The sequence below is a fragment of the Phacochoerus africanus genome, chromosome 6, assembly GCF_016906955.1.
Source record: "Phacochoerus africanus isolate WHEZ1 chromosome 6, ROS_Pafr_v1, whole genome shotgun sequence".
In the NCBI taxonomy this organism is placed as follows: Eukaryota; Metazoa; Chordata; class Mammalia; order Artiodactyla; family Suidae; genus Phacochoerus; species Phacochoerus africanus.
This window is the reverse complement of record NC_062549.1, coordinates 81,388,083-81,532,261: the sequence shown is the minus strand read 5'-3', so window position 1 is coordinate 81,532,261 and position 144,179 is coordinate 81,388,083. Positions and strand designations below refer to the sequence as shown.

Genomic DNA, 144,179 nt, shown 5'->3' with positions numbered 1-144,179 from the left:
CCAGACAGTGTGTCTCTGTAGCCAACTTCCTAACTGCCATCCCAAACCATGCTTTCCCTTGTTATTTTGCCCCACGAAGAGCCTCCCTGTTCTTCCCAAATCTCCAGTCCTCCTCTTGTTCTCTTCTTCCCGAGAGCAACATGCTCATCCCAGCTCTCCACCGAGAGGGCTTTGTCCTGGATTTTGAGATACAAAAGAAAGAAAGAAACCAGGGGGCAGTAATCAGTGGACAGAGGATGTCATGAAAATGGACCTGAGGTTCCCAGATTATGGGGTGGGGGTGGGGGAAGTGGACAAAGAAACAAGCAAGCCAGGCTGAGCTACACCTGGGAAAACTTTGAACCCTATGTCACACTTACCAGGAGATCTTCACTCAGAAGCAAATCCCCCCTATGACTAAAGGGCAAAATGATTCTTTTAAATTTATACTGAGAAAACTTCAGGGACAGAACCCAACACCAGAAGGAGAGAGAAGAGAAATGAGGAGTGGAAGAGATTTGTGAGTAAAGCTAATTTATTATTGTTGTTGTTGTTGTTGTTATTCCTACCAGAATATATTCCGAACCCACTCACCCTTACAGTTATCCTGCATTGTCCCAGAATATTTTCCACCTCCCTGCCCCCTGAGATTGGGACTGGAAATCAGGTCCCTGGCTACTAGGAGCTGAGGGGTTTTCTTCAGGCTCCAGAGTTGGTGAAGAGGCCATAGACAGACCCAGTTTGTCCCTCATAGAGAGACACTGGGACTGTGAGAGGCAGGAATAGGTTGACAGTTGGACTGTAGCTTCTTCACCTGCTTTTTCTGGTCAGGATTTGATGAGGGTCAGCCCTCTTTTGGGGGATGGAAGAATGAGTTGAAGAGGAAGTTGGATGAGAGTTGAGGAGCTGAAGGCATTGAATATTATCTCCCTTTCCACAAATAAACCTAATTTCCCCAAGTAGAAGGATGATTAGAGGTGCCACAAGGCCCCACTGGGTCTTCCAAGCTCTGAAAATGTGGTCAGATGTCCTTGAACTGCTCCATTTTCAACCCTGGCCTCATATGGACCCCTTTTACATGCTCCACCTTGGGGGAGGCAAAGATAAAAGGAAAGAAGATGATGGAAACACATACACACCCTAGTCTCTACCATCAGGGCTATTTTGTCTCTGAGGCTCCACCCTTCCTGGCTTCATTGTCTCTTTTCCTGGAAGTGCCCTGGCCCCCTCTTCCTGCCTTATAATGGGGCACCAAGGACTTCAAGCACTTTCATTTCTGTGCCCAGGCCAGCCCACAGGTGAGGGGACATCCCTGAGGAAGTGACGGAGAGCCAGAACAAAGACAAGTGTCCCAAGACAAATGTTACAAGTCCATCTTCCATAGCTAGGGACAAGTACAAGCTATGGACAGATTATTGGATTTAACGGGAAATGGCCCTAGTCATAACCCCATGTGGCAAGACCATCTGTTAAAGTGTGAATTAAGCTTTGGTTCCTCCCTGCTAGAGGGACTATGAAGCATGGGCAGTGGCCTTCCTGAGGCTCTTAGTTCCCTCACCTCTGGGCAGTGTCGCTGGGTGCTTATTTTTGAAAGCCTCAATAACTTCCCCCCAGAGGCGACTCAGCTAATATCTAAAGTACTTGTGTAGAGTCTAAGGTAAAGGGAGGAAATCCCAAGAAAGATGCAACCCCAATTTGCAGAATACAAATGTGATATTTCTTGTACACCCAAAATGGTGAAATAAATTAAATAACAGTGTACCATCGTGGTATAGAATGGCATTTCTTACTTGATTGAAACAAATGCATATTTGATAGAAATTTGGTCTGGTTCCCTCTGAATTCATTTTTCAAGAAGGCATGTTCACCTCTTTGGGATTGTAGCCATGTCAGAACACCTGGTTCAGGTAGGTGCCCCAGGCTCTCTCTCAGTCTACACTCCCACACCCAGGGAGAAGTAGGGTTCTCAGACTCCTCTCATACAAAGAAGCTCCCCTGAGCAGGTCATTCAAAATCCATGTCTTCAGATAGATCTGATGCTCAAAGATTGACTCAGTAGGTCTGGGGTAGGAACCAGGAAGCTGTACTTTAAATGAATATTTCAGGTGATTCTGATACAGATACCCAAATCCTACCACACTTTGAGATATATTCACTGAGAGCCATCTAATTTGGGAGAAAATATCAAGATGATCCCTGGCTGGTGCTCAGCTACAAGAAGAAATTTATTTTTTAATTCATTGAAGTATAATTAATTTACAACATTGAGTGAAGTATTTTCCACTATGGCATATCATAGGATATCGGATATAGTTTCCTGTGCTATATGGTGGAACCTTGTTGTTTATACTAGTTTGCATCTGCTAATCCCAAAATTTGGAGAATTTTGACCAAAATGCCACTGCAGAATTAACTCTACTGGAAGGCTAAAGGCCCCATTTGTAACAGTGCTGGGCAAATACAAAAAGTATTTAGGATGAGTGGATGTTGTGAATTCTCATACATCAAAGTAAATGGGTTTTTTTTTTGTTTGTTTGTTTGTTTTGTTTTTGTTTTTGTTTTGCTTTTTAGGGCTGCACCCTCGGCATATAGAGATTCCCAGGCTAGGGGTCAAATCCGAGCATAGCTGCCATCCTAAACCACAGCCACATCAACAGCAACTCAGGATCCGAGCTGCATCTGAGACCTACACCACAGTTCACAGCAAGACCAGATCCTGAACACACTGAGCAAGGCCAGGGATCGAATCTGAGTCCTCATGGATGCTTGTCAGATTCGTTAACCGCTTGGCCAGGACTGGAACTCCGAAAGTAAATGGTTTTTAACCAAAAAAAGAGAATAGCTCTAAAGAAGTAACATAAATATGTTTAGACTGTTACTCTCTTTTCTCCTCTGATTCTAGAAGACTCCATAATTCCACTAATTTCCCTTTTTAAACTTCCTATATGATTCAGAGATTTCAATTCTAATGTCTTCCCTTGCTTCCTGTTTGGCAGAGCCTTATCTTGAAACTTCCGTTTTCTGTTTTAGAATCTAAGAACTAGTGGGAATATCTTCAAAATGAACTAACTCTGGTAAATTCCCAAAGCAGAAGAAATAGGTGCAAATGGGCTAGTGAATTAAGAGCCCTTCCTGAAGGTAGCCAGACTATTTGCCTATGGTTTTTAACAGAGCAGAGGAAAGTACCCTTGGATTTTAGGAAAGCTTCCTTGCTTGTTTTCTTTGGCCATTGTGAGGCTTGTTTTGTAAACCAAAATTTCCTAAACCACTATGATTAGCTTTGCTCTCAGTGCCTTACATCAGGAATAAAATCCAGGCAGTTTAACTTTTTGAATTAAACAATCTGCTATTTCCCATGTATATTGTTTTAATTTTTGAACATATTAATATACTATCCAAAAGGTCTTAACGCTAATTAACTCTGTGACTTGGAGCAAGATTTTTGCCTCTAAGTCTCAGGTTTCAGATCTAAAAACTAAAGGTGTTGACTACAGTCCCTGCCAGTTGTAACATATTACGACATAACATATAAATCCAGGAAGGGTCTCTAATGTAAATCCAAATAGTCACTTTATTCCTTTGTTGCTGGAGGCCAGCTCCGGCAGCCAGGGAGTGTACACTTTCCCGAAGAAAATGGACAGACGTTGGCTTTTGCAACGGAGACAGCCTCTTTGTCCCTTCTTTCAGGGTGCTGGACTGCTCAAACTTTATTGGCAACAGTGGTTGATTATATAGACAGTTTTTCATACAGATTACATCACAGTGTTAAAAGTACATTGGTTAACTATTACATGGTATAGCAGCTATACATCATGTTTTAAGATGTCTATCTTAACTAAACTTAGTGAGTACTTTGAAGAGGCCATATAGACACAAGAATTTGGCATTCACAAACCTTGTTTGTAGACTGGTGCTTATCTTCAAAGTGTTATGGCAGGGAGATAGTGTAAGTAAATATAAACCAACTTAATTAAACTAGCTATCACTTAAAAGCTTTTAAAATCAAGGACAAAACTCACAGCTAGGTTTTTTGGATAATATATGGCTAACTTTTATGGACCTCATTAAGATCCTAACTCTAAAGCTTACTATATAACTAGTTAATAGATAAACACTATGTTTTAACTAAGTTGGATTTAAATAGGGGAAAGTCCTTCAGGATGAAATTCTTATTATATTATTGTTGTAACTTTGTTAAATCACAAAGCACCACAGGAAAATAAGAATAATAAGTAAATAATCAGGAAAGACTAAGGAAAACTGAATAACAAATAAAACAGCAGGAAAGACTAGGTCACCCGAGAAACAATCCAGGTTCTCCAGTGTAAACATGGAAATTGTTTTCCCAGGAAAGCCCCAATTCTTCCCCATCAACATCAAAATGAAAGCTGTGTAACCTGAGGCCTGCCCTCGGCTTGTACCATGCAGGCAGGCTTTCATCCTGATCTGAAGCCCACCTTCAGCTTGTACCATTCAGATGAGCTCCCTTCCTTGGTTAGGAACCTGTCTTCAGGTTTTTCTGTCATTAGGCAAGGTCCTTTTTTTGAGTCCCTGCATCTTCTCGGCTCCCCACATTCCTTGCTGTGACCTTTTTAGCTGATAATTAATAATAATTACCACATATGTCTTTGGTATATATGCATGCCTACTGTGTGCCAAACACTTTACATGTTTTACTTTATATAAATCTCACAGAATGAAAGGTAGATATTATCAGTTCCATTTCACAGAGGATGAAACACAGACCTAAAAAGGTTGAATAACTTGCCTGTGTTTTTTGTCAAAGAGGGATTCAAATCCACGCTTGTGTTGTTCTAAAGCCCATGTCCTTTGTGCTGATTCCATGCCTGCTCAGACTGAAGCCTCAGCAGGGAAACAAACCTTAGTTCTTACATTAAAAAATGTTATAACGAGCTCTTGACTTCCTGTATCCCCAACTGGTCCTATCAGGTTCAGTGTCTTAGGTTGGGTTCCTTCCAAAGCTGAGCCCTGAGTCAAGGATGTAGGTGAAAGTAGTTTATTAGGAAGGTGATCTCAGGAAGCACTACTAGGAGAATGAGGAAGTGAGATGGGGAAAGGAAGGAATCTAGTAAAGTGTATGCTAATCTGCAAGTTACTACTGTGGGAACCAGGACTCAGCCCCACTAGAGAACTCTGGGAGACACCTCAGAGTACCCCCCAGAAGAGGCGAGGTAGCTGCGGGAATGTATCTACAATTGCAGCCTATAATTGACTAGGGGCTGATCCTGGGAGGGCATGGTTAATTCTCCTGCTCTTCCAAGTGGATTCCTGAGGCCAGAGAAAGCCCTCCCCAAAGAGAAGCAGGTACTTATGGTCAGAAAGGACCTAGGTCTTTTAAAGATGATCCTATGCTATATTGGAACAAAATAGGCATGTTAGTTTTCTATCACTGCCATAACAGATTGCTACAAATCTGATGGCTGAAAACAACCCAAATTTATTATTTCATAGTTTCTGTAGATCAGGCATATAAATTGGCACAACTGGTTTCTCTGCTCTGGGTTTCACGTTGCCAAAGACAAGGTGTCAGCCAGTTGGGCTCTTCTCGGAGAGTCTGGGAAAAATCTACTTCCAAGGTCACCCAAATTGCTGGTGGAATCCAGTTCCCTGTGGTTGTCAGATTGAGGTCCCTGTGTCTTTGCAGGCTATCAGTCAGGCCTCATTTTCAGCTTCTAAATTCCATCTGCTTTCCCTGGCTTATGGCTCCCTTTTCCCTCTGAACCAGCAATGGCAATTTGAGCCCCTCTCTTCACATCTCTCCAGCTTCCCCTTCTGCCTCATCACTTATCATATGACTTTTGCCACATCCCTCTGCCCTACTCTGCTGCCCCCATTTCTACTATTAAAGACTCATGTAATGATAGCTCACTCAGATTATCCAGGATAATCTTCCTAGTTTAAGGTCATTTCATTAGTAGCTCAATTCCATTTACAAAATCCTTTGTCAGCAGTATTTAGATTAGTGTTTGATTGGATAATCAAAGAGAAGATGGGAACTTGTGGGGGTGGAGGAGGACACCTTTAGCCTTCTGCCTACCACAGTAGTGATTTAGAGATGCAATCCAGGAACTAGGTGAATAGCTAGCCTAAATTAGTGCTGGTGTGTTAAGGCTAGCTCTGCAGTGATGTTTTCTGACTTGGTGCTTTGTATATATCCCCTACTTAGAAGTGAGACTGATTCCTTGAATCCAAGGATGTTCTGGACCTTTAAGTAGGGATTAAGTATAAGTGGGAATTAAATGTGTACGTAATATGCATTTTCCCCTATAATCTGTGAAGTCATCTTTCCTGAACCCAACCTCTTTAGTTTTTATGCTACCCTTACTCCCTCATTCTGTGAACTGATATTCCTTACAGAGACACTTCATTTTATCAACCCTACCACTTGAAGAAAAATTATGATTATTAATCTGGCAATACTAAGAACTTTAAATGTACCATATCATTTGATCAGCAGAACATCATTAGGACTTAATATTACTACCCCCATTTTACAGATAAGGACCCTGAGGTTTAGAGAGTTTAAATAAACTGCCTGGGATCTCCTAGCCTGGAAGTGGTAGAACTAGGACCTAGAATCAGACCCATCTGACTTTGAAGTCTGTGTTCTTGGCTACCACACTGACTCTGCTATAAATACCTGAACAATGGATCAATCACTGTCTTTTTAAACCATTGCATGGAATCACCAGCATGCCCCCTTGTGTCAGACACAGCCATAGTCACCAGCTCCAAGATCACCACCAAGATGAAGAAGGAGAAGAAGGAAATTGCGGAGGAGGCATAGAATGAAGGAGCCACACCTGCTAGTGGGAATGCTAATGAGAAAAATGGGAAGAAGTATGTAGATATAGAAGAGAAAGAAAGTGGTAGTGAGGAAGAAAGTGGAGAGGAAGATGAAGAGGCTGAGGCAGCTACAGGCAAATGGGCAGGTGAAAATGATGAGGATGATGCTGCTGACACTAAGAGCAGAAGACTGATGAGAACTACACAGCGAGAAAGGAAACAAACTGAAAATAAAAGAAGTAAAAGGAAACGAATAAATACAATACAATACAAGCCGCTGTGGCCTAGTCATCATCCTGTATCAGAATCTAAAGGTGATCACCTCTGAACAAAGTCCTGCCAGCCAGCCCACCTTGGGCAGCACTGCCCACTGATGACACTTGTTGCCCAGCACCCAACTAAAACCACAACATGAATTTGAAACAGTGGAGAAAGAAAGAAGCACAATTTCTAAGGCCCTTCTTTTTCTTCTTTTTCTTTTTTAATTGAAGTATGGTTGACTGTAAAATATTATGTTAGTTTCAGGTGTACTGCCTGGTGATCCAATAGTCAAATACATTATGAAATGATCTCCACAGGTCCAGTAAGGGTCTGTCACCACACAAAATCATTACAGTATTTTTGACTATATTTCTTATACTGTATATTACATCCCTGTGGCTTCTTCCTTGTATAACTGGAAATTTGTATCTCTTCACCTATTTCACCCAACCACCTACCTCCCTCCCTTCTGGAAACCACTAATTTGACCTCTGTATCTGTTAAGTCTATTTCTTACTACTCTCATTTTGTTTTCTTTGTTCATTCATTTTGTTTTTATATTCCACATATAAGTGAATTATATAGTATCTTTCTCTGACTTATTTTACTTAGTATAATTCCCTCTAGATCCAACCATGCTGTCACAAATGGCAAGATTTCAATCTTTTTTATGGGCAATGTTCCATTGTATGTACATAGTCTTTATCCACTCATCCATCGTTGGACATTTAGATTGTTTATATATCTTAGCCATTATAAATAATGCTGAAGTGAACATAGGGGTGCATATATCTTTTTGAATTATCGTCTTTGTTTTCTTTGAGTAAATACCCAGAAGTAGAATTGCCGTATCATATGTATTTCTACCTTTATTTTTTTTGAAAAACCTGAATACTGCTTTCCACAGTGGTCACACCAATTTATATTCTTAACAGTAGTCCATGAGTATTTCCTTTTCTCCACATCCTCACCAACATTTACCATTTGTTTGCTGCCTTTTTGATGATAGCCATTCTGACTGGTGTGAAGTGATATCTCATTGCGGGATTGGTTGTTTTTTTGTTGGTTTTGTTTTTTTTTTTTTTGCCTTTCTCTTATGATTTGTAATGTTGAAAATCTTTTCATGTGTCTATTGGCCAACTGTATGTCTTCTTTGTAAAAATGTCTATTCAGGTCCTCTGCCCATTTTTAATTGGGTTTTTATATTGAGTCATGTGATTTCTTTATATAACTTGGATAGTAGCCTCTTATTGAATATATCATATGCAAATATTTTCTTCATTCAGTGGGTTGCCTTTTCATTTTGTTGATGGCTTCTTTCATTGTGCAAAAGCTTTTTAGTTTACTGTAGTTACATTTGTTTGTTTTTGTTTTTGTTGCCTTTGCCTGGGACAGATCAAAAAAATATATATTGCTAAGACCAATGTCAAAGAGCTTACTGTCTATGTTTTCTTCTATGTGTCTTATGGTTTCTGGTCTTACATTTAAGTCTTTAATCCATTATGGGGAGGAGGTTAATGATATGGGAAAAATGGTCTAGTTTGATTCTTTTGCTTGTAGATGTCCAGTTTTCCTAACACCACATATTAAAAAGGAAGTCTTTTCCCCATTGTATATTCTTGCCTCCCTTGTCAAAGATTAATTGACCATGTTAGTATGGGTTTGTTTCTGAACTTCCAATACTATTCTATTGACCTATGTGTCTGTTTTTGTGCCTGCTCTGTTTTTCTTGAAAGTGCTTCAAAAAGGAAAATGTGTTTGTAAGTTTTATTTACACTTTATATTTTTGTACATATTGTTAGGGGTCAGCCATTTCTAATAATCTGGGTGATGAAACAAATCTTCAGAGTGTTTTCTGCCCTACTTCTGACTTTGCTTATGATGTGACCATGTTCATTATTAACTCAAAGGAGAAAAAGAAACTCATAAAAAGGAAACAACAATACAAATCTTATTCTGAACATTCATGTTTTGTGTTTATATTTAGTGGTACAAAAGTACTTGTTTTACATGAGATGATTTAAAAGGCCAAAGTAAAAGCTTTCTCCCCCCCCCACTTTTTTTTGGTCTATGAGGTTGCCATTTATTTTTTGGTCCATGTGATGTATGTGTGAAACACTGCTGTCCAACAATAAATTGGCATTTTATTTTGCTGAGTGTTCTAAATAAAGATAAAGAAATGGAATGGCCAATATACTACACAAAGTCATTTTCTAGTACAAGATGTTTGCTATAATCTAGTTTTACTTATTGTCCGTTAGTTACTGGTGTCCAAATATTTACTGCAAATTGAGGGTAAACTTGGAAATCATAATGATGGTTTCTCATATAGTATTTTATTAGTTACTGCATCCCCAGCCCCCAACTCGGCCTGTCTTTTAGTAAACAGTTATAGATATTTGTTGAATGGATAAATGAAGTCACTTGAAACATGTACAACATTTGTTAATATGTCCTAATCATGGGCTTTAGAAAGGTTGGTATTGTAAAAAGAAAGTGTGCACCCTGTTTCTTTTTCTACTTTAATTTTTCACAATGTGAAGACAGAAAAGCATCTGCGAAAAGCCGGCAGCCTCAATATCTCCTAATAACAAACTGATCATCAATGTTGAGAAGTTAAGGGAGAGGGTTGATGAATCTTACTCACATCCCTTGCCCTGCTGAGAGCCCTGATTGTAGTCAGATCACAGGAGAGCAGAGGGCACCCTTCCAAGGGCATATTTCCACACTGAAAATAATGTGGCTCCCCTATTAGATGGACAGCCAAAATGTTTTTATGTTTAAAGGCATAAAGATTTCTTAGTAAGGAAATCAGGATTTCTCTGATTTATAGCATCTGCAAATCCTCTTTAAAATATCTTAAAGTTTTGCTAGGATGCATCTAACCTTCCCAACTAATTCTAGAAAGTTCTAACCTTCCTCGAAAAACTGGTAAATGCTAGCACAAAAATAGGAAACCAATCTTTTGACATCTACAGAGAAGAGTCCTGATCTGGAAATCCCATCTGAGTCAGCCACCCTAGATTGCCTCAGGGTCTCGTGCCCACAGACAACAGCCATCTATATGTGGCACAGGATTAGGGTGGTCTGCGGGGAGCAGAGGAGATACAGGAGGCCAAGGAAGGGAACTAGCCTGACGGCACAGTTCCGAAGGCAGGGTTCCTAGCCAAGGAAAAAAAGCCTACCCGCCGGCACAGTTCCGAGGGCAGGTTTAGAAATAGGGAAAAGGGCTTACCCGGCGGCACAGTTCCGAAGGCCAGTTCTAAAAATAATGAGGCTCACCTGCTATCCCGACAACAACGACAACAATAATAAAATGAAGGCTTTGCACAATAGTGCAAGAATAAAAAAAATTGCTTCTTGGAAAATTCAGTCTTTCCTGTTATTTACTTATTACTCAGCCTTTTCTGTTATTTGTTTGTTATTCCTTGTTATTTTTCTATATTGTTTTGTGATTCAATAAAATTGGAACAACAAATATTGGAACAGTAATAAAATAATAAGAGTTTCACCTTGGTGAAATTCCCCCTATTCAGATCCAATGCAAGCAAAAACAAAGTGTTCATTGGCTTGTTACAAGTTAAAATAGGTTTTAGAGTTAGGTAATTGTGGAGTGTACAATAGGTTAGAATAGGTTAGACATACATCATTCTTGATGGAAAAATATAATCTTGCTTTTAATAAATTTTGTAGGGAGCTTTTAAGTTTTATGAAATTAAGTTGCTTTGATATAAAAAATATTTTCTCATACTGTCCCCTGACCATAATGCTTTGAAATTAGTACCTCAAGCTTTAATCTAAAAAAGAGTTTTTGTAAATGTTAATTCTTGTGCTTGTGACTTTTCTAGTTGTTAAAGTTTAGCTTAAAACAATAACAGGCGGTGCTTGCTAAAAGTAACCACAAGACGTTTTTATACCGAATTGCCTTATTTTCATATGATGATTTTTCCACATAATGTTTTGTACCCATTATAATTTTGCATGATGCATTGTATCCGTTAGTTTTGATTAAAATTCTTAGAACACATTGTATATCTACTGTACCATGTAGTCTAAAATTTAACCTTTGAGAATATGATCTAAGCACTGTGATGTAAGTTACAATTAAGCTGTCTATATAAACTGTTACCTGTGCTAATAAAATTTGAGCAGTCCAGCCCCCTGAAAGAAGGGACAAAGAGGCTGTCTCTGTGTGCTTTTCCGACACTGTCCATCCCCGGAGGGGGTACCCTGGCTGCTGGAGCTGGACTCTGGCAGTGGTCAGCTGCATCCCTTGCATCTTGTTTGCCAATGGTACAGGTTGAAAAGTTAATGTTTATATGGGGCAGAGTTTCCATGGTTATGAAATGATAAATCTGACAATGAGGAACTTGCATGCATTGTCCAGAAAAGAGATGGTGGAAAAGATTTGAGACTGACCATCCTTCCTTTCTTTCTTCCTTCCTTCCTTCCTTCCTTTCTTTCTTTCTTTTTCTTTCTTCAGTCTTTTTAGGGCCACACCTGCAGCATATGGAAGTTCCCAGGCTAGAGTTCAAACCAGAGCTGTAGCTGCCAGCCTGCTCTATAGCCATGGCAAGGCAGGATCTGAGCTACATCTGCGACCTACACCACATCTCATGGTAATGCCGGATCCTTAACCCACTGAGTGAGGCCAGGGATGGAACCTGCATCCTCATGGCTGCTAGTCAGGTTTGTTACCTCTGAGCCACAATGGAAACTCCCAATTTGAGGATGACTTTCAAAATGGAATTTCCTTTCTCTCTGGCTGTTGGCTTCCTTGACCTTTGGTGGTTAGAGGTTCCTTTCGTTGTTCAACACATGTTGATTGTGGAGAGAAAATAGAGTTCAAAAAACCCAGAGGTCATTCTCTAGGGACTGTTACAAGAATACAGAGGGCAGTTTCACGAAGCCAGCAAGGCCTCATCTCTGCTTCTAATGGATAAGAAGAGAGGAAGAGATAAACAATACACTTTTAAGAAGTTCAATTTTATCTCATAAAAAGATGCCTCCAGTCAGTATGACTAAAGATAATTGGCATGCAGGCGCCTTTATGATTCTAACAAGTGGAATGTTTCCCTAATTAAGAGAGTTTTGTCTGACTCAGGGGAAAATGAAATGCTTCCTCAGATCGTAATACCCCCTAGTAAAACACAAATGAGGCGGTTGTCCTGAGTCTCAGAAATGAGTCACTTTCCCCTGTTGAAACATTCAGAAAAATTAAAGCAAAAGTACATTCTTTTGCATTTTTGTTCTCAAACAGATAATTTTGGGGGGTCTATAAAACATAATTTTATGTTTTATGCTATGCTGTTACATAGGGCATGAGATTTTCACAAGGCATTTTTTGGGACTACAGTCAATGATTAGCAACACACAATAGTGCTCCAGCTCTCTAAACAATCATCACTAGACAGACTAGACACTTTCTCACAAATGCACAAATCATGGAAAAGTACTAAAGTTTTCTAATTGAATATTTGTGCTTTAGCTTATTTCCACTTTCTAGTGTATTAAGAAATGACATGCACTTTAATTTGCCAAAAGCCATGCTTGTGTTCTGGAAGCAACATGCTACTTCTATTACATGGTAAAGTGAATAACAGGACTACAAAAGGCAGGAGGTGTAAGCGAATTTTTATTGGAAAGGAAGTTGTCAACTTAAACAGCAACAAATGAAGAATGAAGTTTCTTAACTTCTTGGCAAGAGTTAATAAGCATCCTGATGTTGAAGATACACAAGAACTCCATCATATATGAGGCAGGTGGCATTTCAGTTTGTGACCTCCCATACCAGAAATGTCTATTGCTTTTCCATTCAATCTAATACTTCTGTATTCCTAGCAAAAAGGAATATATTAAGAGCATGGAAAAAGATGCTTACTTCCTTTCAAGGAAACCCCCAAAGAAGAATATGGATGGGAAGGTAGAAATTAAGAAGTTATGTAGAATATTCTTTAAATTGTAATTAACCACATTTTCATATCTTCACAGTAATACAAAACACAGTCACTTGTAGAAATGTTTCAGATTGCTTAAAATACCAGATACGTTTTTAGTCCTCTACATGTGTTTGAAAGCTACTTATGCTAATATGAAATTAAGCTGTTAACACTTTCCTCCAGCAGTAAATGAACACAGGAAGGCTAAGAAAAACATAAACCAAGGAGTTTTCTCGAAAACTGCAGTTGATTCCATACACATGAATGGGTTTCTTTGCTATCGAATATCCAAATGGAGAAAGGGACAGAGATGAGCAAAAAGGTTTCTTGAGGGGAAGAAGGATGATGCTCTGCATGCACTGGTTTTCTGCCCCTTCTGTCACATCACATTCTTCTCCTGCACTGTCTGATGTCTAAAATGTTCAGTTGTCTCTAAGCAACTACATAATGAGGGGACTATCTCTGCATGTAATTTCATTCAATGTATCAAGTTCAGCAATGGCCTCTTCAAAAGCCATTTTAGCCAGTGTGCAGACAAGTTCTGGGTTAGTAAAGATCTCACAGAAAAACACAGAAATTTAAGAGCCCCAGACAGACTGGATGTGTAGGCTGCATCAAAAGCCTCCCAGTAAGCTCCTTGGAAATTATCTATCATTTGTTTCTGGTCATTTTCACATGCAATTTCAGCAAACCACCAGAAATAATCTCCCTTCATTTTCAGATAGAAGATCTTACTCTCTAGACTAGTTGCAATGGCTATTAAATACTTATCCAACAATTCTGGGACTGTGGTCCAGATGGATCTCTGTTTGGACCCTACTGTCTCCTGAAAGTCTTTAATCAGCTACACTTTCTGGTCAGAGGTGTAGGTTTTCTGCTCAATGTTCAAGGTGGCCTTCCAGGTGGACCTGCATCCCCCAACCATGTTCATGTGAGTTTGTGCTCCTGCTTGGGCAGCTTGGCAACCTGCTCCATCACCACCTTCAACACAGGTGACCATGTTGTTGTAGCACTTGGATCACCTTCTGGATCAGCTCTGCCTTCTTCATGAGGTGAGGGAGAGGAGAGCAAAGGCGATCACTCACCTGATTGAGTGGAGGCTGGTGGAGGGCCTTCATATCTCAGAAGTGCAAGTCCCACCACTTTGGTCCACTTTGGGTTTAGCCAAAAATCCTCCAGTCTTACCCCACCCTGACCGTGGTACCTGCCAAGGGGAGGGCACAGCACCAATAGATAATTGACTAAGGGTCCACTTTACTAAATTCCTGGGAAGCAGCATGAACCAAAAGAAACACCCAGGCATTGTAGCTATACAAATCAGCAGAACATACAACAATTCTGGGTATGTCCACAAACAGGCTGTGTGACCTTGAGCAAGGTTTTATTAAATCTCTCTGAACTTCAGATTCATCACCTGTAAAACAGCATGGAATCTGTGAAATAGGAATTCTTTCTATGTCGTAATGCTGTGAGTTTTCTTTAAGTTAAAATAGATGACATAATATGAATAAAGCACTGGCATATGTAGCCACTCAGTACATAGTACCATGTAAAATACTATTAGAAATGCTTATTTCAGATTTAGCTATTCATGGTTGAATGGCTCCGCAGGTTAAGGATCCAGTGGCATTGTCACTGCTGTGGCTGGAATCACTGCTGTGGCCTGGGTTTGATACCTGGCCCTTGGAACTTCCACAGGCCTGGAGTGAGGCCAAAATCAAAACAAACAAGGAGCACAGCTATTTGGAGATGATCAGCCAAAACTGGCTATGCCAGATGGCAACAGAGAATTTGTCTAGACTTTAGAATGGGAATAAATAGTTGTTAGCAATGCCTCAATCCAAAAAAAAGGAACCTAACAGTCTGGGCAGGTGGGAAATTTCCAGGCTTATAAAGCCTGTTCCTTGAGAAACGGATCCTGGATTAAATGAAGGAAAATAAATAAGAAATGCTACCCATGGCAAAACTACAAGAACGTCTAGCAGCTCTGGAGAGGATGGATTATATTCTGGAAAATTAAGAACAGACACTTGATCTCCCTATGAAATCAGTACCAAGATTTGCCAAAGTTCCCAATTGTATAAATACCACCATAACAGTGATTTACAAAATATGTTCTATAGAATTCTACTTTCCAGAGATGTGAAAAAAAGTATCATAAATAAATTTGGAAACACTGCATAGCAAGATCCCTTCTTGAGGAGTCTTAATGCATGTTAGCATGTTAAAGCTTCTGAGAAGTTCTTCAGAGTAGAAATATGTTTCATATCTGTCTAATTTGATATTTTCCCAGTCTACTTGATTATGATTATATTTTCCCTTGCAATACCATTCTCTGTCATATCTCTAAGAGTATGAAGATAATATATGCACAAGGTTATTTATCATGAAATAATTTTTAACAGCAAAATATTGAGAACAATCTGAACTTAAGTGCATAGCACTTACCTTCTCCCTACAAATTATGTATATAGGGAGAAGGTTAATATGATTAAGACTCAGGGCCCTCGAGAAAATGACTCACTCACCAGTTGGGGGACATTCTAACCCATATATATTTGCCTTTCTGTGTGCTATTGTATACAATTCAAATTTCAGTCTCAGAAAAATTACAAATTACCAAATGTGTCCATTCAATACTCCAAGCTGCAAATATTGTCTTTGTAAGCCAATGCTTACTGTATAAGAATGTTTCTATAAGCATTGCTTCTCCTCTAATGAAAATAGTCCTGTTGATAAAAATAAGGAAAACATTTTATGCAAGAAGTTTCTCCCAGGCTTTTACCTACAGAAGCAGAAATGTGAGATGTTTTCCTATCATCTTTTCCATCTTACAAACTTTGGTGCTGGCTTGGACATTCATTTTCCCTTTTGCCTATAATCATGTAAAAGTTCAAGGTAGGAATAACTTGTATTGAGATTTGTTTTGCTGAGTTATCTGTCCCCCAAAAAATTTGGCTTTGCTTTTGTGAAGTTCAGCATGATACACTTTGAATTTTTCATAGCTCTCCATATTTTGAACTGTTTGTATTTGTTTAGACGGTCTAAGAATATAGAACCTTCCTGTCCTAGAACAGACTGGTTACAAATAACCAGCTTCTCTGAAAAAAGGTAGTAAATGTAAAAATTCCAAGGCAGACAAGATATACTCCTAGTCTGCACTGTTTCTGGAGACATAACAGAACCAAAGAAGGTCCTGACAACGCAAAATAAATTATAAAGTTTATGGGATCTGGGAGAAAGAAGGAGAATAGAGACCACACGAGGACAAACTATTTAGAAGGGGGTCTCTCTAAAACCTTGATAACTTACTCCTTTGATGAGGCCAAGGGGAAACCTTTACTTCCATACATCGCTGGTGTGGAGATGAAACAGTGCCCCTCTTATAGACAGGAATTTATCTATATCTAACAAGATTATACATGCATTTATTCTTTAACCAAGCAATCCAATTTCTAGGAATTTAGGATGAAGATACACTCCAACAAAATAAAAATATATATTCATAAGATAATTCATTATGGTCTAATTATAGTAGCAAAATATTGGGAACAATATAAATGGACAAAGTAGGAAAGATTAAATAAATTATGCAAAGTCTATACAATGGAGCTCCATTCAATTACATTGTTAATTTAAAAAAACTGAATTGCTTATTTTAAAATATTTTAAAATAAGTAGATGCATACATAATTACCTTATTTCCCTTTTTTATGCTAAAGGAAGCATACATACTATATGCTTCTTGAGTATGCTATCTTTAGTATTAAAAAGGGGAAATAAAGTAAATATCCAAAATAAAATTTTGCATTAAACAAACAAGAAGGAAAAATCAGAAATTAATGAAACTGACTATCTCCTGGTGTTATTGAGAATAGAGTGGAAGAGAAGAAGGTGTCTTTGGCTGTAAAACTATATATGGTTTTGGTATCTGAGCCATATTCATGTTTACATATTCAAAACTAAAAATAAACTAACACAATTATTTTTTAAAAGCCCAAAAGAGAATGCAAACAGGAACTGTTTGACCCTAGTAGTATTGGTAACATAAACACAAAGAAGAGTAAAGAGCCAATCCAAATACCAGTGGAGCACTGAACTCTAAACACACATGCTCAGTAGACCTATTCTAAGGACAAAAAGGACTGCAAAAATATCCCGAACTTTAGCCTGTAGGATTTTATGGATAGTGAAATTGATGCATTAATTCTGAAACTATTTTTCATGTAGTATAGAACTGAGGAAATTAATAAATATATTGATGTTATTGAGAATTAAGTTTATCAGTGTGGGAGAAGAGAAATTAAAATATGAATTTGAGAAACAAGAGAAAGACCTTGTGGTGAGTTATCCCTTGTGGTGAGTTATCTGCATAAACTCATTATTAAAAAAAAAATCTCCTATCTCTGTCCAAAGACAGGAATTAGATTCAGAGACAATTCTAGTGGAAAGAAGCATACCTATTGCCAGAACTTCATTTCTCATTACTGTCTCCACTGAAAGGAACAGAGTCTCCTTGGAGGAAGTGACTGACTCCAGGTCTGGAGCAGGAAAAGTACAAAGAAAGTCTGGAATTTCTTGCTGTGCCAGAAATAAGCAAGTGCTCAAAAACTTACTGGAATATATCAAAATAAAATACAAGGCAGCTCAAAATAATCCTCACTAGCCAAATTTGGGACCATTTAAACATCAGAAAGAATATTGAGAATAATAGATTATAACACTTGATTATAAAAGAATCCACGAGTCTCTACAGAAAGAAGGAAGGGGAAGCTCTTGTGTACAGAAGAATATCATACAATAAATAAAGAGGAGATGGTAAAACTAGAGAAAAATCATCTTGCAAATGATTGTAACAATTCAGGCAAGTGTTTTTAAGCATTTTTGAATAAACAAGTATATAAACATTTTTGCTTTATAAAAAGTAGATAATAAGGCATATCAGGCTTTTTTTTTGGGATGAGGAACCTTATTATTATATCTAGCCATATATCAGGGTGACCACATTTTGACCTACTCATCAACAATCAGATATTATATACCACTTGATGTGATATAATGGGAAGTATACAGCACATGTATGAAGTATCCTTGCCTAAATAAATGAACCTGAATCTAGAACAAGCCTCCAAATCTGTCAGTTTATAGGAAACACCATCCCATACTCATCAAAATGATGAAACTTGGTAAGTCTAACCTTAGCAAGTTTGGTAAAGATGTGGAACATTGGAAACTCACACCTGGCCAAAAGGAATGCAAACTGACTCAAGTGGTTTGAATTGGACAATATTTAAATGATGGGGAAAATCACCTTCTCTCAGGTAAGTATTATTAATGGATATATTACCATTGTGTAAAGATGGTTGAGGAACAAAGTATTCATACAGCTTCAAGGTAGTACCCTAGAGATAACTTATTCATTACAGATGGGGAAATGTGCCTTTACAATGGAGAAATCTGACATATCACCTTAATCTAGTGATCAAATTTAATGTCACTAGTAATTTATCAAATTGAATCATGTATCTCTTAATATGATACAAATACTATATTCAGGAAGGATATAAATCATCAGTGTGTTATTCTTCTATGTTGAGCAGCACCCACGGCAATGGACAGCTTTGTTACTTAATTTCAAGGGTTGATAGTTTTAATTCGTTTTGAAGATCTTATATTCTGTATTTTCATGTCAGATCAAGTAATTCATTTAAGACGGTTTTTTGTTTTTGTTTTGTTTTTTGTTTTTTGTTTTTTTTAGGGCTGCACTCGCAGCATATGGAAGTTCCCAGGCTAAGGGTCCAAATTGGAGCCACACCTGCCAGCCTACACCACAGCCACAGCAAGGCAGGATCCGAGCCACGTCTGCAACCTATACCACATCTCACAGCAATGCTGATCCTTAACCCACTGAGCAAGGCCAGGGTGCGAATCCATGTCCTCATGGATAACTAATCGGGTTTCCCACAATGGGAACTCCAAGAAGATGGGTTTTATATTTTATTCAGAATCTTGATTGTTTTAACGTCAAGGGTCTTTCAAGGCTTCTAACTCATTGAACTACTAGGAATGGAAAACAGCATAGTGTCTTTTGAAAATAATCTAATATCTGTGTGTGTCACTTAGATTCATTTGCCTAGTAATGTGGTACCATGTGGGAAGGGTTATAAAAAATGTTTATACCCTTTTATTCAATAAAATGGCAAGGTAGCACCATGTGGGAGGGGCTATTAAAATGTTTACGCCTCATTATTCAATGATATAGCTCTTGAGAATTTATTCTAAGGAAATAGTTTAATAGTAACAGAACACTTAGCACAAAACATATGTCCGATTTGATTTGGACAACCAAATACTGGAAATAACATAAATGTCTCTGCATAATTTACTCTGCAACCTCTAAAATACTCATTGTGAAGATTGTAGTAATATGGAAGATGGTTCTGACAAGGAATTTTAAAAGCTGAACATAAAATTTGCATGTAAGTCAAATGCAACTTCTAGAAAATGTATGCACATGTAAGGATAAGATGAAACAGAAAAGATATTTATGCTGAATTGGTGGAATTATGGTCGACTTTGCTACTTTAGTTTTTTTCTTAATATTTTGACACATTATTTTAACATGATGTGAATTTTTTATTTCAAATTTTAAAATTCAAAAGAATTTACCATTCACCTTGCCTCTTGAAGAAGAAATGTGTTCAATGATTTTGTTCTTACTGGAGTCTTGGCAGTTTCCTGACAAAATAGGCATATTAATTCTGGTTTTGATGAGATAATACTAAAGAATCTAGCCCAGTAATTGGCACATGGAAGCTAATTAATAAACAGTTATCAAGTTTTGTTTTGTTTTGTTTTTCCCATACTTAATTAATGGTCCGGTTAGAGATGGGGGAATCAGTGCCCCCTAGAGGTCCAGTGTGGAGATGGCAGCGTCAATCCTTGTGAGAGAAGATTTGGGGAAGGACTGTGGCTCCCAAGCAGAGAGGTGAGAATTCAGAAGCAGACAACTACTTAAGAAACAGCTGTTTACTAACTCCTTCCCATGCAGGGTTTCCCTTTCCACTGTACTCTGCTTATCCTTACGTGAATGTAGGCAAGAAAGGGAGCCAAGTGTGCTCTTAGTTATTCAGCATGCTATTCATCTGCCTTCAGTCTTTCTTGTCCACTCAAGCTGGAATGTAGGTCTAAGTCCCTGTTTGGCCACTTGCAATGTGACCTTGGGCAAGACACTTGTGTTCTCTGAGTCTCAGTTTCTTCATCTGTAAAATAAGAATATTAATCCACACCCTACTTGTCTTTCAAGTGTTTTGTAAGCTCTCTAACCTAAACACACCTATTATCATTATGTTGGTAAATCTGTCCTGAGACATGATAGCAGAAGTGTTTGGTTTAACTCTACTGGTATGTTCCAGGCTCAGAGAATACGGAATTAAAAGGCTTTATCCTCAAAAATGGCTTCCATCCTACTCTTTCATCCCCATTCACCACCACCAAGCCCTCAGGAAATGAGAAATTTTGCACTGTTAAAAATAGATCTTGTTGAGTTTTTGACATCTACATGTTCAACCTTATATTGAAAAACTGGTTATATTTGTGTTGTCTTTATAAAAATTGAGATCTTTTCTTCCTTCCTTCTTTCTTTCCTTTTTTTTTGTTTTTTGTTTGTTTGTTTTGTTTTTTAGGGCCGCACCCACAGCATATGGAAGTTCACAGACTTGGGGTAGAATCAGAGCTGCAGCTGCTGGCCTAAAGCACAGCCACAACAATGCAGGATCTGAGTTGCATCTGCAACCTACGCCACTGCTCAGGGCAACATTGGATCCTTAACCTAGTGAGCTGGGCCAGGGATCAAACCCATGTCCTCATGGACACTAATCAGGTTGTTATCTCTGAGCCATGACAGGAACTCCCAATCGAGGAGATACTATTGAGAAGAGAGGGACTATACGCTTTTCAGCAAATATTGCAACTTTTACAGAATATCCTAGACAGTAGACAATCCCCAGGGATTTGTGGTGACAAATAGTACTAAGATGTGGATGAATGAGGAAGTCAAAATGGAGCTCCTACAAGTTTGTGTGAAGATAGATGGATGGTCCAAATGAAAAGATAAGAGGTTGTGAAATATTAATGGTTGAAAAAGTTGTTACAATGTGTTCTAAAAAATTTGTCAGTAGTTATCAGACTTTTACCTATTGGCCCAGGAATTCCATTTCCATTTCATTTAATTTTATTGAAGTATAGTTTATTTACAGTGATGTGTTAATTTCTTCTGTACTGTAAAATGATGCAGATATATAGATATATATGCATGTATATTCTTATTCTTTTCCATTTTGGTATACAGTAGAAACTTTGTGTTTATCCATCCTATATATAATAGTTTGCCTCTGCTAATCCCTAACTCCCAACCCTCCCCCACCCACTCCCTCTTGTCCTTGACAACCACAAATCTATTCTCTATATCTATGGTCTGTTTTTGTTTCATAGGTATGTTAATTTTTTATCATATTTTAGATTCCAGTTATAAGTGGTGTCATATGATATTTGTCTTTCTAACTTACTTTTCTTAGTACAATAATCTCTGGGTCTATTCATGTTGCTACAACCAGCAATTCATTTCTTTCTTCAGAAATATCCATGTAGTTATACATATAAAAAGTCGCCCATGGCAGTGCTGTTCATAACAGCAAAAAGAAAAAAATCAGAGACAACCTAACTATGGTACATATAGGTCATCAAAATACTATCCCACCACTAAAAATATGAATATAGACATACATTTTTGGTGAAATTGGTTTGGGTCTTCAACAACTGATTTCTTAACATTGCACCCCAGAATTGCACTTACCTACTCAGTCACTGATATCACATGGCCAACACAAGTTTTGTCCTGTAAGGGCAGCCACCTTATTTCACATTCCACAGAGCAGGACTCAGGTTCTCTGTGGGCAGGCAGATCCCAAAGAGAAGGGAGGGAAGGGCTGAGATTCAATTCTTTCTCCTGATATCTTCAACATAAGGAAGTGGACAATGACTGAAAAGATTACTCCAGTGGATCTCTCACTGCTAACATCTCTAATGTAGCACTAATTTCATACTCTTTCAATATGAATGTCTATTTTGTTTATTTTCTACAGTCATTTATGAGAAAAATGCTCAGTAAAAGCTGGGTGAATAAAACCACTGGAACAAGAGCAGCAAACTGCATAGAAAGAAAACTATAAGCCAAATACTGACATCATCCTGAAAGTGGAAGATTTAATGTGGGCAGAAAGCACACACTTAAAAATTTAGAAAATGTGGGTTATGGTCTCTGAGAAAACATCTTTGTCTTAGTTTACCTACCCACATTATTAGTTTCACATGTCTCTGAGGCTTTTTCTTTTTCTTTCTTTTTTCTGTTGTGTCCAATCTTTCTGTTCTTCAGATTGGATAGTTCTTACTTAGTTAACTTCAAGCTCATTAATTCTATTTCATCTCCAATCTGCTGTTAAGTTTATCCAGTGAATTTTTAGGTTTTAGACAGTATTATTTTTAGTGCTGGAATTTCCACATTTTTGTAGATTTCATGTCTCTGCTGAGATCTCCTATTTGTTCATTAATTATGACCATATTTTCTTCTACATTATTGAGCAAACTTAGGATAGCCAGTCTAAAATCATTGACTCAGATTCTAGCACCAGAGTTATCTCAAGGTCAGTCTCCATTACATTGCCTTTTTTAAAAATGTGGGTCATATTTTCTTGTTTATTCATATGTATAATTTTTGGTTGCCATCTGGACATTTTGAACTGTTCAATCCGAAGGCTCTGGATTCCCTAAAGATTATGGAATATTTTTTTTACCAGGCAGGTAACTCAACTGAACTTAAACTCTAAATTCTAGCTCCTTCATAATGGGATGCAGCTGGATTCTTTGTTCAATTATCTGAGCCCTAGCCACATACTTGACATCTACTTTTCAAACATGTAGTTCAGGGGTCAGCTAGAGATTTGGGCACATTATATACAGAATTTGGATCTCCCTTTGGATTTCTCCTTTGCTAGATTATTTCCTTCCAGCTGCTATGGTTGCTTTGAACTCTGTATTCTAATTCTTTATTTAGGTCAGTAAGGTTTGGGATTTTCTATCTAAGATTTAGCCTGGTCTGAGGCAAAATTTGATAAAAGTGGGAAAAGTTTTCATCTTGGTGCTATTCTCTTCTTCCAAGTGTAGATACTGCCTCCCCCCCACCCCACCAATACCTGTCTGCTTTGAGTTGCTCTCTAGATTCCAGAGTTTATGACTGTTTTCTCTTGGACAGTTGGTTTGATCGAGACTGCTTCTATGTAACTGAAAACTGGAAGCCTCTAGATGTAAGTAGACTTTGAATAACATTCTTCTTTGGAAAGGACTTTTAGCTACTTCCTATGTACTTCCTTATTTCCTGTTTTTACTGGCCATAATCTTTATATTTCTTTACTTCTTAGTCAGGTTCCAGTGATTGTTGTAAAGTGCCCTCCATATTGTTAAATACAAGCCCCCCATTGTATTTATAAATATATATATATTTTTTTATTAGTGAAAAATGTTATAGTTTTTAAAAGTACTGGTCCTTGCAGCCAGAGAATCAAGGTTATCATCTCAGATTCTCACTTATAAGCTGAATGGCCTTGACAAACTCATTTATTCTGGACAAATAACAAGGTGCCTCATTTGTAGAATAAAGTTAATAACACCTATTCTATGGATTGCTGTGAGGACAAGAAATAGCTAACACAGCCTGGCCTGGTGTCTGGTACAAAAATAGATACTTTAAAAATGAACAATTTTTAGAGTAGTTTTAGGTTCATAAGAAAATTTAACAGCATGTACAGACCTCCCATAAAACTCCTTACTCCCTCCCATACACAGCCTCTCCCGTTATCCACAGGCCCCAGCAGAGTGACACATTTGTTACAATTGACAGACACATCATCACCCAAACTCTGTAATTTACCTTAGGGCTCACTCTTGGTGTCATACACTCTATGGGCTTGGGTGATTTATACTGTTGTATATCCACTATTGTAGTACCATAGAAAATAGCTCTCTGCCCTAAGAAGCTCCTGTGCTCCACCTATTCATTGCTCCCTCCTCCCAGCCTGTATCAACCACTGAACTTTTTTTTTTTTTTTTTGCTTTTTTGGACCATCCCTGCAGTATATGGAAGTTCCCAAGCTAAGGGTCAATTTGGAGCTGCAGCTCCCTGCCTATACCACAACCACAACCTTTTTTTTGGTTGTAAAACAACAAGCATAACCACAGGATCCAAGCCATGTCTGTGACCTACACCACAGCTCACGACAACGCAAGATCCTTAACCCACTGAGCGAGACCAGGTATCAAACCTGCATACTCATGGATATTAGCCAGGTTTGTAACCCACTGAGCCACCACAGGAACTCCTGCAACCACTGAACTTTTTACTGTCTCCATAGTTTTGATTTTTCCAGAATGTCACATGGTTGGAATCTTACACTCTGTAGGCTTGAAAAATGACATTTTTCAGTTAATAATATATATTTAAATTTCCTTCATATCTTTTCACTGCTTGATAGCTCATTCCTTTTTTGCACTGAATAATATTCCATTGTCTGAATGTTGATTCATTCACCTGCCGAAGGACATCTTAGTTGTTTCCAGGTCTTGACAAATGTGGATTAAGCTTATATAAACATCTGTGTGCAGGTTTTTATAAGGATCTAAGTTTTCAGTTCATCTGGATAAATACCAAGGAGCAGATGGATCATACCAAAAGGGTATAGTTAGTTCTGTAAGAAACTGCCAAACCTCCTTTCAAAGTGGCTGTACCATTTTGCATTCTCATTAGCAGTAAATGAGAGTTTCTATTGCTCCATCTCCTCCCCAGCCTGTGGTGTTGTCAGTGTTTCAAATATTATATTTTGATGTAATTTTCCTAGATTTTCTTTTTCAAGGAAGTAGAATAACAGATAACAGAGAAAGCATATATAAGGGCAATACTTCTTTCATTTATAGTCCATCAATTGCTGAGATGCTCTGGCCACAATTGGTATGTTACCTCTGATCCTCCCTTTTCACCACCACCACCATCCTTGATGGTGATATGCACAAGAAAAGAAAGTTCTGTATCTCAAGCTAGCACTGGTTGTGCCCTTTTTAGTCTCCCTACAGGCAAAGCATGACTCCTGCTTTAATTGCTCTGCATTGTTATCAAACTGTTTGAAGTGCCATATCTCCTGAATTTAACCATAAGCTCTTTTAGAGTAAAACCTGTATTTATGTATGCTGCTATGACACCACAGCATACATCATAAGCTCTTGCGTTTATTATATGATTTGATTGCTCCTGAATCAAAGATGACTCCCACAGTAGTACATCCACATCATTCATTTCTCATTTCACACCCAGTCTCTGATCTGCAAAAAGTGAACTGAATCAGCATGGAAGACCATGCCCCACAACTATGGTTGTCTGAGAATCTCCTGTGTCATAAATTCCCCCCCACCCCCAGATCTCTCCTCCTTGTGGACAATACGTGAGACAAGAGAAAATTCTGCAGACAAATTTTCTCAATGCACAAATTCTTCATCACCTCTCATTGTTCACAAGTGAAATAGGACCAAGAATCCAGTGCCTCCTAAATTTTGTGATATATAGTAGGAGCTAAATAAGTGTAGAATACATGAACAAATCACTGGATGAATTCTTGCCTATAGATAGTTTCGGAGGCCCAGTCACGGACCTCCCCAAATGCCCAAACTCCAGTTCCCAAAAACTTGTGAGTGTTGCCTGACATGGCAAGAGGGACTTTCCTGATGTAATTAAGGGAGATTGTGAGACTATTCTGATTACCCATGCGGGTCCAGTGTAATCACATGAGGTCTTAAGAGCAGAAGACTTCCTGCTTATGTTATAAAAAGATGAAACAGAGGGAAAAAGAGAAGAGATGCAAAGTGAGAGGATAAATTTACCCACAATTATGGGCTTTGAAGATAGAGGAAGGGTCCATAAGCCCAGGAATGTGGGTACCTTGAGAAACTGGGGAAAGCCCTCAGCCGACGGCAAGCAAGAAACTGGAGACATTAATCCTAAAATGTGAGGAACTTAATTCTCCCAGCAACTCAAATGAGGAAGTGGATCTTCCCTAGAGGCTTCAGAAAAGAATGCAGCCCTGCAATAACTTGATTTAGCCAGGTGAGATCTGTGTCAGATTTCTGACCTATAAGATAATACATTTGTGTTCTAAGCTGCCACATTTGTGAAAATATATTACTGCCTAGGGCCATACCACCCTGAATGCACCCAGTCATATCTGAGAATTCATTACTGCATCAGTGGGAAGGGAATACGTAAAGAATTGAGTGAGAGAGAGTGAGCTCTTCCCTGAAAATTTGGCATGTATCTGGGTCTATGCTGAACAAAAAGATTGGCTGGTTCTACAGTAAGCTATTAGGTCTAGTCCTCCAGCCTCCTTTTTTTTTTTTTTCTTTTTTTCTTTTTAGGGCCACACCTGAAGCATGTGGAATTTCCAACGCTAGGCATCAAATTGGAGAATCGGAGCTGCAGCTGCCAGGATACTCCACAGCTACAGCAACGTGGGGTCTGAGCTACATCTGCAACCTACACTACAGCTCGAGGCAGCACCGGATCCTTAACCCACTGAGTGAGGCCAGGGATCAAATTCACATCCTCATGGATACTAGTCAGGTTTATAACCCTCTAAGCCACAATGGGAACTCCCATCCTCATTTTCTCAGAATCACTGTATGTCCAATATATTCACAGGAAAATCATAGCTGAAACCTGAGTAGCTGGGAAGAAAAAATGGGATTGGAAATGAATGGTGCTTCAACCAAAAAGACAAGTAGAAAGAGACTGGCATCTCTTTCTTGTATGTCTAAGGCTGCTGTCTTGTGAGTTTCTTCTTTTTGAAGTTGTTGTTGACCATCACAGAAACCTGATAGAACTTGGATCATATAAAGATATAATAGTAGAAATGGCTCTGCTTTTTAAGGACACCAATGTCCCGTAGTTGAACAAAGTTGAACAAAGCTGGTTGGAAATGAGCTTAAATGGGGAATTTCCTGAGCATATTCCCTATTGTTATAAAACTGAGTTTGGCTTCCTCAGTTACAATTACGCCAAGCAGTCACACTGCACAATCTCCAGGGACAAACATTAGTCAATCTAATCAGCTTTTTAATAGGCATTTATACTAAAAACAAAAGAGTCAATGGCTTTTCCACCAGAAGCAGAATTGGCTACCCAACTGGAATAGAAGATGGAAAGAGGGTGATCTCCAGAAAGACACCAAATGGATTGGCCCCTGACTCCATGTCATATGTTTCCTTATTTTACTTCTCAGCACTGACAGGGCCTTTTATTTCAGAATCTCGACTTGAGAATTAAGTCATGTTTCTGAGAATTGGGGGGGGGGGGCAACACCCGTGGCATATGGAAGTTCCTGGGCCAGAGATCAAATCTGAGCCTCAGCTGCAAACTACACCATAGCCGCAGCCACGCTGGATATTTAACCTGCTGCACTGGGCTGGGCATTGAACCTACATGGCTGCAAAGACAATGCCATATTCTTAACCCACTGTGTCACAGCGGGAATTCCAAGTCATGTTTCTGAGAATTTGATCCAAGGATAATTTGTTCCTTGGACAAAGAAAATCTAGTTTGGGGTCTGGGGCCATGCGGTTGACTAACTAGGTAAGTATAGTTAGTAATGGCAGTGAGTTAATGACTCTCAAATTCTGTTGAATGCCCTGAGTGCTGACCAGAAACCAGTGTGCTCTGGCCTATCCCACAAACAACTGGCAAGTTTCCTTCAGAAATCTTAAATGGAGGCACTTCATGTCTCAGTCAACAAGACACAATTATTATTAACTAGACTCCTCAGTAAATTTTACAGGTTATTTTACACACTGTTATAACTGACAGTGGATCCAAGCCAGCAGACTATATGATTGAATGACAGTGTCCACACTGCTGTAATACTGGTTTCATAAATTTAGCAGAATTCATTTGTAGATTTTTCAAAATCTCTCATTTTTTTAAAAGTATGGTTGATTTAATGATCTGTCAATTTATGCTGTACAGCAAAGTGACCCAGTCATACATATATATACACTCTTTGTCTCAGATTATCCTCCACCATGTTCTATTCCAAGAGATTGGATATAGTTCCCCGTACTGTACATATTTGTAGTTTTTGACCCAGACCTAAAGCTAGAGCTCTTCCCAGAATAAGTCTGTGTTTTCCAGTCTGCTACTGCATAGAGGGATTTGAGTTCACTTGGCAATTTATACCTGCTTATATGTGACCAGCTAGTCTATTTTCACTTCTCCATGACTTAAGCGTTAATATACCTACCAACTCTAAAATATCTGCTTTTAGGGGCAGTGAAAGAGCTGTTAAGTGATATGATTTTGGATATAGTATGAAAAAGAACATGTGGAGTTCCTGTCGTGGCGCAGTGGTTAACGAATCTGACTAGAAACCATGAGGTTGCGGGTTAGGTCCCTGCCCTTGCTCAGTGGGTTAACAATCCGGCGTTGCCGTGAGCTGTGGTGTAGGTTGCAGACGCGGCTCGGATCCCGCGTTGCTGTGGCTCTGGCGTGGGCCGGTGGCTATGGCTCCGATTCAAACCCTAGCCTGGGAAACCTCCACATGCCTCAGGGGCGGCCCAAGAAATAGCAAAAAGACAAAAAAAAAAAAAAAGAAAGAAAGAAAAAGAAAAAGAACATGTGTACTTATAAATGTTAGTTTTGTCATTTAGGTTTTGCTAAGTTCTGGACCTTAAGAAAGAAGTATAACCTAAAGTTGGTGGGACTGTACAATAGTATAGACACTCTAGAAAATAGTTTGGCAGTTTCTTAAACTAAACATGTACTTACCATACAATCCAGGAATTGAAGTCTTGAGCATTTATCCCAGAGAAATGAAAAAATATCGGTTTACACAAAAACCTGTAAGTGAATGTTTACGGAAGTTTTATTCATTAAAAAAAATGGGAGCAATCCAAATGTCCCTTAGTGGGTGAGTGGTTATGCATATGTGGTATATCCACTTAATATATACCATGGAATATTTACACAGGTGTAAAAAAAAGAATGAAATTTTGTCATTTGGAACAACATGGTTGGACTTGGAGGGTATTACACATAGTGAAATAAATCAGACAGAGACAGATAAATGTTGTATGTTATTATTTACATGTAGAACCTAAAAAATAAATGAATGACTGGATATAACAAAGAAGAAACAGATTATTGCTTTTCAGTAGATTACAATCATGTTTAAGATTGTATTTGCTAACTGACAAGTAGAAAAATAATTATAATGTAGTACGTTTTATGATAGGATAGGTATCAGTACACAGACTAGGGGAAACAGTCCAGCCTGGAAGCTGAAGAAATATACTTGTAAGATAGAGTGAACTTGTACATATGATGTTTGCTTGTTTTATCCTCCTCCATTTTCTGCCCTAAAGAAATGTCCTTTACAAATGATAAACTCCCATTCTCTAGTTCAAGGATATTGTCCAGTTTAAATTAATCATGTCTGACTTTGAGAAATATGCTTAAGAAACATGGTAATTAAAGACCAATTCCCAAAAATGATCACTCCTTAGGAAACATGAAGTGACAGCTAAGGAGCCCAACTGCGGAGGGGTAAGGAATGAAAAAAATATCAGTTTGTATAGGAAACACCTTGCTTGACCTAACCTTCAAAACTTTTATTACTACATTAGTCACTCTATTTTTTGATTGCTATGGTGATAGACTATTTAAAACAAGGCTTCATTAAGAATTGTCTCACACAATTGTTTCAGTCAAAACCACCAAATTTTTCTTGTTATTGACATTTATGGAAACATCCAACATTCCAAGAAGACAAGGAGACCTCTGAACTTTCTAGATAAGGACTCCAAAATTTCTAGTCTGAACAGTAAGCAGTTTGGCAAGATTATCGACCACCACCATAGGGGAAATGAAATCCAAGCTATTAGGAATTCTTGTCATGGTTCAGCAGAAAGTAATCTCACTAGCATATGTGAGGACACAAGTTTGATCCCTGGCCTCATTCAGTGGGTTCAGGATCTGGTGTTGCCATGAGCTGTGGTGTAGGTCACAGACACGGCTCAGATCTGACATTGCTGTGTCTGTAATGTAGACTGGTGGCTACAACTCTGGTTCAACCCCTAGCCTGGGAACATCCACATGCCATGGGTGAGGTCCTAAAAAGACAAAAAAAAAAAAAGACTGAGTAAAGGGAGTTCCCATTGCAGCACAGCAGAAATGAATCCAACACGTGTCCATGAGGATGCAGGTACGATTCCTGGCCTCACTTAGTGGGTTAAGGATCCAGTGCTGCTGTGAACCTGTAGTGTATGTCCCTGACACCGCTCAGATTCTGTGTTGCTGTGGCTGTGGCATAGGCCAGAAGCTGTATCTCCGATTAGATCCCAAGCCTGAGAACTTCCATATGATGCAAGCACGGCCCTAAAAACAAAAAAAAAATAAAAAATAAAATAAAAATTTTTTTAAATGAGCCAGGCAAAGATGGATAGAGTGGGGGAAGACCATCCAAGGAAAGAAAACATATGTGAGAATCCAGAAATGGTAAATAGTACAGGGTCAAAGCCAAGAGGAGTTCAGGGAATCTGGGTAGTGAAAGGTAAGGCTAGGTAAGGACCAGGGACCAGCTGGGTAAGCCCTGTGAAGTAGCCTGGATCTTATCCTAAATGCAATACAGAGCAGCTGAAAAGTCTTTCACTCAGTCGTTCAACAAATATTGATTGAGCACCTTTTATGTACAGAGTGCTTTTTTCAGCACTAAGGATTTAGCGGTGAATAAGACAGATTAAGTCCGAGATCTTACAGAACTAACAGCCCAGAGAGGGAGAGGAAGGCAGTAAATAAGTAAACATAATTGAACAAGGTGGATTTCAGACAATGGTATCTATTGTGAAGAAAAACAACAAGGTTATGTACAGTGATAAGTGAGGGAAGGAAAGCTACTTAACTTGGGATGGTTAGAATAGGTCCCTCTGAGAAGGTGACCTGAAGGATACCAAGAAGCTAAGTGTGCAAAGATGTGGGACAGAAGTCTAGAGGGAATAGTAAGTGCAAATGCCCTGAGGTGGGAGCAAACTTGGCCTATTCAAGGAATGAAAAGAAAGCCAGTGAACCCACAGTGTGGTGAGTTAGGAGGGAAAACTGGTGTATGCTGAGGTTGGAATTATAGACGGTCCCTCATATGTCATGATGAGGAAATTAGATTTTATTCCAAAGACGTCTGAGAATCATTAGAAGTTTTAAGCTAGGGTGGGAGGTTTGATTTCTATTTTTAAAAGATTATTATGTAGGAGTTTCCATCGTGGCACAGTGGAAACGAATCCAACCAGGAAACACGAGGTTGCAGGTTCGATCCCTGGCCTTGCTCAGTAGGTTAAGGATCTGACATTGTCATGAGCTGTGGTGTAGGTCGCAGATGTGGCTCAGATCCTGTGTTGCTGTGGCTTTGGCATAGGCCAGCAGCTGTAGCTCCAATTTGACCCCTAGCCTGGGAACTTCCATATGCCACGGACACAGTCCTAAAAAGCAAAATATACATACATACATGCATACATACATACATACATACATAATTATGTAGAATTAATTATAAAGAGGGAGGGGTAAAATAAAATTAGGGGCTATTTCAGTTGCCCAGACTATGACTGGATTAGGATTATAGCTGTGGAAATAATAAAAGTGGCACGTGTTTAAGATATGTCTTAGAGGTAGAAATATGATTTGTTTATGTCATTAAAAGGATTAGGGAAAAGGGGAAAAATTAGTAATGATTCCTAAGTTTGTTATGAGCAACAGAATGAATGGGTGCCATGGAGTGAGATAAAGAAGCTGAAAAGGAGAATAAGAATCACAAACCAATCTAGTTTTGAGAGGCCTATTATATATGCAAGTGAAGATTTCTAGCAGGTGGTTGCCTGTGAGTGGAGCTCTGTAGAAAGGTAAAGAATAAAGAAAATAACTTGACATAACTGGCATATGCATGGCATTTAAAGTCATGAGAGTAGATGAGATATTTACTCTGAGTAGATGAAGATGAAGTGATGAAAGCCTAGGACCCTGGGATGCATTTAGATGTTATCAGAGGAACTGGCAAAAGAGACTGAGACTGAGCAGGCAATGGAGTGGGGATAAAAACCAGGAAGATGTAGCATCATAGAAGGCAAGAGAGGGAGGGTTTTAACAAGGCAGTCATCAACTTCCGGGCAGTTAAGTAATGTAAGGACATAAAAGTGACCACCAGATTTGGAAATATGGAATGATGAGAACTTTGTGGAGAGTGGTGAGATAGAAGCTCAATTAGAATAGGTTGAAGAGTTAGAGGAAAAATGAGGCAATGTAACATGCAAGCAGAAACTATTATGTTTAAAGACATTTTTCTGTGAAAGGGAACAGAGACATGGAGTCTTAGCATGGCTTGACTATGCAAAAAGAATATGTTGGAGGGACAGCATTTTATTCTTCTAGTATTCATCCCTACTACTTAGCATATGGCTATATACTTCTAAGTGTATTCTCAATTCTTACTGACTGGAAGACTGGATAAATGGATGGATGGATAGATGGATGACTTATGATTTAAAACAAAAATAGCACACTGGCAACAGAAATAAAGCAACACTGTTGATAGGAGGCTTTAGATTTTTGTTCTGACTTTGATGCCAGTAAAACATCAATGTACATTAAAGGGCCCCTAGAAAAGTGGAAGGAATTTTTGCTTAGAATTTCGAAAACTGATTGTTGATATTAACATGTTTTGTGGAAAATGTTTGGTGTGTCATTGATTGTGGTTTGTATCTTGCAAACTCGTTTCTAATTCAGATTAAAAATTTGAAGTCCCATTTGGAAAGTCCCAAGGTTCACTAGGGTCCTCAGTATTAACTGTTTCCAAAACTCTGTCAGTAACAAGACAATTGCTAGTTTATTAGATTAATCTAGACAATGGAAAGACTATTCTCAAACAAGATTTGTTTTATGATGACACTTTCCATAGCAATCAGACAGTAGTCCTCAGTGACTAACATGGTAAGACAAAGGGTGTTAGCTGTTTCCCACAACCTCTTGGCTTGCTATATCTTATCTTTTCACGCTTTGTTCCTCGAATTGTCAAATCCATAAACTTACCAAGGGTGAACTATCCACTGGAGAATTTCTCTAGACTTGGCAAATTTAAAATGGACAGATTTTTAAGCCATGGTGATAACTAATAAATAATTTGACCTGTGAGTTTTTCATCTGAAAATGTGTTCCTTTTCTCAGAGAAACTGCTAGGGGAAATGCCACACAAATAAAATTCTTTGAAGTTCCTCTTTCCTTTTCTTTGTATTTCTCTTTACGTAGGCTCCAGTCTTATCATGGTCCCTGGGTCTCACTTCTACAGAAAAAAAAAAGTTATTTATTTGGGGAGTTCCCACTGCAGCTCAGGAGTAACAAACCTGATTAGTAACCATGAGGACGCAGGTTAAATCCCTGGCCTTGCTCAGTAGGTTAAGGATCCTAGCATTGCTATGAGCTGTGGTGTAGATCCCAAATATGACTTGGATCTGGTGTTGCTATAGCTGTGGTGTATGGCCAGCAGCTGTAGCTCTGATTCAACCCCAGCCCAGGAACTTCCATATGCCGCAAGTACGGCTGTAAAAAGCAAAAAAAAAAAAAAAAAAAGTTATTTACATGAAAGTATTATTGTTCTAATGTAACTGTATTTTCAAGAGGATCCCAAGGGGAGAGACAACCTAAGTGTCCATCCACAGATGAATGGATAAAGAAAATGTGGTGTGTACACACACACACACACAGAAATACTGTGCTGGCATAAAATAGAATGGAGCTCCTACCATTTGAGAAATCATAGGCAAACTATGAGGCATTATGCTAAGTAAAATAAATCAGGCAGAGAGAGACACTGGATATTCTCACTTACATGCGGAATCTTAAAAAAAAAAAAAAAAAACTCATAGAAAAAGAGATCAGATTTGTAGTTACCAGAAGTAGGGGGGAGAAGATGGGAGAATTGGATGAAAGTGGTCAAAAGGTACAACTTCCAGCTTATAACTAGAAGATAAGATAAATAAGTACTGGAGATACAATGTACAATATGATGGCTACAGTTAACACTGATGTATGGGCTATTCAAAAACTGCTAAGAGAACAAATCCTAAAAGTTCTCACCGAAAGGGGAAAAAAACACTTTTTCCTCTTTTTTTGTATTTATATGAGCTGATAGATGCTAAGTAAACTTGTAGCAATCGTTTCACAATCTATGTAAGTCAAGTTATGATGCTGTACACTGTAAACTTACACTGTGCCAGTTATTAATTATATCTCAACAAAACAGAAAGAAAAAGATAAAATTTAAAAACACAGAAAGAGAGAGGGAATCCCAAGTAGTCATAATGGGATAGGTAACCTTTGATAATGAAAGAAGGCTTTAGGAGGAATAGATATAGATGTGTTCTAGAGACAGGATGGAAATGGTAGACTCAGCTAAATTAAGGAGAGTCTTGAATGCAGAGGAAGATATTTGAAATTTACCCTTGAGATATAAAGAGTTACTGAAAATTTGGGGGTAAAGGAGTAATGTAATAACACATTGATCTTTTTTCTTGGACACTTAGGCCTTTTTCCAGAAATCTGTTGGGGGAAGCTGCCCTTGGAATAATCAGTGCTACCAGTGCAAGTTCTTCTCAAAACTTCCCCTGGAAAATCTTCCACAGTGACCCCAATTTTACCAATTCTTTATGAAGACTTTGTGAGTCCTCTTTCCCCTAGACAGGGTTCTTACGGTCCTGAGGAAATGTCACTTAAAACAAGACAGTTATGTTGGCTGAGTATTAGGATGTCATGCTGAACACCTGATGTGTATTATCCCACAGGAGATAAATTAATTTCTTATGCTTTAGATAAAAAAACTGATACGAATATATGGTCTGATAGTTTCTTCCTTTCTTCACTATAATGAGTTGTCTTATATACCTGCTATGAAGACCACAGTCTCTGGAAATTGGAAGTTATTAAAGATTTAAATGAAGAGATGAGAAGAAATGAAATGGGTGTGCTCTGAAAACTACTATCTGGTGGTGTGGGTTGAATGGATTAGCATTGGTCAAATCAGCATTTGAGTGAATGGTGGAAATTCTTGATTAAAGAGAGATAAATGGGAGTTCCCACTGTGGCTCAGTGATTAATGAATCTGACTAGGAACGATGAGGTTTCGGGTTCAATCCCTGGCCTTGCTCAGTGGGTTGGGGATCCGGTGTTGCCGTGAGCTGTGGTGTAGGTCGCAGACACGGCTCGGATCCCATGTTGCTATGGCTCTGGTGCAGACCGTTGGCTATAGCTCTGATTCGACCCCTAACCTGGGAACCTCCATGTGCCGCGGGAGCGGCCCTAAAAAAGGCAAAAAGACAAAAAAATTTTTTTAATTAAAAAATAAACAGATAAATGAAGCAATTAACTAATAATAGCAGTGGCAACACTAGAAAAGTTTGTTTTAATTAAATTTGGGGACAAAAAGGAAACTTGAATCAAGAACAGGAGTTTGAAATAAGCCTAATGTCACAAATGTATATGAAACTTTAATGTACAATATTACATTTGAAACATAACTCAGTGGGGATAAACAGATGTCCAACATTTTAGTGAAGAGAAAACAATTAGAGAGATCTTGGTCATTTGATAAAGGCTATGCTCATATTTACTAAGGGCAAAAATCAGGTCTAAGACTCAGGTCCCTCTGACTACAATTCTTATGACCTTCCCACCACTCCAAGCTACCTGCCACCACTTGGATGCATGTCTTTGCTCTGTGCTGCTGGTTCTGGAATATGCTTTGTGTCTAAGAAACAAGAGGATGTCACAACACTCTGGTGTGACGAGCCCTACAAGAAATATTCAGGCCTGTATGGTTCCTGTTACTTTCCCTGAGAACCATAAAGATTTACCAATCCCTCAGTCAGCCAAGCTAAAATAAGATTACAACCCAAACCTGATTCACTTCAAATATACCAGCAATCACTACCTTAAGAAAAATAAATGCATGTCACAGACCAATCATTATGTGTGGGACCTGAAATCCAAGGGTTTCTTCCAAAGGTTTCTTCTTGAAGGCCTATTACAGGCTTAACAAATAGGAAGGGGGCATCATCCTTGAACCTTGGCTGTACGTTTTTAAAAGATGAACTCACTCTTTAAAATACAGTTTCTCAGAGTTCCCTTCGTGGCTCAGTGGTTAACGAATCCAACTAGGAACCATGAGGTTGCGGGTTGGATCCCTGGCCTTGCTCAGTGGGTTAAGGATCTGGTGTTGCCATGAGCTGTGGTGTAGGTTGCAGATGCGGCTTGGATCCCGCGTTGTTTTGGCTCTGGCGTAGGTCAGCAGCTACAGCTTCGATTAGACCCCTAGCCTGGGAATCTCCATATGCCACAGGAGTGGCCCTAGTAAAGGCAAAAAAAAAAAAAGACAAAAGATAAAATAAAATAATATAGTTTCTCAATAACATAATTCAAAACTAAAATGCTAAACTGTATTAGCTTATTTGAAAAGAATGCCAATTTTTATTTATTTTTATTTTTCGTCTTTTTAGGACTGCACCCACGGCACCTGGAGATTCACAGGCTAGGGGTCAAATCAGAGATGTAGCTGCAGCCTACACCACAGCCACACAACACGGGATCCAAGCCACGTCTGTGACCTACACCACAGTTCACAGCAACACTGGATCCTTAACCCAATGAGCGAGGTCAGGGATCAAACCTGCATCCTCATGGATGCTATTCAGATTTGTTTCCACTGCACCACGACGGGACCTCCAAGAACACCAATTTTTAAAAGTGCCCCCAGAACCTGTAATTTAGATTGGTAAAATGAAGTTTTGAAGAAACTTAATGGGTAGCCAATTGTAACAGAAAGAAAAACCATTGAATTTGGAAGCTTTTACCAGCTTCACATCTGACTAAGGTCTTGTAAACACGTGATGTGAAGATTTGCTTCTTAGGGTGTCACCCACAGTCCAGCAGCAGCTGCAAGACCTCAAGCTTGTTAGTGATGCGGAATCTCCAGGTATCGCAATGTTAGGTTTGCCAAGGGAGGAATGTGCCAATGCCAATTGGTAGATCAAGAGAGATTTATTAAGACATCGGAGGGGTCAGGCTAAGCTCAGGATGGTGCCAGCTTTACTTTGAAGAAGTGCTAGGCTTATAAAGGATCTGTGATGGGAGTTCATGGCAGGAACTTGTGGCAGGAACAATGAAGAAGGGGGAGGGGAAGGTCAAGGGAGGGATGGGGGTTGAGTCCCATGACAGAGGGCAGTTAATTCTTGAAGGTGGTTAATCTGCGTAGGCAGTTGTTTTCTGCAGGCCATCATTTCTTGCTGCACAACTTGAGGATCCACATTCCAGGAAAGGGTGTCCATAGCAGTTTTCCAAGGTAAACAGCCACATTTTTGGGGCAGTGTGAGGGTCTACCTCTGTCCTCCTGAGAACCTATCATTCCAGCCATTTGTCATATGGAATAGGGAGGACGGACCACTCTTCCGTAGCTACTTCCTGCTGGCTAGGGGTGATCAGTACTGGATGGCTGGTCATGGTATGTTCCTACCATAGAGGATGGAAAGAAGAGAAAAATAAGGTTAATCGGGGAGTTGGGATATAGGCTGATACTGGTACTGTTTAAGGAGGAATGTAGTTTTATCTAAGTAGGTTTTATTTTTTTTTATTACTCAAATGAATTTATCACATCTGTAGTTGTATAATGATCATCACAATCTGATTTCACAGGATTTCCATCCCACAGCCCAAGCACATCCCCCCACCCCCCAAACTGTCTCCTCCAGAAACCATAAGTTTTTCAATGTCTGTGAGTCAGCATCTGTTCTGCAAAGAAGTTCAGTCTGTTCTTTTTTCAGATTCCACATGTCAGTGAAAGCATTTGATATTGGTGTCTCATTGTATGGCTGACTTCACTTAGCATGATAGTTTCTAGGCCCATCCATGTTGCTAAAAATGCTGGTATTCCATTCTTTTTGATGGCTAAGTAATATTCCATTGTATATATGTACCACCTCTTCTGGATACACTCCTCTGTCGATGGACATTTAGGTTGTTTCCATGTCTTGGCTATTGAAAATAGTGCTGCAGCGAACATTGGAGTACATGTGTCTTTGCGAGTCATGGTTTTCTCTGGATAGATGCCCAGGAGTGGGATTGCTGGATCCAATGGTACTTCTATGTTTAGTTTTCTGAGGAATCTCCATACTGCTTTCCACAGTGGTTGCACCAATTTACAATCCCACCAACAGTGTACTAGGGTTCCTTTTTCTCCACACCCTCTCCAGCACTTATTGTTTATAGACTTTGGATGATGGCCATTCTGGCTGGTGTAAGGTGGTACCTCATCATGGTTTTGATTTGCATTTCTCTAATAATGAGTGATGTTGAACATCTTTTCATGTGTTTCTCAGCCATCTGTATGTCTTCTTTGGAGAATTGTTTGTTTAGATCTTCTGCCCATTTTTGGATGGAGTTGTTTGTTTTTTTGGTATGGAGCTGCAGAAGTTGTTTATAAATTTTGGAGATTAATCCCTTGTCAATCGATTCATTTGCAAAGATTTTCTCCCATTCTGTGGGTTGTCTTTTTGTGTTGTTTAGGGTTTCCTTTGCTGTGCAGAAACTTTGAAGTTTGAGTAGGTCCCATTTGTTTATTTTTCTTTTTATTGTCAATACTCTGATAGGTGGATCTGAGAAGATGCTGCTGTCGTTTATGTCAGAGAGTGTTTGGCCTATGTTTTCCTCTAAGAGTTTGATAGTGTCTGGTCTTGTATCTAGGTATTTAATCCACTTTGAGTTTATTTTTGTGTATGGTGTTAGGGAGTGTTCTAATTTCATTCTTTTCCATGAGGCTGTCCAGTTTTCCCAGCACCACTTATTGAACAAGCTGTCCTTTCTCCACTGTATAGTCTTGCTTCCTTTGTCACAGATTAGTTGGCTGTAAGTGCATGGGTTGGATTCTGGGCTTTCTATCCTGTTCTACTGATCTATATGTCTGTCTTTGTGCCAGTACCATGCAGTTTTGATGACAGTTGCTTTGTAGTATAGTCTGAAGTCCGGGAGCCTGATCCCTCCAGCTCCATTTTTCTTTTTCAGGGTGTCTTTGGCTAGTCTGGGTCTTTTGTACTTCCAAACAAACTTTAAAATATTTTGTTCAAGTTCTGTGAAAAATGTCCTTGGTAATTTGATAGGGATTGCATTGAATCTGTAGATTGCCTTGGGTAGTATAGTCATTTTGATAATATTAACTCTTCCAATCCACGAGCATGGTATATCTTTCCATCTATTTGTGTCATCTTTGATTTCTTTCATCAGTGGCTTGTAGTTTTCAGAGTACAGGTCTTTTGTTTCTTTAGGTAGGTTTACTCCTAGGTATTTTATTCTTTTGGATGCGGTGGTGAACGGGATTGCTTCTCTAATTTCCTTTTCTGCTTTTTCATTGTTAGTATATAGAAACACTATCGATTTCTGTGTATTGATTTTGTATCCTGCAACTTTGCCAAATTTGTGGATAAGCTCTAACAGTTTTCTGGTAGAGTCTTTAGGATTCTCTAGGTATAGTATCATGTCGTCTGCAAATAGTGATAGTTTTACTTCTTCCTTTCCAATTTGGATTCCTTTAATTTCTTTTATTTCTCTGATTGCTGTGGCTAGAACTTCCAGAACTATGTTGAAGAGTAGTAGCGAGAGCAGACATCCTTGTCTTGTTCCTGATCTCAGCAGGAATTCTTTCAGCTTTTCACCATTGAGAATGATGTTTGCTGTGGGTTTGTCGTATATGGCCTTTATCGTGTTGAGGTAGGTTCCCGTTATGCCCACTTTCGGAAGGGTTTTTATCAGAAATGGGTGTTGGATTTTGTCAAAGGCTTTTTCCGTGTCTATTGAGAGGATCACGTGGTTTTTATTCTCTAAGTAGGTTTTAATGTTTGATGTGGTGTTAACAGATAAATAACAGGAGCGACTGGTCATTATACATGTTGCCTCCTTTCTGTTGTTATAAGAGACCTTGAAAATGTAAGGTTGCAGCTGCCAGTTGATGCTGCTTTGAGAATAGCTAGCAGCATCAAGTCTGACAGGGCTCATAAACCTTAAGTTCTCAGCAATACAAAAATTGCCTAAAATTAATCCCATAGTATTTTCTAGTATTACCTTGAATATCTGACCCACAGCTACTCCATTCTGCCTTTTCTCTCTGATGGCCAATGCCAATGCCACTGTTAATGATTTCTGTTTTTCTAGATATGGGAAGGGCAAGCACTTGGGTCCATAAAAATCCTTACCTGAAATCTAACTATGCGAAGGCCTGTTCTGTCAGTTTTCCCAGAGCACAGAGTGCCTCACTCCTGATCCCCAAGCTGAGCTCTGCTCAGGGGGTGCTGTGGGTCGGCAGCTGCAGTGGCTTATGTTTTACTCCATGTGGAGGCTGATGGCAAGAGTTAAACTTCAGTTCACAGTACTCCCCCGTGGTCATAAATTTGACCATAGTTTTGGGAGGCATTTCATGACCATTTTGTCCCACCGTGCTAGGAATGGACATTCCTGGGTCTGGCAAAGATTTTGCTGACAGGCCACTCAATGTGCTATTACTAGTTAGGCCTTCTTAACAGCAGCCAAAAGTCTCTGGACCACCTGTCTTCCTAGTCTCTTATGGTCCAGGAAAATATTCCCTCTTGTTGTATCTTCCCATATCTAGAGATCACTGACCTCATACAGAACTGCGTATTATTTTATAAGAGACTCAGTTACATATTTGGCAATGCAAGAAATAGCAATTCTGTGAAAACAGTTAATAAAAATAATATAGATAGCAGTATTACTAAAGTTATAAATAAGAATTTAAGTTAAAAGTTTTCACCAAGTACAGCCCAGTATATCCCTGTTCAGCTGGTTGAGTCTATTCCTTATCCTAAAAGGAAATTATATGCTGGCTTTGTCCATTCAGCCTAATTTCCTAGTGTTATTAGGCTGGTTATCCCTAGATGGTTTAATTGCTCCCAACATAGGAGAACCTTTAAATTTAAATTAATATAGCCCAGGAAAGTTATATCCCTTGGCTGAAGTCTTACTAGTTGCCGATTGAGCCTGAGTAATATTAGAAGAAAACATATTTATGGTCTGGGTCAAAGCAAGTAGTAATTGACCAGGTGATGGGATCCCACCTAGTAACGTCAATAATAAGAGCCTTGGAGGGGAGAAACCCACCAAGGTAAGTCAGAAGTAAAACAAATAACCGTACGAGTCAGGTGTGGCAATGTTAGGATAGTGGTCTACTCTTTTTTTTTTAATTTTTAAATTTTTTGATAAAAATATTTAATTACTTCTCATAGAAATTCTCCGGATTTACATTTCACTGAATGACTACTAGTGACATAAACTCTTGAGACTGAATATCACAGAATTTAATGGTTGCTATAATATATCAATAAATGATTCTTCATTGTTTCAACTAACATTAGTATTTTGGACTGGATATTTTATAAAATGTACGTTAGATGTTTGTGTATTTCCCTTGTTGTGAAATTCTTTTTCTTTATCTGATTGATCTCAGTGTTTTCATTATCAGTGGTGAGACTGGCTTTATATTTTTGATGAAATCTCTTGTATTTACATTCATTTCCTTGTGTGGATTGATGCATGACCCCTATCTTCTTGGGGATTTTCACCTATTCTATGTGAAAATAAAAATATATATGGGATCCTTGTATACAGTTATTTGGACTCCATTTCAATGCCACCACCTGGGACATCACAGATAGGTGTGGTAGGCTCTCAACTGTCATGGAACATTTGAGATACCATGGACTATCTCAGCTAATTTTTTCAAAGGTTTTCCTAAGTAATTACATCCCTAGTTTTTTCGTTTCCACTTTCAGAATCTTTTCATTTTAATGGATATTTCATGTTTATATTATATCCTATTATATAATTTAATTTGTTGTTTTGCATTTGTTTTTAAATGTGCACTTATTTTGGCATTGTAAACTCATAAATTTCTTTGTAGGACAGTGAGGGGTTAGCTTAAGTGATGTCTTATATACTCCCTTTAAGATGTTCTGTGATTTGAATTTTTTTGCAATTATTATTTTTTTTAATAGTTATTTCCCCAATACAATTTTTTTCTACTGTACAGCATGGTCTACTTCTGACATTGTCTTCTTTTCGTCCATGAATTGGTGTTTGTTTTTTCTTATTAGAGCCTTGCTTTAGGGTGAGTTTGAAGTCAGTAGTTCTCTCTATAGATCAGACCAATGTAAAGACCCTTCTTAAGTGAGAAACATAAATTTAAGAATTAATTTTCTTCACTTTCTTTGTGCATATGGCACTTAAGAATTCCTGATAAGAAACCTTTTATCTAGGCTGGAGACAGACATTTAAATGATACTTTTTCCAAAATACATAGTCCCCTAGTTATCATGGGACATCTGATATCAACCCAGAGACAGATTATAGTAATCAGCTTCAGAAATAAGCTTAGATTATTTTTCTTAATAAGTCAGTTAAACTTTATAATAATGTAACATAGTGGCAAAGAACTATTTGAGAGGTGAGTTTTAGACAGTAAACACTAATCTCAATACACAAAGCTAGAATATGAATCAAAACAGTTTTCTTTAAAATTACCCTTGTTTTTACCAAGTATAGTCAAATTAGGATTGTAGAACATATACCCCCAAATGGAAAACACGTTTTCTAACCATTTCTTTTTCATCGTTGGGTTTGCCAGGGAGCTGGGAAGAACCAAGCAGCCATCTTGGATTTCCCGTAGGCCTGACTATTTAGTTCACAGCTATTGTTTACTGATCCTAACTTCTCTGATTTAGAGCAGACTTTTACCATGGTACAAGGGCATCAGGATGGTAAAAGTCTGACAATGAGGGGTTAATTCTTTGTGCCATAATCTTTATATATTTCATTTTTACTTTTCATTTGACAGTGTTTCCCCTGTAATTTATACCTGGTAATATAGAATCATAGATTATTGTTTAATATTACTTATTCATTCAACCAAAGTAACAAAGGATTACAAAAGCAGATACAAATTAAAGGCAAAGAAATTCCTATAACTTGTTATCAAAAGCAGCATTTTAATAAATGCTTTAACAGAGAGATGGAATCCAAATTCATGTTTTGTACTAGCTTACTTTTAAAATTAGTTTATAGTAAAATCCAACTATAAACTTGGTCCTGACCATGCACAAAATACTTTTCTCATTGTCCATGTCCCACAAACATTCCAGCAGTTTCTGTATCCATATTATTCTATATCCTATCTTTCCATTCAAAATAACAAGCTATAAATAGATTTACTTCCTTTTCCCTTAATAAAATGTAATTCCCTCCTTTCTTCTTTACTGAAAGCACATATCCTACTTTTCTAAAGCAACCACGGACTATGTTTTCTAATTTCTAAAAACTTGTAGAGAGCATTTCAGGGTGGGATTGAACATACTGGATGATAGTCTTAAATGACTTTGGTTTTTCTGTTTAATAACTAAAGTTTAGGCATCTCATTTGACTTTTATCGAACTTAGGTACAATAAGGTATTATCTACATTAATTAGATCAACAAACTTTAATATCAGATGTTAATTTAATACTGAATATTTTTAGTTCACGTGGACCTAAAATTAATTTACCTTATATATTTTTAGAATTTATATAAGCATTTAATTTCCCTTAAGCCAATTAAGTAGAGCTCTTTTATGAATTAATTTTGGCAAAGCCATACATGAACAACACACACAAAGATACATACAAACAAGCAAAACAGAGACCTCGTATTTCTCATTCTGAAGTTTCAGCCATGAATAAAGTACAACTGTGTAAAACCTGTCAGTTACAAGAGAGACTGGATTCAAATTGGGTTTCTGGCAGATGGAGCAAATCAAGGTCACCTGTCTAGATGGCTAAACCCCTTTTTACTAACGTTTATGAAAAACACATAGGACTTCTATTTTTCCATGAGAATTCAAATTCCAACTGGTACCCCTTTTCCTGAAATGTGTATTTCAAAAAGATGGTGAGAAAAGTGTTCCAGATGGCCAGGTAGAGCATTTGTATCTCAAAGGCACAAGAAAATTCCTCCTGGGATGACTGTTTTTTTAAGGCCAGAAAACATTTTCCTGCACTACTTACAAGACTCTTCCCTGAGACTTAACAGTTCCTAGGCTAGGGGTCTGATTGAAGCTACAGCTGCTGGCCTATACAACAGCCACAGCAATGCCAGATCCGAGCCCCATCTGCCACCTACACCACAGCTCACGGTAATGCCAGGACCTTAACCCACTGAGCGAGGCCAGGGATCGAATCCCCAACCTCATGCGGCCTAGTCAGATTCACTTCCGCTGCGCCATGACGGGAACTCCTCTTTTTCTCTTTATACCCCACTGTCAAACTCAGGGTCTCACATATGATAAGAAGAGTGGCATTTTCCTTGAGTCTGGGGTGTAGGTTTTTTAAAAGACTGACATTGGAAGTTAGTACCGATACTGATTTAGTGAGTGATTTTTTTCAGTGGTGACTTATTCCACAAAATTATAAGTTAAGGACAGTGCCACAGGACTGGCCTAAATGGCTGACCATCACATTACCATCCAGATCAGCAGAGTTTTGAGAATGCTAGAATGTTAAACCAGATGGGACCCTGGGACAACAGGCACAACCTGGGACTGTCTCAGGTAAACCGGGAGGTATGGTCACTATAGGTTTAAAGCTCTGCAGTACTGCCCCGAGAACCAAATCTCCAACTGTTGGGAAATGCTCAGGGTACAGCCGGGTCTCTTGGCCACTCCTACAATGCTTGTCCTTGGCCTTTTACCTGAGTCATATGCCCCTCTTCCTTCACTGTCTTCTCTGCTGGGAGTCACCAGCAATTCCACCTCCAGTCATTTGTTCAAAGGTTCAACTATTGTGCAAATTCCAGGCAATCTCCTGATGCCCTGATTGGTCTTTTTCCTTGGGCTCCAACATCTTGCCTTTCCCAAAACTCTTTCTTGCGCTCTAAATCTCAACTGTGATAATTCTGTATACCTCTCGCTATCATTCTTCATTTGGCTCCTTTCCCTCCTACCTTCCTGGATTTGTTTCTTTGTTTGCTGTTTGCTTCTGCTTTCATGCATCTCTTCTTCCTCTGAGGCTTGGGTCCTCTTTGTCACATACTGTTCTCTTTCCCATTAATTCACTGCTGACCCCTCATACATTAAACCTGACCAAGTCTCTTCGTTAACAAAGGAAATGCACCAGTCACTGGAAAAGGGGCATACGGAAGTCACATCTACTTGGGGACTTGTCTGTTCATCACATCCCTTCTGTAAAGAGCCAGGAGAAATGAGATGTCACCAGAAGGGTGTTCAGTTACCAAAGAACACAAGAGAAAACTGTACTTACAGGTACTACATGACTTTAGCAGAAACTGCTAAAGATGGAAATTGACTTTTCTACATGCAGGAAGTACTTGATGAATTCTGGTTGGCATGGGAATGCATTTGGATGTTAGACTAGAGCAGAAATCTGCCTGACGTGCAAGTACTGGAGAAAGTTATACATGGAGGGACTGGCACCTAGAAAGTGGCTCCTGGAGGGGCTCAGTTCTTCCTATTACCACAATGTTCCTCAAGGTAGAAACTCTACATGCATGTTTACGAATGACCAAACGGTGAGGCCATCCATCCAAGGTGTCCTTTTTTAAAAACTGCAGAAGAACTGACATACAGTATATATTGGTTTCTGATGTACAACATAAAGACTCAATGTTTGTATATGCTGTGATCACCCCCATAAGTCTAGTTACCATCTATCTCCATACAAAGTTACAAAAGTTTTCTTCTTGTGATGAGAACGTACAAGATTTCCTTTCTTGGCAGCTTTCAAAGTTACGATGCAATATTATCGACTACAGTCACCACACTGTACACTACCTCCCCAGGACTGACTGATTTTATAACCGGAAGTTTGTACCTCATGATCCCCTTCACCCATTTCACCCAACCCCCAGCCCCCTTCCCCTCTGGCAACCACCAATCTGTTCTCTAGATCTTCCCATTTTGTTTTGTGTGTTTGTTTGCTTGCCTTGTGTTTTAGATTAACAAGGAACTATCAGAAAGAGAAATTAAGCAGACAATCCCACTCACAAATGCATCAGAAAGAATAAAATACCTGGGACTAAATTTAACTAAAATGCCTCTTGAGACCAATTATGGGTAGAGTCCTTTACTTTTAAGGAATTGGGTATAATGTCCATATGATAATAAGAGAAGGTAGTAAACTAAAATTACCAGAGACATAAAAATAGCTAACGATTTTAACTCTAAGTTTATTTCTCTTTCCGCCAAACTACACAATTATAGGAGATAGGACAGAAGAGTTTCTGAACTATCTCCTATAGTTGGGGGAAGCCTAAGGATAAGATCTTCTTCCCACTCTGGGTAAGACGAAAAGTATTTTAAATGAATTAAACATCAAAATATTTAACGCTTAAAATAACAGCTTGGGGAATTCCGTAGTGGGACAGCAGAAACGAATCTGACTAGTATCCATGAGGATTTGGGTTTGATCCCTGGCCTCACTCAGTGGGCTGGGGATCTAGCCTTGTAGTGAGCTGTGGCAGAGTTTGCTGATGCAGCTGGGATCCCGCATTGCTGTGGCCGTGGCATAGTCTGGCAGCTGTACCTCCGATTCGACCCCTAGCCTGGGAACGTCCCCATGCAGTAGGTGTGGCCCTAAAAAGCAGGGGAAAAAAATTAAATAATTAAGTAAAAAGTAAAATAAGGGCTTGAACATATTTCCTGCTAAAGGTAGTAAAGTTTCAGAGCATCAGAACTATGTGTGCCACTCTTCCTAGAAAATGTTCCTCTCTGGGATTTTCCTTAGAAGAGAGCATTTTTTTTTTTTTTTTCAATTATCGTAAAAATATTGGAGAAGCTTGAAAACACCAAAGTATACAGGAAACAGAGTTCAAACTGTGGAAAGCTCAGGGAAGAAAAGCAAATGACTGAAAATATAGCTCATTCTGAAGGTTCTTTAAACGCGGGGAGTAGAAAAGCAGTGATAATTTAAAAAGCTGGCACAGAGATTGGTTAGTGAGGATATGATGTGCCAGTGATCAACGGGTGTGCTTTCAGTTTCTACAATTTATTTCACCTTTTCCACAAAGTTGCCTCTAAAAAATGCCCCACCTCCACCCCAAACACCCTTGTTTCATGTGATTCAAAACAAGTTCAGAATCAAGTTTATAGAAATTCACCAGAAATGATTTAGCCTAGAGGAGCAGAGATCTAGAAGGCTTTTGAGCTACAGGATATTTTTGAGACCCATAAAGGGAATTGGGGGTTAAGGACTTGAGGTTTTCTCTGTGAGGTTGTGGGTTCCGTCCCTGGCCTTGCTCAGTGGGTTAAGGATCTGGCGTCGCTTAGGTCACAGATGAGGCTCTGATCCAGTGTTGCTGTGGCTGGGGCACAGGCTGGCAGGCAGCTGCAGCTCCAATTTGACCCCTGGCCTGGGAATTTCCATATGTGGCAGGTGTGGCCCTGTGGCAATAAAAGGAAAAAAATAGACACACATAAAAAATGTGGTCCGGCCTGGACCTTTCCTCATTAACAGAAGGAGGATAGTATTTTTTTCCCCATTTTAGTTGATTAAATCAATTTCTCAGAGAGGGTGGCTTTTTTTGTTCTGGGGTTTTTTTTTTTGCTTTTTTTGTTTTTTGTTTTTTGGGGGGGTTTTTTTGTTTGTTTGTTTGCTTTGTTTTGTTTTGCGGTTTAGGGCGACGGCCATGGCATATAGAAATTCCCAGGCTAGGTTTGAATCAGATACACAGCTTCTGGCCTATGGTACAGCCACTGCCATGCAGGATCTAAGCCCCGTCTGCGACCTACACCTCAGGTCACAGCACCACCGGATCCTTAACCCAGTGACCAAGGACAGGGATCAAACCCAAGCCTCTTGGTTACTAGTTGGATTCGTTTCCACTGCACCATAAGGGGAACTCCCGAGGGTGGGTTTTTGCCACATGTTCTGAGGCATGCTGACTTCTCTGTAGCCTCAAATCTGAAAGATGACCCCTCTGGTTGAATGACTGTGGTTCATCATGTAGGGTCCAGGAGTGGAACCTCACTGGTGGTTGGAAATTTCAGAGGAGGCTGAGGAAATTGCTGGAGCAACACTCATGCTATATGGCTAACTGGCTATGCTAGGAGGCTTTTGGGATTGTGCCGATGCTGCTGTGCCACTCGGACAGCTAAAGACCCTCTGAGACTCCTGGACGGGGTGACAGGAACAAGTTTCAGTAGCCATCCACCTTCACTGCTCACGCTGACAGCCTTCAGTGCAGTGGCCAGAGAGCGGGCAGAGGAGGTCACATGGGAATACTTGGCTCTGTAGCTCATCCCCCAGGTCAAACCTTTCCTTTGAGCTCACCTGCTGCCCCCTAAGATTACTAAGACCTCATTCCATCTAGGTGTGCTGGTTGCCCCAGTCAGAGAGGCTGTGAATCACCTTGAGAGAAAAAGAAGAAAGGCATCATCTCTCACAGCCCCCACTTCCTGCACTTGGTGGATGTCCCGTGATTCTCTTGATGCGCATCAGTTGATCGCCCACTTTCCAATATCTCACCTGTCAGAAAGCTGTGGAGGCTGGTAGGACTAAGCACAGGGCCACTAGGAAGTGCTGAGGGGGCAGAAGGAGCTGCAAACTGCCCTGTCCCACTTGCCCCAGCGTGTTCTCTATCCCGAGGCTGAATCTGCCTGGAGGCAGGGTGTTTTTTTCTTTGCACGAAGGCACCAAGCAGTCCAGCAGCTCCATGGCTGGGGCACTTGGGGTTCCATGAGACTGAGTACCTCGGATTTGACTGCAAAGGCAAGCCTTCACGCTGATTTTTTCCATCCCATCGGCATACACCACGGAAAAACATAGCTACAGCATGCCCTTCCTTGCATGTTTTGACTTGTTTTTCAGGTGCTTCACTTTGCTGTACTTCACAAATACATTGTTTTCAACAAATTGAAGGTGTGTTCCATTTCTGATAGTGAGACAGCACATGCAAACCTTCATTGGAAGTTTAAGAAGAGTTGAGGCTGGGTATGATCCCACACATATTTTTCTCATTAATTTGACTTTCTCTCTCTCCCCAACAGATATAGATTTGGATATCTAGATATTGATACAGACATTGAGTGAGAGAGAAACAGTTTCAAACTAATGGCTAATAGTAGAGAGTGTCCTTTCGCCGGAAGAAAGTGAAATATATTACTGCTACTATATTAGGTATTAAAGGCAAATTATATAATTTAAACTTTAAAACACACTTCAGGATGGGCTTTTTATCCTCAACTAATACAAGGAGCTTGCTACTACTTCTGAAGTTCACTTAATTGAATCAAAGTCCTTTATTGCTTTGTTAAATATCGTAACTTTCTTGACCACTAATCCTGTTTTCTAAGGGGTAATAGTTGTCCTTTTTTGCATGCTTTGGCATTGCAGAGCATTAAGATTGAAGAGGAATGCATCTTGTAAATTCTTTTGTAAAAACTAAGTCACATACAGGCTGTGTTCTGCCTTTAATCTTCCCATTTTTCACAGCAACTATGTGCCTGTACTCTTAGTTCGTTTTCCACTGCCCCAGAGCCTCTCTGACTTTAGCTCAGAAAATGAGGGTGAGGGTGACAAATGCCTTCATGCTGACCAGGAGCTAATGCTCTTCCTTTGTAATATTTTTTTTTTTACTGCCTCTTAATCCTTTAATTAGACGAAGTCCTTCAGAAGGAAGAACAGTTCATTTTTACCAAAGGAAGTAAAGAACAAATCCAGACTGTGGTGGACCTTCACACACGTGCGCGCGCGCACACACACACACACACACACACACGAATATGAAGAAACACAGTTCTTGAAGGTCTCAGAGTCTAAAAGAAATGTACTGTTTATGAGAGCCATGACTTGAAACATTAAGCAGCTCTGGGAATGGGATGTGGGACAATGTGGTGAGGGCGAGACACGGCAGGGGCCGGGCATGTCGGGGATTGTGTGCCTGGGAGCCCTGCTGACTGAGCCCGAGGAGCTGGCGTGGCAGCCCCGGTGGCAGAGGGGTCCGGAGGCCCTGGCTCAGAGATTTACTCAGAATCTTTCTTTTTCTTCTTCTTTTTCACTGGCGTTTCATCTAGCATACCGGCCACTGCTGCCTCAACTGACTTTGGTAGCTTTTTCTTTTCTTTCCTTCTTCTGGGCTTCAGGGGAAAGTCCTGGTCACTGAGTACCTCCCTGCTATCCTCTCCGTCCTCAGCGGAGACACCAGAATTCTCGTCCCTGCCAGGGTCTCCAAGCTGCCACTCAGCTCGGGCTCTCTTCTTCTTGGCCTTGGGCTGGATGCCGTTTTCCACACTTTCGTCTTTCGCCTCTTTCTTTCTCTTCTTTCCCCTTTTGCTCCGCAGGGGAGTCTCTGAAACACCTGGCCCCTCAGCGGTGTCCTGCAGCTTGTTCTTTTGCTCTGCCATGCGCTTGGCAAAGTACTCGTGGATGGTGAAGGCACTGGTGGTCGTGGTGGAGGTGTCAGTCCCCTCTGGAGTGGCGGGGCTGGACGTCTCCTCAGGAGTCTTCTTCTGCCTTTTTCCAAAAATGCAGTCAAGATCTGTTTTGCTCCGAGATGAGAGATCCTTCCCTTTTGTGAATTTCATATAATGAACAAGGTTTTTGGAGATTTTGGACTTCTCTTCAAGGCTGAAAGATTTCTTTCCTTGTTGTCTGAGGAGTCTGCTGTTTCCTGCCCATGGCAAGTGTTCAGTGCAGCCAGAAAGAAGCTGGTTAAAATCATCTTGATGAGCAATCCAGTTGTCTTCATTATTGATCGTAGCTCCAAGTCCCAGGTGGTTGTTTTTAACTTGAACTTTGATATGATCTGTGGCTCCTTGCTTCTGAGCCCCTAAACCCTTTCCTTTAGACCATCCCATCTTCTCTAGCATTCTCTGGCCAAACTTGGAGTCATTACTCCATGCAGTGTTTCTCGGATCCACAGCCCACTTCTGCTTCCGCCGACGCTCAGCCAGCATCGACATGTCGCGGAGCCTGTGACACCAAGGGCTTCGGAACCTGAGCGACTTCGGCTCCGGTGCGTCCGACTTACTGAGAACCTACTGTAATATTTTCTTTGATGTTTAGATTACGCAGCTGTTTATTATTGTAATTTTTACTGTTTATTTCAAATAGATTATTAATCCTTCCCCTGTAAAAGCACTTCACTTTGACAACTTCCTATGTAGATGATGAAGCTATGAAGCTACTTTTAAGGGTTATCTGAGTTCACTTTTAATTCCTTGAGAAACCAGCAATCAGAATTGCGAGACTATCTAATGGTGATAAATGTACTGTGACTTTTCCCCAACCATCCTGGTTGTCTAGAAGTTGCTTCCTGGGACTCCAAGAAAGGATTGTTTTATGGCACAGAGAACTTTCTCTGCTGGCTGCACCCAAGTTAGGATGGTCATTTTGAATGGGCACTTTTTACCCAGAGAAAAGCCTTACTGTCAGCAAGCTCAATGCCACCATAACACAGTGCAAATTCAGGAAATTCTGGCTGAGGTGGAGGCAAATTTATGTTGTCACATAATTTCTTTGCTATTTCTTTTTTTAAAATATTTTTTAAGCTATAATAAAACCTGAATAAAACACTATGGAGGGTGCTGAAATGTGAAAGCATATTTTGTCCTCTAGCTGAGCAGCTGAACCCAATTCCTCTGAGGGCAGTACAGTACATGTGTTATTGACGATTGCATTTGACAAAGGAAGTATGTCAGCCCCGTTCTGCATGGAGGCATCTCCCACCCATATGCAACTGAATCTTTAGAAACAAATTTACAAGATGCACTCTCCTTCAAACTTAATGCTCTGTAATGCCGAAGCATCCAAAAAGGACAACTTAGAAATTACAAGGTGAAGTGAGGGAGAGGGTTGTGGAAAGACAGAATGGGGTTTGGCCTTGGGGAGTGAAATTTCTGGAATCTAGATTTCTTCAAGTTCTGAACTAGGATTTGTAAACTATAAAGTCACAGACCTGATTTTTAGCAAAAGGGAACAAGGCTTCCTATTTGATTGAGAAAACAGGATGACTAAATACCAATGAGAATTCATGAACATAATAATTTCCATTTATACACAGGAATCATGTAGAAGGAACCATGATAAGGGCTCAATATTAACTATTATCCTTAAAAAAATTGTTAGGGCAATACTACCATAAACCATTTCACAGTTGGAAAAGTGAATTTTAACTCAAGCATTGACTCCAATGCTCATTGTCTTAACATTTGTCTCTTTAAAAGATTATTTACATGAGAAAGTGTACTATGCACACTTTTCCTGAATTTAAGTTCATAATTTTATCTCAAGTCTCTTTTGCTGCCAGCTATCCAGGGTGTGTCCCTGTTAGGCCATTCGCCACCTCCAAAATTATCCTCAATGCCCAGGATTATCTATTTCCCAGGATTGGGCTTCTGCGGGCTGAAACTATGCCCTAAGCCCCTGTTCAGGGCCTGTGTCGCTTCTACTCCTAGACAGGCCTCCAGATGACACCTGTTTGCTTGTCTAATTCATCTTGGAACTGAGAGTTATCTTTTGTCTCAAAATCATTGATACTATTGGCATGGGATTCTAGCCAATGCTCTGTACCTGAATTAGCAAAATATGCTATCAGGGCCTATTCTACCTTATCTAGTTGGTAGGTCTGGAGTAGCTGTGACATTGCAGTAATGGCATCCTAGGTACCTGCACTGGGACTACATGTCCTCTCAATAGCTGCACCTGAGCATTTACCTGATGGAATACAAATTATCTGATTATAAATGGCTTTCTTCATATTGTGTGTGTGTGTGTGTATACATGACATATATATATGACATATATGCATTAGGGATTTATGTATAATACAAATAATTGTTAATGATAGGTATAAGTAAAAAAGTTTCTTTCTTTAGACATATGTACCTAAATGTGTATGCCTTTAGAATTAACAGCACAGTGATCGGCCAGGCACTTCATGTGAACAGAAATTAACAAACACACTCAAACTTGAGGTAAGAAATGGCAGATTTTCCAGGGAACAAATTTATATGCCAAAGGCAATAGAAAGGTCAAATAAAATGAAAGTATAGAACAGAAAACTGTCCCACAAAATGATTTCCTAGATCTCTTCTGATGTTTAGGAACACTATTTTCTCAGTCTCACCTAGCAAGTACAACGTGGCTGATATAGTTGGTCTCAAGTTGGATAAACAAACGTAAACAAACATCATAACTTCAGGAAAAAAATAATAGCAAAACAGAAATCAAATATTCATAACGAAGTCTTCATTATTCTGTTTATTTTATTTAGGAAACTCAATGGACATTAACTGGGGTATTTAAAAGTCATTTCAATTAGGAATCTCTTTAGTCCTTCATCAATTATTTCGAGTGTTCTAGTCTCAAATACATTCCTTTCCTCTATAAACTTCTGAAAGAGATGAATACCTCCACCCACCCCAAAATAATGTGCTTTGCTGGCCATAAGCACCCGACCATTTTTACCTAACAATCTAACGAATGTTTGGTGCAAAGGACCATAATAATCAGGATTGTAAATGGTTTCTGAGGTAAGAATGAGATCATATTTTTCAAAGAGTTCTTCCCTGCTTAGTACAAGCTTACAAAACTCAGACCATTCCCCAGAAAAGAACCGGCATTTACATAATTCTTGTGCTACTTTTGATTTTCTGCATCTTTTCACATCTGGCTCGTTTAGGTCATTTTCTTCATCTTCCAAAGTGGAGTTAGCCACTACATTAGGTAAAGTTACTTCATCAATCACCACACTGTTATAATCTTGAAAATGAATTTCTTTGGCCCCTCCCTTGAATGCCATTATACCCAGCAACCCTGAACCACAACCAAGGTCCAACACTTTTTTCCCAGCAAATTTCACTTTGGCCTTTGTAAAATAGGCCAGGAGGTCAAAGGTACACTCCCAAATTTTTAAACCTCCTTCATAAACACCTGTAATCAGATCAGAGTGAGAAGAAAAGCTTTTCGAAATGATGTTTTCTCCAGAAAAGTTATCTTTCAAAAGGATGGTTTTCACTACTGATATGTTAACATGCTGGAGGCCTGGTAATGTTTCTATGACTTTACTTTCTAACACTTTCTTTAAATCTTTAGGCAGAGCATGCTCTTTGGCAACTCTCAAGCAGGGCTTTTTTTCATATGGCTCCAGGTTACTTAAACTGTTCGTTCCATTGAGTGAGTGGTCTGTGTCTTGAGAGGGAGCTGCATTTCCCCCTGACTGATGTTCCCACAAAAGATCCTGAAGCAAGTCAAACTGTTCTGTAGAAGATTTTTTATCACTGTGTTTACCTTTTTGTCTTTCTGAGACTGAAGACTCTTTAGAGAAATCCAGGGCCAAAGCTCCATCTTCAAGGGGTATTAATTCATCTTCCAGATGGTCTTCTATTGTGAAATTAAACTGAAAAGTCATTCTCTCATTAAGTGCACACAATCCTTAAACTCAAAGGAAGATTCTTCAACTTCTGGATAGAATTGATGACACGCACAAAACCCTGCCTCAATTATTTAGTTAATTTTGTTGGAGGCCTACTTCTCTTTAGCTGCTTATACAGAGTTACAAATATTTAGAGATATTTCCAGGTGATTTTTTAGAGGTCTTTACTCTTCTTTCAATTTAGCTCTGGAGGGGGAAAAAAAAAAAAGGAAATTGTTATTAAAAAGCAAAATGACACATTTGGTTTACACCTAATATTCAATAGCCCCCAGTCCCCAGCCCCACCCCCAACCAGCTGCCTTTTCTATGAATGCTGTGGAGGGAGATGAAGACATTTGGAAAAGCACACACTCTTCAGGGTTCAAAAGCTGGAAAAAAGAATAAACTATAAAAACAAACAAAATGACAACAGTGGCAACAACTAGAAATAACAGAAGTACAAAATTCTCAGGCATCATCCGTCATAACCTTGCCCAAACATATTTATTTCCCAAACAGCCAGAATCTCTTCACTTCAGTCTGTTACAGTTTCGAGTAACGACTTCAAGCCTATACTTGGTAAATGAGCGTCCTTTTAAAAAAAACATGCACAGGTATGCTCTGGTGTGTGTGAATTCATACAAATGACCTCACTACAAACATTCAGCGGCCATCTGCAGCTCTAAGGGTATGGGAGTCGGGTACCTGTGGAGAAATTAGTAAAGATCACTTTGACACAAAATAAGGGCACTGAGCTAGGTGAAGAGGCCCGTAGAAAATGGGAGGAACTTTATCGAGACTCTTCTCTGCATCTACCTATTGTGCAGACACTTAATACATACCAACTGCTTCAATCTGCACAACAATTCTGGCAGGTGGGGTCTTTATCCTCATTACTTATGATATACAGGGAAGGATCACACATTAAGTGAGTAGTTTCTGCTTCCCTACACCGCAGAGCTTGGGGTCATTTCCGGCTGCAGGTCCCGGGTCAAACCCAACTCCAGACGTGCAATCTCAAAGCCCCAAGGGACGGAGGATAGCAAATCTAGGGACTCACATCCCCCTCCCCCATCGCCAGCGTTTCAAAGCAACACTAACGTGATCCAGACCTGGGGAAGCTCGCCCGCCCGCAGGTTCGCAGCTCACCGGGTGGGAGAACTCCAGCCAGACCCTCCAGACTGAAAGTGCATACCAGTGAGTTGAGTCCTCCGCAGGCCAGACAAACCCGACTCTCTTCCCAGACGTGTGCTTCCCGGACTCACCAAGGAAAGGCGCGCGCTTCCTCTCTATGGTTTTGGCTCGCAAGGCCTGCCGGGACGGTGGGGGTTTCCGGTCTTGGCTTTGGCGGGAGCGCTTGGAAGCTTTGGTCGTAGAGCGAAACGATGTCTCAGGAACGGGCGGTCCCAGCGAGCGCGGTTGCCCTGGAAGAATTAAGTAGCTGGCCGGAGGAGGTCTGCCGCCGGGAACTGCCGTCTGTCCTGCCTCGGCTCCTTATATCCTTCATTGTCACTTCTACTTAGGGTTGTGGGGCGGGTCTTCACTTTCCCTCCTGTGCCTCATCCCGGCTCCCGGGGGCCGTGTTGTGTTCCTGCGGCTTCAACCCTCTTGCTTTCTTTGTTGCTAAGCGAGATAAATGAGCGAGGGAATGAAAAGCAGGAAAGAGTCGTAGGTACCGAGGCGGATGTCATGCCTGGCTTTGGCCCTGGAAGGACTCGCAGAGGTGTTGTGCCAGTGATTTTGGCGGTGGATGTGGCGTTTTCTTCCATTCCGCTGGGCCTTTGCGCTGTGCTGTACCTGCAATTAAGTGTGACTTCTGCATGGGGGCGGTGCGGGGGAGGCAAGGACTCATACTTGAGAGGTAAGCTGAGCTGACTCTGAATGTAGTAGAGAGAGGAGATACTCTGAGGTCTTACCTCTAAAATGGGTGATGAAAATGAATACTCTCCTCACTATTGTGAGAATCAAATTGAAGGACGTAGTTCTCCCATGATGCCAAGTCTGTAAAAGATGTTAAGTAAATAAAAGTGTTCTTCCCCTCCCATTTTCGAACCTTTTTTCCTTTATTGCTGGGGAGAAGGAGTTGCTTTCTTGGTCATTAGCTTTGATCAGCTGGGTTTGAGGTATTTAAGGCCTGCGTTGTCCAGGTGCGGATTATTTTTAATCAGGCTAATCCTGTTTTGGTTGTAATGTGCTTGAAGTCCTAGCCCTTCATGTTAAAGGATAATTTTTATTTCTTAAACAGCTTTGAGGACATAAAACTTCATAAGAATACACTCAAAAAAAAAAAAACCCTTCACTTTAGAGAGTCTGAATACTGCACAAATACTTTACAGTAGAGGCCAAATGTAAATATTGCTGTCACATCGAAATCATTCTCCTGGGCATTGCCATAGGTACCAAAGCCTTTTCTTAGTCCTTATGTAGGTATGGAATTGCTGTCCTAAAGGAATTTGGCTTGGAAAACAAATAGTCATCCTCCTCATCTGTTACTAGGTACATAATATGTACCAGGGAGGGTATTAATCTTTGGGGGAACAGAGAAAAGGAACATGGTTCCTCTTTCACCCCTTGAGGTTATAGGGAGATTTCAGTAATTGAAAATCAACATCCCACTTGGTTTTGCATCTTAAACTTAACCCAAACATGTTCTTTCCCCAACTTTCTTCGTCTATATAAATGATTTCTCAAGCCAAAACCTTCAATCTTCTCTTTATCACATCCAGTCAGCATTTCTTTTGTTTCTGACTTTTTTTTTCCCCCCCTTTTCTTTTTAGGGCCCTAGGTGCAGCACATAGAAAGAAAAATAATAATAATAATAATAATAATTCTCTTACTCATGTCCTCTTATTATCCATTCTCCAAAAGAAGTTCAGAGTGGAAAACACTGTGTAATTCCCCAGGCTTCTTAACAAATTAGTAATAAAATCTAAACTTTTACCTTCAAGGCTCCTCATGTTTTAAGCTTTGTCCTTCTCTCCCAACTGCCTCACTATATTTGATCCACAAGTACAGGAAGCCTTTTTATTTTAAAAAAAAATTTTTATTTATTTATTTATTTATTTATTTTTGCTTTTTTGGGCCACACCCATGGCATATGGAGGTTCCCAGGCTAGAGGTCGAATCAAAGCTACAGCTGCTGGCCTACGCCAGATCCTTAACCCACTAAAGGAGGCCAAGGGTTGAACCCACAAACTCATGGTTCCGGTTGGATGCGTTTCTGCTGCACCATGACAGGAACTCCAGAAAGCCTTTTTAAACCACCCTCCAGTGGCTTCTTAACAAATTAGTAATCTAAACTTTTATCTTCAAGGCTTCTCATGTTTTAAACTTTGTCCTTCTCTCCTAACTACCTCACTACATTAGATCCACAAGTACAGGAAGCTCAGCTAGCTCAGGATCTTCATGTTTGCTGATTTCTTGAGCCTCGTTCTTCCAGCCTTTTGTTCATCTCATTCAGGCCTCGGCTCAAATGTAACCTCAGTGGTCCTTTTGCAGAGCTCTCAATCTTAGGTGGTTCCCCCAAACCCAGTCTGCAATGCTTATCACATTGCTCTATTCAGTTTTCTGAAGAAAAATTGTTATCATTAATAGAAATTGTCTTGCTTACTTTCTTTTTTGCTTTTCCTCACTATATGAAGTTCACAAATGCAGGGATTTTGTTTTCACTGTATTGTTTCCAGCTCCTAGAATAGTGCCTGGCACATAGGAAGCATTCGGTGAAGGGCTAAGAAGAGAAATTGTCTTGTTTTAAAACTGCCTGGAAGTCTCATTAGTTAATTTTTTTTCCAGTTTGTGGTTTTATTTTATCTTCAACACTTTTCAACAAATGAAAGAAGTTTTCAGTAAATCCACAATCGTAACACCTTAACTAATTATTTTCTTGTTTTGCATTTTACACATTATTTTCCAGTTGTTACCCGAATGCCTACATAATCATGACTTATGCTTAATTTTGGACAAGGCTAGAATTTTTTTTGACCTTTACTGAAATTTTTCCATGAAGCACGTTCTACTTTACCAAACTAAAATGAGTTAATGACTGTACTTTATTTTGATTGCAGCTATAAAATACATATATGCAAATTAAGATTTCAGAAGAAAAATCAATTCTTGTATTACTGTGACAGGGAATGATTTATTCATTTTTTTTATTGACACATAAAGCTTATTCTTATAGAAAACATTTCTAAAAATTATTCTTGATGTTATGAAAGTGTATAGTTTATAGTATGATTATTGTTAACTTTTGTAATGAACACAAGATAACTTATTATCACATGTTTGTAAGCTCCTATTTGCAAAAGAGCTCCAGTCTGGTAAGGTGGTAAGATAGATATGCTAGTAACATGAAAAGGAGGTAGGTAGTGATCAGTACTTAAGCCAGGTGCAAATAAAGTCCTGTAGAAATACTGAGGAGGAAGAAATGTCTGTTTCAGGAACCAGAAATCCATGGATTATTATAGACTGTTTCTCATCTGTAAGAAATATGTCATAACTATACATGGTTTGTAAATACAAGTTTATCCCTGTGCAATTTTAAAAATGTTTCCTTAAAATATTTTCATTATATTGTTTGTTTACTCAATAAACATTTAAGTTTTTTAAAGCAAAATTAAGCGAGTAATTTGAGTCTAATATCAGTCTCTTAGTGATCATTGCTTAAATGTCAAGAATGGTCCTTTGAAACTCTGTTCTCAGTAGTGAACATCTTATTACCGTCATACTAATATTTTCCTTAATTTTTTTACTCTATGTATCAGCATTCTGACAATTGGATTGAGCATATTCGTAAGTAAAATTAATTTATGATTACTTTGGTGTCATTAAGACCTGAGTCCCACATATCTCAATACAGTTTTGTATGCCCTATTTAAAGGGAGTTTAATTATTTCACTTTAAATTCCCTACTTAAAGGGATTTTAATTATTCATCATGGAAAGTTTGTATCATACAGAAAAACAGAAAAGATAATATAACAGTCATTAATCTAGTATGTTTAAGATTTTGGCATAGAACATTCTCATTTTGATTTTATATGTCAGCCTATTTATTATTCTTTGTATACATATTATATATATATTAATGTTGAAATTATACTATTTGGAACCTTTTTCTTTTTACCTTAGAGTATTGTGAACAATTTATCATGGTTTTAAACCATCTCTAGCAATCACTTTATAGCAGATCCTATTCAGCAGTTGTACCCATATCCATTAAACTGTCCTTAATCGCTGGACATATAGATTGATTTTTTTGTTTGTTTTTTTTTTTAACTTGACTATTATTTCATGTTATTCAATTTTTAGTGGTTTCTCTGCATAGAGTATGGCATTTTGAAACTGTACAAAGCTTTAGATTGTTAGTACTTACATATTCTTGCATTTGGAAAGGGTGGTGATCTTTGTTGGCTGATATGACTTAATATTGCTGCAAAATATGTCACTCTTTTACTTTATAGAAATTCTGAAAATTATTGTAGAAATGTTTTTACCTCATATGAACCACCTGACATTGGAACAGACTTGCTTTTCACAAGTGCTGCCAAAGGTATAGTACAATTATTATCGTAATCAGTTCACATTATAAAGGCTGTTAAAATCTGGTCTCAATTTTAGACCATTTAATCTTAACTGTGGCTCTTCTTAATGTATCACATATTTGAAATACAAATATAGTAGTTAAAAATAGATCTCATGTGAGAATATGATTGTATTAGTGATCATTAGGCGATTTTATATTTTCAGGGAGTGTGGATCCTTTACTGATTGTATTTACATTATTTGTAGCTAATTTTAAATACTCTTGTATTTTAAAGCTATTTGTTGAAAATTTGAGATAAATGATGTTGTTACTTAAATTTCTTTTTGTTATCTTCTCTGTAGAGTTTATTAGTAATTGCTAAATTTCATTGTTTGGAAAATGAAGCCAAAATTTGTTAAAGAGGTCTTAGAATAAAAAAGGCTGGGGAGGGAGTTCCTGTCGTGGCGCAGTGGTTAACGAATCCGACTAGGAACCATGAGGTTGCGGGTTCGGTCCCTGCCCTTGCTCAGTGGGTTAACGATCCAGCATTGCCGTGAGCTGTGGTGTAGGTCGCAGATGCGGCTCGGATCCCACGTTGCTGTGGCTCTGGCGTAGGCTGGCAGCTGCAGCTCCGATTCGACCCCTAGCCTGGGAACCTCCATATGCCGCAGGAGCAGCCCAAGAAATAGCAAAAAGACAAAAAAAAAAAAAAAGGCTGGGGAAGGTGTTCCCGTTGTGCCTCAGTGGGTTAACAATACAACGTAGTGTCCATGAGGATATGGGTTCCGTCCTTGGCCTCACTCAGTGGGTTAAGGATCTGGCATTGCACAAGCTGTGGTGTAGGTCCTAGCTGCAGCTCGGATTGGCTGTGGCATAGGCCAGCAGCTGCAACTCCGATTTGACCCCTAGCCTGGGAATTTCCATATGCTGCAGGTGTGGCCATAAAGGAAAAATAAAACAAGACAGAAAGGCTGGAATATTGGTAAAGTGAAATAACTAGAGGGAAAACATCAAATTCACCAACCACATTTTTACCTTTTAGATGTTATGTGGTATACCTTTTCTTTGAAAAGCACAGTCATACCTTTTTTTTTTTGATTTTTTTTTTTGTCTTTTTGCTATTTCTTGGGCCGCTCCTGTGGCATATGGAGGTTCCCAGGCTAGTGGTCAAATAGGAGCTGTATCCTCCGGCCTACACCAGAGCCACAGCAACGTGGGATCCCAGCCGGGTCTGCAACCTACACCACAGCTCATGGCAACGCCGGATCATCAACCCACTGAGCAAGGGCAGGGACTGAACCCGAAACCTCATGGTTCCTAGTCGGATTTGTCAACCACTGCGATACGACGGGAACTCCCCCTTTTTTTTTTTTAATTGTCGGGGTTAAAGGTATTTTGGTGCCAAAATTAAACATTTTGTATGATAACTTATTTCTTATTGGAATGGATTTCTTAGTTTAGATTTGAAGCAAATAATCATCAGAACTCCTTTTACTCATATTCACTGGATTATTGTCTATCTAAAAAGTTTCTTAATATTTGTTTTTAACTGCCAAAATAAGGTCCAGCTAGTATATGGATGAAGCAGACGTTTAACTTGTTTAGAGTATTAAGGTCTTAGGGTAGCTAACTTCATAAACAAAAACACTTCATTCTGCGGTCACATACTGTACTGCACCCCAGGAGTGGTATTTTGAGTTGGTCAAAAGGGGAACTAATTAGATACAAGTGAATAGGTAATTCACAAGTTCATTACCGTTACCAGGAAATAACCTTCTGAATGTCCACGTGAATGTTGATTGGTTAAGACTGTCATCTTTTACTTATTTAAGTGTAGGAGTATGGCTTTTGTTCTATCATCAAAAAATGAACTTCAAGTGATTTTTTTAATGGATGTCATTAAATAGATTCAAATCATAGAAATGGAAAACAAATCAATTTTTGTTGGAGGCTTTTCTTTAAGAGATTCTCTTGTAAAATTCTATGCTACATATATATTTTTTATTAACTTTATTAGGTACTATGTTTATATTTTTTATTAACTTTATTAGGTGTCACACTAGAGTATCTTGTGGTTGTTAATGCAAAATCAAATCATCTAATTTTTTTTCTTTAAAAATACGTTTTCCCTGTTCTGGTGACTCCTGTTACTATATATGACCTGCTTATTTTCACAGACTGTAAAGTTATTTGATGACATGATGTTTGAGTTAACCAGTCAAGCCAGAGGACTATCGAGCCAAAATTTAGAAATCCAGACCACTCTAAGAAATATTTTACAGGTATGTCAAATATATTGAGGGGGGTGTGGAAGAGAGCTTAATATGAGAATTTTATACTGATATTAATTAGCTATATATATTTATATAGTGGCCCAATGCTGGAATTAAATTTACAGAATTAAAGACATTGCAAAACCATAAATTCTGAGGTTTTTTTTGTTTGTTTCGTTTTGTTTTTTTAGGACTTCACCTGTGGCATATGGAGGTTCCCAGGCTAGGGGTCGAATTGGAGCTGTAACTGCTGACCTACACTACAGCCACAGAAATGCCAGATCCTTAACCCACTGAATGAGGCCAGGGATTGAACCTGCGTCCACATGGTTACTAGTCAGATTAATTTCCCATGAGCCATGACAGGAACTCCTAAATTCTGAATTTTTATAGAATTTCGTGCAAGTAAACATCTAAACTTGCATTAGGAGAAAGAGGACAAATCATCAAGACCGCATGCCCTGCATGTAATTTCAAAGTGTATGTGTAGAACACCTGCTATATGTTTTGATGTGTGGGTTAGGATTCCAACTTCCTTTTTTTAAAAAAAAAAAAAAAAAAAAAAACAAATGGCTAGCTACAGACTAATATTTGTAGTTTTGTTAGGCTAAAGTTATGTGTAAGGAGGAACAGAGGGTCTGTTTTATTCACTGCTCTATCTCTAGCACCCAGCATGTTTCTGAATAAAACTTCTTTTCCTTATTTCTAGACGATGGTACAGCTATTAGGAACTCTTACAGGATGTGTTCAACATGTCTGTACCACGCAGGAATCCATCATTCTAGAAAATATTCATAGTCTCCCCTCCTCAATCCTACATGTAATCAAAAGTACATTTGTACATTGTAAGGTGAGTAGTGGATCTAAGTACATTTTAAATGGCCTAGAATCCATGGGCAAGGGGCTAAGTTTGTAGTGTTTATAGTGTTTGTAAATTTACATTTTAGCCTGTATTATTGCAGTAGACTTTTCCATAGAACAGAGAACATGTGTGTAAATACTTGTTTCACAATAAGTAGTAAGGAAGTCATAGAAATGGGACTCTTGCACTTTTTCTTATTGTCTTGTTTCCTTTTGATAAGAAGTGATAGGGATTTGTGTTGAGTCACAAGTATCCTGAAATAGTCCTCTCATGGCATTGGTGGCTCAGATGAATTCCTTAATGATTATGCACCTATAAGGCTCAATTTGGGGAGACAGAAAGGGACCCTTATTTAGTTTTGAGGCAGCTTTAAAGTACAAAAACTGGCCTAGGATATGTGGGTCATGGGCAGTTTTGATAGCGCTATTTGTTGGGTAAATGAAAATTGCTAGCTAGTTAATTAATGCTTCTCTTTGGTGATAGGGTACTAAAATGTCATGCACCAGACCTAATGTTATTTATCTGCCTTTAAGTTTTATATTTGTAAGGTTTTGGAAGTCAGAAATTGTGTCTGATACATGCTTGTATCTCTTGAAGTGCCGGAGGCCAGCTCCGGTGGCCAGGGAGTGTCGGAGAGGGACACGGCGTCGGCAAATGTACATACGGAGACAGCCTCTTTGTCCCTTCTTTCAGGGCGCTGGACTGCTCCAATTTTAGTGGCATAAGTGGTTGATTATATAGACAGTTTTTCACTATAGATTACATCATAGTGTTAAAAGTACATTGGTTAACTATTAGGCTTTGTTTTTTGATCACATGGTACAGTAGCAATACATCACATTTTAAAATCTTCAACTTAACTAAATTTAATGAGTACAATTCAAGGACAAACAGGTGTAGCATATCATGTGGGAAAGAGGAGACCCAGCACAAACCATCTCATGGCCAGCCAATTCCCACAAGCTGAAGAAGTTACAAACACAAAAAATCCTGTCTTCAGACTAGTGTCTATCTTAAAGCATCCTTGTCAGGGAAACAGTATGAGAAAATACAAATCAACTTAGCTAGCTACCGATAAAAGTTTTTAAACTCAAGGACAAAACTCACAGCTGGGTTTCTTTTGATCAAGAATAATATATGTCTAACTTCTATTATCCTCATTAAAATCCTAACTCTAAAGTTTACTGTAACTAGTTAGTAGATAAACACTATGTATTAATTAAGTTGGATATGAATAGGGAAAAGTCCTTCAGGATGAAATTCTTATTATATTATTGTTGTAACTTTGTTAAATCACAAAGCACCACAGGAAAATAAGAATGGAAAATAATACATAAATAATCAGAAAAGACTGAGGAAAACCTGAATAACAAATAAAACAGCAGGAAAGACTAGGTCACCCGAGAAACAATCCATGTTCTCCGGCCCAAACATGGAAATTGTTTTCCCAGGAAAGCCCCAATTCTTAACCATAAACATCAAAATGAGAGCCGTATAACCTGAGGCCTGCCCTCGGCTTGTACCGTAGAGGCAGGCTTTCATCCTGACCAGAATCCCACCTTCGGCATGCACCATTCAGGCAGGCTTTTATCCTGTCCAGAGGCCCATCTTCGGCATGTACCATTCAGGTGAGCGCCCTTCCTTGGTTAGGAACCTGCCTTCAAGTTTTTCTGCCATCAAGCAAGGTCCTTTTTTTGAGTCCTTGCATCCCCTTGGCTCCCCACATTGAAATATACTGTATATAATTAAATTTATGAGTTCTGATAGAATGAGTTAAAATAAATTTGGCTCTTGAGCTTTTTATGATTTGCTTTTTCTCTTATTTTTATTTATTTGTGATCAGAATAGTGAATCTGTCTATTCTGGACGTTTACACCTAGTCTCAGACCTTCTGCAGGCGCTTTTCAAAGAGGCTTATTCCCTTCAGAAGCAGCTAATGGAACTGCTGGATATGGTTTGCATGGACCCTTTGATAGATGAGAATGATGATATTTTGGATATGGTAGTAGGTGAGTGAAGAAAGCTTATTAATTAGTATATGGTATATATTGACTATAAACTGAACATCAGTTAAATTATTGAACCCAAGATTGTTTCTAATGATTCATGATCTTATGTGTTAAAAAATGCAAATCCTACCCAGTAAACTTTTAATCTCTTAAATTTTGTATTTTGTAAAGTTGATATTTGATGCAATAATGTAGATTTTTATATATTTAGTCAATGTTTGCAGTAGGTTGATTTCTCTACAATTATTATTTCAAAGAAAGTTATGCGGCTTTATATCCTCTAATGTCCAAATTCTGAGGCAGTAGCTTTCAGAGTTTCTAACCATAACTCATAGTAAGAAATGAAGTTTGTATTCCTTCCCAGAACACACAAAATCACATATATGTGTATGTTTGTGAATGTGTATGTATATACCACATTCAATTATTGTGCATGAAATAATGCCCATTTTACATGTATTGTGCTCTATTATAGTCTATTCCTTTTTCTTTTTTCTTTTATTTTTTTCTTTTTAGGGCCGCAGGTTCAGCATATGAAAGTTCCCAGGCTAGGGGTTGAATCGGAGCTACAGCTGCCAGCCTACACTATAGCCACAGCCATAGCAGCATGGGATCTGAGCCACGTCTGTGACAACTCATGGCAATGCTGGATCCCTGGCCCACTGAATGAGGCCAGAGATCAGACCCACATCCTCATGGATACTAGTTGGGTTCATTTCTCTTGCACCACAATGGAAAGTCCTTAGTTTATTTCATTTTTAAAGAGTTGCTGATTGCTGTTTCATTAATTTCATCACTTATTGATGGATCATGAACCAGAGTTTGGGCAAAGATTGCATTCATAGCTTTAGCATAAAGATGGTAAGTTGGTTTTGTGAGGTATTATCAGGTATCCATTGCTCTCTAACAAACCACCCCAAAATCTATGACATTAAAGTGGCCGCTATTTCATTTATTCACAATTCTGAGTTAGCATTGTAGTCAGGACTCAGCTGGGACAGCTTACTCTGTTCCACACAGAGTAATTGGCTCTCTGGTGTGTTCGTGGCTTTGGAAGAGGGAGAAGTAAGGTACTGAGCCATCCAAGGGTAGGTAGCACATCATCCAGCAGGTTAGCCCAGGAGCAGCCATCTGCTAATGGCCTCAGGGTTCTAAGAGCAGCAAGAGAGGGTAGGCCCCATGATGAAAGCACTTATAAAGTCTCAGCTTACCTTATGTTTATTTTTGTCCTGTTGACCAAAGCTAAAGTTATGTGGCCAAACCCAGGGTCAGTGTGGAAGGGAACTGCCCTAGAGTGTGGACTCAGGGGATTTATTGTCCTTATTTTTAACAGATAATCTACCAGAGTAGATGCCTTAGTGAGTACTGGGCAAATTTGTTTTGATTCTTCCTTAAGTTTTCTTTCCTACATTTTGTCATTTTGGATTAGAATATCTAGAATATTTCAGTTATAGTAGGACACAACTTTTATTCCACTGAATATTAGTTTTATTTAGGTTATAGAGTAGTTATAAACTTCAAACTTAATTTTCTATAATTTATAAAAACCCTGAATCAAAAGTATGACACCTACTTTCACTAATTATTTTAACACAGTATTTTTCAAGCTGTATTACCATTTTAACAAATGTTGAAATTGTTCAGTAAATATGTTTAAATATAGAAGAAACTCACCCTCATATGACATTTGAATGTCCTAAGAGTTCTGTTATCTTTCTTTGTAGTTATTCATTCATTGTTGGATATCTGCTCTGTTATTTCCAGTATGGACCATGCATTCCATGCCAATACTTGGAAATTTATAATTAAGTAAGTTTTTTGTTTTTACTTTTTGTAATATATTTTCCAAATCCAAAACCTTAATTATTTATAAATTTTCTTTGATTGCATATAAAACATTTGGTATAGAGGTATGTTGTGTTTACTGACACTGCTGTCTTATAATCCAGATATTGTACATGTAGCTTCCAAACCAAATTGAACTTCCTTACCTTACTGCTTCTAAGATTTAAGAAAAGTTCTAGGAGTTCCCATTGTGGCTCAGTGGTCAATGAAACTGACTAGTATCCATGAGGAGGCAGGTTCAATTCCTGGCCTCAATCAGTGGGTTAAGGATCTGGCGTTGCCATAAGCTGTGGGGTAGGTCGCAGTTGTGGCTCAGAACCCATGTGGCTGTGGCTGTGGTGTAGGCTGGCAGCTACAGCTCCGATTCAACCCCTAGTCTAGAAACCTCCATATGCTGTGTGTGCAGCCCTAAAAAGACCAAAAAAAAAAAAAAAGTCTACCTAGTTAGCTAGTACTTCTGAAATAATGGGCCATGGGTCTAACCACTTGCCTTACTGCTACTGTTATTTAACTATCAAACGTCTTATTTCAAGGCTTAGATAATTAACAGTTATAACTAGATCTGAATATAATCTGTTACTGCTTTTGAGTTCAAGTTTAATTCCACTTATAAAGTAATTTTACCTGGACCATTATGAAGGATAACTAGGGAGAGTGCCCATAGCATTCATCAGATCCATAGGAGTGGGAGGAGATATGATTGAGATGTAAAACGGTTAAGAACCTCTATTTTATACACATGCATAAAACATTAAAGGTCAGTATAATACTTTCAGGTCTTAGGTGCTTTTCTTGCATCACTGGGTCATTAAGTTGCCAGCAAGTAATAGTGTTCTGATTAAAAGTTTCAGCTCTGAGCCACCTTGCATATCTTGAATTCATTCTGAAATCACTCCTCCAAACCCTTGGGCAATTTGGTTAACTTCTCTGAACCTTAGTTTGCTCATCTGAAAATGGAAGTTATAACAACAGCACCTTTGTGCAGTTATAGTGAGAATTAATTGAGTTATTTGTGTGAATTGCAAGTCATATAGTGAGTGGCCAGTGAACTAGCCACATCACCATCATTGTTATCAAATATCTTCTACTCTTGCCCCCCCTCTTCCAGTTCATTTTTTTAACCAGCATTCAGATTGATCTTTCACAATGTGAATTAGATCACTGATTAAAATCCATCATCCCAGTTTACTAAGAGTGAAAACCTAATCTTCTCTGGCTCCTGCCTTCTTCAACAGCCTTGTGTCCAATGCTTCCCCCCTGCTTTTAGTCCTCAAATGTATAAAACCCTCCTGTCCTTGAGCCTTTTCACAGCTTTTCCCTCTGCCTAGATCCTTCTCCCCTATACTCCACACTTTGCTAACCCCTGCTTATCTTTCAGTTCTTAAAGTGTTATGTCTTCATGGAAGCCTTCATTGTATCCTCACTCTGCGAATAAGTTAGATTAGATCTCTCTACTATAGCACCTGGACTTGTTAACTTAGCATTGATCACAGTTGTACTTAATTATTCAATGTTCTCTCTTGTGCTAGACCAGAAATTCCTTGCAGACAGGGTGGAAATTGTCTTTTCATTCACCTCTGTCTCCAGGTCCTAGCAGGGTGTCAGGCATATAGTAAGAGTTTAATTTTTTTAATTTTATAAAGAGAAATTAAAAATTAGCAACTTAATTCAAACAAACGTGACCGCTTCATAGGTAAAGTTAGTACATCTTAATTATACCACGTCTAAATATATATGATGCGTTTTAATTTTTTACATGTACTTTCAAGTTGTATTTTTGTGACTAAGTTACTTGATGGTGATTGTTTCCTTTTCTTTTTATTCATTTAGGCAGAGCCTTAAGCACCAGTCTGTTATAAAGAGTCAGCTGAAACACAAAGATATAATTACTAGCTTGTGTGAAGACATTCTTTACTCCTTCCATTCTTGTTTACAGTTAGCTGAGCAGATGACCCAGTCAGATTCGCAGGTAAAATATGGTCTAACAACACTGTGAAACAGTAACTCTTTGCCTGTTACTAAATCTCTCGTCTGTGGATTAGTCTGCCTAAAATGGTTTTAGTTTGTTTTTATTTTCAATCTGTGAGTTTGTTTACAGCCCATAACTTTGCACCCACCCAAAAAATTGCATTAGACTGGTATCTGTTCTCATTCCCTCTATGGTCTACCTGTCCCTCCCTTTTTATGTACTGTTTGGTTCATCAAGGCATTCTCCTGAGAATCCTTTCATTTTTTTCTACCCTAGGACAGAAATCTAATTCCTTAGTCCTGTATTTATTATAGGATACAGCCACGGTCAACCTTTTCTTCATCAATCTGTTGCGTCCTGTAGAGATAGAATACACAACTGTGTGTGTATGTGTGTATCTGTCAGTCTTCTAAACTTGATGTATAGTCTTACATTCATATTGATTTCAAAAAGTTATAATGGCATCCCTTTTATAAAACAGGTTGTATCCTAAAAATTTGTAATATGCTTATTGAGAATTATAATTTATTTTCCTGTAACAGTGTTGCACATAATGCCTTCTTAGCCTATCTCTTTAAAGTTTATTTAACTCACAATAGTCCTAAATTATAGGATTACTAGTACTCAGGACATCATAGTTACAGGTAATAATTTCAGTGGGAAAATGAGTTAAATATTTCTCCATAAGATAACAATAACATCCCTTCCAATTGTAGACCTGCAGACTAATACAGGGAATTCCTTTATACCTCTGCTTTTCCTCTTCCCTGCCCAGCCACTGTGGAGGTTGACGTGTAAAGATTCACCCAATTCCTAAACACTGGTCACAACTTGTCGGTCAGACATGATCTGGAAGGACAGACCCTAGAGGAGGGTGGAAATTTTAAAAAAAGGTTTCTGAAGCTGGTAAGAGGACATGAGGAGTATTTAGATGGTAAAGATTTTTTACTTTTCCTTCTTTCTTCTCTTTTTCCTCTTTATCCTCCCCTCCCATCCTTTCTTTCATTTTTCTTTTCCTTTGCTGTCCCCACTTCTTTCATGTACCCTTCCCGATTCCCTTCACCTTGCTGAAAGGAAAAGGAATACTCAACACGGCATAGTTGAGTATCCTGTGTCAATGGCAGGAAAGTTGTTCCCTTCTCCACCTTTATCCTATGTCTATATCCTCAACCCCAACCTGTTTTCCCAACTTCCATGATGCTTATCGTGACACCACAGACACCCGTCTCCACTCCCACCCTGCTAGTACTTGGAGAGAAAGATGCGATGGGGAGATTCCTGGACAGGAGTGAGAGGGAAAGCCCAAGCAGCAGTATGGCCTATAGTGGAAGAGAAAAGAGAAGTCTTTTTTTTTTTTTTTTTTTGCCCTTTAGGGCCACACCCACGGCACATGGAAGTTCGCAGGCTATGGGTTGAAATTGAAGCTGTAGCCGCCAGCCTACACCACAACCACAGCAACACAAGACCTACACCACAGGTCATGGCAATGCCAGATCCTTAACCTACTGAGTGAGGGCAAGGATCGAACCCGCATCCTCATGGATACTAGTTGGATTTGTTAACCACTGACCCATGATGGGAACTCCCGAAAGAGAAGTCTTGAGGATGCCTGACCAGGAAAGTTATATGTGCATGAAGTATAAAATGTTTAGCGTATATAAATTGCTTGTGTATGAAAATCAGAGAATTTAAATTGTAAACTTTATTAACTGTCTGTGCAAATTTTCGTGTTTTTCCTTGTGATAATCTGGGACTGATAAATGACTAGCACTACTTACTGTCTGTCACCTGAAATGGTCTGTATAGTTTCTCCATCCTTAACTGTAGATTTTGATCAGCAGCACCCTCTGCTGTTCACTATTGATATTTATTGAGGAAGCAAACTATTACAATGACATCTTCCAAGCAGTTTTTCACCTCATTGTCAGAAATAACAAAATAAAACCACTAGGTTTCAGAAATAATCAAAATAAAACCACGCTATTTATGGAAGCATATAAAATGTATCAGTTCCTCTGTTAGGTTCCTGAGGCTGCCATAACAAATTACCACAAATTAAAACAATAGAAACTTATTCTCTCACAGTTCTAGTGGATAGTCTGAATTGTGTCAGCAGGACCATGTTCTCTTAAAGGCTGTAGGGAGAGTCTGCCCCATGTATTTCTCTTACTTTCTCTATCACTGGGATTCCTTTTACAGTCATATACCTTCAGTCACTGCACCCATCATTCTGTGGTGGTCTTTCTCTGTCTCTTCACATCATCTTTATAATGAGGACACCAGGCGTATTAGAATAGGTACATCCTGCTCTGTATAACCTCATCTTAACTAATCACATCTGCAATGACCCTGTTTCTAGATAAAGCCACATTGTGAGGTTTATAAATGCAACATATCTTTTTAGGGGACACAGTTTAATCCTTAACAGTCCCCAAAATTGATATTTATTCTCTTAAGTCTTAAGTATGGTTTCGGAAGGAGACTGTTAAACTTTTTGGCAAGTTTTTAGCTACTAGTAACTTAGTTTTTCCATAGAAACAGGGAAATTTATTTGTAAGGCTCTTAGATATAAACTTAATTTGTACTGTAATTCCTTCTCTTATTCATTTAATGCTCATGGAAAGCTATTTTCAGAAAATTAACTTTTTTTTTTTTTTTTTGCTTTTTAGGGCTGCACCTGTGGCATATGGAAATTCCCAGGATAGGAATCAAATTGGAGCTACAGCCGCTGGCATATACCACAGCCACAGCAACATAGGATCTGAGCCACATCTGTGACCTACATCACAGCTCACGGTAATGCTGGATCCCCGACCCACTGAATGAAGCCAAGGATCAAACCCCCATCCTCATGGATAGTAGTCGGGTTTGTTTCCACTGTGCAACAACAGGAACTCCTTAAACTTATTATTTTTTTTAAAAGACTTTTATTCGTTCCATTATAGTTGATTTACAGTGTTCTGTCAATTTCTACTGTATAGCAAAGTGACCCAGGCATACATACATACATAGTCTTTTTCTCACAGTATCCTCCATCATGTTCCATTACAAGTGACTGGATATAGTTCCTTGTGCTCTACAGCAGGATCGCATTGCTTATCCACTCCAATTGCAATAGTTTGCATCTGTTAACCCCAAACTCCCAGTCCATCCCACTCCCTCCCCCTCCTTGGCAACCATAAGTCTCTTCTCCAAGTCCATGAGCTTCTTTTCTGTGGAAAGGTTCATTTGTGCTGTATATTGGATTACAGATACAAATGATATCATATGGTGTTTGTCTTTCTCTTTCTGACTTAACTTCACTTAGTATGAGAGTCTCTAGTTCCATCCATGTTGCTGCAAATGGCATTTTTTTTCTTTTTTATAGGTGAGTAGTATTCTATTGTGTATATATACCATATCTTCTTAATCCATTCATCTCTTGATGGACATTTAGGTTGTTTCCATGTGTTGATATTGTGAATAGTGCTATAATGAATATATGAGTGCATATCTTTTTCAGTGAAAGTTTTGTCCGGATATATGCCCAGGAATGGGATTGCTGGGTCATGTGGTAGTTCTATACTTAGTTTTCTGAAGTACCTCCATACTGTTTTCCATAGTGGTTGTACCAAGTTACAGTCCCATCAACAGTGTAGGAGGGTTTCCTTTTCTCCACATCCTCTCCAGCCTTTGTTATTTGTTGACTTGTTAATGATGGCCACTCTGACAGGTGTGAGGTAGTACCTCATTTTAGTTTTGACTTGCATTTCTCTAATAATTGGTGTTCTTGAGCATTTTTTCATGTGCCTGTTGGCCATCTGTATATCTTTGGAGAAATGTCTATTCAGGTCTTCTGCCCATTTTTCACTGGGTTGTTAGTTTTTTTGCTGTTGAGTTGTATAAGTTGTTTGTATATTTTAGAGATTAAAATCAGTTGCATCGTTTGAAACTATTTTCTCCCATTCCATAGGTTGTCTTTTTTTATGGTTTCCTTTGCTGTGCAAAAGCTTATGAGTTTGCTTAGGTCCCATTGGTTTATTTTTGCTTTTATTTCTGTTGCCTTGGGAGACCTAAACTTATTTTTATATCTATTACCTACACTTAGATTTATTGCCCACTACATTTATCAGTATTTTATCATTATTTTTCTTGTTTTATTTTTAAAAGAGAAGAATGAATTGTTTTTGGAACATTAAAAATGGTCTTCCTTGTTCATATCCTCACCTGTTTTGTTGGCATTGAGATGGAAAATTTCTGGTTTAAACACCTGAGAAAATCAAGATAGGACAGTATTTATGTGTTCTATACTTGCTTTGTGAAAAGCAGAGCTCTAGATTTTAATTAGTATACTATTTAGTAATGAAGTAAAACTAGAGTCTTCAGCCAAATCTTGTACAATTTTCTCTTAAATGAGAAAGAAAAAACTTTGGGTGAGCGTTAAGTTGTATGTCACCATTTATTCATTTAACAGGTATTTCCAGAGTGCTCATTCTGTGCCAGAAAATGTACTGGTAGTCAAGTTAGTTGCATTTTCCTGCCCTCAACAATATAATCTAGGTCAAGAAACAAGCAAGTAAAAGAATAGTGTGATCTTTGGAGAATTGGGAATTGCCTCATGGGAGTAAACATAGGAATTCAGTCATGAAGTCAGGAAAGATTTCTTGTGATATGACATGTAAGCTGAATAAAATTTCTTATTGAGCATATTATAAGGTCACTGTAGATTCATTTTTAATCTCTGTACTTTGAAACTGCCATAGCAGTATGTAAGAAAGTTCATGTTCATAATTATCAAAGAAGTGAATTTTCGTCTAATCTGTTTCTGCTGAGGAAAATTAACTATTTTGAAATATTTTTATTAAAGGTCAAATTAGAGTTTATTTTTTTGAAGTATCTTTATCATTTGGTGTGTGTTTGTGTTGCTTCTAACAATTCAGAGAAGAATTACTTTTTCTTGGAAAATGTTTCGAGATCTTTGTAGAAAATATTGTCTCACAAGTTCTCTAACTTCATATTCTTTTCCTCTTATGCTATATTATTTCCTTTTTTTTGGAACAGGATAATGCTGACTGCCGATTATTTCAGAAAACACTCAAATTGTGTCGTTTCTTTGCCAACTCACTTTTGCACTATACTAAGGTAAGGCTTTTTCTTTTTTTGTTTTTAATAGTTGCAGCCGAAGCATATGGAAGTTCCCAGGCCAAAGACTGAATCCAAGCCACATCTGTAACCTCTGCTGCTGGATCATTATAACCCAGTGCACTAGGCTGGGGATCAAACATGTACCTCTACCACAGCCCAAGCAGCTGCAGTTGGATTCTTAACCCATTGTGTCCCAGTGGGAACTCCTAAGCCTTGTTTTTTTTTAATGATACACGAATGTGAAATCTACAGTACATAAGTTATCCTGTTTTTATTCTTGCTAAAAACAGCCTTTTGAAGTTATTTTGTCAAGAGTATATTTTGTATGGGTTTTGGTTTAATTTCTTTTTTTATAATTTTTATTTTTTCCATTACATGGTTTTATATTGTTAATTGTTAAATATTGAGCATCTGTTATATCATTTAAATTGCTACCATCATACTATTATTAGTTTTATTCAATTATTTGAAAAAATTATTTCTATAAGCACAAATCAGTTTTATGAAGATAATTCAATTTGCCTTTAAATACTGTTTTTATTTTATTTTATTTATTTATTTATTTATTTATTTATTTTTCTTTATAGGGCTGCACCCGCAGCATATGGAGGTTCCCAGGCTAGGGGTCCAATTGGAACTATAGCCACTGGCCTACACCAGAGTCACAGCAACGCGGGATCCGAGCCACGTCTGCAACCTACACCACAGGTCACAGCAACGCCGGATCCTTAACCCACTGAGCAAGGTCAGGGATCGAACCCACAACCTCATGGTTCCTAGTTGGATTTGTTAACCACTGAGCCACAACAGGAACTCCTAAATACTGTCTTTAAATTATTTCTACCACATTTCTAAATTAGGTTGTTAAAGTTTAAATGTTCAAACTGCTTAATAATTTTAAGATGACTGGCATATTTGGGAATCATCAAGATAGCAGAGTAATATATGAAGATCTATGACAAGGCAGGTTATTTGGAGAGAAGAGCAGAGAGTACTTACAGCAGCTAGTGAAAGAAATATCATTATTAATACGTGTAATTTTTTAAAATCTATCGTCCGTGTTGAATTTGCTTTTGACCTTGTCTTCCTCTTTTTGAAGACAAGACAAGGATTTCTGATGACTGTCTAAGTCAGAATTACATGGCAGGCATACTGTCTATTGACAAGTTGCCATTCTGGTTAGTGTGTTGCCTGAGTTGGTTCTTCTGGGCACTTCCACTTACTGTAGTTGGGTTCCTTGCAGCTCATGGTGTATTTCAGTGGCAGAAGTATATGGTGGGAGGGTCCTGGCACCAGTGGCACTTGATGGATAGTTAACTATCTGATATTTACGTGCCTAATTAACAATTTTAAAATCATTTCTTTTCTCTCAGGGGAATTTAAATTTTAAGAAATTAATCATCAACTTTTTTTTCCCTATATCCTATAATTTAAACTATTTCTTTTACCTTCTAAGAGATAGCCTAATCATAATGGATAGAACAATCACAACTGTACTTGAATCCCAGCCCTACTGGTTTTTAGCTCTGTGGCTCAGTCAAGTTACTTGATACCTTAGCTTCAGCTTTCTAGTCTGTGAAATAGAGACAGTAATAGGTCATAAAATTTTTGAGAGGATTAAAATTAAATAAAGTAATGTAAAGTATGTACTTGCCACCTCTCTACCGAGCACTTAGTAGGTCCTCAGTCAATGATAGCTTCGAATTGTGGTCATGTTGATAGCATTAATAGTAAAGGATTTTAGGTACTTAGCCTTAATCCCCTTTTTATTCTTATGCAAGAACTTTTTTTTTCCCCTGTGTGGCACATCTAGGATTTTATTTTATATTGCATGATTTTAATGAATGGATATATATTAGGAAAGCACATTGTATACAAAGAATAAATGGAGTTGCTTTATTTTAGGAATTTCTTCCTTTCCTCTCTGATTCTTGCTGTACATTGCACCAGCTTTATCTTCAGATACATAGGTAAGAAGAATGCTGTATGACCATTAAAATGTAACAGTACCTTTTGAACCTGCAAATGTTAAGTGTGTATCATTTTTAAATTATCAGGGTAATTTTTCTTAATGTTTCAGTAAATTTTTATCTGCTTGCATAAAATTAATGGGATGGATGCTTTTAAAGAATAGATTTCATGTAAGTTTTACTTACCTTTATTCTTAACTATACCTTATAACTAGTACTAGTACCTTAGTAACTGATGAATAATTGGTATGATAAATACTAAAGGCAAAAAAAGAGGTTTTATATATATGTGTATGTATATATATCTTGTGTATATCTTGTAAAGGCATGTAGTTTTTTCATTTTTCTTAATTTTTACTTCTATGAGACTTAAGTCAGGTAGTAGTTTATCTCAGGAAAAAGTGAATTACAGAAAGGGGTTTAGAATTTAGATAGGGGCTAAGTGACATCTTAAATTGACAGTTATCTCAAAGAGCCCTCAAATTGACACCAAAGCAATCTGTCAGTTCATTCATCCAGCAGCCCTCTAATATTTCTTTAATCCATTTAGTCTCTTAGTCAAGTTTCATCCCTCTTTACAGCAAAACTCCTGGAAAGGGTTGTCTACACCTCTGTCTCTATCTTCTTTTTTGAAGCTACTTGAATCAGGCTTTCCATACTACCACTTGACCAAACAGCTCTTGTCAAGGTCATCAGTGACCTCCATGTTGCTGCATCCAGTGGTCAGTTTTAGACCTCATCATATGTAACCTGTCATCAGTGCTTAACCCTTTCATTTGTACTCTTTCTTCTTTTGGCTTCCAGGACAATTCTCCCTCCTCAGCAGGTTCCTCCTCGTCTTTCCAGCTTCTTAAAGTTGGGTGTGCCCCAGCACTCAGTCTTCTCCTCTCTTCTCTGTGGTCATTTAGTCTTAAGACTTTAGGGTGTCTCTCCCCTTTAATGTCTTCCTGCCAGTCAGGACTTCTGCACTTAAATTGACCCAAACCATACTCTTGATTCCCACCCATTTCATCTGCTCCTCTTACAGCTTCCTCATTTCAGTTTAAGTGGCAACTTGGTTCTTCAAATTGATCATGCCAAAAACACCTCGCTGTCATCTTTGCTGTTTCTCTTGCTCTCATACCCCTCATTCTCAGTGTCACCTTCAGTATAAATATTACATGCAGTATATATATATACAGAACCCAACCACTTCTAACCACCTGAACTGCTACCATTAAATTGACTTAAATTGAGTAGCCAAAGTGAGAGATAAAACATAAATTAGATCATGTGACTTCTCTGTGCAAACTCTTTTTTTTTTTTTTTTCCTGTCTTTTGCCATTTCTTGGGCTGCTCCTGAGGCATGTGGAAGTTCCCAGGCTAGGGGTCAAGTTGGAGCTGTAGCCACCGGCCCACACCAGAGCCACAGCAACTCGGGATCCGAGCCACATCTGCAACCTACACCACAGCTCACGGCAACGCCGGATCGTTAACCCACTGAGCAAGGGCAGGGACCGAACCCGCAACCTCATGGTTCCTAGTCGGATTCGTTAACCACTGCGCCACGACGGGAACTCCCTCTCTGTGCAAACATTTAAATGACTCATTCAGACAGAATTCAGTAGAATTTCTTGTCCACCTTATTTTATTTTTTCTCCGTAGCACTTATTAACATCTACTGTACTGTATGTTTACTTACTTGTTAACTTCTCCCCTTCGTTAGAGTGTACGATCTGTAAAGGCAATAATTTTGTATATTCTGTTTACTGCTATATCACATACTCCTGAAAAGGTACTTGGCATATATATAGGCACTTAATAAATGTCAAATAAATTAATTTTTTTCAATTCGATTTCATATTTATTTTATATTGGAGTATAGTTGATTTACATTGTGTTGGTTTCATGTGTATAGCAAAGTGATCGAGTTAAACACATGCACATGTCTATTCTTTTTCAGATTGTTTTCTCATACAGGTTATTACAGAATATTGAATTCCTTGTGCTGTAACAAATTAATTTTAAAATTTGTCATTTGATTAAAAAACACCTACTTTTGCTCAGTAGCTATAATTCAAATCCATGGAATTTCATTACCTATGTTGTATTTATATATGTCTTTCACCTTATAATTTCACTTAGTTGTTTAATCCTCACAACTCTGAATCAGTATTATAAGCGAAGAAACTGAGGCTCAAAGAGGTCAAATGAAAAAATCAAAGTCACATAACTAGTAATTGACAGACTATGCTTCTTCCGGCACACTGCAAAAATGTTTATCTTAAGTGCATCCTTTTAAGTGCTGTCATTCCCTAATAGATTGGATTTTCTCACATAATGTCAAATTTGCTATAGGTAAAATAACATAACAAAAAATACTGAATACATACCTTATTTCACATAGGTTTTTTTCGTTTGTTTTGTCTTTTGTCCTTTTAGGGCCACACCCGTGGCATATGGAGGTTCGCAGGCTAGGGGTCTAATTGGAGCTGTTCCTTCCGGCCTATGCCAGAGCCACAGCAACACCAGATCCAAGCCGCATCTGCGACCTACACCACAGCTCACGCAATGCCAGATCCCAAACCCACTGAGCAAGGCCAAGGATCGAACCCGCACCCTCATGGTTCCTAGTCGGATTCGTTTCCCCTGCACCACGATGGGAACTCCTCACATAGGTTTTGATTGAAGTTTGGTTTAAGCCCCAGTTGCTGAGACATTTTTTATGAAAATTGCATTTACCTTCAGAGTTAGTATAGTTCTTGTAAAGGTGTTGCTTCTGAGAAATGAGTATTAATTTGTAGTAAATTCAGCATTCTATTTTAAAACAACTTTCAGTATAAATAATTACCTCCAGAATTTATCAGAAATGTCATTTTACGTATGATTTTACTGTTTAAGATTTGTGTTTTTACAGTATTTTTAAGGATACCATTGTGAACAGTGCATTAAAATGCATCAAAACAATGCTAATGTCTTTTCTAAGATTATAAACTTGATTTTATAGAATTATAGCCATGATATTTCATTCAGAATTTCTTCATACAATTACCATGTCAATTCAGTGCTTTGAATTTTGTTTTATAAAATGCATACAACTTTGGAGTTCCTGTTGTGGCGCAGTGGAAACGAATCTGACTAGGAACCATGAGGTTGCAGGTTCGATCCTTGGCCTCCCTCAGCGGGTCAAGGATCTGGCGTTGCCGTGAGCTGTGGTGTAGGTCGCAGACGCGCCTCAGATCTGGCGTGGCTTTGGCTGTGGTGTAGGCCAGTAGCTGTAGCTCCAGTGAGTCCCCTAGGCTGGGAACCTCCATATGCAGCAGGTACGGCTCTAAAAAGACAAAAGACAAAAAAAAAACATACAATCTAATTTTAAAACACATTTTCACTGAACTGATGAACATCAGTTTGTAGTATTTACTTCTACCTGAAATTAGAAGATAGCTATTAATGATTGAGTTTTCTCCCCTCCCTTTCAGTAAGTTTCCTCCAAGCCTGTATGCTGCTGGGATTTCTAAAGCAGAACAGGAGGAAATAATAGGTGCTTTCCTGGTTATACTGGATTCACTCGTCAGTCAGCTCCTCACATTCCAACCTTTTGTGGAAGTGGTTTTGGATAGTAAATTAGGTAAGCTTCAAAACAGATTTAATGTTAAATCACCTCATTAATTAGTTATAAGATGTTAGAGATGGGAATTTTCCCTTATATTCCCATTTTTTTTAAGTTTTAAAAATTTTATTTAAAATTCCTTCTGCTTTTCTTTCCATGGAACATATTTCTGATTTTTTAAAAATTATTCCTCTAATTTCTTTTACATGTTACAATCAGATTTCTCCTGAAAATATGTATTTTTTAAAATTTTTTTTTACCAATTTGATGTAACTTAATATGTTTTTACTCCCTTAAGAGCTGCCATGTGAACTACAGTTTCCACAGTGTCTACTGTTGGTTGCCATCATGGATATGCTGCCCTCTCAGCCTGAGGATGTACAAACACTGTGGTGCACAGAGAGTCACGGCTCAGAACCTACAGCCAGGTAGCAAACATGGCGTTGTTTATATCCAATCATTTTATGATGTGTTAATGCCCTATTGTTTGCAGTGACTTTGACATTAAGTTCTTTGTTATGGGAGTTCCTGTAGTTGTGCAGTGGAAACTAATCCAACTAGGAACCCTCAGGTTTCAGTTCGATCCCTGGCCTCCCTCAGTGGGTTAAGGATCCAGCTTTGCCGTGAACCTGTTGTAGGTTGCAGACGCGCCTCGGATCCTGGTTGCTGTGGCTGTGGTGTAGGCCGGCAGCTGTAGCTCCAGTTCGACCCCTAGCCTGTGAATATCCATATGCTGCAGTTGCGGCCCTAAAAAGCAAAAACAAAAAAAAAAGTTACTTGTTATGTTGCATATTCTTTTTTTTTTTCCAATTATGGTTGGTTTACAGTGTTTCAGTTTCTGTTGTACAGTAAAGTGACCCAATCACTCATAGTTCCCTGTGCTGCACAGTAGGACTTCATTGCCTGTACATTCCAAGTGTAACAGTTTGCCTCCACCAACCCCAAATTCCCTGTCCATTCCACTCCCACCCTCCTCCCCCTATGTCACATATTCTAATTGTTACTTTGTAGACCTCATGCCTATTGCTACTTAATGCAAATATAAAGTACATAGATCTATTATAGGTGCTAATCATATTTTAATTTTGTTCATCTTTTAGAGGATATTGCCTAATAGGGTTATAAACATTGAGTGTAAAAATGAGCTCAGATAAATAGAATGCTTAGATACTATATGTAATCTCCTGGGAAATCTCACTTGTATTCATTCTCTTACCAACACCAGGCAAGAGTTTCTTACTCCCTGGGTTATTGCTGTGCTCCAATTTTTCGATCCTTTCCTCTGTGACATCCTGTGTAGTGGTACCTCATTTAGTCTCCCTAAACCCAAGTCCTCGGCTTTGCATTTAAGTCCCATCCCATTCTGTTGTCATCATCTACTTTTGCACCTTATCATTTCACTCTTTCTACACATATATCTTGCTTCTGTCAGACTGGTTATTCCTGCCCACCTTTCATTCAGGCTTTGTCTTCTTTACCTATTTATATTTTGCCTATTTTTAATTTGTTATTTAAATCTTCTCTAGGGAGTTTTTAAACCGTTTCAGTCTTAAAATGATCTCTCCCTATCTGAACGATTGTACTTATTTTCCATTATGTATGTACTACCTAATTTAGCAGTTTAAATTTCAAGTTTTTTCATGAATTTTGTCATAGGCTTTAATAATTCTGTGTTGTGATAAACACTTGGTAAATGATAAAAAATGTATAGGAAAATTTTTAAGGGTTTTTCGTAACAGCGACTATATTTTTATGGGTACATATTCACACATATTGGAAACTATAGTTGGTATATATCTCATGACACAATTGGATTTGCTAAAAAAAAAAAAGTCATATTATCATACCTGCTAATTGTTAAATGTTAATAATGTTGGATTCCATGTTCTCAATTTCCCTGCAGGATGTCTCTCCTCAAAGCCATTTTCTCCAGTTTTGAGCAGTGTTCTGGTGAACTCTCTCTACCTGTTCATTTACAGGGAGTGAAGAGTAAAGGGCAAGCCCAGGTTGCTGTCACCTTGTATCAGCATGTTTGCGTTCATCTGTGTGCATTTATTGCTTCCTTTCATCCCTCACTGTTCCCTGAACTGGTAAGTCTGTTGCTTGCTGGGCTAAGCTGAGATTACACTTATGCTTTCCTTTCATCTCAGTTGTGATTCATATATAGAAGAAAGTATGGGGATAGTAGATGTGTATTGATTTTTGAATGTCACTCTCAGCTTGCACATTTTACCCCTTAATTCAGTGGTCCTAGGAAATGGCAATTCTAGAGTCCTGCAATATTCAGATGGAATGTTTAGCTAGAAACATTTAAGAAAATATTTTGGGTGGGAAGGTATGGAAAGATAGTGTAAGAAGAGTAAAAATGGGTAGGATTTCACCTAATTTAGTTTCATAAAGAAAAGAAGTAAGTAGTGGTATGCAGAATCCAGTCTCCTATAATTAGATCCTAGGCTTAACATGGATTTTTTTTTTAGTAGAATAGGATTAGAAAAGACGTTGAGAAAATTCTAGGGAAAAAGTTCTTAGAAGTTACATAAGAGTCGGTATCATTTAAGATATTATACAGCACATATTAAATGTTGTATTTGAAATTTAAGGCAGGAATAAAAGTATAGGCATATGTATCATATTTATTGTTTTAAAGATTTCAGCCTACTTAGAATCTTTGCGAAACCTGTGATTGAGTTACCTCTTTGAAAGCCACTTTTCCATATCCCAGCACAATGTTTAACATGTTGTGGGTGCTCAATGAATGTTGAGGAAATGGCAGTATAGGTTCTTCAGATACTAGAGCTTTCCCGTTAAGGATCTGTTGGGGGTTTTTTGGATTATGATAGTGTTGTTTTATTTTGAGAAATGTAATATTAATGGTAATTTATAACTTTGTTTTTCACTAGGATACTGCTCTGTTGAATGCTGTGCTTGGTGCTAATATGATCACCTCTTTGTTAGCTATGGATGCGTGGTGCTTCCTTGCTCGGTACAACATGCTTGCTTCTTCTGGTTTGAATTGATTTATAGTAGTGATGGACAGTAAATGACTTTGTACTTGTAAGTTTATAGAAAAATTCTGTTTCGACAGTCCTTTAACACCCCCCTGAAAATGGTTTGATTTCCTCTCACGGCATTAAGTTAGAAACTAGGTTCCCTCTCCTTTCTTTGGCTCAAGTCAGTAGAGCCTATTGCTTAGGTAGCTTTGTACATTGTGATGATCCTTGGCCTTGGAAATAACTGTAGTTAGTTTAAAATATTTAGTGCTTTATAGAAGCTCTGCTTGCTTTTCTGAATAATTGTATAGATAATTGTATGAAGATTGCCTTCTCTTCATATTGCAGATATGGGACTGCTGAACTATGTGCCCACCATGTGACCATAGTGGCTCATCTGGTAAGTAGAATTATAAGGCCTAAAACACCCAGTGTCCATGCAGTTCCTTTGGGGATATGATATTTTAAAGAATGTGAATATCAAAAGGAGAAATAGCATGTGACCTAAATTATTTTGACAGTTTTCTTTGCTCCGCATTAATGCTGATGCTATTGAGAAGGATGTACTAAAAACAGTATAATACTGGGGAAATTGTCTCGTATTTTCAAAATTTTATGGAGTTTTATTATTTGTCCTGGGAAAGAAAAGCTAGATTGATTGAGGATACATTTAAAATTGAATGCAAAGTAGAAAACAGGAGTTAACTTTAATGTTGATGACCAAGAGTTTTGCTTACTCTCCCCTCCCTCCCTCTTCTCTCTGTCTCTCCCTCTGACTTAGACAAGCTAACTCTTGATTTTGCCGTATCTTTCAATCAGAATGATTTGAGAGGGACTAAATATGTTAGTGATTGATGCCTTTTGGGAAAAGAAGTAATGCTTTGTGAATAGATACAAAGAGAAAATGACTTAATGACGACTTATATTAATCTTTTCAATGTTGATCTTTTTTTACTTTTAAATTCCAAGATATTTATGTCCCATATAAGATGGTCATGACCTGTTTGTTCTGGTTTTTGTCTCTGGCCTTTGATAAAGATCTTATGTGGATACATATGTCTTTTATTTTTTTAGTAGATTTATTGTGTCATATATTTCTTGGTTTACCTTCTAAGGATTTTGCCAACTAAATCCAGTGAGGTACATGATAACCAGAGAGCTGAAATCTCTGTCTCCATGGCTGATGTCTGGAGCACTTATCCACTCTACTAAATCAACAACATGTCTTGTATAAAACAGATAAAGAGTGATTTTTATGTTATGTGTATTATGTCTCCTTTAAATAAAAGCTCTCCTAGTACACTATGATAGAAATTTATAAAATCTTTTAATGAAACTTAGATCCTACAGTTATATTCATCTCTACTTTTCTGTTTATATCTAAACTCCATGAATTAATTGGAGTAGGGGGGTTAACATATCAAGTTATAATCAAAGTGATCATTAGAAATAACTGTTCCAAAGTATTATTGTTAAATATAATGTCAATTTTTTTTTTGTCTTTTTAGGGCCACACTTGTGGCATATGGAAGTTGCCAGGCTAGTGGTTGAATTATAGCTGTAGCTGTCGGCCTCTGCCACAGCCACAGCAGCAAGGATCCAAGCTACATCTGCAACATACACCACAGCTTATGCAACGCCGGATCCTTAACCCACTGAGCGAGGCCAGGGATTGAACCTGCATCCTCACGGATGCTATTTGGATAAGTTAACGCTGAGCCACAATGGGAACTCCTCAAAATTGTTATAAAAGTAATATAAGCTCATGAAAGAGAAAAAAAATAAAGCTCCAAATTAAAAATTAAAATTGCCTATAATCTTACTTCCAAAAACAGCAGATATTAATAATTTGGCATCTGAAAGCCTGTAAAAGCTGGGACTTCAAGTCAATCAATCTCTCCTCCTATCTTTTCCCAGATAAAATCTTGCCCTGGAGAATGTTATCAGCTCACCAACCTATCAGTACTTTTGAGGCGTCTCTTCTTCTTCATGGCACCACCCCAACAGGTAAGGATATCATCTTTGTCAGTGTCTTTGAGCAGCTGCTGAGAATTAGACTCATTCTTTTGAAGGCATTTTCCCTCCATTTATTCCACATTTAAAATGTTGACATAATCTGCACTGAAATTTTTAATGTGTTGATTGCTTTGCTTATTGCTCTGTAGATAGGTTTAGAATTTGATGTTAAAGGAAAGACAGAGCTATATAGTAAAGTTGTAAAAACAGATTTGATTCAGGAACTGTTCCAATAGGGGGAAAGAGTCTTCAATGTAGAATTGGGCTCAGTTCTGAATACAGCAGAGAATAGTGCAGATTGGATGAACGTCAGTGTATAAAAATTACTAAGAAGAAACGTCACGGGTAAGAGGATAATTCTGGCTTGACAAGAGTCATGCTGAGCACAGACTAGGGGGATCAGATACCAAGGGTGAGGAATTCTTTATAAATTAACTTAACAAAATTCTTGCTAAAAGAAGACAATGCAGTACCTAACCTTTTTATGTTGTCCAGGGCATTATTATTTATGGTTCTGTTTTGGGAAGGGAACTTATTTGCTCACTGGACTTTATTGTAAAGAAAAGTCTTGTTTGAACTGATGTTTATTAGTTGGTACAATTTTCTGGCTTTCCTGATATAGTTTGGTTTCATGAATAAGGCTGCTTATTATAATAGACACAGGTCATCAAGGGGTCCATTTTTCCAGCTTTATCTTCTATCCCAAAAGATAGTGCAATGATTTCTGCCTTGTTTTGACAACTTAATATTTTTTGCAAACAAAATTCAAATATATAATGTAGAAGAGTTCCTCTGTCAAATTTATTTAGAGTGGGTTTTAGTTTTGTTTTGGGGGGTTGGGGTGCGCACCCATGGCATATGGAGATTCCCAGGCTAGGGGTCAAATTAGAGCTACAGCTGCCAGCTTACACCACAGCCACAGCAACTTGGGATCGGGGGATGGGAACCGTGTCTGTGACCCTACACCACAGCTCATGACAGTGCCTGATCCTTAACCCACTGAGTGAGGCCAGGGATTGAACCCGCATCCTCATGGATCCTAGTTGGGTTTGTTAACCGCTGAGGCACGAAGGAAACTCATGGGGTTTTTTTTTGTTGTTTTTTTTTTTTTCATTTTTGATGTAGGAAAAATTTTCATTCCACAAATAGACTTTGGGTATTATAAATTGAATTATTCTGCTTCTTAAAAAATTACATTAATGTTCCTAGTTGGAGTATACCTAAATTAGTAACTAAGTGCACCATTGTTTTTGCTCTTCTTCCACAAGAAACTAATTTAACATTTTAACTTTTTTTTAGAACCTTTGTTTTCCATTTTCATCTAGTCACTTGACTCTTCAATTATAACTACTGTTTTTCTGTTAACTTGGCAAGCACTTTGAATTATTTCAGTGGTAGAATGGATTTGCCAACCATACTGTTGTGGACATTTGTGAACGAGTTTTATATGTTTAAAGTGGAGCAGAGCTGGCTAGCCCATTGGAAAACTGAACCTACGACCTTTGCTTCTTTGAGTTCTCTGATAGTCAGCTGAGTCTTAAACTACAGAGGTTGACTAAAGCATTCTTTTAGGCATATTTTGGAATATTACTTTTGACTTAGCTGTGCAAGGTGATGACTACACAAATTCTTGGGAGAATAATAGACTTACTGAATAGGAGTGTATAAGATAGCTGACATGACTGATAATGAAAGACATTTTTTAATATTTTTAAATGCATTTATATCATGCTCTCCTTAACTGGTGTTTTTTCATTTTGGAAACATGAACAATAGCAAAAATAATGATGCATATGTTTATTTAAGCTACCTTGACTGGTACCTTGTGATACTGCTATTCAGTTAAAAACTTTAAAAATATTAAATGTGGAAGCTAATCCTTTGCTTTGGTGTATCTATTAGACAGTCTTATGTTACTGTTGTTTCTTTAACAATTCATTTCAGGTGGAGTTTATCCAGAAATTTTCCCCAAAAGACACAGAAAATCTGCTTCTGTGGCAATATATCTCCTTTCAGGCTTTACCTGCTGAGCTCAGGAAACAAACTGCACATGAGGTCAGCAGAGTCGGCATTGCACAGTGCAAGAAATGGCTAGGCAGCAGTCGCACAGTGGGAGAACTTGAGTCTCTGGTAGGATGATTTTGTTGGGCTTCCTTCTTCCTTCAACAGCTGTTTATTAAGCACTGTTTTAGTTACTGAGGATGTGTTACACAGTTTGTGCCCTCAGGTTAGAACCTAGGAAGAGTTTCACATTTCTACATTGTAAAAGAGTCTATGAGAAACAGTATTATCTTGATTGATGTAAATTATGGTGTTAGGCAGGAGGGCGTTTTTAGCTCAAGACACACTGGAACAACATGAAACATGAAATACTTTATTTGTAGTATTTTTGCTGAACTATCTGGATTAGGCAGACATTCTTCTATTTGATGTACGACCCTCATTTGATGCAAACCTATTCTGAGCATATGTGTACCTACTTAGAATGCTCCCTCTTAAAATAATGGAATAAAAAAGAATAAGTAAAAAAAAGGAATATACTACATGTAGTTGAGTGTTTTTTTGTACACTCTTATTTATTTTTTCATTCATTCAGCATATTTTAAGTGCTTATATGTACCAAGCTGTGTTTTAGGCATCAGTGACGTACCAGGGAACAAAACAAAAGTTCCTGCTCTCATGGACCTACATTCTAGCTTAGCTGTGGACAGTTAAAGAAGTAGTAAATATATATACACATATATATATATCATATATCAGTTTGTGATAAGTAGAAAAAAATCAAGCAAAGATGGGGACAGGGCATTCAAGGTGTTGGGGTCCTATTTGCAACTTTAAATTATGACTTCTTAAGGGTTTTCTTAGGGCTTATATTTCTATACTGAGTATAAATGTTTTGATACTTTGTTATATAATGGCACTTGACCATAGTCATCAAGGTAATTTAAAACATTTACAATGTATCAAAAGGAAATATAAATTTTTATATGCCTTTATTTGGGGAAACCTATTAAATAGCTAAATAGGACTAGGTGAAATTGTTTAGGTTTGCATTTATTGTGCACAGATTTCTATAGTAAAACAAAAAGTCTTGTATAAGATAAATTGAAAGCACCTATTTTCTAAAATTCAATAAATCTTTGCTCTATGACTGAAACTTTAGTTCAGCAGGGCATTTAACGTGTTTATTTATAAAAGGGATTAAGTAAATCATAAAAGCTGTTTGGTAATTACATAAAGTAATTACATAAAATTAAATGTGGTTGTTGAAGTATGATGGATTAAAAGCAGAATTACTGATTGTTACATTCTCATATGGCCTCACTTTACTTTATCCACACCCCAACCAACCCCATTCCTGGCCAGAGAGAGAGCTGATATCTAGATAAGAGTGAATCCAGGAAAAATTAAGTTTCAAAGTCTAGATAGTGTACTTCCTAAAGTACTATGGTTGATTATTGGATACAGTGTTGCTGAGAAATTTTGAAGCTTAATCATAAAACAAGAGCAATAATAGTCTAGTAAATTTAAAAGAATGCTAAGTGTGTAATGTGAAAAAAAATTTTTAGTTGATGAATATTATAAATTAGCTTGACATATGTATCAAACCTATTTATAAAAATATGATGCTGTTCCCATTTTGTTAAATTTTCAACCTGAAAGGAAAAAAAGTGTTTATTTAGAAAGATTAATCAGATGTTTCTGTGTGTAAGAAAAATGAGTTTTAGAAGAATATACATGTGTTAAAGAAATAGCTGAAAAGACGGCTTCGGGTCTTAAAAATATAATTCTCCCTGGGCTTTTATGAAGACTTACTATAAGTAACTCATAACCTCCAGATAGTTGGGCTCCCACTCCTTTAGCCTGGTGTCTAAACTCTGGTCCTTCCCCTGTCTCTCCCCTTTAGAACACTGTGCTCTCTGCTTTGCTTGCTGTATGTAATTCTGCTAGTGAAGCTCTGGATATTGGACAGCAAACTGTGGTTAAGGACATTGGGAATCAGCTTTGGGCTCTTTTAAACATTAAACTGGTAAGGAAAACAACTGATCATTTCCCTCAAGAACAAGTGAAATACTGAGAAAAAGGGAGGGGCAGAAATTTCTCTGTAGAGTAAATGTGCACTTCTTTAGGTGCTTGCTAAAACTTGTGATTAGAACTTTTTTATACTCTTTCAGCCAATTCTTTAAGAGTGTGATAGAATTTTATTTGTAAAACTAGAACCTAGTAAAGTGACAGTGACGGTCTATTTTTAAGACCATTTGGACCCTAAAAAAATATATATCTTCTCCTGTTGTTTTCTCTTTGGCTAGTGTAGCTTTTTTTGTGGTTCTAGGAACTTTTATGAAATCTTTTGGGCAATGGAGATAGAGAGATGGGTTAAAAGTAGAAAGGGCAAGTGAATGGATGTGGCTAATTTGTATTCCTCTTTCCTAGAAAAGCCAAAAAGCCAAGTGATCATCAGGCTTGAATTAGAATGATATGTCCCCCAGGTTATAGTAATTAAAAAATCACATTTAGTTAAATATCTAAATATGACATTTGCTTTGATTAAATAGAAATAAATGTGTGACCTCTGATTGTGCCAGCCAGTGGAAGCTGAAGGCAACATTCCCATTTGGGAAATAACAGAAATGTTTTGCAGATGATGTTTTATCATTAAAGTTTATGGTCAGATTTTCCTACTGCAGCATTTTGACTTCAAAGTGCTTTCCCCTGATCCTCACAAATCATTCAGTAAATATTGAGAATCTCTCTGCTGGTGATATAGCTTACAATATCATGATTGCAACAACTGTGGATAAAAGAATAGGAATTCTTTTTAGTCTTCTTAAAGAAGATTAAGTAATAAGAAGCTTTCCAGTTACAGATACAAGTAATTAGATCCCCATCTGTGTTAAATCTGTGTTTGAAACATGGCTCTGCTTTCTCCTAGCTGTGTGATCTAGAGCAAATTATTTAACTTCCTTGCCCCTTTTTCTTATTAGTAAAGCGAGGGTAATAATATCTACCTCATAGAGATAAGGTAGTAAAGTGCTCAGCATATTGCCTGGTATATTGCTCTTCTCGTGTAATTGAAAATTTTTACCAGAATTATTTTATGCTTCTTATTTAAGGTAACAAGTCAACCTTATGTTCAACAGACACTCAGCCTTTTACTTCCACTGCTGGGATTTTTCACTCAAACTCTAGATCCTCAGCTGATAAGTCAGGTAAGAATAGTAGTGAGCAAGTTGATACTTTGCTTGAGAAAGTTGTTAAACTGCTGTGACTTAAAATAACTTCCTCAAAAAGCTTTTTTAATGATTTCTTGCTCAGTCTTCTTGTTGAACTGAACATAAAGGTAACATTCTTTTCTTCCAGGGATATCTTATTTCTTCTTTATTTCTTCTACTAGAATATTGTTAGTATACTGGGCTGTTAATTCAGCCTTTATCTGTTCTTCTCCCTTTCCCTGATACTGAAAGAGTCAAAACTTTTTTGTTGTTGCTGTTGACGGCTCAAGAAAAATCCTTGAGGTTAGGAGTCATCGTTCACGTGTGAATCCTGCATTCGTAACGTTTTCAAAGGCGTACCAGCAGTTGTGGGAGTGTGGAATATAACCAACATGGGCATAGGAATAATCCTCATTGTTTCTTTGAAGAAATAAAGTGACTGAAGGAAGAATGCTCCTGAATTTTCTCTCTGGCCTCCAGCTCACGTGGCTGGGCCAGGGAGAAGCACTAGGGGATCCTTGCGGTGTTGCCTCAGGTATGCCTCCCCTTTGGAAGTTCTAAGCGATGGAGAGGGGAAAGGGGGAAAAGGCCTTCATCTCACCTGAAGTGATCTGGGGCTTTGGAATGAGTCCATCCAGGACAGACTTGATCTCCTAATTCAAAAGTTGGCTTAAGCTTACAGTCACTTAAGAAACAACTGTTTAGGCAGTAAAGCTCACCCTTCTTATTTAGGAGTTTGATGGAAGAAGTAATAACCCTGTCATGGCGTATTACAGAAAGTGGAACTAGCAACACTGTTTTTGGTAGCTCTGGTTAGTGGTTGTGTGCATAAGAAACTTAGCATTAACAAATATTTACTACTTAAGGTACAGTTTTAATTACATTTGCACCATGGATTACTAAATTATAGAGAATGAGAATATAGCAAAATAGTTCATTCAAGTTATGTTGATTATCAAGATTCTAATATTCTTTTTTGAAAAACTAAATACTGATGGTTTTGTTGTAACTGTGCCTACCTTTAAAAAAGTCCAAATAACTAACACTCTAAAATTTCAACATAAGTGAATTGTTCATTTAGACATGGCTTCCTTAATAGATGCTACCTCAGTGTCTCTTTATTAATTTACTTATTTTTTGGTCTTTTTGCCATTTCTAGCGCCGCTCCCACAGCATATGGAGGTTCCCAGGCTAGGGGTCGAATCAGAGCTGTAGCCGCCGGCCTACGCCAGAGCCACAGCAACACGGGATCCGAGCCGTGTCTGTAACCTACACCACAGCTCACGGCAATGCTGGATCCTTAAGCCACTGAGCAAGGCCAAGGATCGAACCTGCAGCCTCATGGTTCCTAGTCAGATTCGTTAACTACTGCGCCACGACAGGAACTCCCTCAGTGTCTTTTTAAATCAGGGTTGGCAAACTATGGCCTCCTGGCTAGATTCTGTTCTCCTATTTTCAGCTTAAGTGCTGAGGATGATTTTTACATTTTTAAGAGTTTGTTAAATATCTATCTATCTATCTATCTATCTATATCTATATATACATATGCAACAAGGAACATGTTGCCTGCAAGGCCTAAAATATTTACCAACTGTGGCCTTTTACAGAAAGTTTGCCAATCTGTGTTTTAAATAATGAACTTCTCTCATTATTATTATTATCTGGAATTTAATTATTATTATCTAGAATTTAAAATACAAAATAATTTTCAAAGATTTGAAAGAAGAGCACTGATATATAGTTTTTCAGAAACACATGGACCTTTTAATTATTTTTTTACAGTGGTTTTATCCAAACTCTACCTGTGAAATTTAGGCTTTGTGGAATGTTGACTGCTGGGTTTGGTTTTGTTTCCCCTCCCATATATCCATCAAAATCTTAGTCCTGTTTTTGGAAAACATTTGTTTTCATTTATAACTGTTCTTTTTTGGTCTTTGCTCCTTTTAGGTAGTATCTTTGCAGACCTCACTACTTAAGTTAGAGCCTCCTGACCATGTTCGTTTGGCAGCTCTTGATTTTCTGTCTTCTCTAGGAAAACTTTTTATACCTCCAGCTATCCAGGTAATACTCTCTCAACTCTGTTGTTCCCATGTTAACAAAACTAAGAGTTTCTGAGGCATTTTTAGGCTTTAATTTCTGGAAATATGTGTATTGTTGGCAGTGAAAATAGGGGGAAAATATATTTTGTGACGAGGGTGACTGTCAAAATAGAACTCATTTTAAGTTATTTACTTTTAGAAAAATATATGTTGACATACCAATAATTTATGTGGTTGACTGTAGTGTGAGATCCTAGTCAGGCTCTAGCACACAAAGTTCCTGAGGAAGGAAAATATGTCTTCTAGGGAATAGTATATAATGAGAAAATTAGGTAATTTATCAAAATTATTCTCTTGGTTTTATATCCATGAAAAGGAGCCTGTTTCTTAGAAAAGTATTTTCTTTTTTTTTTGGCCACAGCTGGAGGCATGTGGAAGTTCCTGGGCAAGGGATTGAACCTGAGCCACAGCAGTGACAATGTTGAGTCCTTAACCACTAGGCTGCCAGGTAACTCCTAGATAATATTTTTTAAAGTGTTGCAAGTTATATATAGTTGACAAATGAATATTGCTTTTAAAACTGTAAAGGCCTGGCAGTACACCTCTACTGAATTTTAAGATATACTTCATAGCAGAACGAGGTCTTCCTCCTAAGCTGAATTTTTCCTTCCTTATTACTGAGGCCAAAACAACAATTCTAGACCATTGCCTTTTTTCCCCACCTCCACAGGAGATATTATAAAGAGTTCACTGGTGAGAACTTCGTACAAAACATGGTGGGTAGACATTATTGCAGTACATGATTAAAATCTTTGAAACCAAAAATTTAACTGGTTAGTATCTAAAGGGCTCTCTTATTCACAGATAAACAATACCACTTGTTTTCATCACATAAGGTTATGTTCTATGAGATAAGCGTAGACTTGACAGCTTTTCAACTCTCTGGACAAAACTATTCAAAGACACTAGCATTTGAGCTATCTTCTTTTCGACATAAAACCAATGTATTCCAAAATGCTCCTTCATTAGTGTTTTGCTATGGATCCTGATAGGCCCAGAACCTATGGAATAAATGTTTTATTAGCAGAGATTACCTTACATGTTCTCAGGAGTGAAATTAAGGTCTGAAGAAATTTTGGGGGATTCTTCAGCATGAAAGAGGCATTTAAAGCCATGTGATGAGATTGATTCATTTAATTCATTATTTATTCTTGCTATGTATCAGGTACTGTTTCAATCACGGGATTCAACAGTGAACAAAACTAATAAATACTGACCTATTGAGAGACAACAGACAAATATATAAGTGGGGATATATATTGTGTATTAGATGGTGGTGAGTGCTACTGAGAGAAATAAAGCAGGGAAAAGGAAAAATGTGCATGTGGGGGAGAGCCTTAAATCGAGCTTATTAGTCACCGGGGTCCTCTCCACAGGGACCTGTGAGTAAAACCTGAAGCTGAGGGAGGAGCCAGGCAGGTACCTGGGGCAATATTGGGTGAAAGTCCCCGAGTTGGGAGCACACCTGATAGGAGAGCTCACACAGAGGCAGGGGAGCTTTGCAGCTTTGGTTTTTACTCTGAGGGAAATGAGAAGCCACTGAAAGGATTTGAGCAAAGGAGTGATATGACCTCATGTGTTTTTAACACATGTTCACTGGGACAGAATTATGGAAACTTGACATTAGAATAATGCCATGTACTCTGCTGAGGTTTTCCTCTATTTAATAAGGTTTGGTTTTCTTTTTAGGACAAAATTCTGCCCAACCTATCTTCTATTTTTGCCTTACTGCTAGCTGACAGGAATTGGCTACTTGAACAACACACCTTGGAGGCATTTACTCAGTTTGCCGAGGTAATTAGAAGGCTGATCTATCGCAGTGACCTCTAAAATATTTTAATATCTCAAGATATTCCAAAACATTCCAGAAACATCTTGAGCTGCTTAGTCATAAATTTTCTGCCAGAGGAGATAGTAACTAGTCATAAATTGTACAGGATGTAAAAATGAGGCCCAGAGAAGCAAAGTGATTCTCCTAAGCTCCTATGAGTAGAGTAACAACCAGAACAAGCATTCAAACCTGGTGCGCCAACTCATACTCCTGGCGTTGAATGATAATACATTTCATCTCCAACTACCATAGGGGTTAGGTTGATGAGCACAGACCTCTTAGTTCAGTTCTGTAGAGGTGACCATGCCCTGGGTTGCTCTTTTACTCTTACCCACTGTTGTGCGGTCAATGCCTGTGCTCAGAAGGGGCCCGGAGACGTTGGGAGGACTGGGCAGAAGTCAGTAAAGCTCACAGATCTCTACTTGTGCAGGATGTCTCGTGTTAGCCTCAGGCACCCTGAAACAGCTATGAGCTTATTATCTCTTGAGTGTCAAGGTAGTTCTTAAAACTCATGTCCTTGTCTTTGCAAGGTGTTGAACTATATTGACATTGGTTTTATCAATCTTTTGATAGGAAACAAATCATGAAGAGATTGTTCCACAGTGTCTCACTTCTGAAGAAACAAAGAAAAAAGTTGTCTCTTTTCTGGAGAAGGTATTTTATTTATATGGAATCAAAACAGTAGCGGCACATGTTTGTTTTTTATCATGTTCCTTTTTTTGGAATTATAACCAAGTTGACTGTGTTAGCTTAAATTTTTCAATGCTTAGTGTAGTGATGACACACTGTTATTGAGCAATTGGGACCACAAGTCAGAAGTAAAACACTTGGAGGCACCCTGCCCGCAGTTTGGGATACTGTAGCTTTGGTCATTCAGGCAGTATGATGGCTGACAAGGGTCCCTCACCTGGTAATCATACTTAGAATTCACACGGAGAACCATAGGTCTGAGAGGATCATGTTCACCATGCTGATGTAGGCATGGCTTTTCTGCATTGACTTAACTTTTCCAAATAGTGACCAAACCATCGAATCGTAACAGCTCCCATATTTGTGCGTGCTTTGAAACTTGCATGGGGATAGTGTTAGGATCTAAGTTAAAGGCTACCTGAAACATTAATAGAGCAGTTAAACCACAAATTTAGAACACTAGGAGAAAGTGAATTATGCTTAAGTACTTTATTGAACTAGGCTACATATCTTTTATCTATATAAATGTATGTATTACCTACAAGCTGTATGTATTTGTGTGTGCATGTTGCTTTTACCAGTTTCTCACTGTATTCAATAAAAGCTAGCAGATTTATTTTTCTGGAAAGACAACACTACCACTTTTTTTTTTTGTCTTTTTGCCATTTCTTAGGCCGCTCCCTCAGCATATGGGAGGTTCCCAGGCTAGGGGTCGAATCGGAGCTGTAGCTGCCAGCCTACGCCAGAGCCACAGCAACGCGGGATACGAGCCGTGTCTGTGACCTACACCACAGCTCACGGCAATGCCAGATCCTTAACCCACTGAGCAAGGGCAAGGATCGAACCCGCAACCTCATGGTTCCTAGTCAGATTTGTTAGCCACTGCGCCACTACGGGAACTCCCATTACCACTTTTCTATAGGGAGGAAGCACACCGTAGAATAATTTTACCCAAATTACACTCATGATCCATTTACAGACGAGTCCAACTCACTCCCAAAATTTGCCTTGTTCACAGGCTAAGCCAGAAGTTTAACACTCAGCATTTTGGCCTTAGGGAGTAACATGTTGATGTTTACTTGACTTTTCATGTTGTCTGGCAGATGGGGTTTGTAAATGAAACTACAGCTGCCAGAGTGGAACGTATCAAACAGGAAAAAGGTATTTTTTGGAAGCCCTTTGCTAACGTTACTGTAGAAGAAGCAAAGAGGTCATCTTTACAGGTATGGACTGCTTTTTGTTGTGGGTCAGGTTTTAATAAGAAATTATAACTTTCAGTTATTTCTAGTAACCTTTGGGAAAGTTACATATTTATACCAGTGATGCTACAAATGCAGTGCTTTCTGAACCACAGGAGAAAACCAAACTTACCTTCCAGAATGTTTAGTGTGATCCTTTGCCTCATTCATCAAAGTACTGTAAGAATTTTTAGCATTGTCTAGAAATCACATCTTCCTATTAAAAGGCAGACATCTAACACCTAAGGAAAATCAAAATTGTTTTGAGCACTAATAGTATATTTAGAATGGTAATACTTAGTACTCTAATAAAAATAACTTGTTTTCAAGATACATAACATTTATGCTTTAAACCTACAGAGTTAAATTTCTAAGTAGTGTAAATAAGCCCTCAAGAATTTCTGCATTATGACCTTCGGTAGGAAGACTGATTATAAAAAATGTCTTGGCCCCAACCAACCCTTCCTCCCTCTCTTGGTTCAGTGATGTTAGAAATTTACCAATTTACCACACTGGCTCCAAAAGCATCATTTTAAACTTAGCATTAGAAAGAAAAGAGGAAGCCTTTATAAAATTCTTACTTGGGGCCTTTTTCTAAGAACAGATTATGTGTCTAAAGAATACAAACTGTTATTGGACAAGGCAGCACTTCTTAGTTTCCTTGGACCTTGAGCATTAACGGTAGTATCACCCTGCATCCCTGTGACAAACCAAAAATGCCTTCACCTCTCTCCAGATGATGGCGGGGGGAGGTTGCCCTCCTGCCCTTGTGAACCTGTGACTAATATAAAATTTCCATGTAAAACTTTAGTTTTAGAATTTGTCCTTATAAGTTTTACTCTAGTCCAAAGTTTTTTGGTTTTTTTGGGGTTTTTTTTTTTTTTTTTATCATTTTGGAATGGGTATCACAGCATTGCATGTTTTTTTCACTTACCAGCCTTATGCGAAAAGAGCCCGTCATGATGCGAAAAGAGCCCAGCATGAGTGTTCCTTGGAAGAAGAGTACAGGTCAGCACTGCAAGCAGCCACAGGGGCCTTGGAGGCAATTGAGTTATTACTCCAAAAGTCTCCTCCTCCAGACTGGCTTCTTGTGAAAATGGAGACACTCCAAGAAAGGATTGATAAGCTGAAATGTCATGTTTTCTAGGGTAAAAATTGAATGGACTGGACCATTTTCACTCAGTAGAGCTAGGTATGATTTTTTTGTTGTCCTACAGTATATTTTGTAAATCAAAGTGTTGATGTAATTATGTTTGTACATTTTCCAACACATAAAACTTTTATAAATTTGAATCTAGTGAAAATAGTTTTTATTGGACATTTAGAGAACAGGATTGTGGGGGGTATTTCTCATTAAGAACTTTGGTACAAGGTAATAACAGGTGGAACAGTCAGCAACTGCCCAGGTTCCCATGGGGCCACTCAGGTAGTACATCTGTAAACAAATAAATAAGCTGCCTAAGGAAACCTTAGCAATTTAAAATCATTTATATATTTTATAGCTAAAATTTTTTTCAGCAAGTTGTATTTTATAATAGAGCTTACTCTTCTGACAAAGAAATGGCACAAAATTAAGCTAATCAGCTTGAATTTCTGTATTTATTTTCTTTACTTCCGGAATTGTTCTGTAAAAAAGCGGTAAGTTCATCCTTTCCACAGCCACTTGCTCGTCACAGAAACTGGCCTCAGTCAGACGCACAGGCTCTTCCTCTGAGAAGGGCTGTAACCTCTTCGCCACCTAGGGCTCCGGGCCAGCACGCCAGGTCTCACCCTTCTGTTGGCACAGACTGGAAAAAAGAGCTCCTGGTATGAGAAAAACAGGATGCTTTTGGGTTTTCTTGTCTGTAGAGCCTGCTGTTGAGGTATTCGATTTTTTTTTTTTTTTTTTAAGGAATCCTTTTTCCTAAAGCATAACTCACACTGGTTGTCACCAGTTATTGTCTTCCCAGTTCAGATCCCCTTCTTCTCCCCAGCCTGCAGACTCCTCCTGCAACAAGAAAAAGCAAACCAAGGACAACCTGTTGAAACAAATCGTGTTCAGATTTGAAAGCTCAGCCATCTGAAAGAGGTCCAGCATGTCTTTTGATGCCAGAATAACATTTCCTTTGCTGAGGAAAATAATTTACTATAACAGGAAGCTGAAAAATAGCATTACTTTGGTTACAGTATTACAAAACCACAACATTGGAAGGTAACTTTCCAGGGACCACATAATCTAATAAAACTAGTCTGATGATACCATATTTTGGTTTTAATCCCTTTTTCGAATAATATTATTGCAGTAAGTGGCCCATTTTTTTTTTTTTTTCTGGAGAGGGAGAGATGCCATTTATAGGAAGTAGGTATCATTTTCTCCTTAATCATGTTAATCAATTGTGTACATAGTCTTTCTCTCACTAGGAAAACAGCATATTTAACTAGTAGCACAATTTAATAATCCTCACCTCACTAATTTCTGCTGCAGCAAATTTTGAGGAAAAGTGCATCACTGATGAGACATTATCCTTGTTGGGAACCACTGTTTCTGTCCTTATTTCAGGTAAAATAAGAATAGCAGCTGAAGGTTTAATTTCTGGGATCATATCAGCAAACCAGTCCAACTCAGGATCTTTTACTGGCTTTTTTTTCACCTGAATGGTAAACTCCTCTCCTAAACCAAGTTGTGATGGAACCTTAAGCTGCCTTTCTTGTGACCACACTTTTGTTGTCTTGGTTTGGTCTGCATCATCCCTGCTTTGTGCAAGACTGGTCTTTGGGGGCAGGCTTGATTTTGAAGGCTTGGCTTCTTGAGTCAGTGGAAGCAAAGCAGGAATGGTCTTTTGTTCCCCTGAGGTTACAGGTCTTGCAGCCATGATTCCACCTTCTAGGTTTATTTCAGTATCTAAGCTGCTGGGCTTAAAGTCATCCCACCTCTCCTCCTCTGCATTCAGGTTGGTGAGTGGGGCCCTGGCAGCAGCGTAGGGTTCCGCGGGACAAATCTCTATGCTGACAGTTTTGTTCTCGGTCTCCTCAGGCTCACTCCAGTCAGGCCACTCCTCAGACTTTTTAGAACTTGATGGGAACTTGTCACTGTCCCCCAAGGTAATTTTCACATCTGAGATTCCATTGATGGGAAATTTCATAGGCTGAGAAAATTGATCACCTGTGGGGGACATGTGTAAGAATTACTCTCATAAAATGCTGGTTAAGAGCAAGCAAAAATATATTTAGGAGAAAGAAAAATGTATAGGAGTTCCCATTGTTGCTCAGTGGTTAGTGAACCCAACTAGCATCCATGAGGATGCAGGTTCAATCCCTGGCCTCACTCAGTGGGTTAAGGATCCAGCATTGCCATGAGCTGTGGTATAAGTCACAGACGTGGCTCAGATCCAGTGCTGCTGTGGCATTGTAAGCCAGCAGCTTCAGCTCCAATTGGACCCCTAGCCTGGGAACCTCCATATGCTGTGGGCGCAGCCCTTTCTAAAAAGACATCAACAAAGGAATGTATAGATCCGGTTCCTTAGAAATATCCAGGTACACTAAACTACAAGGTATCTCAGCAGAATATAAACCCACAAAGCTGTAAGTTAGATAAATATTTAAACTATAATCTGATGGAAGCACCAAGCAACAACCAGTTGGAGCAGCTAAAGCTTTACTAAACATTCAAACATACTATAAACAAATATAGGCATATTCTAAGCCAGGCAGTGTTACCCTCAGGATGTTAATTATGTATACCCTGAAAAAGTGTTACATGCTCAAATAAGTTTGCCTAACCCAACATATCCTCATTTTAAACAGATTTTCTTAAGTTTAATCAAGTCACTGAAGCCTTGTGCACCGTGGTCTGACTCTGTACTAAATTGCCCAGATTTATTTAACCACAGAACTCTTCTTTCATTACACACCTATTAACATCTTCCAGAACTATCATTTTTTGATACAATTTGGAAAGTCCTCAAGTAAAGTAGCTGGTGCAAAAAAGAATTCAAGCAATGTCTTCACCAGTTATGAAGAAGAGACAGGTATATAACCTACAGTCCAGGGAAAAAAGATGGACCAAGCTGATTATATCATTATAAATGAGAGAAATAAGTCTCAATATTCCCAAAGTGCTCTTAAGTTTCCAGAATTTAACCTTACTACTCAGGAAACATTCACCCAAGCAGTGGAACAGCTATGTAAATTTAATAAATCTACCTGTCTGTAAAAGAGTACTGTAGTAATCTCGCTGTGTGTGCTTCTTGCTGTTGATGGGCATGTTGCCGGAAGAGAGACATTTAGGAAATATGCCAGAGGAGGGCTTCTTCAAGACTGGCGCAATCTGACTGTGCTGGCTGCAGGTGACATGCATGGGAGAATCTGAAGATAAAGAAAAACTCCAAAAAATGAAAGTGATAGTAAATTGCTTCTTTGTCACGTTAGGTGAGCAACAGTTAACGGAAAGCGGTACATTTAACACAAAAGAGAAGCTGCAGGGAGAGGGCATCTCCAATATTGAAAGGAGCATACCTACTACAGAAGGGATTGCCTGTCCTACAGGCTGAGTGTCCACATGGTGGTGATGGAATAGAAGGGATTCAAGCACTGGCTGAGCAGTTGCAGTAGACAGAGAAAACCTCTAGGACACCTAGTTATAAAGGTTAACAGTCTAAAAGCATCTTGGTGATTTAAAACCATAATTGATTCTACTTACTTTCAAGAATAAAAAGTATAAGCACACCAGTATGAATGTACTTAATGCCACAGAACTCTACACTTAAAAATGGTTAAAATGGGTAAACTGTAGGTTATGGACATTTAACTCCCTACTGGGAAAAGAAACATGTTTTTAAGAAAATGCTGTCTTTAAAAGTTTATCTCAAAGTTCATACTCAAGAGTGGGTATTGGTCAAAAGGTTTCTAACCCAAATTGTAGCTAAATACTTCCTCTGCCTTAGAAAGTAAGGGTGAAGGGGATAGCCTGGGTTAAGTCATCAGAAGCCACATTTCCCCTCCCCACCCAAGTCTGAACTCTGCAAGCCCTCGACCCTCTTGCTTATTTCTGCCACTGTCCTCCCTGCTAAAGTCCTAATATTTCTTATAAAATGTCCCCTTTTCTTTCCTTTTTTTTTTGTGTGTGTCTTTTTTGTGCTATTTCTTGGGCCGCTCCCGAGGCATATGGAGGTTGCCGGGCTAGGGGTCCAATCGGAGCTGTAGCCACTGGCCTATGCCAGAGCCGCGTCTGCAACCTACACCGCAGCTCACAGCAATGCCAGATCCTTAACCCACTGAGCAAGGGCAGGGACTGAACCCGCAACCTCATGGTTCCTAGTCGGATTCGTTAACCACTGCACCACGACGGGAACTCCGAAATGTCCTCTTTTCTAAATTGTCTTCCCTAACTCTTGTTCATGCAGACTTATTTCCCTTAGGTACACTTTTCACAAAGTTCGATGTCAGCCCTTATTCTTAAGTCTGACCATGCAAGTAAACTGCAAAAGAACAAACGGGAAGAAAAGGTCTCAGAGTACCTCCTTCATACATGGCCCTCCCCCAGCAGTGCTCTATGTCCTTCCAAAGAAGGACCTCTCTCTACTGTAAACCTGGAATGTGGGCAGCCACGAGAGCTCCCAGCTGTCTTGGATGAAGAGCCTGATGTGCCAACTCAGTGGGATTCAAAGGCTTGCAAAGTTTTCAGGAAAATCAATTTTAATAAAAAGTCATCTGTTATTGCTCTTTGGTGCCATTTCAGTTTCTGTTCATTATATAGAGCAATCCAGATGAGTATATACAATGTCTAGAACTAGAAAACTCCATCTACTAAGTAAAACAGATGTTGGGAGTGGGGACTTTTGGTAATTCAACATGTAAAGCTGTCTGGAGTTCCCTTGGTGGCGCAGTGGTTAACGAATCCGACTAGGAACCATGCGGTTGTGGGTTCGATACCTGGCCTCACTCAGTGGATTAAGGATCCCGCATTGCTGTGGCTGTGGTGTAGGCCGGCAGCTACAGCTCCAAAAGACCCCTAGCCTGGGAACCTCCACATGCCACAGGTGCAGCCCTGAAAAGACAAAAAAAAAAAGGCTTTTAGGCTGCCTAAAAGCCTTATCTTGAAACTATACCTGCCCTTTTCTGCCAGAAATTCCTCTGGTATGAAATATAAATTTCTCACCTGCAGTTTGATCTGCTAAAAAAAAGCTGGAAACACAGACCTTACTCAGTTTGGTATATGGACATTTCAAGGCTGATGAGGCGAGAGCTTCTACATCACCCTCTTCAAGCCCCTTGGAGCCACAACGACACTGATTCGTTAGCATCAAGGAAAAGCTGAACTCTCTTCAGAACTTGAGGAAGTCAGTGTTTGCTTTAAAAATTATCTTGTCATCAAAATTAGAGCACAGTCTATCTGATAGTTCTTTTCTACTAATAACTGTTGCCATGCTCTCCAGTATCACTGAGAACTGAATTAGAGAGCTTCATAACAAGGCCAGCATCCCTCAGGATACTCAAGGGAGCAAAGAGGCCATGACAGTATTGATGCCAAATTCTTATTCCTGACTCTTACAGTCTATAAAGACCAGAAATCATTGCTACTTCCCATGTAACATTCAATGGTAACATACCAGATATAAGGATTTTTTTTTCTTGATTTTTAAAGTACCTAAAAAAAATCAAAAGCTTTCACTTAATGGGCCATCAAAATCAAAAGAACTTAAACATCTAGTATTGGTAAGAGTAGCTACAGCATTTTTGGAAACTGACAGTATCTATTACAATTTGATAAATAATTGAGTAGTAATATTAAATAATAATTAAAATTAAATTGTAATATTAATTTAGGGTATTTAATTTAATAAATAAATTTAATGGATAATTTAATTCTCTGACCCAGTAAGAAATCCAGAGATGCATGTAATAGCCACCAAGAGGGAAGTCACTGAAATAATTATATTCAATGAAATATTAGACAGCTGGCAACAACAACAAACACCAAAAAAATCCCTAATATGAGGCAATTACTTACTGACCTGGAAATACGCCCATGACAAGTTACTATACAAAAAAAAGTTGTAGACCTGTGCACGGGTGTGGGTGTGTAAATACACACCTGAGTATCTCTGTGGACTTAAAGGGATGAAAGAGTTCTTGCTAAACCATAAGGTTGGTTACTTTAGATGTCCCAGGAGTTGGGAGAAAGAAATTACTCAATTTTTTCTCTGTATCATTTGACTATAATCCATGTGCATTACTTTTATAAAAATCTATTAATTAAAATTAAAATCTAATAAATTAAAACACTACCACACTAGGCCTTTTAATCATTCTTACCTTCTGGGGAAAGGTCCATAGTTTTAGTAAAACTTGGGGCAGTGCGTTTGAAGATCTTGCTTCTTTCTCCTCCAACAACCACCTCTGGTCCAAGTAAAGAGACCAGCACTGCTAAACTGTGAAGAGTAATTACCACAATGGAATCGCTGGTATCACGCAGGCCCAGTAATACCTAGGAGTGAATTGGGTAATGAGTGTAAACAACCATACTGTCTCTCTCTTCCCCTGTACATAAGCAGCTGGGCTGCAATCAGACTGTGCCTTCTTAGAACTTCATTTCTTAGATAATGTGTTCTAGGTCAGTAGCTCTCAACTTATCTGTGCTCAAGGACCAATATTTCCCCTCCCAATCCATCACAGCCTGATTCTTTAAAAAAAAAAAAGAATACAATAAAAAATGAAATTAAACAGACAACAGTGGAAATAACATAGGATTACTCTGTTAAATTGCTATAGAAGATTTTAGATCTGTCCATGATGGCTGCTGGCTCCTGCCTGGACCAAAGGGCACAGAGTCCTCCCAAGAGCTCAGCCCAGTATTCCCAGGTGGTCTTCATCCAAGTACTAACCAGGCCCAACCCTACATAGTGTCTGAGATCAGATGAGATGGATGCATTCAGGGTGGTATAGCTGTAGACGATTCTCTAACCAAATTCTTGGAGAATCTGAATACTCCAACCAAAGGACTCATCTATATGCTATATGATGCCACAAGAGACTCACTTCAGGTGTAAGAACATCCACAGACTGAAAGTGAGTGAAGAAATGCAAAAAGATGTACTACACACATGAAAACCAAAAGAAGGCTGGGACAGCTATACTTACATCAGATAAAATAGATTTGAAAACAAAGATTGTACTAAGAGTCAAAGAAGGGCATTATATAATGATAAAGGGGTCAATACAACATGTTTATAAATATGCACCACACACAGGAGCACCTAAATATATAAAGCAAACATTAACAGACCCTAAAGGGGAAATAATACTGTAAAAGTAAGGGACTTCAAGACCTCATTTACTTCAATGTAACAAAAACAATCCTATGTATAATTGCATCAAAGAATAAAATACCTAGGCTAGGTAAATTTAGGCTACCTAAATTTAATCAAGGAAGTGAAAAACTTGTACATTTGAAACTATAAGACACTGATGAAAGAAAGTGAAGACAACACAAATAAATGGAAAGATACTCCAATGCTCATGAATTTGAAGAATTAATACTGTTAAAAAACTGTCCATACTACCCCAAGTAATGTACAGACCTAAGGCAATCCCTATCAAAATTCCAATGGCATTTTTCACAGAAACAGAACAAATTTGAACAAATCCTAAAATTTGTATGAAACCACAAAAGACCTTGAATAACCAAAGCAATCTTGAGAAAGAACAAAACTAGAAGCATCACATTCCCTGACTTCAAGATGTATGACAAGCTACAATAATCAAAACAGTATAGTACTGGCATAAAACAGACACATAGGTCAATGGAACAAAAGAGAGAGCCCAGGAATAAACCTATGCATATATGGTCAATTAATTCATGATGAAGGAGTCAAGAATATACAACAGAGAAAGGATTGTCTATCCAATAAATGGTGTTAGGAAAACTGGACCACTATCTTACACCATACACAAGAATTCACTCAAAATGGATTGAAGACTTAAATGCAAGACTAGAAATCATAAAACACAGAAAAAAAATGAGCAGTAAGCTTCTTGACACTGGACTTGTTGATAAGTTTTTGGATCTGATACCAAAGCAAAGGTTACAAAAGCAAAAAACAAGTGGGACTACATCAAACTTTTTCTGCACAGCAAAGGAAATCATCAACAAAATAAAATGGCAACCTACTGAATGGGAGAAAATATCTGCAAATTGTATATGTGATAAGGGGTTAATATCCAAAATATATAAAAGAACTCATACAACTCAACAAAAATAAGTAATTTGATTTTTTTAAAAAATGGGTGGAGGATATGAACAGACATTTTTCCAAATTGACTTAAAGATGGCCACCAGCTATATGAAAAGGTGTTTGATATTACTAAACATCAGGGAAATGAAAATCAAAACTACAGTGAGCTATCACCTCACACCTGCCAGAATGGCTATTATCAAAAGGACAAGAAATAACTGTCGGCGAGGATATAGAAGAAAGGGAACCATGTGCACTGTTGGTGGTAATTAATATTGCTGAAGCCACTATGGAAAATAGTATGGCGTTTCTTCAAAAACTTACAAATAGAACTACCATACACCATCAGCAATTCTACTTCTGGATATTTATCTGAAGAAAAAAAAATCACTAACTCAAAATGCTATCTGCACCCCCATGTTCACTGCACCATTATTTACAATAGCCATAAATGATATGGAAACAAGCTGTCTATTGATGGATGGATGGCTAAAAAAATGTAGTATATACACAGGGAAATTATTTAGCAAAAAAATAAAATCTTGCCATTTGCAACAACATGGAAGGACCTCGAGGACAATACGCTATGCTAAATGAGGTAAGTTAGAGTAAGACAAATGCTATGTGATCTCTCGTATGTGTGCTTGGTGGGGGAGGAGGTGGGGAGGACAAACAAAAAACAAGCTCATAGATACAGAGAACAGATTCGTGGTTGCCAGAGGTGGAAGTGAGGAGGTAGGCAGGGAATGAAAAGGGTCAAAAGGTTCATACGTCCTGTTATAAATAAGTCATGGAGCTATAATGTACAGCAAGCACATTGACTTAGTAATACCATGTTGCACATTTCCAAGTTGCTAAGAGAATAATTCTTTAAAGTTCCGGTCACAAGAAAAAATTTTGTAACTCTGTGGTGACACATGGTAACTAGGCTTACTGTGATGATCATTTGCATATACACAAATATCAAATTATTCTGTTGTTCACCTGAAACTAATATAATGTTATATATGTCAATTATGTACCTCAAATTTTTTTTTTTTTGGTCTTTTTAGGGCCGCACCCATGGCATATGGAGGTTCTCAGACTAGGGGTCCAATTGGAGCTGTAGCTGCTGGCCTACATCACAGCCACAGCTACGTGGGATCTAAGCAATGTCTGCGACCTACACCACAGCTCATGGCAACGCCAGACCCTTAATCCACTGAGTGAGGCCAGGGATCAAACCCACATCCTCATGGATGCTAGTTGGGTTCGTTAACTGCTGAGCCACGACAGGAACTCCTGTACCTCAATTTTTTTAAAAAGGTTTTAAGTGTTAATTTTCCATATCTGTACTCACATCATTACAGAACCATAACAAACAATTCCTGGACTGGCAAGTTCTGCATGGCACACTTAGAAACTCGCATCTACATTACTAACAACTGTGTTCCGGAGTTCCCGTTGTGACCTAGCAGAAACGAATCTGACTGACTAGCACCCAGGAGGACCCAAGTTCGATCCCTGGCCTTGCTCAGTGGGTTAAGGATCTGGCGTTGCTGTGAGCTATGATGTAAGTCAAAGATATGTCTTGGATCCAGCGTGGATGTGGATGTGGCTTAGGCCGGCAGCTACAGCTCTGATTGGACCCCTAGCCTGGGAACCTCCATATGCCACGGGTGCAGCCCTCAAAAGACAAAAAAAAAAAAAAAACAGAAACAAAAAACTATGTTCCCAGTCATACGCTAGAAACCTCTTCTCAACTTTATACACCCATAAGAATAGGACCTTGAAAACTTTCTTTATATCTGATGCACAATGCCTGCCCCAAACTGAGCCAATTATGATCTCTTTCCCAGTAATAAAAACTGGAATTTAGAGAAAAACTGTGGTTTGCTTAAAATGACAAGAGTAAACTTGGAGGCTATGGGACAACCATGTTTGGCCACAATTACAGCAAACAATGAAAACTGGTTTCAAGAGTCAAAAGTGGAACAAATGCAAAGGGAAAGGATGGGAATGAAGACCTGATGGCTGAGCCCAGCCACACTTGATTCCACTTACGGCAGACTGACATCACGTGAAGTCTTTTTTTTTTTTTCCCTTTTTCAAGATGCACCTGTGGCATATGGAAGTTCCCAGGTTAAGGGTTAAATCAAAGCTACAGGAGTTCCCGTCGTGGCGCAGTGGTTAACGAATCTGACTAGGAACCATGAGGTTGCGGGTTCGGTCCCTGCCCTTGCTCAGTGGGTTAACGATCCAGCGTTGAGCTGTGGTGTAGGTTGCAGACGAGGCTCGGATCCCGCATTGCTGTGGCTCTGGCTTAGGCCGGTGGCTACAGCTCCGATTCAACCCCTAGCCTAGGAACCTCCATATGCCGCGGGAGCGGCCCAAGAAATAGCAACAACAACAACAAAAAAAAAGACAAAAAATAAAAAAATTAAAAAAAAATTAAAAATAAAAAAAAATCAATATGATTTAAGCAATTCATCATTTCACTTTTCCGGTCCAGTTTCCTCATTTATCTAAGATGAGTTTCCAACAGGATTCAATTATCAAGTCCAATGCTAACAAACCAAACTAAAATATGGTTAGAATTCTATTAATTGAATATGGCAATCATGAAATAAGAAACCACCAAGCCAAAAATCCAAAAGTCAGCCTCAAAACCCTCCCATCTAGCAAAAACTGGGTCCTACCCCTTCTACCCAGAACACGTTCCTCTCCCATAACTGCTGCCACCATGTATTCCCCAGTCTTTGTCACCTCTTAGCAGGACTGTTCTACTAACTTCATAGTTAATCCCCCCCGCCCCTTGCTGTGGTCCATCTTCACCTGCTACCAAAGTGAACATAAAATTAGCCAAGTTAGTCCCCTGCAGAGGAAGGAGCTCCACCAAGAACTTGCATTGCCTTTTATATCTACTTACTACTTGACCTCAGCTCAGTGCCAATTCTGAGACCCATCATATCACCTCTATTTCAGAGTCAGAGTGCTTTGTTCCTCTTCAGTTTCAGACTCAAACAACTACACACAGGGTAACAATTACTGCTGCAGATATAAACACAAAGTGCTGTGTTGTGGCAGCCAGGCTCTAAGGCCAGGCCCCCATGAACCACTCCCCCAATCTCCATGCCCATGTGTAAATCCATCCCACGTGAACCTGGCCTGATTTCTAAGCCTCACTTTAACCAAGAGAATGGGGTAGAAGTAACGTGAGTTCCCTACCTAGGCTTTAAGGCGGCTGCCTGGGCACTTCTGGAAGCCTACGGCAGGTGACCATGAAGGAAGTGCGCCCACCCTGCTAGAGAAGTCCTGTGGGGCTGTCACCCAAAGTCCCAGCTAAGCCCAGCCTTTCAGCCAACCCTACCCAAGTGCCAAGGAGCTGTTCTGGATGTTATGGTACCCCAGATGACTGCTGCCTCAGCTGACATCACGTGAAACAACAGAACCCCCAAGCTGAGCCCAGTCAATCCAAAGAATCATGAGAATCAATAAAATGGTTGTTTTAAGGCACTAAATTTTGGAGTAGGTTGCTACACAGAAAACAAACATCTATTTTTTCTCAACCACTAGCTCCTTGAAAGCAGAGAATGTGTTACACACCTCTATGACCCCAGTAACTAGGCATAAGAACTGGCATAAAACCAGGCCTTACAATTTTTAAATAAATTAATCTCATAGGAGAACAAAATTATTTGAAAAGTACCATCTGACTGACAAAATCTTTTCAAACTTCATACTGAGTTGATTAGGGTCTCCCCCAAAATCAGGTCCACCCAGATTCTGACCTTAAGATGAGGTCATATGGAGTTAGAGAGGACCTTAAATCCAGTGACTGGGTATCCTTATCAAAAGGCCATGTAACAACAGAAGCAAAAACTGAAGTGACACAGCTACAAACCAAGAAACACCAAGCCCTGCTGACCCCTTGATTTTGAACTTTCCACCTCCAGAACCAGGAAAGAACAATTTCTGTTGTTTTAAGCTACATGGTTTGGGGTAATTGTTATATCACAGGAAGCCAATACAAACCTGGAGCCCTGGAGTAGGCAGATCCTAAGAGGCTCCCTGGTGGCTGATCAACAGGCTGAAAATCACTGAGGGGAATCATCTTCTGTTCCTCTCTTACAATGTAAGTATTTACATTAATCTAATTATGGACACTTGTAGTTTATGTTCACAAAACATCCCATAAATGAGCCTCACTAGTTTTCCCCAAAGAATTAAACAGAATTAGACTTTTCTAGGTCATAAATAAAGATCAAACATGTTAGTTTAACCGATTTGCCTGTGCAACTAGACTGGAAATGCAATTTTAATTTCTACCCTGTGGATTCCAGGAGGGCTTTTAAGCCAAGATGCTGCCTCGGGCCCCCCAGGCTGTTATCAGAACACGCCAGGGCCCTCCTCATCCTTCCAGCTCCCTCACTCCCAGCACCCACTCCCGCATCCCCTGGATGGTTCTGTGGGCAAGCACCCGCCTGCCCGCTCACTGCCTGCCCCAACCTGCGGCAAGATGACTTTCTTCAGCTGCTCCTGAGTGAAATGCTCCACATAGGCCTCCAGGTGGGACAGCAGCACCATCCGCACGTGCTCCTCATGCACCTCGAACAACTGGAGCAGCACAGGGATCACCCGAGACTGGAACAGGGCTGGTGAGAGCAGGCAGGGGGTTTCTCCCCGAGCATTGTCTTCCCCCGATCAGAGGGAAAAACATATCGTCATTTCGGTAAAAGAAGCACAAAGCACAACACATGAACTGAGCCCAGAACTCCACACACAATCTAAGTACTCTTCTAAATTCTCATGTCCCAAACCAAAGGAAGTGCTCTTGTTGACCCCAAATTACTCAAGGCTTAATTATCTTAGCACACTCCACCTTGTAAGAAATACTCTATCATGCTTAGTGTACTATAAAGAAAGCTTGTATTTTAATATACTCCCGAGTCCACGGTTTTTTATACATTTATGTCCAATCAATGAAGAATTTCATATACTAGATACAACTGATATTGTTGGAATTTAATCTGCAAAAGCAGGAGCTGTTAAATGCTACCCCCCAAGTTGGTGCTATACTGTCCTCTTTTCCTAGTAGTTACAGTAGGTTATCAGAGACATGCATCAGGATCGTTTGGGAACCTCTGGGAGAAAAAAAAAAAAAGAAAAAAAAATACACACACACACACACACACACACACACACACACACACCCCTGTCCTCGCTCTGTACCAGAACCAATGGAAAAGGGACACAGGCAAATTTTTAAAAAGCCTACGAGGTGATTCGAGCAATACTTTACCAATAAAATATAAATACTTTACCAACAAAGCAATATAGATTACCAAGTAATACTCTCACTCTGCTCAAATATGGACCATTAACTTCCAAACTCCTTAAATGCCAATATTTTAAAAAAAAAAAAATTCACCTTTTTTGGGGCCAAGGAGATAAGGAAGAAAACTCTTAACAGCTACTGGCTCTGCAAACACCAACTGATTAAGCAGAAGAGGCACCAACCGTGAAGCAATTAATTCCTCTGACAAGCAGCTGACTCTGTCCAGCAGGAATCTGAGGGCAAAGAAGGAAAGCCTGGGAAACTGGCTGTGACACTCTTATCAACTTACTTGTACAGTTTAGACACATACAGCTTTACCCCACTTCCATCAAAGTGATGAATCAAACGCAGCCGGGGAAAGAGAACAGATCAGTCCCCGGGTATTTAAGAAAAATGCAGAAGGTATGAGGCAAAGCCAGCTAGTCCGCACACCCACAACCTCCAACCCAAGCTAGGAAATGCTTTCAACAAATTGTCCCTTATTAATAAGCAAAAGTGTCGTTTTTTTTCCCCCCTGATAAGCCAGAGGCTTTTCAGTCAGTAAAAGGTGTTTTCTCAAATTTAAAAGGTGTAAGATGTTTCATTATCTAAAGTTTCCACACCAAACAAAATACTGGCTTTTGTTACTTACTAAAAAAATAATAATAAAACCTATGTACAAGCACTTTGTTAAGAAACATACAGATCTTAGGTATTAATAGTAATACTATCCCACTATAAAATCACCCTGAACAGGGATTCTTGCCTCCTACTTTATCAGGAAACAGGCCACACCATACACTATCTCCTTCACGCCCCTCAGCCACTACCGACCGACAGGTCCACATCCAAGCTCATTTCCACCTTTCCACCCCAACCCCCTTTCCGGGCGCCAAAGATGTGAAGGTTTCCTCTTATTTAAGACCCCACCCCCACCCCCACCGAACTATTGCCTGGACATTCCCTTCTCTCACAGGGCCCTGCGCCGCCAGCCGCCCCCCACCACGGGCCTGTGGCTTCGACTCCTCCCTCCCTCCCCCACCAGCTCTGTTCCTTCAGCCTAGAAACATGCTCACATCTCTTCCATCCTTAAAGACGCCCTTCCTTGACTTGATTTCCTACTTTCACAATTCTATGTTCTCTCTTCTCTGAACTTTTCAAGAGGTTTTACCCAAGTTCACTTTCTCACCTTCCACCCACTTCTCAAGTCACTGCAGTTTGATTTGCTCTGCTGAAACCATTCGGAAACAAGGCAACCAGTGCTTTCCTGATTGCCAAGTGAGCAGGTGTCTGCTGATTCCTCCCATCTTTTTGAAATTCTCTACTCCTTTGGAAAACCAGCTTTCCTGGCTCTCTCTGAATCTCCTCTAACCTCTGTTTCTGTCTCATGCATCAGCCTCTCCATCCCTTACAAGGCTGGGTGCCCAGTTATATGTGGGTCACTCCATGCACAGGACATGCTGTGTGGCCTCTGCGTACTGGTTCACGTCGCCCCTCTGCCTAGATACCTTTCCTCTACCCATCCCTCCCGAGTCTTCTGTGTTCTCAGGTGCCCTCCTCAAGCTCTATCACTATGTAAGGATTCTCAGTCTCTATCTGTTTTCCTCACCAGAACTATCCACCCCAGGGCCTAGCAGAAAGCCTGACATACAGGAAATGTCACTAAACTTTGCTCAAGAAACCAGATGTCTGACTCATCCTCTCTAGGACACATGGAGTTTTCCATGGACTTAACCCACAGCTACTGAATTTTGAGGACTGAACTTTCTGAACTTACTTGAAAAATTCAGTTTTTTCCTCTTCACTCTTCAATGTTAAACTTTTCAAGAAATTCACAACTTCTAGAAAATCATTCCTAAATTCCCAAAAGAAAAAAAAATATGCAGAACAATAGATTAGAGATGGCATGTTAAATATTGAAGCCATAACCACATACCACACGATAATAATACTCAAAGAAACATTTCCCGACACCACTTGCAAGATTCTGTTTTAACTAAGAAGCTTATGAGACTGATACTATGGAACAAGCCCAAAGGGAATTTAATATTTTAAGAATATCAAAGAGATCTGTGAAGAGGATACACGTTTAAACACACACACACGTACATACACAAATGCTAACAAATGCTGTGGTTTTAATAATCATGATAATCATCCAAATTTTCTGTTGAAATAGGATGTGGTTACATGAAATATCCTGGGAGAGATGGTATTACCATTACAAAACAGTTGCTAATTCTCAAGTCTCCTTTGGTGAAGTAAAATCTGTTCAAGAGGGTTGGGAAAGAGCAATTTCTGGTACAAGTCACAGGAGTCTTCTCATTTCTCCTACTGTAAGTTGTTTGGTTATTTTTTTCAGCCAGGCAGGGAAGAGGGAGAGGAGTGCTCAGTTTCCTGCAGGGCCTCCAGAAGGTCCCGAGGCCAGTTCAGCTCCAAGGGAGGGCAGCCCAGGTCCCACTGTGCGGGGACGATGCCCTGGGAAGAGGCTTCAGCGCCCAGCCTGCACAGCTGACCTCCTGGGTCTCCATGCCTCACATCCACACCTGTTTCCCTTTGGCTCCTTAGCGGAGAAAAGGCACAGCTGCCTTAAGTGAAGTGCCCCCCCCAGCGAGAGCCGCTAGCCCAGCTCCTCCTACCTCTGGCTGGGCTCTCTCCTCATGTGTAACAATCTTATTTTCGGGAAGAGGGAGCTGGTGCATGTCTTTGGCTTCCCCCACCCCTCTCTATTTAACATACAATTCTTACCAAAGAACTCTTACTACACACAGTGGTGAAAGAATCTATTTACTGTAAAGGACTCTTCTTTGCAGAGATTCTATATGAAGGTAAATCAAGTATCACTATGAAGCACCCAAAAGGACATGGAAATACTTTGGTTAAAAGATTCATAACAGGAAAGGTTTGAACAGTTTCTCTGGAACATAAATGACAAATGATACCCATATAACCACAAGAAAACTACCCCCTCTGCCTTGTTTCATGATATACCCCGCCCCCCATGCTCTCTTACAGGTAATGTTCCCGCCTTTAGGGATATTAGCTTTCCTTCACTCTGGTTTTCCTCAGGCTTTCTGACTGCAAGCACATAAGGATTTTTAGTTTCACAACTGACATAAGATTGATTTTGGTAATAAAAGTCATGAATGTGGAATTAACCTGTGTGGAAGGTCTGCAGTCATGGAAATTAAAAAATGAAGGACACATAATTAAAACTAACCTTGAAGAGAGGCTCAAAAACATCTCTGAATCCAGCGACAGTATTAACAGCTACACTGTGCCCTCCCTCTAAATCGACTTCTTTGCTCTTCCATCACGTATTACTAAACAAAGAAAACAATCTTCTGCCTGAAGAAAAATAAGCTCATTTCCACCCCCCACCAACAAGTAAAAATTCAACAATAACAAATTCATTTAAATAATACAATGGCAGCACGAAGGAGAGGCGGTGTTTATTAAGTTTCTCAATGAACTTTCCAACTATAAACCAGCAGACACATCCTGGCTTCTTCACATTCTGAAGCACTAAGGAATCTAGCTATAATTTCTAGACCCAAGCCTCCAGGACAATTAAGGCTTTCAAAAACTTCCTATCTGTAAAAGGAACCTGAGAGGCAAGCCAATCTCTCCTTCTATTTTCCCATGCAGACACGATTCGACCTCTCCTAATTAAGGACAGTGACAACGAGAGGGAACGCATCATTTGGTCCTCCAAATCCCACCACTGGAGCATAACCCACAAGAGCAGGCAGCAGCAAGACGGCCAGCGGATCACACAGGGCGCCCTCACCTGAAGAAGTCATGGGACAGGAGGGTGCAGAGCGCTGGCCGACAGGTGGGAATGGGATTCAGCAAAGTTGAGTGCAAGGTCTGTTGAAAGCTGGAGAGAACATCCGCTGAAACTGAAATCCAGAGCGACAGTTAGTTTCCAATGCCTTCTCCCTCTTTCCAGGACCTCTATAGCTGGAGACTGACGAGAGCAAAAACCAACCTGTAAAAGCCCAAACAAACAAAGCCCTGGCTGATGCTAAACAGCTTCCTGCTTGCCTTAAGCCACACTCATTGGCAACGCATTCAACCTCCTGTTCAGATGCCTCCCCTTGGAGCCTCTCTCATTTCCTGTCAGTTTCACTCATCTCAGGCCTAGAGAAGGGTTAGTAAGGGGTAGCTTTGACGGCCTCTCCACCTAGAACACAGGAAATAATCTGGATGACTATATTTTCAATTCTTCCAAGGATGGTACATAATTGCCATCATTCTAAGACACTGTGATGAGGGGTGAGTTCCTTACCCACAGGGATGCCTGAGGGCTTAATTCTCAAGTGTTTAGGCTGGAACAGCTCAGAGCTGACAGGTGAATGAAGTTACAGCTTGTAACTTCAGAGCACTGCATGAGCCAGGCAGAGGAAACTGCCTTAGAACTGCAAAAAGCTTCTGCAATGTGAGATACAGACCAGTAAGGGGCTTAATGTGACATGGACCCCAGGACGCTTAATGGGTGGACAACTGAAGGCCTGGAGTGATTGAAGGAGAAGGAAGCAGGCTGCCAACCGAGCATGCCATCACAGAACCGAGAAGGGAACAATGTGTTCAGCTGCCCGGGCTTTCAGGGGCAACAAGAGAAAAAAGTAATGAGTAAATGAAATCACAAGGAAAAAATCCAAAGGACTTTGAAAGAATAAAGACAAAGAAATGTTAAGCTTGACTTAGAAATTAATTAAAAAATCTTTGGGAGTTCCCATCGTGGCTCAGTGGAAACAAATCTGACTGATATCCAGGAGCACACAGATTTGATTCCTGGACTCGCTGAGTGAGCTAAAGATCCAGCATTGCTGTGGCTGTGGTGTAGGTCAGCAGCTGTAGCTCCAATTCAACCCCCAGCCTGGGAACCTGCATATGCCGTAAGCACAGCACTAAAAAGTTACAATAAATAAATAAACAAATAAATCTCTGAATTTTTATTCTTCAGATCATTACATATAGATCAGTAACTGCATTCATTTACTTACTGGCTGGCTAGGTAAAGAACAGTCTTTAGACCATAAATACCAGTACTAATTAATAAAAATAATAACATGTAACACTGATAGCCATAGCTCAAAGAGCTTCTACTTAAAATTCTTTGAACTATGCAAAGAAACCCCAAGCTTCTCCCACTGCTATTAAGATCTGTCTGGGAGTTCCTGTCATGGCACAGTGGAAACGATTCTGACTAAGAACCAGTGAGATTGCGGGTTCGATCCCTGGCCTTGCTCAGTGGGTTAAGGATCCAGCATTGCTGTGAGCTGTTGTGTAGGTTGCAGATGCAACTCGGATCTGGTGTTGCTGTGGCTCTGGCAAAGGCCGGCAGCTACAGCTCTGATTAGAGCCATAGCCTGAGAACCTCCATGTGTCTCGGGTGTGGCCCTAAAAAGACAAAAGACAAAAAAAAAAAAGATCTGCCTGAAACAAGTTACTCAGAAAGCAACAGGTTCCTTACTATGATCAAAGACTGCAGTCCTCTGAATCCACAGGGAACAGGCCGTGGATGATCTTCCTACTTATTCTGTGGAAGCAGTAGTATAACTCCAACTCACCCTGTTCACTTAAGATTGTGAGCAAACTTTCCACCAATGTCCCAAAAGAATAGGCATCCCGGGCATGTCCATGTGACTCTGGAAGAGTTGTGAATTCTGGAGACTAAAAGCAGGAAAGACCATTAAAACTAAACGATCTGCCTTATAAACCATATGGAGCACTTTCTCCCATTTCTGCATTTATTATACTCAAAGCTAACTATAGGCTCTAAACTATTATTGAATAGAATTTATCAGAGATATTAATAATATCAAACAAGGCAAAAGAGAAAAAAAGGTCATACTATATGTCTGGGGCTTTCAAAAACATTTCTGACTGCAAACCAGAGTAAAAAAAATTATTATAACTATTGTTTGTTATCGGTATACACACATATATGTATAAATACACACATGATGGAAACAAAAGTTTCATAAAACAATATTCAGCCTTACTACCCAAGATGTCCGAGTACATTTTCTATTGCATTCCTTTTTTTATCCTCCTTTAAAATGTTGACCAGGACACTTAAATTGATTCAAAACCCACAAATCATCTGTTTGTAAAACACTAGCATAGACACACAGTTAAGACTTAAATAAGCTTGATTTATTTCGACTCTTGGTTCTATAGTTGAGTTTGTATTTCCTGTAAAACATATTAAATATGCCATTGGGGATCAATATCTACAGTGGTTATAAGAATAAACTAAGACATCTGCTTCTGAATTTACTGGTAAATATAATCTTTCTTTACCAGCATCATAGTATTAATAATCACTTGTTCTCACATCTTGGAATCCGAACTAACAGCCAGACAGGCAGATGACTGGCTTGGGTGAAACACAGGAAAGGGAGGAAAGGGCTGGGGTCTTGCTTCCTCAACTCTCAGGGCTTCCAGTAAAGTACAAAGACTTGTCACGAAATGGCTATGAAGCCACAACCCTGTTTACCCTGAGGTCCTCTTTAAGCAATATCACAAGTGTCTGTATGATCAAAAACGTAAGCTAAGTGTCAAGAAAAAGGCCCCTACTCTGATGATAGTATAAATCTCAGAATACTTCAAGGCCGGAGGAATTATGACGCATCTATTTTATTTATTATATTTATTTAGTTAGTTTTTAAAATTTTTTTGGCCATGCCCATGGCAAATGGAAGTTCCCAGGGCCAGGGATTGATCCCAAGCCACAGCAATGACACAGGATCCTTAACCTGCTGAGCCACAAGGTAACTCCAAGGCATTTATAACTTAACAAAGAAAGAGATGGGCAGGGGAAAGGTTTTTAAGCTTCATACTCAGTTACACAAAGAAGACTTCATTATATCTGAAGTGCACCATCTTACCATCTCTTCAGGAGGGATAGATGCTGGGTCTCTTACTGACTGAATACTCCTCAGAAACTAGACAGAGAAATAAATTAAGGAAAGTAATTTATGCATGTTTGGTGAATCAATCTCTTACATCAAGTTACAAAAGCCAAGAGCAATGGAAAGAGCTGCAATGAAACCTTCAAACCACTGCCACCTATTAAATGCACAAATTTAAAATCTTCATAAATAAAAAATATAGATACGGTATCTGGCATGGTATAAGACTTAGTGGAAAATAAACATCAGCTCCCTTTCCTTTCCCTTCAGCTGATTTAACAGATGCCCTCTGGTGGTCAGAGGCATCTCTGTATCTGATTTTCTTATAATTAGCACTACTTCTTTCTCATCCTGCATAGATATTAACAAATAAAATCTTCTCTAGCATAGAAAAAAATCTATCATTAATCTTCTCACTGAATAAAGTCAATCATGAGGCTTTCTGCCACATGAGATATACTAGGACCTTATAAACTACGGAGACAAAACCAATATCCACAGAACACGTACACTCATTCACTGATGCAAAGATTATTTTTCAAGAGTGTATACATCCCAAACACCATTTAGGGCACCAGGAATACAAAATGAATGCAATAAATTCCCACCGCCAGACAGGTGCCCACAACCCAGAACGCAGCCTAACAACTTTAATCACATGTGCTGAGTGCCATGGAAACCCAGAAGGAGGACTACTTTCATTGGATAGGGAGCACCTGGGGGAGGGCTTCACAAAGAGAAGGCTTAGCCAGATCTAGACTTCAGCTGGGTGTCAGTTTTGTCTTATGTCTTACAGAAAGCCCAGGAAGACAGGGATCCCAAAACCAGACAGGTACACAAAGGAAGAGGAGGATGAAGAGGAACCACACACAAGCAGACAGCTGGGCCGTATGGAAGGCGAGCAACCCACGTGTACCTCAGTAACTGAGTAGTTCACAGAGCTGAAGGTGAGCTGAGGAAGAGACTGCGAAGGGCCTTGTGCGCACGGAAAGAATCTGGGGTGTATCCCACAGAAGGAATTACATCCTGTTATACTAATTAGATGTAAGGTGACTTCTGAGAAGAATGTGATCCACAGGGGCAGAAACAACCAGAGGGATGTCTTCATGGTGGAAGGAGCATTTGAACCAAGCCAGAACCCCTGAAAGTGTACATGCACCAAGGCCCATGTGGAAGCCACGCACCAGGGGACAGGGGAAATGAGGCCAAATCAGCAAGGCAGTGAGCTGCTGTACCAGTAGGACATTATGATGGGAGTGGGTTTTCTTTTTAAAAAGATTAAGTCTAGTGGCAACATGCAAAATGGTGAAAATAAGAAGCAAAACAGAACAGAAATGTCACTCAATCCAGGAGGGAAATTTGTAGATCTTTATCAGACAAAATTATAAGAAATACCACAGACGGTGGCAACACAGCCCACTAGGGGGAGTTCAGATGCACAGCTCCTGATTCCAGCCCTAAGACATAATGTATTACTTTGGACAACTTGAATGATTGTTCAGTGACCAGGCACTGTTAATACATATTAATATGTGCCAGGCACTATTCCAGGTGGATATCTAAAGATAAATACACGAGACTATTGCCCTCAATAAGCTCAACCACTGGTAAGGAACACAGATGTATGATGGTTTAATTTCAACATCAAACATTCAATGGTAGAATTAAGTACAGGGCAATACAGGAACACAGAGGAGGGGTATTTAATTAAAAGTCGCTGCCAGCTACTTTACCTCTCAGTCTCAAACTCCTCAGCTATGAAATGAGAAGAATAAATGACCTAGGTCCTCTTTGGGGAATAAAATCCCACAATTCTATGAATATGAGTATTGACAAAAAAGTCAAGTCTCCAAATCTAGGATCACGCCTAACACTAAAGGCAAGTCCCTAGGTGAAAACCAGACACCAAAATGCTATCAAAATTCTGAATAACAAAGAGGGACGGTCACCCGGCTCACCTCTGGTGTGGCCTGAGGAACTTTACACACGGTTTCCATTCCTCCCAGCTTCCAGTGCCCATCTTCACTCACAAACACAGACGACAGACAGACATTGTTGTGTGTGAGGTGTCCCTGGGAAAAAAGAACAGGAAGAGGATTGCCACTCCAATTTTCTGAGTGGATGTTTTAAAAAACTAAGTACCAATCACCAAAAAAAATTACGGCAAGTCTCCCTACTTGTGGCATAATAAAAGGAACTACAACTTTTAAGGAATAACAAACTGCATGAGCCTGCCTTAGCATTACAAGGTTAGAAAAAAGAAAAAATGCAATGGAAAGGCTTCTGTTATCTCCCCCTGCCCAGTGAGGCAGGTTAATAGACAGTAAAGCCACTGCACAGATACTGCACATCCCCTTTCCACGGGAGTCAGGAGAGATACACGTGTCCATAAACATAAATTTACAAGTCCTTATAGCCTACATTGCTTGCATCCAGGACCTTTAAGGATAAAGTTTATCTTTGCTCCCAGAGGTTATTGTATTAATTTTCTCCTCTAAATTCTTTCTCACCTACATTCTATCACGAACCCAGATCCACTTCACCTGAAATCTTGTCAGTGGGCATTAAAAAAATTCTGCCTGAAGAAGAGGAAAATGGAATGATAAGGACCACCAGACACATCCCACAGACCACAGAAGAGCCAAATTTAAAACTATAAAAGAGTACAGTCAAATAAGTGAGCGCGAAGGAGAAAATGAGTGCAGGATTGAAGTATGTTTTTTTTCCAAACCAGAAATCATTCCAGCAGATACATGCATTTAAAATATTCTACCAACCAGATCAAATATGTATATTTTTATATAAAACACTCCATATATTTTTAAAGGGAAGTTCAGAATAATATGTGTAGTATGTCTCCACTTGAGCAAAAGTAAAGAAGAGCAGAGATATTCTCTCTCTTTTTTTTTTTTTTTTGTCGTTGTTGTTGTTGTTGCTATTTCTTGGGCCGCTCCCGCGGCATATGGAGGTTCCCAGGCTAGGGGTCGAATCGGAGCTGTAGCCACTGGCCTACGCCAGAGCACAGCAACGCGGGATCCGAGCCGCGTCTGCAACCTACACCACAGCTCACGGCAACGCCAGATCGTTAACCCACTGAGCAAGGGCAGGGACCGAACCCACAACCTCATGGTTCCTAGTCGGATTCGTTAACCACTGCGCCACGACGGGAACTCCGAGATATTCTCTTTATACACACACAGCACCTCTAGACTGCTAGCTACATGGACCACCATGGCTGTCTACAGGGAGAAGGAGGGTGCTGGACTCAAGGACGGGAGAAGGGCTTATTTTTCCCAATCTTCACTCTCATACTATTCAGACTTTTGCCACATTCACGCACTTCTTCAACAAAGAAAATATTCCTCACAGTGGAGCATTAATAGTTCTTCTTATGTGAATCTCAGACATATTTTTAAGAGAAGATAAACCCAAATAATATCTAGAGAGACAGTCTCCCATTAACAGAAAAGTGTTAAACATATTAAAATGAGGCAAATGAAAGTGCTTCTAACCTGTGACTGGTGTTTTTTAATCTTGGGGGGCTGCCTACTTCAGAATGCAAATTTCATTAAGAAACAGTAGCTCAAAAATACTGTTAAAAAGCAGACCAGAAGTAAGAGCAAATATCACCACAGTGCTAAGGGGCAGTCTCTCACCGGTACCACCTACTTGAATGGGAAAGGGTGTGTTAAACTCTGCCTCTATCTGAAAAATGGTAATTTCTTTCTTTAAAATCTAAAATAAGTGGAAAAAAAAAAAAAACCTCCTGAAAACAATTAGGAATGGTGGTCCAGAGCAGCACTGATTTTATTAAACCTTTATCTTGTCTTAATAACAAATACCATCTGTAGCTATTTTTAGGTAGACTGAGACAAAATTAGAGAGACTATAGTAAACTGAAAAAAGTTCCATAAATAAGTGCCCAGAGACAAAGAACCTGTTGCCAGTTCTACAAACCACTTGTCTATTACATCTCCTATGCCTTTCAATGTGCTCTTCTCCCTCAGGAAGTTTTCTGATAAGAAGAATAAATTATGATTTCCTTAGATACCACAAATTACAAGCACTACCACTTACACCAACCTCCCCCACCCCCAACCTACATGAAGGTTTGTGAGGCACTGTGTCCAGGTTACTTACTCTGTCATGAAGGAAGATAAGAGCCAGCAATATGTCATAGATCCCAGCACAGACCTCTGCAGAAGACAGTGTTTCCAAAGCCACTTCCAGAGGCTGCACTCGCTCTGTCACAAGATGAATACCATCCGCTTCCACAGTGCAGGATAAAAATCTCAGCAAGCAAGGGTGACGAAGTGTCTTCAAGTGCTTTAAAAATACAAACAGAATAATTTGTGAAGGGAATGACTGAAAACAAGATTAATTACAGTTTCATAGACACCGTAGTCAAGTCAGAAAATGTATACTTACATTCAAGGTCATTTTCAACTTCTTACTTCCCTGACCTATGGCCCCAAGGTTCAAACAGGCAAAGAAGAAGCTATGATTCTGTTATGACGGTATTCACATTACCAACATTTGCACTATTCCAGTGACTTCCAGTTCCGTTATGGAAGTGGAGGTCCTCTAAGGGCCCAGATCTCCAAGGATTACTGCTATAAACTTCAAACAAAGTGTCAAAAACAACCACCTGAGAACTCTGAAAAAGTAAACAAAAACACTTAGTTTACAGAAGGGAGTCACCGATGTGGGTGAGTTTCTTGGTTTGGGGAATGTCCCTTCTCACGGCTGTGCACCAAAGGTGGGCCCCCACCGCAAGGCAGTATAGCAAAGGTGGCTAAAATTCTAATAGAAATCTTCCCATCTTTCCGGCCAGGAGAATCACAGAAAGGAACCAAGGCAGGCTTGACTATGAGGAGGCTGTCCCAGAGGGGAAAAAGAGGGAGAAGATGCCCTAGTTATCTATTCCCACACAGATCTCAGATTAACCCCGGCACCAAACCTGCACAGGACAGACCCAAACCAACACAGCAAAGTTAGGTTTGAACTACCATGCAGAGGAAGGCTGAGAGGAGAGGTTTGGGTTTGTTTGTTTGTTTGTTTTTTCCATTTTTGGCCACCCCGCAGCATATGGAATTTCTGGATCAAGGATCAGATCCAAGCCACAGCTGTGACCTATGCCACTGTGCCAGACTGGAGATCAAACCTGCATCCTTGTGCTGCAGAGATATCGCCAATCCCGTTGCGTCACAGCAGGAACAGGAGAGCAGTTTAAAAAAAAAAAAAAGAAGACAAAGCTTGAACCTTAGGGGAGTGGCTGCCTGCTAAACAAAAAGCACCAACATTCTCCAGAGGACTATAGCAGAAACAAGAGTCTATGCAACAGGACATTCAAAATGTCCAGGATACAAACCAAAGAACCACGAAAACGTGAAAAGACAACAGCAAATATCAACCCCAAGATGGACCAGACATACCAGATGTTAGAATTATCAGAAAGAATTTGAAGCAGCTATTATAACCATTCTTCCTTGGAGGTAAAAGAAATAGTTACAAGTGGAAAGACAGAAGTCCTCAGAAGAGAAATAAATGTTACATAAAATAACTAAAATGGAAATTTTAGAAACTAAAAATAAAATCACAAATTTAAAAATTCAATTGATGGACTAAGTGACTGAAATGATGATGACAGATGCAAGAGTCAGTGAACCTGAAGATATTAACCAATCTAAAGAAAAAAGGGTTAAGGACCCGACACTGTCTCTGGGGATTTCGGTTTGATCCCTGGCCTTACTCGGTGAGTTAAGGATCTGGCATTTCCATAAGCTGCAGTGTAGGTTTCAGATGTGGCTCAGATCCAGTGTTGCCAGGGCTGAGGTGCAGGCTTCAGCTGCAGCTCTGATTTGACCTCTAGCCCAGGAACTTCCATATGCCACAGGTGCAGCTGTGTTAAAAAAAAAAAAAAAAGAAAGAAAGAAAGAAAGAAAAAGAATCCTACCACAGTGGCTCCAGTCACTGTGAAGACGCAAATGTGATCCCTGGCTGGCACAGAGGGTGAAAGGATCCAGTGTTGCTGCAGCTGTGGCATGGATTCAATCCCTGGCCCATATGCCACAGCTGTAGACAATTGAAAAAAGAAAAAAAGGAAAAAGTAGTTTTTTAAAAATGATCAGGAGTTCCCATCGTGGCACAGCAGAAATGAATCTAACTAGGAACCATGAGGTTGCAGGTTCGATCCCTGGCCTTGCTCAGTGGGTTAAAGATCCAGAGTTGCCATGAGGTTGTGTAGGTCACAGACGTGACTCGGATCTGGCATTGCTGTGGCTTTGGTGCAGGCCAGCAGCTGTAGCTCCAATTAGACCCCTAGCCTGGAAACCTCCATAAGCCATGGGTGAGGCCCTAAAAAGACAAAAGACAAAAAAATATAAAAAATGATCAAAGCTTAAGAAACCTGGGTGACAATAACCAAAAAATATAATGCATGTAACTGGAATTCCTAAAAAGAAAGAAAAAAGAATCAGGGTATAAAAATATAATGGCTGAAAATTTCCCAGATTTGGCCAAATACTTAAGTTCACAGATTTAAGAAAGAACAACAAATAGGATAAATGAAAGAAAACTACATCTAATTTCATTATCAAATGGCTGAAAATCAAAGAGAAATAAAAAATCTTGGAAGCAGCTAGAAAAATACAACACATTAGGTGGGAATAACAAACGGAATTGATACTAGTTTCTCATAAGAAAATAGAATTCAAAAGACAAAGCAATGAAGGAAAAAAATTATCGACCCTGAATTCTATATCTAGCAAAAATACCTATGAGGAAAGAGGGCAAAATAAAGGCATTTTTGATCAGAGAAAAGAGTAAAGTTGTTCCTAGAAGACCTGTTCTACAAAAATGTTAAAGAAAGTTCTTCAAGCTGAAGGGGAAATGATATCAAAGGGAAACCTGGATCTTCAGGATTGAAGGAAGAGCATCAGAGATAGTAAGTATCAGGATAAATTTGAAGGCCACACTTTGATCTCTTATTTAAAATATGTATGACTATAAATACTGTTATCACTGCCTGGTGAGGTTTTCAATCTGTGCCTTGATGCATATGTTTGCACAAGCATGTGCCCATACAGTTGATATTTATGTAACAAAAGAATAGCAAGGTTGGGTGCTGGAGACACTACATGATTCCAAGGCTCCTATATTTTATGTGACTGTGGTACAATACTAACCACAAGTAGACTGTTAAGAGTTAGTTATGTATACTGAAATCTTTAGTGCAACCATTAAAAAAAATTAAATATAGCCCCTCAAATCAAGACACATTAGATGGAATACTAAAAATATTAAAATAATTCATAAGAAAAGGGAGAACTGAACAAAAAGCAGAAGTGAATAAATAATAATAATAATAAAATTCAACCAAACTAGTAATTACGTTAAATGTTGATGATCTAAACACTCCAATTATGAGTGGATAAAAAAACGAAGACCCAAATCTATGCTGCCTATAAAAGACATACTTTAAACACAGAGCTAGGTAGACAGATAGAAAATAAATAAATCTGACAGAAAAGAATATACCATAAAAACAGTAAGCATAAGAAGGTTGGAGTGGATATATTTCTACCACGCAAAATACTCTTCCAAGACAAAGAGTATTGCCAGAGGTAAAATGCATTTAGTACTTAAAGAATAAAAGGGACAATTCATTAAAAAGATGTAGTAGCTATAAGTGTGTATATGCATAACAAGTGTGTATATGCATAACAACAGAAACACAAAATACACATGAAACAAATACTGGGAAAATGAAAGAAAGAAATAGACAATTCCACAATCACAGTATCAGAGTTGGAGATTTTAAAGCCTGTACCTCAACAATCAATAAAACTAACCAAAAAAACTACCTTAAATAAATAAATACAAACAGAAAACCTGAACAATATTAATTACCTTAATCAAACTGAAATTTAGAAAATACTATATCCAACAACTGCAGAATATACATTCTTTACAAATGTACATGCAATATTCACAAAAACAGACCATATGCTGGGCCATAAAACAATTGTGAATGGATTAGCACCCTAATGAAGGGTAAACATTTCAAATTTTTTTCTTTTTTTAGGGCTGCATCTGCAGCATGTGGAAATTCCCAACCTCAAGATCGAATCAGAGCCATAGCTGCCAGCCTAGGCCACAGCCACAGCCACACCAGATCTGAGCCTCACCCACCACAACCTACAAGGCATGCAGCAATGCCAGATCGTTAAGCCCCTGAGCAAGGCCAGGGATCAAACCCACATCCTCATTGATACTAGTCAGGTTCTCCCAGTGAGTCACAATGGAAACTCCAACATTCTGATTTTGTTGATCTTATTTTCTTATTTTTTGCCTTTTTATTTATGAACTACGTAATCTCCTTTAAAATATTCGACCATTTTTAAAACTTCTCTTATTGTCCAGAAAAGTGACTGTAAAAGGTTTTTGTTCACACCAGTAAAAAAAATTAGACAAGTACCTTATGCATAATATATAATACGAATATATAATATACATTTTGTATATATATAAATAAAATACATACAGTACCATAAAATACCCACAAAGAGAAAGTACCAAAACAAAAGAGTAAAAATAAATTTAAATAGACATTCTCAATATTTTTCCCTCAAAGGACAATGAATGTTGCACAGTCCCTAGGGTATGGCTAACCCACTTAAGAAATTCCCAGAAAGGATTAAGATGGCAGAATAGAAGGACTAGAGCTCACCTTCTCTCAGAAAAACAACAAAATTACAAACAAATGCTGAACAACCTTCAACCAAATGGACTGAAAAACGATATCCTGTTCCAGAGGACAAAGAGGAAGCCACATCAAGAGGTAGGAAGTGGGATTACGAGATATAAGCAACCCCATACCGGCTGGGTGGGCAGCCTGCAGACTGGAAAGTAACTGTATCACAGAGACTCACCTACAGGAGTGACAGTTCTGAGCCCCATGTCAGGTCCCTTTGCTTGGGGATCTGGCAGTGGAAGAAAGAGCCCCCAGAGCATCTGGCATTGAAGGTCAGTGGGGCTTGTGTGTGGGAGCTCCACAGGACTGGGGGAAACACAGACCCCATTCTGAAAGATGCACACAGGCTTTCATGAGCAATGGATCCCAGGGCGAAGGGGAGGCTCCACAGGAATCTGGGTCAGACCTGACTGCAGTTCTTGGAGGATCTCCTGGGAAAACAGGGGGTGACTGTGGCTTGTTGCAGGGGTGGGACATTGGAAGCAAAGCTCTTGGGAATATTCATCAGCATGTGTTCCTCTGGAGGTGGCCATTTTGGGAAAGTCTGGCCCCCACCATCAGTAAACAGGTGGCCTAAAGACCCCCCCAGCCCCAAGGCACAAGCCACCTCTAATGTCACCCAGAGACAAAGCCCCACCCACCAGAGGCATAGGAATCACCCCTACCTACCAGTGGGCAGGCACCAGTCCCTCCCAACAGGAAGCTTACAGCAAGCCCCTCCCACCCCTGCACCAACTTCAGCCACAATGGGGGCAGACATCACAAGAGAGGCTACAACTCTTACTGTCTGCAAAAAGTACACCACACCAAAAACCTATAAAAAATGAAAAGGCAGAGACCTATAACTCAGATAAGGGAGCAAAAAAAAAAAAAAAAAAAACCAGAAAAATAGCTAAGTGATCAGGAGATTATCAGCCTACAGGAAAAAGATTTTAGACTGCTGATAGTGAAGATGACGCAGGACACTGGAAATAGACTGGAGGCAAAGATTGATAATTTAGAGCAAACACTGAGCAAAGAAATCCAAGATTTAAAACTTAAGCAAGCAAAGATGCAAAATACAATAACTGAGATAAAAAATTCATTAGAAGCAACCAACAGCAGAATACAGGAGGCAGAAGAACAAATAAGGGAGGCGGAGGACAGACTAGTGGAAATCACTGATGCAGGAGCGAAAAGGATCAAAAAGAAATAAAGATAGTCTCAGAGAACTCTGGGACAATGTTAAATGTACCAACATCTGTATTGTGGGGTGCCAGAATTCGAAGAGAGAATTTAAAGAGATAATAGCTGAAAAATTCCCTAACATGGAAAAGGAACCACTCAAATTGAGGAAGCACAAGTTCCACATAAAATAAACCCAATGTGGAACACCCCAAGACACGTGTCAAACTGACCAAAATTAAAAACAAAGAGAAAATACTGAAAGCAGCTAGGGAAAAGAAACAAATAACATACAAGGGAACCCTGATAAGGTTATAAGCAAATTTTTCAGCAGAAACTCTACAGGCCAGAAAGGAGTGGCACGATACACCGAATGTTGAAAGGAAAAAAAACCTCGAACCAAGATTACTTTATCCAGCAAGGCTCTCATTCAGATTTGGAGGAGAAATTAAAAGCTTTACAGATAAGCAAAAGCTAAGAAAATTTAGCAACACTGGACCAGCTTTAAAACAAATACTAAAGGAACTCCTCTGTGCAGAAAAGAAATTCCCACTATGAAATATTCTCCCCCAATGCACACCTTTTTCCTTTGTCCTATTTTCTTAGCAAACAAAGAGTATACACTGATGGATGACAAATATAAGAAAATTTGGGTCTGAACATAAGAGGTTAACTATGTAGCTGCTTTCCTTCCCTGGTTGGTCTTATAATAGCCTATCAGATCCAGATTTCCCAATCTCCACCCATTCTGTTTACCCCCTAAAATTTGACTTGAGCAACTTAGGAGATCCATAATTCAAAATTCCTAATCCAGGTAATAATCTTATCATGTATGTACAGCAAAACTTAAAATGCTGGAGTAGTGGTTTTCCTTTCAACTCACTCAGTTTTTCTAAAAGAAATTACATGAATTTAAATCTGAGGACTACCCTATATAATCCACTGCACCTGAGGAAGCCTTGCAAACCAATCATCAAAATGGGAGGAAACTGATGCAAGATTTCATCTCGAGAACGACCCTCAATCTAATACCAGGTTTTGTTTTCCTAAATAAGCACTTAGTACACAATGTTCCAAAACATGGAACATAGGAGATCATTTAAGAGTCCATAATGCAGCACAGGTACAAGTTTTGTATCAGTCACCTCGAACTTGTCTATTAAGCTTCACTCAGTTAAGATCATAAGAGAATCTTCTGATTGGATTGATGTGTCCAAATTATTTCTTATCTCAAATTTTGGCAACTCTGGAGTAGCTCCAATAGGGGTTTTGTTTTGTTTTGGTTCTTCTGGGCACACCAGCAGCATATGGAAGTTCCCTAGCCATGGATTGAGCCACAAACCACACCACTGCTGTGGTAATACAGGATACTTTATTTAACCCACTGTGCCTGCCCAGGTTTCCAACCCATGCCTCTGCAGTGACCCCAGCCACTGTAGTTGGATTCTTAACCCACTGTGCCACAGCGGGAACTCCAATAGGGTTTATTTTTATTAAGAAGGAAGCTGTTACCCTCCCCTGGGTTACTCTAATAAACAAAAGAGTTTAGAATTTCTTTACTAGCAATTATAAACTATTAATTTGTATATCTGCCTTTAAAACAATCCATCCATACATAAACAAATAGTGTATCAAAGGCCTAGATAAGCCAAGAATTGTGCTAGTGGGTTGGTTGAAAGAGTACTAAATGAAGAGAACTTCTTACAAGTATCTTTGGAGTTGTGGTTTCTAAGTAAAATTATGCAGCCTCTTTCATATTTTCATTATGAGAAACATTTCAAATAACTTGCAAGCCAAACATGAAATACTTCATCAGGAAAAAATCTTCATTCAGCTTTTATGTCTAATTGTTTTCCTTTGGTTTTAAACCTTCTTTTATTCTCCTTCTAATAATACTCAGGGCAGATTAGTAAGTCCGAAGGAATCTACCTGGTTCAGTGCTGGCATGGAAATACAGAGTCAATAAATATTCATCTGATTAATAAAAATAAATTCAACTTTTACTTCTGCTTATTTTTTTTAACCTTACATGCCCAGTAAAATTCTTGATCTAAAACGATTTGTTTAATGAAGCAAGAAAGTAAGGAGTAACTCCTTGCATGATTCTGAACAAGGCCCTTATTTGTCTTTCAGCTTTGGCACACACAGTGTTACGCATAAATTAGGCATAGATTCACAGGAGAGGTCAGCAGTTAAGAATCAAACAGAAATGAAATATGTATGTACACACACACACACACACACACACACACACACACACACACTCTCTGGCCACGCCCACTGCATAAGGAAGTTCTTAGGGCAGGGATCAAACCCAAGCCACAGAAGTGACAATGCTGAGTCCTTAACCACTATGCCACCAGGGAACTTTTTGAGTATTTCTTGACTCAAGCTTCTGCTACTCCAAAGCACAGAGGGAGCAACAATATGCACTCACTAAGTGTAACTAGGATATCTTCTCAATGAACATCAGTTGAGAGATAAATGGCTCTTGCTCTGGTGAAGAAAGGTGACTTGTCGAATGAAAGTGACTTGTAAGCATTTGTCCCAAAGTTACTGAATACCTATCACATCTCATTCACTGCACTAGGTACTGATCTTTGAAAGAGGATTCTGAGTAAAGACCTGTATTATTAAATACAGTAGTACTAGATAATTTGGCAATATGTATACTTACCTAGGCCCATACAGAGATGTTAAATATGAGATTCTAGCCTTAAATATAAACTATCCCTACTGTTAGGGAATCAGTTATGACTCAGCTATCCAGATAATTAATTCAAGCCTTAGGAGCTTAACTTTTCATTACCATTCTGCCTCTGATTTGCCACAAAATAGTGGTTCTTAACGATAGCTCAAATTCACTTGCAAGTTTTTTAGACAGTGTTTAATTTCACTCATTAAAGAAATATGACAAAATAACAAGATGTCTAAACCAGAAAGCAAGAATTTTCAGGGAGAAATATTATTCCTTGTATTCCTAAAATGCAAATCTGAGTCAAAGATGGAAGTACATTCTGCCTTTAAATGTCCACTGCCTGGAGGTTAGATCATAAACTAGTAGGAAAATGCAGAAAGGAAAAGAGATAAAGGATTCTAGGTTGGAAAGCCTGCATTTTGGTGCTGGTGGAGATATTTAATAGGCAGGTGGAAATATAGCTCTGGAGCTCATATAACAAGCTTTGACAGATATTTAGAGAAGCAAGGATGAGAATGTGAAGTCTGAAAACTGGTGGGAGCTTGGAAAGAGCCAGTTCCCCATGGTGACCCTATCATACCTGAGGGAGGGGGGAGTACTCAAGTTCTCCTGAGTGGACAATGCTCAGAGGACTCATAAGGGAACCAGATTTTGATCATGAGGGCAAGGAAATGATTTTTTTCTCTTTCTAGGGCCGCACCTACAGCATAAGGAAGATTCCAGGCTAGTGGTCAAATCGGAGCTGTGGCTGCTGGCCTATGCCACAGCCACAGCAACATGGGTCTAAGCTGCGTCTGTTACCTACACCACAGCCCACGGCAATGCTGGATTCTTAACCCACCAAGCAAGGCCAGGGATTGAACCCGCATCCTCATGGATACTGGTTGGATTCTTTAAAACTGAGCCACGATGGAAACTCTGGGAAGGAAATAATTTTTTAAAAAGCTAACAATGGGAATTCTCTGGTGGCTCAAGGGGTTAAGGATCTGGTGGTGTCCCTGCTGTGGCTCTGGTTGGTTACAGCTTAGCACAGGTTCAACCCCTAGCCTGGAACTTTTGCATGCTGTGGCCACAGCTGAAGGAGAGAAAAAAGCTGACAATGTAGGGAAGTTTATTTATGGGAATAAGGGTTGTAAATAGCATAGAAAAGGGCTGAGAGGGAGAGGAACAGAAAGAAAATGTCAATAAAAGGAAGAGCAGTAAAATATTCTTTAAGTAGAATGCACAGCAATCATCTCTTCTATTTCCTTCTCATGCCCACACATCGTGGGTTCTCAAATATGTTAACCAACTCTCCCACAAAGCCACCTGCACCCATCACCCTTAGAAGAGCATGTTGTTTCCCAAGGCACTTAAACAGAGCAGTTACATAGCGTCTATATACCAACTCCGACGTGGATGCTTGGTATAAAGACACTCAGGAAACATTCTTTGAGCTTTACTTACCATGAAACCCTAACTAAGCACTTAGATCTTAGCAAACCACAGGAACCAAGTTCTGATTTAGGATTTATCATTCCTTATAGGCTATTGGTTAGAAATGACTCAGAGTCACTAGGCAGAAAATTATACTATTACAGCTAGGGAATTCAAGATAAAGCAAGAAGGTGTGATGGACTTGAAGTATTTCTGATATTGTTTTGTGGCCAAAGGTTATCCTGCATTTCATCTTATTCCAGAGGCCGAACAGCGTGCAGTAATCATTATTTTTTTATTTACAACTTGCTACCAAACAAATTTTGGCAAGGAAAACACTATTTACCTGCATGAAATGGTCATTAGAACCATTGAAGGTAGGATTAGGAACCTGAACTCTAGCAAAAGTGAGGCAAGCTAATTATGTTGTTTTAATATTTCGTGTACCTAGGAAATCAAGCCCATAAAACCTGACACAATGCCAGACATTTCTCAAATATTGTGACCTACATCTAAACTCCTTATTATTTTGTTGCCATTTCAAATTTCTCAGATTCACAGCTCAGGTACTCAAAGCCACAGTATGACCTGACGGCCATAAGAGACAAGTATGAACTTCTTGAAAAGACCCAGTCATGGCTCAGAAAGGTATGATCCCAAGGGGGAAAAATAATTCGAATTTAATTACTAATATTACATATTATAATATAACCCTTTATAATCATTAAAAAGGTACAAACCACTTAAGTAGACCCATGAAATAGATATCAATATTTCATACTTGTTGATAGTACAAAGTGACTCAGAGTTATATAGATCATAATTCTAATAAAATAAAGATAACAAATATATCTGAAAAGTAGGCCTGCCACAATAAACACTGAAGAGTTAATTAATGCAGCTATCGTTGCCTTTTTTGCACCTTCCTGAAGATAATCTAAATGGCTGCATACCCAAGGAAATGCTAGCTATCCAAGGAAATATCAGCTAATGCCTCTTTACTTTTGTTTTTTAATTAGAAAAGACACTTTAGTTTGTTTTCCTGAATTATATTCTGAGGTAGAATCATTTTTTTTAATAAGAGGCCAGGCTCCCCTGACAGTAGGTCAGCCAGCATGCTAATACACTGGCACCCTTTACCAGGAGCAGTGGTTAGGAGGTGTGAGGTAAAAGAATCTTTTTCCTAAGGAGGAAACTGAAGCCACCAGAAGTTACGCTCTAAGGTCTCAGCAAGAACTAGAGCCCAGGCCACATTCTCTCTGAGGCATCCGGTCCAGCATTCTAGTTTCACATTCTCTGAGCAACACAATGCCTCAGAGAAAGAAAAAAAAAACAAAAAACAAAAACAGTAGTTACAGTTCCTAAAATATTTAATTTCCAGGCCCGTCATCAATACACTAATTAAAATGCACTTATGGCATTTTTGCTAAACTAGATTAAGTCCTTTTCTCTTCTATAAGCCACATAAAATCACCTCCCAAACCTTCTCACTAAAAAAGTAAAATATGACAATAAGAGCTATCATGCTGAGTTGTACAAAGCTTTTGGCCTATCTGCAGTACTTGACCTTGTCATGTACACTGGAGACACTCCCATGAGGTAAGGACAACTATATTCTTCAAGGACATGAATAAAAATGCTATTCCTTATGACCCGCCCCCTTTGAACTTTACTAATTCCATTTCTTAAATAGAAAACAAGACGTAAAAAGTACAACCATTAAGTAAACACCTATCACAGTACCTTGGCAGCTTTATTAACCTTGTCTTCGTTTTCTCTCTTATACACAAAAACGGAGGCGAATTTACCATCTTGCAAGACAGCGGGATAAACAGCAAGTCCAGAGGGTAAGGTGAATGGTGCTTCTTTCAGGGTGTAGCTCTTCAACGCGCTGTTCTCTGATCCCATCCCTTATACCCTGAGGCTGTGGTGCTGCAGCCCCTCCTCAAAGCCAAGCAGACCTGAAAGAAAATAGAAAATATTTCCAAACATTGAGTCCCTATCTGTGACATGAGCCAGACAGAGATAGGCAAGTACTCGGACCCAGACACAAAGTTCCTACAATCCTCATAAACTAGGCTGTTTGACAATAAAAATAGTAAATGCTCAGCAAATTACCCAAAATGCTTGTCAGGTAACAACTAACAGCTCTAGACAAAAAGCACTTAACCAAACCAAACACACACACACACACACACACACACACACACACACACACACACACACGCCCCTTTCATAGTGGAAAGGCGATCAAATATAGATTAAGCGCTCTCCTGCTTCCCAACCCACTTACACATCCTGTCTTTAAGAGCAGAGTGTTGCAAAGCTCAATCACTCGAAAATGATAAATTTCTGTATGTCTAAAAATAAGCTGAAATTTTACAGTAAACAATACAAACTGGAGCATATTTCTAACAACGATGAAAAACATGTTAACAAATGACGAGTTCATATAACCCCCCCAAAAAATTAAATACCAGCAGAATAATGAGAAAAGAAACAGACAACTCACTAAATATAAAGGACAATAAACATAAAAAGTACAAGCCCATAATGCTTTTCAAAGTTATGCTAAAAGGGGGAAAGAGCAAAACTGTATAATATCAAATGCAAAAAAAAACCCACACCCACACGAGGTTCTAGAAACTACACCATACTCTACAATGACAGAAAATAGATGTAGTTGCCTGGGGCGGGAGCAGTTAGAGGGATCAAGGGAGAGGAAAGGATTAGACAGCTATGAGGAAACCTGGGGGAAAAGGATATGTTCAGTATCTTGATTATGATTCTGATGATGTTTGCAAATATCAAAGCTTATAAAACTGTACACCTTAAAAATGTTCAGTTTATTAGGTCAATTAGACCTCAACAAAGTTGTTTTAAAAAGAAATCTGTAATGATAAACCTATAGCTATAGCTATCTATATATTATACACACATAAATGCACGCACACACACACATACACACGGACTTGGAAAAATATGCTAAAGTATTAGCAAAGGTTTGCCGTAGATGTCAGATCATAGGTGATTCACATACATTTGCCTGCACGTCCCAAATTTTCTACAATAAGAACATATGTTTCTATATAACAGGATACAAACTCATGTGGTTACAACAGGCAATACAGAGCAGTCCAGTGGTATAGGGAGAGGAGCAAAGGGCCTACTGTGTGCACAGGCACCTACTGTAAGCAGGCTTGCACTATGAAGGGAGCCACCACAAGGACCAACCTAGACTGCTGTATCAGTTACCTGATCATGCCAATTACCATAAAGAGCCAAGAGCCTGAATATTTAAGTGGAAATTTCCATATATACATATATGTTTCGGTCTTTTTAGGGCCACAGCCATGGCATACGGAAGTTCCCAGGCTAGGAGTTGAATCAGAGCTACAGCTGCTGGCCTACACCACAGCCACAGCAACACAGGATCTAAGCCTCACCTGCGCCCTACACCACAGCTCTCAGCAACGCTGGATCCTTAACCCACTGAGCGAGGCCAGGGATCCAACCCACAACCTCATGTTACTAACCTTATTCGTTTCAACCATGCCACAAGGTGAACTCCAGAAATGTCCATATTTTTCAATGTTGGCTCATTTTTCAATGTTTTTGAACTTGTATAGGCCAAACAACGTATGTCTGAAAACTTTGTGGCAGTCAGTTTCTAGCTCTGGCTTTACCATAATTTTAAAAGTAAAAAGATAAAAGTTCTTACTAACTCTGGCACTATTGCAAGCAAGTTATTAGTTCTAAGTAACACAGCCAAAAATTCCATGTAGACAAAAATTTAAGTTTAAAATCTGCATCCTTTGAGTAAATATAAACCCAATAATCATTATATACAGACCCTCTACCTGGCCTTTTTCCCACTTTAGTGAAGTTCCATACAACACTTACTAGGTTATCAGAGGATGTGATGCTGCTCAAAACACATACACAAAACAGAGAATTTCAAATTCCTGCAGACTCATAAACATCACTGTATAAGGAATATAACATGTATAAAGACTAAAGCTATCTAAAATTGATGTTTTGGAGTTCCCGTCGTGGCTCAGTGGTTAACGAATCCGACTAGGAACAATGAGGTTGCGGGTTCGATCCCTGGCCTCAATCAGTGGGTTAAGGATCTGGCGTTGCCGTGAGCTGTGGTGTAGGTCACAGACGCAGCTCGGATCCCGTGTTGCTGTGGTTCTGGCGTAGGCCGGCAGCTACAGCTTCCATTGGACCCCTAGCCTGGGAACCTCCATATGCCTCAGGTGCAGCCCTAGAAAAGACAAAAAAAATTTGATGTTTTTTAAAACCCAAGAATGTTTCTGAGGATAAAAACTATGTTGGCTTTGTAACAAATTCAGAGTTTCTACTTTCCTAGCAATTTATCTTTCTTTTTTTTTTTTTTTGGTCTTTTTGCTATTTCTTTGGGCCGCTCCCACGGCATATGGAGGTTCCCAGGCTAGGGGTTGAATCGGAGCTGTAGCCACCGGCCTACGCCAGAGCCACAGCAACTCAGGATCCGAGCCGCGTCTGCAACCTACACCACAGCTCAGGGCAACGTTAATCCACTGAGCAAGGGCAGGGACCGAACCCGCAACCTCATGGTTCCTGGTCGGATTCGTTAACCACTGCGCCACAACGGGAACTCCTATCTTTCTTAAGAATAACAGAAAGAAAAGAAAAGAAAAGGAAAGAAAAGAAAAGAAAAGAAAAGAAAAGAAAGAGAGAAAGAAAGGAAAAATGGCAAGTTATCTCAACTACAGTAGACTCTTTAAAAAAAAAAAATTCAGGGGTTGGGGCACCAACACCCTCTCAATCAAAAATTTGAGTACATTAGTCAGCCTTCTGTATTTGCCATTCCAAATCAGTGGATTCAACCAACTAAGGGGATTCACCCAGCTGTCAATTGTGAAGTACTATAGTGCCTATTTATTGAAAAAAATCTGCCTCTAAGTGGACCTGTGTAGTCCAAACCCATGTTGTTCAAGGGTCAACTGTGAAACATCCACCTTCCTCCTGGGACTACAAATAAAAATTAGCATTTATATAGGATCACAGAAAAGCAACTACTGTTAATACCTCTATTCTGGAGATGGCGGGGTGCCTTCTGGCAACGCCCCGCCCCCCCAACCCTAGCTCCTGTAGGGAGGGTCATGTTTAGTACTTGGGTCTTGCACTCCTCTTCTTGGACACAGTTAATGGGTCTGGTGCCTACCCTGTAGACAATTCTCACATGAGCCATCTCTAGGACCCAGAGCCTGAATGCAGAGCTAAACTGGCCAATCACTGTTTGCCCCAGGAATCTGAATGAACAAGAGAGATTTTTGTCTTATTAGCATAGCTGAAGGTAAAAGGATGTCATAGGATAGAGTCAGGGCTACGGTAAGGCAAAGCCATGTAAAAGCAGAAAACTGGCAAGCAGAGAGGAAGCCAGCTGGCGGCAGGAGAAGGAAATGCAAACACTGGGAGAATGACTTAGAGGAACACGTTCTACCCCATTTCAAGGCTACAGGAAGCCCAGCTTCAAATCCACTTCCTCACTGCCACCCACAATCCTGGGTAGCCTGAGGTACCCCCTGAGTTAGCCTGAATGGGTCTCTGCTCTGAGAAACCAGCTGCCATTTCACAAGCAGTTCCTTTTAACTCCTCCTGTCTGAAAAAACCAGTCAGACTAGAGGAGGGAGAAGAGAAGTGCCACTTTGGAAAGTGTATATATGTATGAAGCTAGTCTAACTTCCTTCTCTCTCCTAGCCACAAAATAGAGCTTTCCAAAATTCACACATAAGGAACTGCTGCAGGAAAATGAAAATTTTCTTGGCAGGGAATCTTCATGCCATTTACTTAGTTTTAATATTAATCTCTAAAGGAGATAAAACGGTCATGAGAGTTCAGTGGCAGGGCTCTAGCTGAATGAATGGCAGTCAGCAAAGGTACAGCAATGGCCATTTACTTAGTCATTTCTAAATAGCAAAACAGTTCCTCGTGGGGACACTATTAACCTTCCATCTAACATTATGAATCCCACTATAATATCATTAACAATTGAGGGTTAAAAAAGCTATAGGAAGAAGTTAAAACTGGTAGTTTTTCTTAGCAGTGCATATTTGAGTCTAAGACCCTAAGAAAATACCACCTAAAAATTAAAAAGGAATGAATCCCTTTCTTCATTAAGGGGAAATAAGATGTACGGTTGACTGTAATTTGAAGATGTCTTAAAAGCAGTAATTCTTAATTCTTAACTTCACAAAACTGTATCCTAAGAGGCATCAAAACTGTTGATACAAACAGTGTTTTAAAAATTATTTAATTCAGCTAAAACTGGCTTACTGAAATGTAATACTGATAAACAAAAACATCTGGACTTCCAAAGTGCTCTTTTTTGTTTTGAGGAGTTAAGGGGGAAACATAAAATCTTTTAACTTTGAAATTAAGAAATCACAAAAATGCAGAAAAGGATATTCTAATATTGTGATATTAGCATGGGTATTTTGCAGAATTTACCATCTCCACTCTCTAATAAACGCTGGGTAGCCAGTTTCTGACATGAACATGCATCATGATCTTCTCTTTAAAATGTTGTTCACCTATCTTCCTCCATCCTTTTGCTTCCTTGGCCAGCATATCAAGTTTCTGGGCCACCTGTGGGATTAAAAGCCCTTGTCTAGGTCATGGGGCAACTCATACACTAAACTAAGAAATCAGTGTGCTCCGGGGAATGCTCTCTCCCTCTGTTCATTTCACAGCAATTAATCGAGATGATCTTGATCCTAGCTCCCTGGGCTTGGAAGTTCCAACCATAAGGGCTTGCACTGGGAGTTCAAAGGGCACCGTGTATTGATTCGTATTCTGCCATCTGGTGATAACAGTACTTCAGACCCTTTGCTTTGATCTCTTTCACATATACATTCCTTAAACTCAGTCCAGCAATACATAATGAAGCCTTTATGGACCAAAAGAACTACGTATGATTTCAGCTAAGACATGGGATGTTATGTGGGTATGCATAAAAAAATACTTAAAAATAGTAACAGGGATTCCAAAATTCAAGACTCACATGGTTTCCTATAAATGATTTTCCGGGAAATGTTTCGTCTTTATTCTTAACAAAAAGCACTACCCAAAGACAGGAGCCAACTGGCCTCTGGGGGCCTGGCACTGGTCTTGGATCGAAAATGAAGGCAGCATCCAGCGCGGGGAACCCTAGGCTCCCGCGGCTTGGCCACGCCGCCTCCAGCACAGTCCCGACCCGCCGCGCACACTCGCCCTGCCCGCTGCGAGGAGGGCGGCCAGGGGGCTGGGGCAGGGGAGCGGGGGTCCAACCGCGACTCCTCGGGACCGCTGAGGGGCAGGGGCGGCAGTCCTGTGACGCTGGCCCCTCACCTTCCACACCTGCCCGCGAGGCGAAACTCCTTCGCTTCCTTCGAAAGCTCCGGCCGCCAGCGCCGCACCGGGCGGGGGTCGCCCGGGAAGCCCAGGTTAGCAGGGCGCCCCACATTCAGCAAGGAGAGGCTGCGCGGAGCCGGAGTGCAGAGCTCAACCGGCAGCGGCGCCGCGCCGAGCTCGCCCCCGAGCGGGCCCCAAGCGCGGACCCGAGATCGGGGCGCGCGCGCCCACCGCCTCGCACCCGGCCCGGCCCCCTCCCCCGCGGCCCAGGCCCGCACTGACGGAGGACGCCGCGTGGGGCTCCCTGTTACCTGCGGGAGGGCGGCGGGGGAGGCGGGCGAGGGTCTTGGCTCCGGTCCCCTCTTCGCCCCCTGCTGACACCAACCACCCTCACCTCCCCCGTGACGCTCTGGCCACTACACCCACAATCTTCTGAGATCTGGTCCCTCCGGCACCATAGAGACTGTCCGGAAGCCGGATAGAATGCCAGCCTTCAGCCCTCCAACACCACCTCTGAAGCGAAGGAACCCGGAACCGAGATAGAGCGGCCGCGAGGGTGATTCTCAAGCTGGTGCCATCTTGAGTGTGGGCGCCGGTGCCGACTCCGCCGTTCACTCTCTGTGCCCGCGGCCTAGTTAGTCCGTGAAGGTGGCTGCTTTCTTGGGCCTTAAGTTTAACGTGCAAATATGCCTTGATTTTAATTTTCAGGCTTTTAACCGCAGTTTGAACTGCATTTCCGCCCAAATCTAAAATGGCCGTCCGCCGCCGCCTTGGACGAATAGGAAAGAGGCGGGCGGAGAATAGGAGCACTGTGGCAATTGGAGAGGACTTTCGGGAGAGTGACGTAGCTCACCCCAAAGCCCTGATTGGCTGTGCTGTGTGGGCCGAGTAGCGCGGGTCCGCGGCTGAAACTGGCGGAGATTGAGGTGATTCCCGCTGAAGCCTTTCAGGCAGAAGATGCGAAGTTACAGTTAATTCTGCAAGGAGTCAGATTAGGACTCTTAATAGTACTTATTATTAATATTAATCGTTGCTACTTAATAGCGTGTTGTGGAATAAAGAATATACGTGATAGTTTTAAAACTATATGATTCCAACCAAGTTTTTTCTGTTATCTTGCATGTGACTTAGTAGTAGTTATTATCATCGCTGGTTTTTAACGTTTCTACTACCTAACAGTTGACAGCTAAGTCATTTGATCACCTAAAAATTTTAAATTCTTTTTGGTCTATAGCAATATGGACAAGGACCCCACAATTTCTTTACCCGATTAAATAAAAGCAAACCAAACTTTGGTCCCTTATTAGAAATGAGTATTTATTAGAAGGTAGACACAAATAGTATTTTATCTGTCCTGTTAAGTTATTGAAGATCGAGCTCTGTCCTACGTCAGCACTGTCCTATGGAAATACAATTTGAGTCACATACGTCATTTAAAATTTTCCAGTAACCACATTAAAAACAGTAAAAACTCTGAGGTGAAGTTAATATTATATTTTAACACCTATCCAGAAGATAGGTGTTTTGTTTTGTCTTTTTCTTTCACCATTCCTCTCATTCCTTTTTTTTTTGCCTTTTTTTAACACCTATCCAGAAGATAGGTGTTAAAATATAATAAAAAATTAATGGGATATGTTACATTTTTTGTACTGTCTTTAAAATCTGATGTGTATTTTTTACAATTTAAACTAGCCATATTTCAGTGCTCAAAAGTCACTTATAGATAGCAACTATAGTATGGGGGGGGGTGCCATTCTAGAAAGTTGAGAAGCAGAAGTAGAGGGCTGCAGAGGTAGGATTCTGTTATGGTAGGATTCTGTTATCATAGTTATTCTCAGCATCTGGCTGAGAAATCTTCCAGGACCAATAGAGATGAAACCTTATATGGCATCTCTAAAGGCTGAGGACTCAAATTTTTAGACCATGTTTATTCAGGAGTGGAAATCATTCTCTGAGACCTCATCTCTAGTATTCACCATAACTAATAAGCTGATACTGGTGCCAGAAAGATGACACTGGAATCCGGGTTCTCGTTCAAGGTGGTGGAAGGATGACCTCCAGGAACACACAGGCAGCAATCAATGTCTTTATTAAAGGAAAGCTGATAGCTCCCAGGATTGCTGGGAGGGGAGAGAAGAGCCCCCTTTCTCTATTGTCCTATAGGGGTTTTTATCTCTTAAAGGTGGGGAGAGGCACCAAAGTGGGGTTCAGAAAAATGTGGTTTTCCCCCATTGGCCTTATTCAAGTACCTATATCAGTCCTTGTCCAGTAGGGCTTTGGGGGTTGGAAATGTCCTGGAAGTTCTGTGGGTTGTTTTGTTTTCTTTTGTCCTTTTCTTTTACAATTCCTCTCATTCCTTTTTTTTTTTTTCCTTTTCTAGGACAGCTCCCGAGGCATATGGAGGTTCCCAGGTTAGGGGTCTAATCAGAGCTGTAGCCACCAGCCTACACCAGAGCCACAGCAATGCAGGATCGGAGCCACATCTGTGACCTACGCCACAGCTCACGGCAATGCCGAGTCCTTAACCCACTGAGCAAGGCCAGGGATTGAACCCGCAACCTCATCGTTCCTAGTCGGATTTGTTGACCACTGCGCCACGTCGGGAACTCCTCTCATTCCTCTTTTATCAGTTGAGGAGTGGGCTAGAGATCTGCATTTTCTATATTAAACAAAGCCTGCGGGAAACGCGCATTTCTTATAATAAAACAAAGCCTGTGGAAGTGTTACTCCCTGGAGCCCTTAAGCCACAAAAGTTAATCAATGGCAATATCAAAGAATGCATCGAAGCCCATGCTCCTACACTGACTACCTGAGTTAACCTTCTGCCTCAATATTTTTGCCAATAAAAAGCCATTTCTTGTATTCACTATGATAATTAGCAAAACATCTAGAGTCTTCGAATGTCAAGCTGACTAAAGTAATTTGTAGCTACATCTCTGGAATGTGGCCTTTCTGGTATGATGCTAGTTAAGTACTCCTGGAATGTGGATTCCTGATAACTAGAATGCTAGCTACTTCTAGGGCATAGCTTCAACCAATTAACCCACACAGAATATTACCCTGTCTGTGCTGAAGAAATTTAAAGTTGACCACAAATGGCCTGACACCCATGTTGTGAGGAATATTGGCCTTTGTAAACTGTAAACACTATACAAATGCTATAGAACTTACAGCCTTATGTTACAGACTATGTTTATTCCACTGTTGACTTTAAAAAAATGTGCTGGAAGTTGAGAGTTAAGTTTTATTTGGGGCAAAATTAGGACTTAAGCCTGGGAGACAGCACCTCAGGTAGCTCTGAGAAATTGCTCAGTGGCACTGAGGGAGGAGCTAGGATTTATAGGAGTTTTTGCTACAAAGGGCAGGGAGCAAGAACAAAAGAGGCCTGGGCTCATTGAAATCGTTCCTTTGATATGCACCTCTGCTATTGGGGCCAGTATCCTGAGTTTTCATAGCCTGCAGCACTCACTGCCTCTCACCCTTGGAGGAGACTGCGTCTGCAGATGACCTTGACATCCTTTTTTTATCCTTAACTACTGACTGGGCTGAAACCACCCAAGGAGGGAAAGGGGGAATATAGGGATGTGATAAAGGTGAGGGGAGGTGCACGCAGCCATACACATATTTTACAAATATTTGTTGCTGATCTCCTGAAGGTTACTACCAGTCACAAGGAGCAGACATCACCATGAAGGATTTTAGTCTTTCTCTAGATATGAGGAGATGCAAGAATTGGGCACATACAACCTTCTCCTAAAAAATCTGACTATCTGAAGACCTGTTCTTCCAGTTTTCCCAGAGCACAGAGGGCCTCACTCCTGGTGTCCACTCTGAGCTCTGTTCAGGAGGTGCTGTGGGTAAGCAGCTGTGGTGGCTCATAATTTAATCCATGTAGAGGCCGATGGCAAGTGACAAACTTCAGTTCACACCACAGATATTTAACACACATCTTTTCTGAGCCACGCACTGTGCTGATCACCGGGAAAGGAAGGAAGAAGATACAGTGATTTCAGGAAAGTGGGTTCTTTGAGAGACCCAAATAAAGTTTTGTTTGTTTGTTGCTTTTTAGGGCCACATCCACTGCATTCAGAAGTTCCCAGGCTAGGGGTCCAATTGGAGCTGCAGCTGCCAGCATACACAACAGCCACAGCAACGTCAGATCTGAGCCAGATCCACAGCTCATGGCAATGCAGAATCTTTAGCCCACTGAGCGAGGCCAGGGATCGAACCTGAATCCTCGTGGATATTATTCAGGTTTGTCACCACTGAGTCATGACAAGAACTCAAAGTTGTTTTTTGTTTTGTTTTGTTTTGTTTTTTTAAGTGATCAAGGAAGTGCTATAGGTTAGTGTTGGGAATGTTATTTTCATTTTTCAAAGTGTCCTGCCCCACCACCACTGCATACTGTGTGCAAAGCTGGACATGAACTAAACAACTCTACATGGCCCTGGTTATTCTGCTGCTTTTCTGACGTTTGCTCCTCATTCATCTGGTTAGTCAGCAAGTACTTTATAAGTGCTCATTATGTGCCAGCCTCTGCTCTAAAAACCAAGGGAACACCCACAAACAAAGCAATATAAATTTCCTCTTCTCACAGACCTCACATCTTGGAGGGAGGTGGGGATGGGGTGGTGAGAAGGGGAGAGAGAGGCAATTAGCATATAAATAAATAAATCACGTAATGATATATTCTATGAAAAAAGAAAACAAGGTGATAATAGCAGCTAACATGTGTTGAGTACTTACTGTGTATTAGGTACTTTACACATCTTAATTCATTTAAGTAATACATCAGTCCCACTTTACATATGAGGAAACTGATGCCCAGAGGGGTTAGGTAAGTTGACTAAAGTCACACAGCTGGTAATGGCATAGAGAAGTTTGCCTACAGAATTAATGTTTTTCACAACTATGCAATACCACCACCCTAATGTGATAGAGAGCAGCAGGATTGAGGGAGGGCAGGAGAGGAAAGGGAATTACATTAGATGGACCTTCAAAGAAGGCCTCTATGAAAAGGTAATATTTCATCTGAACACTGAGTGACAAAGAGTCAGTTTTATGAAGATCTAAGAGTAAACCATCCCTGGCACAGAGACAGCAACTGAAAAATTCCCACAGCAGGAACTAGCTGGGTGTGTTTAAGGAACAGAGCTCTCACTAGAACTGGGAAGATATAAATGTCTGGTGTTTAAGCCCCGAGTCTATGGTATTCTGTTTCGGCAGCCCTAGTCCACTAAAACATGGAGTTGATGGAAGTGAGGTAAGCGATCAAGGTTGTTGCTTTGGTTTGGCTCAAGCACTTGGGGACATGGCAAAACCACAACACGTTTGCAGAACCTGTTAAACATCCAAGTGGGGCTATCAGTTTGGTCAACAGCTATAAAGATTTGAAGAGTCATTGGATAGGAAATAACGACTTGGGCATCATGGCCTCATCAGGTTGTTTGGCTGTATAGCACAGAGAAAAACAAG

General features: G+C 39.4%; 4 protein-coding genes and 2 pseudogenes across 14 annotated transcripts; 2 read left to right on the top strand and 4 right to left on the bottom strand.

Moving 5' to 3' along the window:
• The first annotated feature begins 6,679 nt into the window (after window positions 1-6,679).
• LOC125128689 (prothymosin alpha-like) lies at window positions 6,680-12,219 on the top strand (annotated as a pseudogene).
• A 925-nt stretch (window positions 12,220-13,144) lies between these two features.
• Window positions 13,145-13,986, bottom strand: LOC125128688 (14-3-3 protein theta-like; annotated as a pseudogene).
• Window positions 13,987-50,077: 36,091 nt separating this feature from the next.
• LOC125128827 (PIN2/TERF1-interacting telomerase inhibitor 1-like) lies at window positions 50,078-51,259 on the bottom strand. The gene is given in 3 exon segments (XM_047782970.1): window positions 50,078-50,848; window positions 50,851-50,908; window positions 50,910-51,259. Coding segments are annotated over 3 exon segments (936 nt in total). The 5' UTR covers window positions 51,168-51,259; the 3' UTR covers window positions 50,078-50,228.
• A 2,180-nt stretch (window positions 51,260-53,439) lies between these two features.
• On the bottom strand, window positions 53,440-56,062 carry METTL18 (methyltransferase like 18). Of its 4 annotated transcripts, none has more exons than XM_047783976.1 (2): window positions 55,732-56,062; window positions 53,440-54,826 (listed from the first exon to the last, which is right to left on the bottom strand). In XM_047783976.1, the coding sequence occupies exon 2, from the start codon at window positions 54,614-54,616 to the stop codon at window positions 53,495-53,497; it is 1,122 nt and encodes a 373-aa protein (XP_047639932.1). In that variant the 5' UTR covers window positions 54,617-54,826; window positions 55,732-56,062; the 3' UTR covers window positions 53,440-53,494. The 4 variants fall into 4 exon arrangements, with proteins under 4 accessions (XP_047639932.1, XP_047639933.1, XP_047639934.1 ...); XM_047783977.1 differs by having other exon boundaries at window positions 55,769-56,062; XM_047783978.1 differs by having other exon boundaries at window positions 55,815-56,062.
• On the top strand, window positions 55,926-97,153 carry FIRRM (FIGNL1 interacting regulator of recombination and mitosis). 4 transcript variants are annotated; one of them, XM_047783967.1, is made up of 24 exons: window positions 55,929-56,115; window positions 59,371-59,410; window positions 60,081-60,169; window positions 62,320-62,424; window positions 63,125-63,265; window positions 65,121-65,286; window positions 67,011-67,095; window positions 68,962-69,100; window positions 74,141-74,221; window positions 76,130-76,194; window positions 79,653-79,801; window positions 80,082-80,211; window positions 81,687-81,873; window positions 82,684-82,766; window positions 83,122-83,173; window positions 84,691-84,780; window positions 86,734-86,919; window positions 88,697-88,819; window positions 89,904-89,999; window positions 91,950-92,063; window positions 93,791-93,895; window positions 94,506-94,586; window positions 95,726-95,845; window positions 96,798-97,153. In XM_047783967.1, exons 1-24 carry the CDS (start codon window positions 56,005-56,007, stop codon window positions 97,005-97,007), a joined length of 2,748 nt encoding a protein of 915 aa, XP_047639923.1. In that variant the 5' UTR covers window positions 55,929-56,004; the 3' UTR covers window positions 97,008-97,153. The 4 variants fall into 4 exon arrangements, 3 of the variants coding, with proteins under 3 accessions (XP_047639925.1, XP_047639924.1, XP_047639923.1); XR_007135464.1 differs by lacking the exons at window positions 93,791-93,895; window positions 94,506-94,586; window positions 95,726-95,845; window positions 96,798-97,153 and adding an exon at window positions 90,293-90,537 and having other exon boundaries at window positions 55,928-56,115; window positions 91,950-92,064; XM_047783968.1 differs by lacking the exons at window positions 82,684-82,766; window positions 83,122-83,173; window positions 84,691-84,780; ... (6 more) ...; window positions 95,726-95,845; window positions 96,798-97,153 and having other exon boundaries at window positions 55,927-56,115; window positions 81,763-81,853.
• On the bottom strand, window positions 97,154-139,424 carry SCYL3 (SCY1 like pseudokinase 3). 5 transcript variants are annotated; one of them, XM_047783972.1, is made up of 15 exons: window positions 139,016-139,424; window positions 137,823-137,960; window positions 133,068-133,285; window positions 121,432-121,617; window positions 119,250-119,363; window positions 117,268-117,324; window positions 115,945-116,047; window positions 114,159-114,270; window positions 112,146-112,223; window positions 110,483-110,622; window positions 109,561-109,745; window positions 103,154-103,325; window positions 100,043-100,204; window positions 98,305-99,002; window positions 97,154-97,847 (listed from the first exon to the last, which is right to left on the bottom strand). In XM_047783972.1, the coding sequence occupies exons 3-15, from the start codon at window positions 133,230-133,232 to the stop codon at window positions 97,788-97,790; spliced, it is 2,232 nt and encodes a 743-aa protein (XP_047639928.1). In that variant the 5' UTR covers window positions 133,233-133,285; window positions 137,823-137,960; window positions 139,016-139,424; the 3' UTR covers window positions 97,154-97,787. The 5 variants fall into 5 exon arrangements, with proteins under 5 accessions (XP_047639928.1, XP_047639930.1, XP_047639926.1 ...); XM_047783974.1 differs by lacking the exon at window positions 137,823-137,960 and having other exon boundaries at window positions 139,099-139,424; XM_047783970.1 differs by lacking the exon at window positions 137,823-137,960 and having other exon boundaries at window positions 139,016-139,423.
• Between the last annotated feature and the right edge of the window lie 4,755 nt (window positions 139,425-144,179).

Coding starts and splice junctions, on each gene's coding strand:
- SCYL3 (XM_047783972.1), bottom strand. CDS start 133,232: ATGGGATCAGAGAACAGCGCGTTGAAGAGCTACACCCTGAAAGAAGCA. Junction 121,618..133,067: donor AGGTTAATAAAGCTGCCAAG/GTACTGTGATAG, acceptor GTATTTTTAAAG/CACTTGAAGACACTTCGTCA. Junction 100,205..103,153: donor TATGGACCTTTCCCCAGAAG/GTAAGAATGATT, acceptor CTTTATCTTCAG/ATTCTCCCATGCATGTCACC.
- METTL18 (XM_047783976.1), bottom strand. CDS start 54,616: ATGACTTTTCAGTTTAATTTCACAATAGAAGACCATCTGGAAGATGAA.
- FIRRM (XM_047783967.1), top strand. CDS start 56,005: ATGTCTCAGGAACGGGCGGTCCCAGCGAGCGCGGTTGCCCTGGAAGAA. Junction 60,170..62,319: donor TTTCACAAGTGCTGCCAAAG/GTATAGTACAAT, acceptor TTATTTTCACAG/ACTGTAAAGTTATTTGATGA. Junction 93,896..94,505: donor CATTTACTCAGTTTGCCGAG/GTAATTAGAAGG, acceptor ATCTTTTGATAG/GAAACAAATCATGAAGAGAT.